This window comes from Piliocolobus tephrosceles, chromosome X (assembly GCF_002776525.5).
Source record: "Piliocolobus tephrosceles isolate RC106 chromosome X, ASM277652v3, whole genome shotgun sequence".
NCBI classification, from domain to species: Eukaryota; Metazoa; Chordata; class Mammalia; order Primates; family Cercopithecidae; genus Piliocolobus; species Piliocolobus tephrosceles.
The window spans coordinates 59,409,929-59,536,094 of NC_045455.1; the positions used below are offsets into that span (position 1 = coordinate 59,409,929).

At 33.9% G+C, this 126,166-nt stretch overlaps 1 protein-coding gene across 3 annotated transcripts; it reads right to left on the reverse strand.

The window, feature by feature from the left end:
* Nucleotides 1-22,069: 22,069 nt before the first annotated feature.
* On the reverse strand, nt 22,070-117,703 carry PCDH17 (protocadherin 17). Of its 3 annotated transcripts, XM_026447091.1 has the most exons (5): nt 113,762-117,703; nt 82,724-82,782; nt 82,417-82,589; nt 41,809-41,892; nt 22,070-26,777 (listed from the first exon to the last, which is right to left on the reverse strand). In XM_026447091.1, exons 1-5 carry the CDS (start codon nt 116,324-116,326, stop codon nt 26,095-26,097), a joined length of 3,564 nt encoding a protein of 1,187 aa, XP_026302876.1. In that variant the 5' UTR covers nt 116,327-117,703; the 3' UTR covers nt 22,070-26,094. The 3 variants fall into 3 exon arrangements, with proteins under 3 accessions (XP_026302876.1, XP_023081879.1, XP_023081880.1); XM_023226111.3 differs by lacking the exon at nt 41,809-41,892 and having other exon boundaries at nt 24,113-26,777; nt 113,762-117,131; XM_023226112.2 differs by lacking the exon at nt 41,809-41,892 and having other exon boundaries at nt 26,106-26,777; nt 82,413-82,589.
* Nucleotides 117,704-126,166: the final 8,463 nt, after the last annotated feature.

Below are 126,166 nucleotides of genomic sequence, written 5' to 3' on the forward strand. Positions count from 1 at the left end.
CTTTGAATCTTTTCATCCTCTTTGCTTCTTGCTTTTCTCTCCCCTTCATTCAATCCATCAATTAGTTTTATGCTCATATGGATTTTAAATTTGCCCAAATCTTTCAGTCTCCACCAACATTCCCTAATCTGAGCCAGGATTACTAACATATAACCTATTAAGTAATGTCACTCTTTATACTCTCAATGGCATTCAAATCATTTACCTAATAGCTGCCAGAATAATTTTTTATAATTGTAATAAAATTAAACTTTCATTTTGCTTAAAATATTTTAGTGGATTTGCTTTGCATTTCAAAACAAAATCCTGGTCATTTATTATATCTTGCATGAATTTGCATAATTGGCCCCTTGTTACTTCTTGCTTCTTCAGCCAATTTTTTTTTTATTAGTTGCCTCCTTGCACACTAACTCCAGCCTACTAAATGTGTGAGTGTGTGTGTATGTGAGAGAGAGAGTATGTGTGTGTGATGTTGCCAATTTTGTTCTCACTTTGAAAGAAATGTTCTTGTCCTGGATAATCTTTCTGTTTATTTTTCTCTTTTTTTTTTTTTCTAATTATAGCTCGAATATTACATTCCCTGAGAAAATTTCCTTCACCAATGGTCTAATAAGGTAACTCCATCCTTCAAGTAAATCTCCGTTATGTTACCTATTTTATTATCTTCATGGCATATATCACCATCTCAAAATAACTATTCATGTAACTATTATCTGAACATAAAATGTAAGTTCCATGAGGGGAGGGTCTTTCCATGTTGTTCACAATTTTATCCTCAGGATTGTTAACACCATTTGGCATTGAGTAGGCACAATATTAACAATGGCTGAACAAATGGATAAAGTAGTATACACAATTGGACAGAGGTTGAAAAATTGAAGTGGCAACCACCAAAATTGGAGCCTGCAAAGAAGAAAACTAGAGCACAGTAACTCCTGTGAATTTCTGCCTAAATAATATTTTAGCAGTTGGCAAGCAAACACTGAGACTATCTATAAAAAAAACAACATAAATTTCTTTAAGAATATTTTTTAACTTATAAAAGGTTAAGAAAAACAATATTTGTTGCTTATTTTTACTTTTTATCTTACCATGAGTCAGAGTTCAGAATGGTGTAAATCCTCATAGTCTCACAATTCTCAAGTAGTGAATGTTTGTTAGTCTTGCCTATCTATTATGCATCCTATTATCCAGTACTGAGTTTTAATGACTTAGAGACAAACATGACAAACTTCTAATCAGAATTCACTTAGTGCTTTGCTTTCCTCTTTGTGTGAGACAGAATCTCACTCTACTGCCCAGGCTGGAGTGCAATGGTATGATCACAGCTCCCTGCAGGCTCTACCTCCCCAGGCACAAGTGATCCTCCTACTTCAGTCTCCCGAATAGCTGGAACTATAGGCATGTGCCAACACACCTGGTTACTTTTTACACTTTTCATAGAGACAGGGTTTTGCCATGTTGACCAGGTTGGTCTCAGACTCCTGGGACCAAGCAATCCACTGACCTCGGCCTCCCAAAGTGCTGGAATTATAGGTGTGAGCTACTGTGGCCAGCCAACTTTTTCTAATGATATATTTTTATTTATTTCACCCGTACTGATGACTTTATACCATCTAAAATAAAAATAACCTCAAACTCTGTAGATTCTATGTCACCTCCATAATCAGCTTCTTCTCCTACACTGTTAATTTGCTGAACTCTTGTTCACAACCTTCCTAGTTATTGAGTTTCTATTAAGTTGTTTTGAGGTTCAAGTTTATTTAGCAGGTTGTGAGATTGGGTGATAAATATAAATAAGTAAATTATTTACTATTTTAGAAAATGATAAGTATTATGAAAGAAAATAGACCATTGTACACAGGATGTGGAATGTCAGGGAATGGAGTAGGGTGAGCAGGATTTAGAGTGATCAGGATGGCTGTTTTATAGTGGCAGGATGGGCCTCAGTAAAAATGTAAGAATTAAGTCAAGACTTGAAATAAATGAAGGAACTGGACAAGTTTATGTCCAGAAGAGAGTCCAGTGGACCTGAAAATAGAGTGAGAGAACAGGACAGCAGTATGTTAAATGATAGCAGTAAACATAAGACCCATCTTGTAAGCCTGTATAAAGACTGGCTTTTTCTCTGAGTAACATGAGGAATTAATTGCAGGTTATGATTACAAAGTATGACTCTGGAAATTGGGTTGATGTATAGGACTGGGTTCTCCTGAGAAACAGAACCAATGACTCAAGATAGATAGGTAGGTAGGTAGGTAGGTAGGTAGGTAGATAGACTGATCTATTATGGAAATTGACTCATTTGATCACTTGATTGTGGAGGCCTAGAAGTCCCAGAGTCTGCTGTCTGCAAGCTGAAGAACGAGGAGAGCCAGTAGGGTAATTCAGTCCAAGTCCCCAGGCCTGAGATCAAGGGAAACAGATGATTTAAGTTCTTGTCCTGGTCCAAAGGCATGAGAACCAAAGACTGATGTGGGAGGGCAGGAGAAGATGGATGTCCTGGTTCAAAGGGAGAGTTAATTTGTTCCTCCTCCACTTTTTTTTTTCTATTTGGACCCTCAATGGATGAAAGGATGTCTGCTTACATTGATAAGGGCAATCTTCTTTACTCAATCTACTCATGAAAATGCTAAACTCTTCTGAAAACACCATCCTGACATACCCATAAATAATGTTTAACCTACTGTTTGGGTATCTCCTAGCCCAGGCAAGTTGACACATAAAATTAAAAGGCCAACCACTTGTTAACTTAATACCCACATCTCTTTAAACTATGGCCTAATGAAGACAATAGTGAAGTCATAATTTCACAAAACGTGGTACGACTATCTTGCATACAACTGAAAAACAATAATCCCTTCCCCAGAAAAGTAAAGTCCTTGAGTGACATTTACTCTTCTAACAGCCTATAGCCTGAATATTAAGATTTAAAATTAAGAGTACTTAAAACACTGATATAGAGCTAATATATCTTATGTTCCATGAAAAGGGAAGAAGAGAGGAAAAAGAACAAATATAGTTGCTAATATATGCATATATACATATGAATGTGTTCATAATCAAATAAGAAAGAAATATTCATGACAATTACAGTCCTCAATTCTGTAACTGGTCATGTGGTCATAGCTGGTATTTATGACTACTATCTATTACTAGAATTCATTCTGAATTCTCTGCCTTCACAAACACCTCAGCTGGTCATAGTTCTTTCCCTGACAATGTAACCCAATCCTTTATTTCTAAAGGGTCTGAGCCACTTGTCATTCTGCAAGGCTTGGGTTGTTGTAGTCTTCCATTGATCTTAATGACAGAACACGGTAATATTAATAGAGGCCCTAAACTAAAAGATCTTCTGTATTTTAGCCATAGTCTTATTTAAGTCTTTTGTGGTCCAATTTCCAATTAGCAGTCCAATTTCCAGTAGTAGTCCAATTTCCCTTTAGTACCCCAGATGAATCACTCAAACTAACACCGTAACTCCTTTCTTTGCACTGTAACTTCTTTCTTTGCACTGTAACTCGTTTCTTTATCTGTTGACTCAGAGGCATGAGGAACCCAAAGTAGCCAGGTGGCAGTCTTTAGTTCAGTGGAATCATTGTTGTGTCTCCTGGTGGGAGTATTTCTCTGTTTAGAACTAAGACTTCTAGGCCTTTCTGTTTCTGTTGTAGAAAAAGAAAGAAACATTTTACTAGTGGGTCACTGGGGGCAATAATGAGTGATGCCACTCCTATTTCCACCCCTTCAACCTGGATCTATGAATCCTATCAGAAAAATCCTATCTAAAAGTGTCACATATTAGACACTGATTCAGAGCATATACAGCCTTTTGGAAGAGTCTTGCCCAATCCCTGCAAGGTATTGCCACCTAGCTGGTACTGTAACTGGGACTTCAGAATAGCCATTTAATAGCCATTCTATTAAACCAACTGCTTCAAAATGGTGGAGAAGATGGTGAAATGAGCCATCTCCATGAATACGGGCCAACTGCCATACTTCTTTTGCTATGAAGTGAGTTCTGTGGTCAGAGCACCATATGTATGGAATGCTATGATGGTAATGAGGCACTCTGTAAGTTTTTGGAAAGTAGTATTGGTAGAAAAAAATTATGTTCAGGAAAAGCAAATCCATATCCAGAGTAAATGTCTATTCCAGTAAAGACAAAATGTTACTCTACCCTCAGTAGGAGCATTACAATGTAATCAACCTGCCAACAGGTCATTGGTAGATTACCCTGGGGAATGGTGCCATATCTGGGGTTCAGTTTTGGTCTCTGCTCCTGGCAGATTGAGCACTCAGCAGTGGCCATACCCAGGTCGGCTTGGTGAATGGAAACCCACATAGCTTAGCCCATGTATAAGCTCCATCAGTGCCATCATGGACACTTTGTTTATGAGCCTACTGGCCAATGACAGGAGTGACTGGGGAGAAAGGTGTCCATAAAACAGATTATTCCATTCACTTGATAATTAAAATCTTCCCCTGTTGAGGTCACCTTTTGGTGAGCATTCACATGGAACACAATTATCTTAACATTTTGTGCCCTTTCAGAAAGATCTTGCCACATTCTGCCCCAAATTTGTCACCAATTTCCCAATCATGCTCCTTTCAAATCTCTTACTGTCCAGCTAGATGACTGTCTACATCTCATGAATTAATATATAATTGCAAGCTTGTCTATTTCTCCTTGTAAGAAAAGTACACAACCTGAGCTTCTGCCCACTGGGAGGCAGAATATGCAGGTCAAGGAGTACCATGATTTGCCAAGCGCAAGATGGAGAACAACGAAAGATGGTGATGCCATTTAGTTCAGGTCTGAAGCCCTGAGGACAAAAGGATGCTGATAGAGTAAATCCTGTTCTGAGACTGAAGGCTATAGAACCAGGAGCACCAATGTCCAAGGACAGAAAAAGGTGGATGTCCCAGCTCAAACCAAGGGTAAATTTGCCCTCTCTTTACCTTTTTGTTTTATTCAGGCCTTCAATGGATTGGATGATGTCCACGCACTTTAGAAAGAGGGATCTTTATTCAGTCTGCTGATTCAAATGCTAATCCCCTCTGAAAACATCCTCACAGTCACACACAGAAATAATGTTTAACCAGCTATCTTGGCATCCCTTAGCCTAGTCAAGGTGACAAATAAAATTAACCCTCAGAGTTGAGAACAGATACTTTAAGGAAAAAAGCTAAAAGCAGAAAGCTATGCTAGAAAATTACAAAGTAACCCAGGCTAGAAACAATGGTGTCTTGGATTGGGTTAGTTTAGTGGAAGGCATGAGAAGTGAATGGTGTATGAATACTTGAAAAAAGTGCCCATAGGTTGCCTGACAGAGAGGACATTGTTGAGAAAACACATATTTCGAAACTGAACTTTGGTTAAAATCTTCTGTGACCTTAAACAAGTTTCTTAAATTGTCTAGGCTTTAATATTTTCATCCATTAAAAAAAGAGAGAGTGATGATAAGATATAATCTAAAGTATTTTTGAAATCAAAGGGATTGAAGTATGTTAAAATAACTGCAACAAAATATGTGTCTCTTCCCACCTTCCTAAGTACACCTATATTCACTTATTATACACCTAAGATTAATTATATTTTTATTTTATACAGTATCTAGCATATATCCTTAAAGCTCAATAAATGTTTTCTGTGTTGAAGTAACTTGAATAATAAAGGGATTTGTTGATAATCAGCACCACCATTTAAAAAGAAATTAATATGATCCAGGCATTATTTTGTTTGTACATCAGATCATAAAGTTTCACTTTTACCTTCACGATAACCTAATGAAGTAAGCATAATCATACATATAAAACTCATGATCCAGATAATTTCAATAAATGTCTCAGTTTGCAAAAGTTTGAGGTAGATTTGCACTTACATCCCTCTGATTTCAAAGTCTGTGTTCTTACTAAATGATCTCTAATTATATCTCTTATATTTGAAGGAAAGCAAGTTTTCAATGAGAGTAAAAAAAGAGGAATTTTAGAGTTCTAACATTTTAGAACTTGTTATACAATGAATCTAAAATATTCTGCTCGATTGCTTCCAAGCCACGTGATGGGCTGCTGCAATAAGTAAATACAGATTTCCCTGCTATTCAGTGTACATAAATAATGCAATTCAGTATTTTAAAACTAATTCTCTATAAGTGGAACAACATTTAAAATGTGTAGGACAATGTGAGAGTCAGGCAGTATCTTAAATCCTATCTCACAAATAAGATTATAAGATCCAAGGGCACCAAGCTAACCATGGCAAATGTTGTAATTTTGATATCATACAAACAATGTCACTCAATGTGACACAACCAACTAGTTTGGTGTGTGTGTGTATATATATACACATATACTTATATATGTATATATACATATATGTATATTTTATATATAAAATATATATAAAAGTATGTATATGCCTATACTTTTAAGTATGTGTATATATATTTTTTTTCCTGAAATGTTCCCTTAGGGACGACAAGATCTGTTGTTCAAACACTGCCACCCACATCCATATGTATCGTCTTCCCTGCCAATGTTTTTCAGGAATTTTTTTTCTTTGTTTTGTTGTTTTGCTTTTGGCCACCATGTAAATCTTAAACAGCCAATATATACACACACATATATATTATGAGATACATATGACCCATATGACAAACCTTCAGAAAAGGTACCTTCAATTAAAGTGTAATTGGGGAATGCTTGCCATACTTCAGGACATTTGAATTCATTGCTACCTACTAAGTTGTTTAGTAATATAAAGTAGGACCTTCTAGAACTGAGATAATTAATATAAATAACACATTTGGAAAATATGCCAAATTATCACTTTCTTAGGAAGGAAATCACTTATTTTCCTGGAAAAAAAAATTTGTCTTTATGAAATAACTGTTTCACTCTAGTTTTAACACATTGTTTTGGCACTTTATTAAAACTTCAAGTGGGAGTCAGAGAGATTAGTCTAAATATCTTATTTTGCTTTAACACTAGATTTCTGTTAAAACAGAACAGATCATTATATTCATTCATCATTATTTGACTGTGAGACTGCCGTAAGCCAAATATAGTCAACACTTGTGGAATATATAGTAATTGAAAGTAACAGTAAATTGCATTTTAAGGACTTATCAAGGTAAGAATTAGATACTTCAATGCCACTTCTTGCTTCCTTGTTAGGAACCTTGCCAAGCTGGAGCAAATTAAAGATTGGTTAAGGAGTGTCTTATCTCCCCAGCCTTACTTCATTTGGAAAGTTATGGAAGATTATCACTCCACCTAAACTTATTCTCACTGTATGGAAGTTCCCTGGATGGCACCGATTTGCTTTTTCCAACCAAATTGTGGATAATGTCAGGAATTCCATTTTCATTCATGAAATCAAATACAATCACTAAAGCTGTATCATGATTTCATTATGTTTCTATGGCACATTCTATGGCATCTCACAATTTTGTTCTTTTTTTTAATTATTCTTTAAGTTCTAGGGTATATGTGCACAACGTGCAGGTTTGTTATATATGTATACGTGTGCCATGTTGGTGTGCTGCACGCGTTAACTCATCATTTACACTAGGTATATTTCGTTTTTATATTCTGTAGAAAAATTTCTGAGGAACAAGATGAGGAACAAGATAATTATTTTTCCATGATGAGATGAGATCGGGCACGTTCAGGGTGGTATAACCATAGGTTATTTCCACTATAAGGAGAAGAGAAAGAACTTGGGTTCCAATACCTCAGGATAACAAATTAACATAATACAAATCTTTTCTATAATAATTTCTTTCAATTGGGGTCCATATGTTCTTTGGGATATGCAGATATATCCTTGAGTATTGGAACATTTTCTCCCAGAACTTTTAAAGTATAGGTTTTCATTTTTAAAAAGATTTTTTTTTAAAAATTAGATATTAAGCTTGAACCTAACACCATGTTTGTAGGCTAAAGAGAAAAGAATAAAGACATAATTAATATGTAAATCATGCATTCATTCAAAAGACACCAGGGTGTGTGTACTAATGAGTGTTTTACAGTGGGTCAAAACCAGATGAGTGGTAGGAGATTTACGTCATTGTAAGATGAACAGTGCCAAACTCAAAACCACCTGCAGTCAGTCCCTCAACAGAGCGCTGTGCTATATTCATATTAACATTTCAAGTGGCAATTCAGTTTCAGTGAAACACAATTATTCATTATCTTAAATTAATTGTGGTTAATTTAAGTATTCTTTTTTTGAAATTTATTTTTAGAGTCAGAGTCTCACTCTGTCACCCAGACTGGAGTGCAGTAGCAAGATCATAGCTCACCGAAATCTCAAGTCAGCTGGGCTCGAGTGATCCTCCCAGCTCAGCCTCCTGAGTAGCTAGGACTACAGGTATGTGCCACAATGCCCAGCTAATTTTCTTGCTTTTATTTTGTAGAGATAAGGTCCCACTATGTTGCCCAGGCTGGGCTCAAACTCCTGGGCTCAAGTGACACTTCTGCCTTGTGCCCCCAAAGTGCTGGATTCCAGGCTAATCTGAGTTTTGTTGGTTTTGTATTCCTGTTTATATACAATTTGTAAATATTTTTATTTTGTTCGGTTATCAGTTACCAGTGTATTCAGTCACATTGTTTTGTATTTATCACATATAATTAATAAAAGTAATATGTTATTAATAAGAGTTTTAGATATATTTTTTTAAGGAAGTCAAGTGTTTCAAAGAGATGTTGAGAAATCCTCCTCTATAACATACTTGCCAGGAAATCATTCAATGTGCTTGACAGCAATTGATCATTCTAGTAGAAAGCTTCCTATTAATATAATTTTCTAAATAAGTCATGATCTTTCAGACATCCAGGTTTTGCATGTACTGCTTCAATTTCCTAGAATTATTTGCAGGAATTTCTTCATCCCTCCTTTCACTACACAAACTTCTACTTATTCTTTAAAACAGCTGGGTGGTTACTTTCTGTGTCAATTCTTTTGAAAAGATGTTTGGGATAATCAACTTATATGTGCTTTGGGTAAAAAAATTAATTTAGGCTGCATTTCCCGACACTGTCCTCAACAGTCCTAAAACCAAAACTACCATTAAACAAATTAGCTTCAAGTACTGAAAATATTATGGTATACCCGTGTAGTAATATTAGTAATAATAATAGTCAGGGTTTTGCAGAGAACTAGAACCAGTAGGAAATACATAGATAGATCTGTATGTATATCTATGTTTCTATCTAGAGAGAGAGAGCTTTATTGTAAAAACATTGACACATAAAGTCTTTTATTTAAGTTTTCACTTTTAATGAGGTGAGTCACATATATATTGCTCCCATGTGAAATATTACCAACAGTTCTTGTGGAATTCTGAGTTCAGATATGCTAAAAATACAATAATTTTATCATGGAAATTTTGTTTTTCTAGATAAGATTAAATATTTTGTTTTTCTTTGAAAAACACAATTGAATGGTTGTTAGGTTTTCTGATTTGAGGGTAAATCAGAAATTAAGTTGCTTTTTCCAGATAAAATACTAAATTTTTAAAATAATGCTGACACTGTCTATGAAAATTTGACTTAATTCTGTGTTCTTATTTTATATTGGCATTTAAAGCTGTTTTAATGAGTTTCAGTACAGAAGGAAACTAACCACTTGGACTTTTTGTCCCTGAATTTTCCCTCTCTTAGCATCTTTTGTGTTTAAAACAATTTTATTGACCTGCAAGAAAACTTACTCTTTTCTGTAGAGTTTTTTAAAAAATAATTTAAAATAAAGAGCGATTTCTCTTTCCCCTATTAAATGCTGTTTTCTAAGCCTTTCTTCTCTTCCCCTCTTTTGAATTCTAAGCAAGACTTTTTCAAGTCCTTCTTACATTTTACCACCTCATTCATTTGTGATCCCTTTGTAATTTCCAGGTGCTTGGTTTCATGGATTGCAAAAGCTGAAATCATGTATAATCAAATGCTTGATGTAGCACTTTCAGTGAAACACAATTATCAGTGATTTTGAGCATAACCTGAAAAAAAGTCAATTTATTATTTTAAATCAGAAATAGTTTCAATGGTGATACTTTTTTAAAAAAATTCCATTAAAAACAATTTTCTTTTCTACCTTTTGATTTGACTTTGGGGAAAAAAATCTATAGTTTTAGCAACTTTGTTACATAACAGAACTCAATTGCATCAGGTAGTATTGACTGATGTATTTAATAATGTAATAAAGATGCCAACCATGACAAAATTGATTAGTTTGGAAATAGGGCAAAACACCATTTCTTCCACAAATGTGTCAAATAAAAAATATTGCTTACAATGTGATGAAACCTGTCAAGTAAATTTATGATATGCGAAATTTATAAGCTTTCAAGTATTTATTTGGAGTTTGGCAGAACTGGCAGCCTATCGTGTCCCCTCTTTATGTAAGGAAAACAAATTGAATGGGGCAAGTTGGCTAGTAAGCAGTCCATATTACAATTGATTAACAGGAAATATTTCACGTTCTGTATCCAACTTTTATCTAGAATGTTCTTTGAATAGTTCTGTATTTCACATTCAATTTTTATGTCCACTTGCAAGTTTCTCTGCTCTCACAATTCAAAGAGATTCTGTTGAAGAGGAAATTAGAGGCTGTGATTCAGAATTCAGTGAGTCTAGTCCCTGCAGAAACTTGGCAAAGCGTAGAATCAGTTCTTGGGATGCCAAATTTAGTGGCCCCAAGCCAGACGCTAATTTTGAATGCATGGCATGCATCACTTTGTGTCTCGATTAAGCCATGTCTGTGAGTACCATGCAAGCCCAGCAACAGATTTTATGCAGCATATGTATTAGTGTTCAGGGCATCATTAATTTTTTCTGCCTTTAAATCTGGGACAAAATCACTTTTTTAATATTATAATTTCCATCTCTTTGAAAACAATAAGGAATGTTAATTGACTTTTTGTTGTCCATTATTTTTCTAAATTTTTATATCAATTTTGATGATTTCTAATAAAGGCATATCAGCAAAGGAAGAATTGACCTTACCTAAATGTAAAAGGTAAGTGGGGACAACATAAGAAAATTATTTTTCCTTGTCACCTTCTTGCTTCTTTAGTATATTAGAAATGTGTTCATGAAATTGGATATATTCAGAAATATTTGAGAAAACCAATAAAAATTATGGAGCAGAGAAAATTAAAATGTTATCAGTGTGTATACTGGACTAAAAAGTTTTATTTTGACCTTATTTGAATCACACTACTGTTTTCTCACCTGAGTATCTTATCAGAATGTTTGCTTCTGCTTTAGGCATCAGTATCCTAAAGCTTTCAGCAGTATCTGAGCCTACAGAAACAAGACTCTTTGAGTAGAAGTATTTAATACTTTTGGCATTGTTCTTGTTTGGAAGTCGTTGGCGAATATGTACATATGTATGCATTTTTAAATTAAAAAGCAAAGCAGCTGATATATAATTTTAAAATGGAAATTGGAGCCACCGAATGACAGCGGATTGATGTGCTGTCTGAACGTACTGACCTTGAACTGTGTCAACTTGCTCAGTTTTTAGTCCCCCATCTCCCCAAAAAAGACAACAACAAAAAAAACCGGAGTGATTCAGATACAGCTGGCTCTGTGAGTTACAACAGAGCACAGGATTCTTGCAAATCTATTGTCTGAGAGCTATACACAAGAGTCTTCTAGCTACACTAACATATTTTTTAAAAATCAACCAATGTATGAGTAAACGTGACCTTTTGTTCAGAGAAAAAAGTCCATTAGTTAAATGAGTTAAATGATTGATTTCATGCTTATTTTTTTCTCTACAACATTTTTTTTTTTCTTTCTGTGTTCCTTTTCAGTGTGTTTTATGCAAGTCTGAGTATTTAGTCACCATTGGATACTTAAAAGAGAATGGTGAGGAAAAGGCAAGGACAAAATTAGAAACTCCTTTTGAATTGTTGGCTTTTATTCCAGCCAATCTTCTTCTGAGTCGGAAATAATATTGCTTTTTTTGGAGTAAAGGGGGAGGGAAAGAATTCAGTGTAAATTATATCGTTATTTTATAACGTGCTTGCATTTGCAGAAGGAAAACACAAATTGAAACAGAAGAAACTTTTGAAGCAAAGTATGAAAAAAAAAATCATGTTTTCATCCAACACTGGGTTGACTTTGAGTGGAACTGGTCCAAATTGTGAGTACCGTGGTCATATATAATGGAGATGAGATTGGGTAGGCCTGACATCTCTTAATTTATTTTTTCTACCAGGGTAATGCTAGCCACCTCCTGTTTTTATTATACCAGTTTAATGCCAGCCATTTCCTGTTTTCATTAGACCATTGTAATGCTAGCCTCCTACTGTTCTCATTAGTGCAGGACTGTATAATGGCAGCCACCTCATGTTTTCATTATAACAGAGCTGTATGGTGCCAGCTGCCACTTGTTTAACTTTACTGGAAAGCATTTGACCATGGACTACATACTCCTACAAGCTAGTGGCAAACAAGGTAAAAGCCTTCAGGATTCTGGTGAAATAATAATGTTAAATGCTTACATGACTTATTGGGTATTAATGTGCAAGGAATATAGTGGCTCATAATGGTCGGGAAACTATAATAAACTCAGTCAATATTTGAACTCTTTTGTTATAGTTATTGTTTTGTTGTGTTTTGTTTTAGAACGATTTGTCTGACAAAGACCTTCAACAAGATTTTGAAGTTATGTGCTGTGGTTGGATGTGGGTAGATTGGTATTACTGAGAATATTCCATTTGCAATAATGGATAACATTTCTTGAAAGATTATTATGTGTCCAAATAGTTCCAAGCTTTTCATGTATTACTTCATTTATTCCTTACAATTACCTTAGGAGCTACTGCTATCATTCACATTTTGCGTATTAAGAAATTAAAGCACATAACAGTTACATAACTTAAGAGTCAACAAATTTCCTCCTTAAAGGGCCAAATAGTTATCTTTTTAGCTTTTGGGGACATACAGTTTTGTCCTAACGAGTGAACTCTTTAGCTGGAAAACTGCCAAAGACAATAAGTAAATAAGTGGGCATAGCTGGCTTCCAGTTAATTTACACAAAGAGATGAGGGGATGGATTTGGCCCAAAGGCTGTGTTTTGCCTATAACTGAAGCACATAGTTGAGTGTGGTAGGTGAGAGTTATGATTCTAATTGAGGTAGTTAAGCTACAGTCCATGACTTCACCATTCTCTACTTTCTTTCTGTGACTTTGTAACTGAAAATACTTCCCATTGCATTCATTTGGAAGCCTTTAATTGTACAATGATTAAAGTTTTCAAAGAGAAAAATGACTTTGCTTAATTATGTGCCTTCAATTTTTTATTTAATTCGTTACATTTTAAAAATTTTACCACTAATACCTTTATTTATGAAGCATCTAAGAATTATCATCAATAATAACATAAACATGAAATTTATTATTGAAAATTCAGAGTTTTTGCCGAAGGATTAAAAAAAAAACTTTCAAATATATTTTTACCTACATTTTCTTTTCTGTATGTAAAAATTTTATGGAATATTTTTTCTTTTGATTCCAGCACTCTATCGTTCTCTGATTGCTGTGTTAACTTTCCCAAATAAGCTAATTGACACATGTGTGTAAGTTTGTTGACATGATTAAAAGCTGTCGAGAATTGTTACCTGTCAATGCTCCCCGGGAAACAAAGTCCTATCTATCTCTTACAGGACCCTCTAAATGACTATAGTGAGCCACCTTTAAAATGACAGCTGTCACCCTAGAACTTGAATTTTGAACCAGGAAAAAAACCATATATATACATGTATATATGGGTTTTTATATATAGGTTTATTTATATATAATGATACATGTGCTTCAACAAAAAGGGAAAATATATCCCCAGATTTTGTGTTATTGATAACGTTAGGAAGTTAGAAAGCAATGTTTTGTTGTTGTTGTTTTGTTTTGTTTTGTTTTTTGTTTTTGAGACAGAGTCTCACTCTGTCACCCAGACTGGAGTGCAGTAGTGCGACTCAACTCACTGCAACCTCTGCCTCCCACGTTCAAGCGATTCTTCTGCCTCAGCCTCCCAAATAGCTGGGACTACAAGCACCCGCCACTATGCCTGGCTAATTTTTGTATTTTTAGTAGAGACGGGATTTCATCATATTGGCCAGACTGGTCTCAAACTCCTGACCTGGTGATCCACCCACCTGGGCCTCCCAGGTGAGCTTTACAGGCATGTGCTGGGATTACAAGTGCTGGGATTACAGGCATGAAGCACCGGGCCCGGCCAGCAATGCTTTTTATATCAGGCTGTGATCTGCAGTTTGGACTCCTGTCTGCCGGAGGCCAATAAATGTCAGGCAGGCAGGCGTGATGTTAAAGGTTGGTAAGTCATTCTATGTCTGCATGTAACTCCTTACTCGTCTTTAACATTTCTCAGTATGAATACACCCTCACAATGAACTTAGTATGGCTTAGCGTCACTTGTGGAAATTACCTTTATTGAACAGTAGACACAAGCACTTGGACGTGCATGCACACACACACACTCACAGAGAGAGAGAGAGAGGCGGAGAGACAGAGAAACAGGGAGCGCGATGATTGAAATGGAAAGCTGGCACACTCATACACAAAAGGTAGAACGCATCAAGGTTTGGCATGCCCTATCCTGGCTGCCAAATTCCGTATTGTCAAGCGAGGATGCCTAAGTGAGATGTTTCCAGTATTTGTTCTCTTCTTAAATTGTTTCTATTTTCCCTGTTAGTTTTGGTGTTCCATCTAAGAGGGCAGGTGGAGTAATAATAACATTTACTGTAAAATAAAATGCAAATTTCACTATGCAAATAAACCATTAGGAAGTAAATTAGCTTGAACAGTAGTGGTAGATCACAATTATATTGCTTTTTAAAATGGGAAGATATACACGTTTGTGAATGTGCTGGGGAGGTTACTGAGTCCCAGTGGAAGGATCACTCCCAAAGCTGAGGCTGTAGTCTTTTCTTCTGCCTCCCTTTGCGAAAGTATCTGATTTTCAGGGTTCCTGGTCTGTCGGTAATACTAGTATTCACTACAGTGTATAATAACTTTATTTTTAACACACTTAGTTCATACTTAGCCAAATAAAATCCAGTCTCTAATGTGGATTGGCTATGGTAATTACTATTTATATTAATTAGCCTGTCAGTGTGCAGACTTTCAACTTTGCACTGGAGTTCTTGTCACCCTTTTAACACATTGCCATTATTATTTTAAAACTAGAGTCATTTCAAGTTCAAATTCATAAAATGTGCATAGGAGCCGCCTACCCTGCCTTACAGATGGGTAAAACAGAATATGTGTCAAGACAAAAAAAACTTTTAAGAAACGTTTGCACTCACCTTCCCCTCACCTCATTTAGAAAGTCAACCTGAGTTTTTTTTTTTTTTTTTTGACATTCCATGTGTTACTTTGAAAGAATTAAAATCAGTGTTTATGCTTGGAAGATACTTAAGAGATCAATAAAGATCTCTACTCCTTCTACAGCATTCAGGGATACATATGGCTAGCTAGCTTCTGCTTGAAGATGGCCATTTCTTGATGTGCTACCACTCTAACATCATTATCTTTTTAGTATTTGGCCTCTACAGACTCCCAAAGTCATGGTAGAGACAGATTTCACATACACACTAAGTCAGGTGACTTCAGATGGAGAAAAAGTTGGTCATGCCAATATGTCTAAAACGCAACAGAAGGCTAGACCTTTGAGAGAGTCCCAGAGGCAGATTACTTTCTCTGCTTTCATAGCTGGGAATTTTGTTTCACCTGCCTTCCTTAAGGAATCCATTTTAAAATCTTTCAAGAGGAGTAGAGAAGGCCAGGCGCCATGGCTCACGCCTGTAATCCCAACACTTTGGAAGGTGGAGGCGAGCGAATTGCTTGAGGTCGGGAGTTTGAGACCAGCATGGCCAACATGGTGAAACTCCGTCTCTACTAAAAGTACAAAAATTAGTCGGGCATGGTTGTGCATGCCTGTATTCTCAGCTACTTGGCAGGTTGAGGCACGAGAATTGCTTGAACCTGGTGTCAGAGGTTGCAGTGAGCCGAGATCATGCCACTGTACTCCAGCTTAGGCAACAAAGTGAGATCCCATATGAAAAGAAAAAAGGAAAATAAAAAGGAGTAAACAGTCACCTTAAGCAATGCCCTTCCCTTACATTCCATGGCGATTCTACCAACATGTATGCTTTTGTACTGACTAGAGCCTGAGCTAATCTCTCAGCTGCAGGAAGACACTGGCCCTGCCAAGCTACGGAGAAGAACATATCCCCATGAAGTTGAGAAGTAGTACTGAATGCTAAGGAAAGAATCTCCAGAAATTCTCTCTAAACTCTAGGAAAAAAAACACACAAAACAAAAAAAAATGTTAATCTATTTAATATTCAATATCCAAAGCCCAGTGTTGTTCACTCCTCTTTTTTTTAAATCTATGTCCTTTCTCTCTATGGCATGAATCCTCAAGCTGGGCATTATTGACATTTTTGATAAAACTTTGTCGTGGGTGGCTGTCCTGTGCATTGTAGGGTGCTTAGTAGCACCCCTGGCTCTACCCACTGGTCGCAAGCATCAACAACTTCTCTACCCCCATGTCTTAACAATCAAAGTTGTCTCTAGACACTGCCAAATATCTGTGGGGGGAAAATTGTCCCTAGTTGGGAACTACTTATTCTCGATTTTGGTGCCAGAATACCAGTTAGTACAAGCTCCAGTAAACATAGAATATTATAGAAGGAATAAGACAGGACAGCTCTATCAACTTTGGGAGTTCCTGGGACAGTGGACACACATAAACAATTCTTAGGAATAAAATTATTCTGCCTAACAGAATTCACACAGCAGATTTCAGGAGCTGCTTGGAGGACCTGGGAATATTTAAAAGTCACTTTTCAAGGCATGGACATCTTTCCTATCATTCCTGCCCTTGATCTTCACCTCTCTCTTCTGTCTCTTTGTCTGCCAAAGCTTCAAAGATGATTTCAGATTTCAAACGAAGAATTATTTCTGGGAAGTTGGAAACATACACATAAATACTCTGATGATGGCTTGAAGCTGAGAATTGCAAGATTCAGCAAAGTTGGCATTGCCTCTAGATAGTTGGACCTGGCCCAAGAACAAGGTGCTATTAGGCAGCATCTTATAAAGAATGGATCACCAGGCAGCAGCAAGCTGTCCTACTGTTATTTTCCTGAATTCACATTCAGCTTGGCAAGTCTTCTGCAGAACTCTCCAAGCTAGTGACTCTAATTCAGGTGTCCTTAAGTCTCTTGGCTAAGGATCTTCCTTAGGATAGACATCACGGTGACATCTCCTAAGTAACACATTTGAAACAATCCCCACCTTATTCGAACTTACCTTTCTAACTCTGTTTAACTTTCTAATCAGAATATATCCTGACTTTATTTAAATGTCTTTATACAGGCTGCCTCTCTCTTCTTCCAGAATGCATTTCCTGTAAGTCTCTGCTGCCAAAATCCTGTCCTACCTTAAATGCTCAATTCAAATGCTGCTGTCTCCAAGAAGCTGTTACTGATTCCCTTTTTGACCTCTCATTTCCTCCATTGAAAGTACTTGCTTTTGCTTTTTTGAAAAAATTTTTGCTCACTGTGACTTGTACTTTTCTCATAGTCCAACTACAGTCTGTATTTTGTAAATATCTTCGTTTCTCATTATATTATAATTCCAGTGAGACAAAAACTGTATCTAGCTAATATTTGCATGCCCCATGGTGTCAAAATATACAATATATGCTCCATAAAATTCCATTGAATTGAATTGGGATGTACATTCTCTGGAAGGAAAGGCACCAGAGAAGTCATATTTGACCCATTCATTTATTTCCTTTCCTCCCCTAGATTATAAACAGAGATTAATTTTTGTAGTTGTGCAAAATCAAAGAAATGAAGTACATATAAGATTTGAATTTTAGAAATCTTTTAGGAAGAAATGCAGGTTAAGAAATCACGAGCACATAATCTCAGAGGTTATCTTCTCTTACCTTCAAATCAAAGTCAAACACTTCACATGGTGAGATCTTAAAATGAAGATTTCTTAATACACAGGAATTGGTGATAATATAGTAAGATAATTAACTTTCTATCACTTATTCAACCTTTCAATGAGATAGCTAAGAACTCTTGCATAAAGATTTATCTGAGACTTGTCATTCTAACTTGTTTATCATTTTGTATACTTCCTGTTACAATTTATAATGCATTTTGTCCATTTCAATACTCCATGTGGGTTATACCTAAATACTACTGTTAGTTTTCCTTCAGGTTTACATAAGTAGTTTGGACATTTTCCACCTAATGTAATTATTGAGTAGGTCATTCTTACTTCCATCATTGATTTACAACATGTGGACATATGGGGGTTATTTTAACAGAGAAATAAATAGATGAGAAAGACAAAATAATATTTAGTTGTCATTGAGAGAAATTATGAAATAAAAGTGAAAATAATATAATAATCACATGGGAGATAGTAGACAACCATTAAAGAATGTTTAGTAATACTATGGACAAAAAGATATGGACAAAAATTTGATTCTTAAAGGGAAATGGTAAAATAAAAGTTCAAAAATATTATCTCAAAGCAGATTATTAAATTTAAGACAGCATTTAAACTGCAGTGGTAAGGGAAAATACTATCAAAATATGACTTAAGACTGTTAAAGAGGTAATGTACTGGTATTTAGCAGATCAAGGGAATGAGTGAATATCCCATCCCATCTATTTTAATTTAGATTTCTAAAATATAAAATAAGTAGTGCTTAAAGAACATTAGAAATGTATTACTGCATCTTTTGAGAATAAGATGGATCTCTGTAAGTTATAAAGAGAGATATTGAACAATTTTTTTAGTAAGTTAAATTCAGAGTCAGGCAAACCTCACTTGATTAACCACCCTGAAAGTGGCTACTAGCAATTGCAATATTACCTTTTCATCTAATCTTTGAAGAAGGCAATACAATTGCATTTATTTAATATAAATGAAGCAAGTCAGACATTTTAAAATGTATTATTTATTTATTAGCCATACTGCTGTTACTTAACTTCTCCTTCTCCTTTGTTTTATGATACTGGCTTCTGAAATTATTAGACTCTCATGCCTTTATATGTGTATGTTAACCCATATGTATGGATGTAATATTTAAATATATTTTTAATATTACTAGAACTTATGTAACCATTTCTAAGAAGCCAATTGATAATCCAGTTAATTTATATATGCAAAACTTTATGATATAAAGGAATTCAACACAGTCTACATAATTGCTTCCAGGTGAAAATATACCAAGCTCACTTAAAATCTCTAATGTGCCATAATATTTTTTAAAGCCCATACCACCCATGTTGTGAAATATCTTTAAAATGGCAATGAAAAATTGAAGGCAATCTTGGAGAAACAATTCTGACCATTAAGAACCATTAACATAGAGATGATCTAAACTATGTGATGTAACAGTGAATTTTAAAAGACAATCATATTCGTGGAATAACTTTAAAAACGGTTTCAAATGATATGTTGAAGATACGAGAGGGGTAAGATTTTAAATATGGCAGGATTGCAGAATTCACAAAGTCTATGATAAGAGGAGGAATTGAACTTTTAGTTCAAGCCTGAGTATAAGGCTTCCCAACTAGTCGCCCTTGGATAAGTCCATTGACCTCTTTGAGCTTCAGAATCCTTACTTCTGTAACGTCTTATCAATTTGTGAAAGTGTTCTGTGAATTGAAATATGCTTTATAAGCAGAGTTTATTAGTATTAATTTAGGTTCTGAATTATCCTTAAGAAAGTAAGCATAGTCTTCATATAAGCAGTGCTGAATGCCAATTTTTTGAACAAAATATAGTAATAATCTATTTGAAGTTAATAAAAAAAGGTTTAAAATTTGGTTATTTTTCCTTACAATCTTTGGAATATGTTATGAAGTAATTTGAATTACATAACTTCAGAAAGCTTTATTTTAAAATGCGAATCATAATTAAAATTTAGTTTATTTGATTATTATAAATAACTTAATGTGTATAAGAAAAGGAGAGTGGAACAAATATCAAATCATTCCTCTCAAAGTGAGATGCTTCATTTTGTCAGAGAAAAAGTAGAGCAACTAATTAGAGCTAATGGTAAGTTGACCTGTGTAATATATAGTTTGCAAAAGCTCACCAATATCTGCCCTCCTTTACTTATTCCTTGCAGGTAAAATACTTATTGCTATAGTTTGACCAAAACTTCAGTTATTTTTTGATAACTCTTTCTGAAATATTTAAAATGAGGAACGTTAAAAGAAGCTGCACCCTCCTTTAGGAATACCGACAATTTGATCCCTAATGTAGAATAGATTTCTTAAAATATCATTAGTGTCTAAAATGAACAGAAAATGATACATGCCATTGGTGAGCCAAATGCATCCACCTCCAAAAGCAGGTAATAAGGAGCTTTAAGATGGTCTTTTAGCTGGCTGATCTATTTGTATGTGCCTTATTGATGCTATACTAATCTTTACAAATTAATTTTCTTCATATTCTACAAAGAATGATGCTATTGCCAAATAATTATATCTAGTGACTATACCTACTTAAGTAAATATTATATGGAGGACTTTAACATTTCATTGATACAGAGTAAGCCTGTGATGTATGTCCCTTCCACAGTTCCTCCTAATTGCAGCATAGCCAGACAGCGAGCTTCATTTGAATGACTCAGTACTCAGGGAGTACTGAGTCCCTGAAGTACTTTTATTGAAGACTCAGTGGTCTTCAATAAAAAAAGAAAAAAGGTTGACCAGTACAACCCTGGTCAGATTGTTAAGGTAACTCAGTTAACAGCTTGGTCTACTTGAGAGCAGTGAAGGAACGACGTGGTAAGCATATGGTTTTTGCTATTCTTAAAAGTAAAGTTACTTTTATTATGTAATGAAATTATTGTATTAAGTAGTAATGTCAAGGTAGCATACCTTCAATTTCTATGTTAGTAAATATCACCAAGCAAAAACTATACATATTCTAAGAGCAAAATGTAATTGGCTTAGCACTTCTTTGTACCCTAGGATCCTTGTGTAGTACCTAGTGCGTAAATGGTCTTCAATAAAAAAAGGAAAAGCAAGCAAATAAATGAACAAAAGAATAAATATGCAAGTTATTTAATCTATAACAATAAATATAACCCATAAAGATCTTCTTAGATGTGGAAAAGGAATCCACTCTTCACGATATATGTTACGCTGCTGGAAGAAAAGTAAAATTTAAAAAAAATAAAAGTCCGAACAAAAAGAATATTACACTAGTTTGAAATTTAGAAGATGTCACTCAGTTAGTGACATGGCAGATTTATGGGATGTGTGAATTAACTGAGAAAAAAATGCAAACAACCAAATCTAATTTATAAAGAATAATGTGTATTAGAATGTACCTAATTACTTCTCCAACAAGATAGTAACCCTGACACCATTCCTTTTTAGTGTTTACTCCTGAGGCATCATAGCCCAAAGCAAACACATAGTATGAATGCAATAGATGCTTATTAAATGGGGAGGAGATTTATTATTGTAAAATGCCAAGATAAATATGTGTTTACTTTGAAATACCATTTATACATATTGTATATATTGGATTCTGTACTATATGGAGTTTCAGGCATTTACTAGGGGTCTCAGATGGTTTCCCCTGCAGATGAGGGAGGACTCTTCTATTTGCTTTCATCAGTCATGTAAGATTATGACAGGACTTATAAGCTTACTTTTCTGAAATCCTCTGGGATCTTATGCCAAATTATCTTTATACTAATTGCAAATATTAAAAACCACAAATATCATTAGGCTATGAACCCTTGGTAATTATTTAACTAGTCAATTTATCTAAGCTATGTGAAAGATTGCTAATCCACTTCTATTGAGAAACTAGTGATATTATCAAGTATTTTTTTTAAGTCTTATTTTACTGAAAAGCAGATAACTAGCAAAATGAGTTGTGATGCCACAGTTTGCTTTTTTAAAATAATCATGATCAGGGTCCCTGTGATATGCAGTGTGTAACACATCCCTTCTGTGTTAATGAATTCAAGGGAAGGCAACACCACTATTAGTAATAGTTTTTATTCAGAGTCCTCATTTTCCAGATAGGTCACATTAAACACAGCCATTGAACAATAGCGTTGAGATAAATCCATACAATGTATGCTGCTTTTGTTGTTGTCCTTGTTCACCAATCACTTGGTGCAGCTAAGAACCTTATGGAGTGATGGGCTGATAATGGAAATAGCCAACCTGCAAAACACTGGGGCCAGGACAGTCAGACTTTAATCAGGTCTCATTCAATTATATTTCGAATCAACACATCTTGATAGCCAAAACTCTCATTTGAATTAATGCTCTGATAAATGCTGTCTGTTGTCAAAAGAACATAATCAGATAATTATGACTGGGCATATATTATGCCAGACCTATTTGTTGAACTCAGTAACTTCTACTCTATTAGATAACAAACAGCTTTTAACCTGGTTCTAAAAAAGCATATGCTCTATTACTACATGGCTTTTTTTATGGTGCCATATTTTAAATTGAGCAATGTCTAGATCCTTTAAAGGGAAGTCAAGTTTTACAAGATTTCAGCTAATTTTGGAAAACAAAACAAGTTAGTTTCTCAACCAGGAATTCAATTAACCTATGGAGTAGTGAGCCAATCTTTGTCTATTGCCTGCAATAAAGTTAGAAGTGTCAGATTAAGAAATAGCATGAAAGAATTCTTTGAAATTGCATGATATGTCTCTTTAATGTTTACTTTGGTATAGGTATAACTAACACAGATTCTCACTACTTTTAACTCTGATGAAAAAGTTATTTTGTTGCTGATTTTTTTTTTTTTTTTTTTTTTTTTTTTAGTTCATCTGTAAGCAATTTTTAGAAGTTTGGGTTTCTTACTGAAATTTCCATGAAGTGATTTTTTTTTTTTTCTGTGCTTAACTTCAGTTACTTAAAGACCTAAAAGACCTAAAGTAGTATCATATCACATATTTTGTATGTGTGGGATATTTTTGAGGGGTTAGTACTTGAAAGATGTGAACTGATATTTTTTTCACATTCTAAATTATGCTAAAACCCCTTCAAATCTCACTGTTTACTCATGCATCACCTATTAGAGCAAGTTTCTCCCTAAAGGTGTGATTTTGGCATCTCATAGGCTTCCTTGAAAGCCAAGCACCAGAGGTCTGTGATAAAGGCAGTTGCCAGCTAAATGAATGAAAGCGAGATTTCCTCAATTCAACTATAAAAGCTTAGAGTCCTGACTGCTGTATTACCACCAACTTGTAAATAAATAATCATTACTAAATACGGATAATGTGTTAAACAACTAACACTAGTAAATCACTGGTGACAGAGAGCCTAAAGGTAAATCCCTCACACATTGGCACAACCAATTCTTAAAATCTTACGGTGTTTTAATGTCCTCAGACACATATAATAAATTGAACAACTGGTTACTTAGCATTAAGAATGTTTAAAAAATAAACCCTACTCTCTTTGCTGATTTCATTTACATACTGCTTTAGATTTTACTAAGTGGTTATCTGTCTAGTAAGAGAGAGGCAACACTTGGTAAGACTAAATGGAAATCAGTTTTCCATCAAATTTCAGCTATCAAGCTAAATCAACCTGTAGTCTCCTGGCAAAAATTACATCATATAACAGAGACAACACATTTCAGATACATAAATTGTCCAAAATATAGAGAGTCAATTAGGTTTCACATGTACAAGATCCCTTCTTTTCTAATTTAAACATTTACGAGTAATAAAAACCAAGAGTAGAGCTTTGGAAAGGCTGTTACTAGGAACCAAAATATAGTTCTCAAGAGAATAAGGCTGATGGGAGTTGTCCACTCTTCCCTCTCAAAGCAGTTTTGCAAACGATGTACAGTTTAAAATATTGATGGCATTTGATGAAAGTATTTTCAGTAGAAGTTTTTAAAGTTTTAAATTACAAAACTTAATTTAATTCAATGTTTGGTTTTGCTTTTGTTTTTGTTTTAAATATAAGAATTTTTATGACATTTATGCTGTTTCTACACTGGCTTGGTGGCCAGAAGAGAAGGCACAAAATTCTCCACCAGTTTGCAAATAATGCATTTTTCTGCTCCAGTGCTCAAACAGCCTTTATTTAACTCAGCACCACATTTTCTAAGGTATGGGCACAAAACTGTTTGTCATGAAGCTGTAAAATGCCAAAAATTTTAAATGCTGAAAGAAAATGTCAATCAAGGCATTTTCCCATCTGCTGCTACTTCTGCAAGTGCTAATTTTATTTTTCCCAATTCCTGAAATTTGAGGTTTCTTAGCCTCATATGGAATTAAGTTTGAAACTCGCTAAATGTCACAAGAAAAGGTGTAACCAAATGAAGGAATAGAAGGTGTATTGTTCTCAAAGGACACCGACAAAAAGAGGCAGAAGAGCACTGAGATAAAGGAAAACATTTTGTTAAGACACAGAACTCTTGAAAAACACTACACAATGCAAGTAACCACTGCTGGTACATACATGCATTAAAGCATTTTTCATGTTTTTGAAATATAATGGGAACACACATCTGAACCACTCAAAATACTTTGAGAACCAACTGATGGTATAATATCTACATAGGCAGAAGCTGTATGTCATTGTAAAAACATGAAGAAGTTTCAGATATTGGTACAAATGTTAATTCTTGTGATTTAGCATGACTTTAATAAAATCTTCTACAAGGACTTGCACATAACCATGACTGATGGATGTATTTTTTGACCTTTCAGTTAGCTCCATCAGCTCACTCAAACACATTTTGAACAGATTATGTACTGTAGTACTTGGTAGACTATACATTAAACAAGAGACTTTGCTCTGAGGCACTGCTTCCCACACTCCATGGGGAAAAGGAAGCAGGAAAAAACAAAACTCATAGAGTTCGACAGCTACCGAGGCAACGCTTGCCATTTACAATATAAGCCCAAATATTTTTGCAACACAACTATATATTAATTTAATAAAATACACAATATAGCTCTTATACACTCAACAATTTGGCTCATATGCACTGAATCTGCAATAAATCAATAAAAATATGTCATTTGATGTAAACACATTGAATCTTCTTACATTTGCACATTTAAATGATCATGTGACTTGTGTATGTCTAAGACATTTTCACTTTCCTGAGCTATTTTAGTGTCCACAAATGAATAAAACATATTAATCAAGTTAATTTTCTCTGAATCTTACCACTCAATGGTAACTAATTTTTAGAACTTTTCTATGTCAAATTTAAAACATACTCATCATTGTTTAAATCTTTGTTGGACACTAAAATGCTAAATAGGCATTTTAAATCTTTAAATTTTCTTCTCCTTTAATGACGTGAAATTAGTCTACGTGTGTGCAGGACAAAATGGACTATATCTTTTTACATTTAACTTTTATACGACATGAGATGTCTTACAAATGACCAAAGGTTTTTTTTTTGTTTTCATTTTTGACTAATGATATGGAATGTTCCTTGTGTTTATATGTGTGTCAGGTAACTTTATACAGAAATGTTTACCACAAATATGTGTTAATGTTTGGTGTAGCTTGGACTACTGCAAGGTCTTTTCAGGACTTTCAGTAGAAGCCTGTGATGACTGCTAGAAATCCACCACAGATCACAAATTATGACCCTGCTTTGTATGGGGTTTATAGGTAAACAGTTAAGTCAGCATAAATCACGGAGGACAGTCTGAGAGTGATCAGAAATACTTCAATTCTCACACTGCATACCTTCCTAACAGATTGTCAAAAGGTAATTCTTCTCATCCTCCTTTTTCTTCTCTCCTTTTTCTTCTCTTTTTTTCTTTTCTCTTTAAGCATCAATAATTCTGTCCTAATATAAGTTTGGTCAAAACGAAACCATTGTTATCTCTGAAAAAGAAACAGCAGTGGAAAGAACATACTTGTGGGCACTTCAGATGTTCACTAAAAGCCTTAAAGCAGCATTGGTCTTTCTTCATCCCTGTAAAATGGGTTATCACCAGGAGGAATCATCTTTAAATCAACAGAAGAGACAAGAAAATGCCAATGCCTTTTTTTTTTTTTTTTTTCACTTTCTCACAGCCACAGGGTCGTTTCCCCGGCAGTCTTGCAAAAGCTTATCAATTTCTCTCACAACTTCCTCTGCATCCACGGACTCTCTGCCCAGATCCCTGTTGGGGTGGTCAAGCTGCTCAAGAACAGCACCCATCTCACTGGAATCCCGGCTGGCTCTGGAATGCACATCCGCAAAGACCCTTGCCATCTGATCAGAAGCCATGAAGGGAGGGTCTCTTGGTTGCTTACTAGGCGACAGATACTGACTGTCAGTGGGCAAGTACTGACTGCTTGCTTCAGCCAGGGCTCCTGGTTTTGCTTCACAGCCATCCAGGGAGCCTTTTGTTGAGGTGCAAGGCTCGATGCATGCCTTGGTTGGGCTGCTTGATGCTGAGGGGACCTCTTGGAGGAGAGGGCTCAGGGCACGTTTGGCTTTTAAATAAGGTTTAACGTTGGCAATGAGAATAGTGTGCTCTCGCTTGTCTTTTCCAAATGTACAAAAAGTCTTTTTCCCAGTGGGATTCACAGTTTCGTAAGTCTCAGTCTCAACATTAGCTTCAACTGTAGGTACAAAGAGATTTGTGCGGTAATCTGCATTTTCAGCCTGATTGGCTGCAGGGAACTGTGGCATCCAGCACCTGTCAGAATGACCAAGCACTCGGCATTCATCTGTGCAATTAACACACTCTTCTGGTTCTGCAAAACAAAAGAGAAAACAGCAAATCCAATCATTAGGGTTTTCTTTAAATTTCTACAGAGGCTGTGATCAGCTCTCAATGGGCTTGCTTGACCTCTGGTCTCTTAATTAAAAAGGAAAAGAAAACAATAATTAAAACATTTCAGGATGGTTGCATAAACCTGCTGGTTGAGACAGTGGTTTAATTTAAGTCTATTCTCTAGATATTAATGAATTCCCATAGCCTGAGAAGAAGTAAGAGGTGGCCATTGGAGAATCATTCTCAGTAGAACAGATCATCACAGTAAACTAAACTCCTGGGGATATCAGTTAGTTCTTTGTTCTCTATAACTCATCCTATAAACAGTGAACTTCAAAAAAGATTATCAGTATTATTTTTTTCAAATCAAATAACAGGGCAAAAACTGGATTGTAAACTTCCATAACAAATTCTAAGCTGCTCTTTAAAAAATGTTTTATCACTGTTTTGCTTGTAATTGTTGTTTGGATGACAGTCATGAAATAAAAGGTTTCCTTTAAATGCTTACTTTTCCTACTGAGAGTGGCAAATGGAATTTTTTATCAGAATGTATTATGAATAAGCTTGTCAAAAAGTGCACATTCCTATTTTATTAGATAGGCTTATGGATCATGTCATCAGTTTTCTGTTCAGCTTTTTGTTTTTGGGTGTAAGTAGGTGAAAATGCATTTACTCAACAGATATAGTTCAAAATGAATGACAAATCATGATTTCCCATTTTAAATAATAATACTTTCTGTGAGAATTTTTACTTTTTTCCTTTGCCAATAGAGAATCTAAATAAAGCATTCTTTTAATGATCTCTACTTCACAGATGCTGAACGTGGAATATGAAAAAAAAAAAAATCCTTAATTATAGAACAGCTGCATACTTCCATTGACCCCAATATTTTAAACCATAACTTTGAGCTATATCTTCCCAGTTGCCCCTTTCTTCAATAAGTGGTTGTGCCTATTGTGGGTTAATGACTGTTTTTAAATCAGAGACTTTTACTTTTAGGAGAGGAGATTTACAGTTTACCTTTACGTAATGGGAATAGAAGTGCCTACAGTTTTAGGCTCTCTTGGGATTTGCCATTTAATTGATGCTGGTTGATCCCCACAAATTTAGAGTGTCCTGTGCAAGAAAAGACTTCCACATGAAAGATGTATTTAAAATAGCAGCAAATGCAACAGCATTGATAAATTTGTATATCACTTCTCAAAGCTATATATGAAACCTAAATTTATACTTAAAACATGTAAATAATTCTTTACATTAAAAAGCCCACAATCTGTTTTACCTCAAAAGGTTTTAAGATAAAATAATTTCTTAAGAGATTGAAATTTTGTAGGAAGAAATCAAATGGTGTCTTGACAGAACAAAGATACTATACTATTTATTCACACCTGTGAAACATAAAAAAATTAGGTATCTTTCTTCTATTTTAATTTTGTCATTTTTTTAAAAAAATGTTTTCTTATGAGTAAATTAAATATTCACTGTTAAATTTATTATGCAGGAAAGAATGCTGAAAAGTAGTCTCACAGTGCATCTACAGACCCAAATACTACCTACAAATTGAAAGACTGTTAGACAGACATGAAGAGCAGCAGAAACTAGGCATTAATTTTATTCAGAAGCCTCTATTTATGTATTTAAATTAGAGCTGAAATTTTTTAAAAGGGGATATCAGAAATTCAATATTGGCCCAGCATGGTGGCTTATGCCTATAATCCCAGCACTTTGGGAATCTGAGGCAGGAGGATTACTTGAGCCCAGGAGTTTGAGACTAGCCTGGGCAACATAGCAAGATGCCCCTCTACAAAAATAAAAAAAAAAAATTAAATTAGCCAGGCAAAGTGGTGCGTGCTTCCCATCCCAGCTACTCCGGAGGCTGAGGCAGAAAGATGGCTTGAGCTCAGGAAGTCAAGCCTGCAGTAAGCTGTAATCATGCCATTTCACTCCAGCCTGAGTGACAGAGTTAAACCCTGTCTCAAAATAAATAAGTAAATAAATATGTAGAAAAGCAAAAAGAAAGGTTCAATATCAGATATCAGTCTATGTTTCCTTTACCTACTCTAAATGGGAATCATAAATATTACCTTATTTATATCTGTCAGTAAATGTTAGAAAAAATAATATAATATCATTTCAATAAATAGATAGCTTTCAACAAATTTTATCTTTCAAAAAGAAGGAAAATTAGAAAACTTTACAATTTATTTCACTCAGTAATACTTTGTATCTTCTAGCATCATTTATTTTTTTTAATTCATTTATAACTCATACACTGTCTTCAAAATATGCTAATGTAGCTTCATATTTCATATTGACCAGCCTTTCATTGTAGCTATTTGGATAGCTAACACTGAATGAATTCAATATGAATTTAAGAGAGAGAAAAAGAGAATAATGCAGACGTATGAAAGTGTATATCGACCTTGAATTTGAAACCAACAACATAAAAGTATTGTTTGCTTGTCACTGCTGAAAATCTGCAGCATTTTACTTAACTCCTTTATGTCACATCGTGGGGAGTACATTTTGAGTATTGATTATGATACATTACAAGCTGTTCACCTTGTGATTAGACTATAATTTTGATGGCAGCAGTTCACAGGCAGTGAAGAAAATTGAATGGACACTTTTGTACAAATAGCAGAAACTATGAGCACGAAGTGAACTCTAACTGTTAAGGGTCAAGTTAGAATTTGTGAGAGAGGAAAATCATTTTTGAAGAAACATAAATAGATGAATAGGTAAATACAGAAAGAAGAGACAGATAATATACAATGAATGGTTGGACAAAAAAAAAAAAAGACAAATGGAAAAAAGGAAGAAAGTAGAAAGGGAAGAAGCAAAATAAAGTGAAGGGAAGGAGGGAAAGGAGAATGAGAGGGACTCAAGGGCTGCGGGGAGATGAAGGGAGAGTGGAGTGTGGAGGGAGAAGGAGGGAAAGCTGCCACAAAGACAGGGTATTAAATTAAGACAAGAAAAGTTGTATTAGCAGTATTTCTGCCACGTGTACCTTCTACTTTTTTAAACGTCCTCAATAAGTTAGGTGTGTATAATAAAAAAATAACATTGAGGAGTATTTACTTAAGCCCTACAGTTCTAAGGTAGATGGTCAAATTGCTCTCTGTACTTTAAGGGGAATGTTTTCTGGAATAGATATGTTGAATTACAAGCTGTGGAAATGAAAACAAAAGCAAATTATTTAGAAAGCCACCTCTTCATATATTCAATATATACACCAGAAAACAAGTCCAGAAATCCTGAACAGAAGAAATCAAATCAAAAATAGTCGACCCAATATTCACTTTTTTCTTTAGGTTCAATCTGGGATTACCAAGAGATTATTTAGTTTTATTTTCCTACTTTCCTCAATATAACATGATCACCCCTTCACAGAATGCATCCCTTGCCAAGAAACATAACAAAATCTAAATAGTATGCAGATGAGAGATATTCACAGATAAGCATGTTTATATTGCAGAAGGAAAACAGTTCTAAAGTACACAAGATGGAACTGTGGGCAGTTCTGCCTATATTAGTCACTGTAAACTATAGTGTTTACAGTTATAAACTATTAGTTTATAGTGTCTAATCCTTTAAAAGCATGATTCCCTGAAATATCATGTGACATTCAAATAACTTTAAACACTTTTTTAGTATTAAGAATCACTTTCTATACTCCTGTTGCTGCATCTGACTACTATGCAGGCCTCAAAGGGAAGTATCTAAATGCAGTAGCCTTAATTAGTTCAATTGTGCCTCTTAATTTATATGACGTTTCTGCAAAACAGATGAAGTAACTCAAAAGACTATAGTACTCGCAGTTTACCTGCACCATAAACCACACACACACACACGCACACATGTTCATATTGTATACAAACCTTTATTTTTATGTTTGTGATAAAACTTAGCTTTTTCCAAGACAGTCTAAAAATTCATTAAAAAAATAGAAAATCTTAAATCCATAACCTATGCATTTATGAACACTGCAGGCAATTGCCATAAGAGAAATGCAGGTGAATCCCAGGAAGTTCTGAATTCATAATATAAGGGGTACAAAAATAAGAGAATATTTTATTATTATAAATAAAATAATATTTTATATATTTGTTTATATATTAACAAAGTTTATATATATATATTAATGTACACATATACATATACATCTTTCAGACTAAAAGCATTAATAAGCAACATTTTAGTCTTCCCGTTTGCCACAAGCCTTGGTGCAAAATCTATAAGATCAACACTTTAACTGTCTCTGATTTTGAATTTCAAGTAATTAAAATGGATTTGGACATAAAGATACCCGAAATCTGCATATTCATATTGGCTGATAATATCTGAATGCTCTCTATCTTTCTCTTTTTTAACCTACACTAAGCAGTTTAACAGCTTAATCTTAAGGATATCAAGCAAGCAATCATTTTGTAACAAAATATACCTTCAGAGGAATTAAGCCATTGTGAAATTATTCTAAATTATATCTATGTGAGGAAAAAATACTTGGATAAAAACATCAAATTATCTGCTTTTAAATTGTTGGGTTTTTTTTTTTTTTTTTTTTTTTGAGACAGAGTCGCACTCTGCAGCCCAGGCTGGAGTGCAGTGGCGCGATCTCGGCTCAGTGCAACCTCCGCCTCCCGGGTTCACACCATCCTCCTGCCTCAGCCTTCTGAGTAGCTGAGACTACAGGTGCATGCCAGCAGGCCCGGGTAATTTTTTTTTTGTATTTTTAGTAGACACGGGGTTCCACTGTGTTAGCCAGGATGGTCTCGATCTCCTGACCGTATGATCCACCCACTTCGGCCTCCCAAAGTCCTGGGATTACAGGTGTGAGCCACCGCGCCAGGCCAATTGTTGGGTTTTAATAGTCTCCCACAAATGTTACATAATTTAATTTTACAATGTGTTTTAATTGTATAATGTCACTATATCTCAAGAGTGCATAACCATTTCAATGATGCCAAAAATTACCATGTATAAGATGGAAAGTTGAAACCAAAATGTTATTAAAATCAACCAAGATTAACAAAGATAAGTGGGCCTCAGTTGAACATAGTTACTGTGGAAAGTTCAGGAAAAAACACTTGTGGATTCTGATTCTGTAGTGTCCAAACACAGGAAATATGCCTAGGAACCAACCAAAAAAGTCTTACTTTGGAGAGAATCTACCTCTTTATTCTATTCTGTCTTGCTCTCAGGCAGAAATTTGTCACAAGTCAGAATTTTAAACTTGTTTTCCCTGTCTTCAAAGCACTACAAAAGTAATTTGTGACCACTTAGGGAAATTTTAGAGAGCATAAAAGGATTTCCTCCCCTGAGTTTCACACTTACTTAGTGCCTTGGGAACTCACAAATTTGTACATCTGAAAACATGCATGTAGTTTCCAGCACAGTAGTTTCCTGTGTGCATCCAGTATTTGCCTCTGATTTTCTTTTCTATAATGATGAGATAAATGTCTGTGTCACAGACACTTAAAAACCAAAATCTATAAATCATGGCATCAATAAAGACAGTCTAAATTGTTGTGAACAGGGGAAAAAGACATTTCAGAAAGTTATCTGTGCTTTACGATTGTCAACCAAATGGTCTTATTTCTGTTTTGTAAATAGATTTAAATAGAAGTCATACTCTTCTATTACTGTGGTATTTGGTATCGTTTCTAACAGCATCTTAATATTAGAGTTGTTTCCAAGCAGACAACTCTATAAATGGAAGTCCAGTTTTTATTTGTTCCCATTATTCTTTTTTTGTTTCTAATTTACCTTCTTTCACCAACGTAAGCTTTCATAATATCTAATTAGCTGTCTGGAAAATTAGAAAGCAAGCACTCGTCTCTATTTATGGTTTGCACTAGTGTTCTGTAGATTAATTCTGCAGAATCTAAGCTAAGTACCCATCACAAATTCTTTATCTCTCTGCAAACCAAGCGAAACCAAGACCTTTGGCTGGAAGTTCATGCGCAGTAATAGTTTTCTGTTAAGAGGCTTTAATGGTATAACGATAGCTTGATTTTATGGTCTTTTTCTTTCTTCAGCACATACACACAATTACCCACACATGCATGTGCAAACACTTTCCTATGATCACAACAAATTGCAGTTTATCCCAATATATTCTAACATAGAGAAAACATCAATGATAAAATAGAAATCTCATTGGAAAATCATCCAACATACCTCTAATAAGATGGATTTTTCTTTCAGTGAGTTGACATAATTTACAACATCCTGTGAACTGACACTTTTCTACATAAACAGTTCTTTCTTTTTATGGCTATGTTGATTACTATTCACTTGCTTTCTTTTCCCATCCTATAAAACCTTTACACTTGTTTTAATGATAGAGTGAATCATTCCATATAAATGGTACCTTAACAATCTATACTCATACACATTATTATTTCCACTTATGACTTCTATGTCCCATTTACCTGTATAACGTTAAAAATAAATATTCTGTTCTCACTATCTGACTATAAGGAGTAAAATTTTGGCTTTCAATATTATTTCTAGAGACAGTTCTGGATAAGTAAGTTGTATCAAAATTATTTTTTCCTGTGCCAGATTTTTAAATGGGCATTCTAATATTACAAATTTCCCGGAATTTTTTTCCTACTTCCAAGTTTTATTTTAACACCATTTTTAATAAGCTTGTTTTATCCTTTATGCAGGGAAGAACAGGGTTGGGTAAGAAAAAATGTTAATCGGAGAATCCATCGCTTGCTTAACTAAGCTACTCTTCTATAGCATTGTATTTCCCATGTGTCTCACTTGTACACAGGGATACATGTTGTTTCTTAATCAAGTAACTAATATACAGATAAATAGATATAGAATGTCTTTTGATGCTTTTATTTTTTAATGTAATGAAGAAAATATATCTTGTTATGATACGCTTATTTCATGAAGCTGCCTGTTCACATGTTGGCAGTGATATAATGAGGAAAACTTAGACATAGGACCCCAGGAACTAAAATTATTTTTAAAGAAATCAGTCTCATAAAGAATTATAAATTTAAAATATAGCTCAAATAGTAAAAATACTATGAGAAAAAAATGTATACATTCTGAGGAGTATGCACTGCTAATCTGGCTTCCAGAATTTACATTGTGAAGTGTCATTCTATCTGCTTTTGATAGCAGAGAGCACATTTTGAAGAGGAAGTTGTTATAATACTATCAAACAGTCAAACCACGGCAGCTTTGAAGTACCAATCCTCTAGCGTGCACCTGCATCACACAATGCTTTTGAATGTATTGCCACGGCTGCATTCAGACACCAGAAATCACTGTCCTATATCATAAGCAAGTGAATCCAATCACAGCTGGGTATTTGGAGCAGTTTGGAGCATTTGCACTTACTATTCAATGCACCTGCACACCTTCAGGGATGGTTGGTGTTTGTGACCCTTTGGACATAATAAAATGTTTACCAGATTGGAATTTTCTGGCATATATATTGACCACACGTAAATAATGCTCTAAGGTGAACAGAACTTAAGACAAATTGAAATGAAATATGATAAAGAATAAATGCAAAACAGTATTTGACACGGAAGTGCTAGGACTACAAAACAATGAGAATCTAAGCCAGGCATTGGGAATTTATGGCACAAATATAATTTGTGTCCCATGGCATGCCACTCTGAGATTAACATTGAAAATTTAACCTGTCCCTTCCCTGAGTTCTCTTCTGTAGGCACAGCCATTACCTGGGGCAGCAGCAGATGCTTGGAAGCAAAGGCACAGCTAAATGGAACCATCTTTTTCCTAACAGGTACCCTGAAGAGAACTGGCTGAAGTTCAATACTATACCACTAGAAAAAGGTTTATATTCACTTTGAGAAAAGTGCGCTGACAGACACTTTCAAGGAAAAACAATACAATTCAAATGTCCCACCAGTGTAAAGACGGCTCACATTTTGTGGGTGCATTAGATATGTGTAGTTCAGCAATTACTTTAAAGAAGTTACACGCAATAATTTACAAGGTAAAAATGCATTACACACCTCCCGCACTTTGCTGAGGAACTGAAAGTTTTCAAGGAGGGGTATCTTGGATAGAATGTTGTAGAATGAGTGCTTTGTTGGAGACAGGCCTGTGGTAAATAAACCTACGTCTATCTACTTTTAAAATTCTCAAGTTTGTAAGACTATCTGTCTTCACCGATGAGTGTAAACTCTGATTGGAAACTAAAAAGTAGATGTGAAATCACCTACATGGGAAATATTCATGATCAATTACATTTTGAACTATGTCATATGAATGTCAAGCAGCAGAAATACAGAGAAAAGTGTAGGTTGTAATATTGTGAAAGGCTTTATGCAAGAGGTGGTGCTTGATCTGTGATTCAAAAGCTGATCAGAGTTTCAATAGACAGTGGAGAGCAGAGAGAGGGCGGTCCAGGTAAAGAAGGATTAAGAAAAGAAACACACCTCACATGGGAATGTGCACTTCACAGGGCAGTAACAGACCAGCTTTATAGGTCAAAGGACTTAAGCTGCAATGGCAACACTTGACATAACAATGAAGAGAAAATTTGCTAGGATCTGAAAAAAGAATGGGAAAGTTCTAAGTAAAAGACCAAACTTAATGTAGCAGTGTATCATATGTCTCAAAGATTTTTGAATTATTTGGGTGGTTGATTGGAAAGATATCAGACGCCATTTATGAAACTACAGAATTGGGATGAGCTGTAGGGTAAATAGAATCCAAATCAGCATTATTTCTAAAAACAGATATCTGGAGATTTTGGCTTAAGCCAGAGTATCTCCAACAGACATAACAAGACCTGAATGATTCACTGGAATAGGCATTCCAGTCCTCAAATTCAGCTTTCAGCTTTCATCTCATCTTGCTTCTTCTAAACTGAAGAAAGGCTTAATGCACATTTAAACTGGTATTTTACATTACCAGCATAAGTTTTGCATTTTTAAATTCTTCATTAGAAAATATTTCTTTTTCCTATATCTACTTTATCTTTTGTCCCTCTTCCTCTAATTATCTATTATCATTAACTAAACATAACATTTCATATGATAAAATATTTGAAATATTCAAGGATTATTTTAGAAGACCAGAAAATGGAGAGTCTGGAACAAAGGAGATTCTTCAGGTATTCAAAAGAGAGGTAAAAACTGTATCAACAAAGCCAAGGGAACAACAATGCATAAGATGGATGTTGAATCTCAGAACACTTTTCAAATTTGATACACCTTTCCATTGAAAAGGTTTTTGATACACTATATAAAGAACAAGAAATTTAAAAAATTCCATTTTTTTCTAAATAAGCATTTATATTTTATTTGAAGATAATGTAACAATTTTCCCATTGAATTATATATTACAGCATTACTCTGAATTCCTTATTATTTTTTATCTGTTTACCTGGAGACCCTGAAGTTCCCTGAAATCACGATACTACACTATATTCTTCAGCGTTCCATTCCTTGAATATATGACACACTCAATGTACCCTTCTGAATTTGAACAAAATGCTTTAATTGATGGAAAGCATCATTAAATTAAAAGTTGCCAAATACTATGGGTAGCCTATAATCAGAACAACTATATACTTTATATATTACTCATTTCATTACCATTCATTTGTGAGCCTATATTGTCAGTTTTCAGAGTGATCCCAGGACCAAATGAAGTTGTACATTATAACTGTCTATTGCTGTGAGATACACATTATTTACAGTAACATCAGATGTCTGTTAAAAACATTGTTTATATAGAAAATACAAAGTTCTCTATTTATTATTAAGGATATCATTTTAAATTATGAGATAAATAAATCCTGCATGACATATATTCTACTCGAACTTGGAGGTCAGAATAATTTCCCCTTAGGAAATTTTTTAAGCCAGTGACACTGTTATTGAAATCAAAGCCTATATTTAAATAATCACCTCTTTATAATTTTAAATTATGGAAAACAGTGAGTATCATGAAAACTACACCTCAGCACCTATAGGTTTCTCTCTTCTCTGCTACGTTTGTCTTTTTTTTTCTCTACTGCATTGCCGTGTCAAATGAGACAGTTTTCTCTTTTAAGTGAGCTGTCTCTGTAGCTTACACTTTAGCCAACAGCTATCATCAACATATGAACTAATTAATAAGTCTTTGTAATTTTAGAGTCTTGAAAGAGTTAATGCAATTTCCGAAAGAACCTGATCTATATGCAGTGAGAAACCTATGCTCCGGCATGCAGTAGTTAGCAAAAGCTGTTTGGTTTACAAGGACAAATTTAAAATTCTAGCAACTTAAATAATACTGTGAATTTCAGACCCAAGACTGTTTAAGTATTCTACTCTTCTTCATCTTCAGAGAGGATGTTTTCCTTATGCTTTTATTGCCTCTGTAAGCTAACCCCATCTCTGATAATGACACCGTTTTTGATGACATGGATGAATACATCTAAGATTCAAGTCATCCTCCTAGCAAAGTGGTCATCCTGTAAGGAAGGTCAATGAAAACATGCCTATTAAGCCAAGCTCGTAAGAAGCAAGCAAGAGAGTCTTATTAGTGTTTTTCTCTGCCTGCTATCTGATTGCTATTGGGACGTATATCTATTTACCAGTTTAAATCCTGTTGTTCATCTTGTTTCTAGCAGCTCTTGTTTTCAATCGCTAGAAACAAGCAAACAGAATCAGGTGTCAGTTTTAGCACTCTCAGACAACAGTTAATTCAGATGCAGTTCATCTTCTCTGGCTTATTATTTAGCAATCAACCTCTGCCAATAGGATATGGGAGTCCCAGAAGATAGATGTTGAAAGAATGTTTTTAATATTTTAATATTTTTAATGACATTCTAGTTTCCAGAAGCTATTTATTAAACTCAAAGATTTCTATTTGGGATAGATCTAGGGTTTCCTTTGTTAACTCAAATTAGAGGAGCACGTTTAGATGAACAGATGGATGTCTTGCTCAGATAAATATTTTCAAAAATATTATACTTTTGAAGAAAGAAGTAATACAAAAGGTTTTTTAAAGATTCAAATGAGTGAGAAATATATAGGAAACTATACTACTCTATAAATGATTCTGCACAAAGTACTTATATAACAAAAATGTAAAAACTAAAGCTAAATGCCCTCAATGTGTTCATGCATACATGTATATGTGCATACATGCACACACACAGAAAAATAATAATAAATACATACTTTAATAAATACATACAAATGTCTCCTATGAAGTGGAATCTTTCAGAGAGGACAATTAAAATGATAGTTTCCAAAGGTAACTTTAGAGTAAAATACAGGCATTTGGACCTGAACAATTTGGCCTTGATCTTACTCAAACAAGTACCCCTACCACTAAGCTGCTGAAACTGTGAATCTTATGGCTACTATTATTTTAAATAGTCAAAAGTATCTATAAAGAGTAGGAAAGGAATGACAACTGACATTTTGAATAAACGCTGTTCTTGGAATTACCTCTTTAAAACCATTCTGTTCTTATTACCTGTAACTGTGCTATAAATTTATTGGAAGCTGATGTGTTTTATCCTCTACAATTGGTTCATCCCAAGAATAAAACTTTAAGTAAAATCAATGCACTCAATATCCATGTTCTAAAGTAAATATACAGAAATGTTTCTTGAAATAGGTTTTACTGGCAATGACAAGTCATTTTTCTAGTAACAGCTTTAATGTTTTGTAATCATTAAAACACACTGAAGCAATGGAGAAAATTGGTAAAAAGAGGTCAGGAAATTTACATATTAAAAGAGAGGAGATGTGGCTCTTTAGATTATCCTGCTATGTAATCAAACTGAGGGGCAAAAAAGCTACAGGAGAGGGCTGTTTCTGAATCACAGTAAAGATAAAAATGTGTTTTTAAAGAAAATGGTACCATGCAACATGCAGTATGGAGACAAAAAAGTGGCTAACAGTGATGTTTTAAATACTTTCTCATCTTGGAGAGTATTTTCTGTGATTTGAAAATAAATACAAATATATAAGCAATTATTTTATTTTCAGACTTGCAATCTGAATCTAATGTAAAAAGGAAATCATGTTGATATAACAGAAGAACTAATTAAGAACGTCTTTCTTAATTCAAACATGCTATTTTTGAGTTTTACTTATTAATAATCTTTTCATTCAATCTTAGAAATAAGTGATTTTTTTGCTGCTGCCAAAGGTATTTTCAAGGAGTCATTTAACAATTTTCATATTCATTATCAAAAATGGATGTATGATTAATTATTCAGTTCGGTGTTCTATGACTTCCACAATCTGACCAAAATAAAATTTTTAAGCAATTCTAATATTAAAAAATAAATAAACTTAAATTCTAGCAAGTCAGATTTTTACATTTGTTTTCACAGCAAATTTCTTTATAATGCTTAGGAAAGTAGCAGTAATCTTCTAACTGGACCCTAAAATTCCTTTAGAAATATAATTGGTAAGTCAATCGGAGAATGTGGACATTTCTATTCGACACATAATTGGGATCACAAAGTCTCTACACAAAGGAGAAAAAAACTTGAATTTAAGTAAGTTTCACTCTAACCTTGAATGTGTACATTTTTCAGGTCCAGATGAGTTTTTGACTTGAGATAAAGCTACCCAGCATTAAAATCCAAGGTCTACCCCTAAGTGAACTACAATTAAACTATTTGATTTGACAAATTTCCAGTAATATATTTATTTTAATGCTTAATGTTTATATGAAAAAAGTATTTGTGATCACAAAGGAAACCTACCTGGTATTATTATAAAATGGAAAAATTACTAGGTTAGCAGTCCTTAGTAAAAAGAAACTTAGACTTTTTTTCTTATTGAATATAGTTGTTTTATTACTAAAAGTAGGTATATCTGCATAAAATCCCAAATATAAATAATGTATTGTTAGATTAAGAATTTATTAAAAACTATACATCCTAAGATACATAACTCATTGATGTATTTATTACCTATAAAACACAAAGATTATATCTATATGAACTATTTGGGAGATAATTTAAACAAAAATAAAAATATTATGATTATTTTATAACACAGACAAAATTATTATATTATAGTAATTTTATGATAATAAAAATATGCAAAACTACATTCAGTAGTCTCAACAGTTGTATTCTAAATTGAAGAGTTTTATAGTATATATGTTCATAGAAAATATTTGCAAGCGTTGCTATGCTGATTATCTTGATACTTTAACTGAGAAAATGTAAGTTTAAAAAGATAACTTCAAATTTATCACATAAGTATCACCCAAGGAATACAGCTAAAAAGCAAAGGTACATATAGTTATGCATGCATCCTTCATACACATGACTAAATACTTACATTCATATGCCAGATGGAAATGAATAGAAGGGGCCTTGCCTAAAGGCAACAATCTCTGAGAACCACTTAGTGGACTTAAAATCAGGCTTAATTTACCTAACAACAGCTTCAGTTTTCCTGGGGCTCAATCACAACACTAGCTCTGTGTTTCTTGTTGGTAAATGGCCACGGTTCTTCACAGGTGTGCATGTGCCTGTGTATGTGTGCACCACTGAGCATTCACATACACTTGAGCAGGAAATGGATGTGAGATCAAGACAGAAATATATTAAGAACACATGAAATAATGTATATGAATTTACATTCTAAAATCCAAAATGATGTATTGCTATAAGTGATACCTTTGAATTTAATTTTTGCTGAATGAAAATATATAACTCTTTTCCCAAATAATTAAAATTTAATCAATGTGAAATCAGTTACTCAAGGGTAACAAGGAAGACTTTATATAGACCTTATATATGTACGTGTGTGCGCATGCACACGCACACGCTTGTGTTTCAAACTTCTCACCTTATTACCCCCAAATCAAGGACAGTTATAACTTTCCCAACTACAACCTTGTCTGTTTAAAGCTGTTCTATTTTTCCTCTAATTTCCATTCATTTCCATACAAGAAATAAAGCAACCTTGTCTCTTTCTCTGGCATGAATAAAGCAAGAAAAATTGCGATTCTTAGATTGCTATAATATACATGTATGTTTTTCAAACACAGCAACAACCTGATATAATCATTTTCTCCAGTAGCAAGTGTTTTCCTTATGTAGTGATTAAACTATGCAGAAACCAATCAAATCTCTCAAAAGCCTTCAAATGACTCAGAGACTTGGATGATATCCAGACATAGAATAATATAATATGTTGTGCTAAAATTTCACCTGAGATAGGAATACTTTTTTCTGTTTGTTACTTAATTTTTCCAGTTGTTTCAAATGTTAATGTGTTTTCCAAGATTATCTGAATCACAACTAGTGCATACTTAGAGATTAAAATATATTGCATAATTTATGGAGTTCCAGGGATTTAAATATTCATTAGCCTAATTAGCCATTATAATTTATATAATTTTTGTTCTGCCTTGCCTTTAGGAAACTATATGGGGCTGCCATGTAAAGATTTTAAAAGTATTGTGTAAAGAAGTCTTTATCGTATTTTCACAAAGTAGCACTTAGCTAATATGATGTGTAATTGAGTCCAAAAGTAAAGAGGAATTTGGGGACTCAGTTTCTCAGGTGAAACATTTCTTCGGGTGGTAACAGTGAAGCAGATTGCATCTACACCAACAACTCACACCAAAAGAAAATAATAAGTCTTTCTTTCCTGTATAGCCCACTTTCCATTCCATCAGTTTATTCTACACTATATCCTAAATGAAATTAATACAAGTGGTAGAATTTTCAAAATATGAAATAATTATGATTTGGCCCACTTAAACTCACTTAAGAATAACAAATATGAAAAACCTGGTGTAAGACTAGATTCTTGTTTCGACAGTTAACACTATACAGCTTTTCCTGAAATACTAAGAGCATTAATGAAGAAACAATAAAGAAAATTACTCACTTATTATGCTATTTTCCTTTAAAGAAATAAGGTCCACACCTTCTGCCTTGCAAATGTATAGTTTTATGAGTGTTATCATCTAACAAGTAAAATTTGGATCACAGAGAAGAAAGCTAGCAGATGAAGAAATTGCTCACCTGGAGGAAGCAGATCAACAGACTGAAGTCTACTTGTGATGGTGTGTAGGGTGAGGATAGCAAAGGAAAGCAAAGTCGGGAATGCTTGAAAAATAAAATATTTTTAGTTAACAAATAGAAAAAAACAAGTAGGAAAAAGGGCCAAATGAATTACGAATCCTTCTCTATTGATTTTAACTTTTATATTAAAATTCCTTAGAATGATGAATATCTAAAAGATATAGTCATTGGTATTTCCCCAGCTACACAAGACTTAGTCTTATTGGAAGAAAATTACTTTTCTGGGGGTATTTAAGTTTAGATGAGATGAAAACAGTGCAAAGTAACCAGATGTAGTCCTAGGTCCATGGAAGAAATACACTCATGATGATGATGCATTCATTTACCTTAAATCAAATAATTTTCTGCAATAGTGGATAGAAGATGTGAACAAGCAGGCCCCAAAAATTAAAGTCACAAACTATTCTATAATATTCCTAGTTACCAAGGTTTTAATAAAAATGTGTACTGAATCTTAACGTTAACTATACAATATATGCTGTCTAGAACTTGAAACAAGAGACTATTTGTAATTTAGCCCTTTACTCAGTCACCTAATTTAAGAATGTACTGACTTTAGCAATGAGAAATATATATATATATAATACATATATATATATATATATATATATTTCTGTAACATCTTCTTTTTTTACCTGACGTGAAACATGTATATAATACAACATTAAGAAAATGCTGTGATATACTCTTGCTTTTGTTTTTGTTTTGCTTTCTATGAGCCTCTAACTTAGATATATTATGTACATGTATATTTGATCTACTTCTTAGACTAAAACAAACAAAAAAAGAACATTTTATTTTGCATTAATGTTATTGAAATGCACAAATGTACGGTGAATATGAGAAATCAATTGCTGCCTGAAAGTTCTGCCAAAAAAAAAAAAAAAAAAAAAAGCCTGTTGGTGAGCAAGAGTAACTTTATTTTTAAAATAGTCTCATTTTCTGAGATTCAACCTTTATTCAACATCTGTTGTTTGCCCCTCCCCTGGAATATAATTATGGAGGATTCCAAGGTAAAACAGGTTGAGCAATTAATAACAAGCAGCTCCAATGGTTTTTTTCTCACTGTTGCCCTGGGGATGTTTCTTCCATTCTTTTCTTTTTCCCCTGGCTTTGTGTTTAATTTGTGTAAGTTTCTGTCCTATTTTTAAAGTATACTCTCACAACAGATGGAAACACCTGAACATAAGTCTGCCTCACACACATATTTAAATGATGACTATTGTAATATTTAACAGAGTAAAGATAATACAGAATATACTGAATGTTTCTTTAGGGAAAAAGAATAATCTATAAATTACCTTGTTATTATGTTCATCTTGAATGAAAAAGCTCTAGTTCTTGCCAAATACATATAAAAAAAGCTCAAAGTCTATGACCTTCATATATTCTTACTTTGTTACCAAACTCATTTGTCTTTTCAACATATAACATGACCCTCTTAGATTTTCAATCCTACCAACAATAAGACTTTTTAATATCCATTAATCATTTTACTGTGTAGAGGGCACTTTACATTTACTTGATAATAATCCAAACTCCATCATCAATATCTAATGTATTTAGATATATTCAAAATATGTCACATATTTTTAAAATAATATAAGCAGTCACATAAAGTACACAACTGCTTTAATCAGAAAAATTGATCTCATCCAATTTGAAGAAAAAACAGCTATAGGCTGTGTACTTGATTGGATACTGCCCCCCACCCCAAAATGTATGTCGACCCAGAACATCAGAATATGACCTTATTTGGAAATAGAGTCTCTGCAGATGTAATTACTTAAGGTGAGGTCATACTGGATTAGAGATGGCCTTAATCCAAAGACTTGTGTCCTTGTAAGAAGGAAAACAGAGACACAGAGACAGTCACATAGGGAGAACATCATGGGACCATAGACACAGAGATTGAAGTGTGTGTCTAAGATTGCTGACAATTACCAGAGTCAAGGAAGGGTCCTCTCCTAGAACCATAAGACAGAGTATGGTCCTACTGACACCTTGATTTTGGACTTCTAGCCACCAGAACTATGAGATAATAAATTTCTGTTATTTTTAGCCACACAGGTTGTAGTACTTTGTTATAACAGCCCTAGAAAACCATTACTAATTTTGGTACTGTGAAGTGAGATGCTGCTATAAAAAATATCTAAAAATATAGAAGTGGCTTTAGAATTGTGCCGTGGGTAGAAGCTAAAAGAGCTTTGAGGTACTTGATAGAAAAAGCCTACATTGTTTTGAATGTGCTATTGAAGGGAATAATGACATTAAAGTTGATTCTGCTGGGGGGTCAGAAAAAAGCAAAGGAAAAGCTACAGAGAAAGCTTTTATTATGACTATATATATACACACACATACACACACAAATGGTCATATATCACAAACAAAGCTACAGAGAAAGCTTTTTTATGACTATGTATGTATATATATATATATATATGATCATGAAAATGATCTCAAATTGAAATATTTCTGGACACTCAAAGTAAGACAATCCTTGTTATAAAGTGGCAGAAAACTTTGCCAAATTGTGATCTACTACTAAGTAGAAGGTAGAACTTGTAAGTGATGAACTTGGATACTTAGCCCAGATCTCCAAGCTATGTGTGATATGTGTGATGTGGTTACTTCTTGATGCTTATATTAGCTAGGTGCAAAAGTACTTGCATTTTTGGCAATTTATTTAATTGAGAAAATTAATTAAAGGGAAAGAGAATAATTGAGGAATGAACTCTTAAGGAAAAGGGAAGCAGCACTTGATTTGAAAAATTCTCAGCTGTCAATCAGATAGCATGCTTTGGAAACAGAGTCAAGGGTATGGCTCAACAACCATTTGCTAAAGAGATTAAGCAAGTGACTTATGGATCCAAGCCACCATTTCAACAGTGGTTAGGATTAGAGATAGAGTTACTGGGGAAGGATCTATAGAGAACTATGTTGTCTATTGTTGATCCTGTCACCACAGAAGATGAACAAAGTTTTTGAGAATTTTATACTAACAGAAACATTGCCAACATGGACTGAAAAGGACAGAGATGGGATGAAATGAAGAATAAACCATCACGGAGAGCATGGCCCTGCTAGACGTTGATTTTGTACGTCTAGTTTCCGGAGCCATGAGAGAATAAATTTCTCTTGTTTTAAGTCTCCCAGTTAGTGGTACTTTGTTGTAGCAGCCCTAGGAAATTAATCCAACCTGTTGGAAAAGAAACTTCAAAATATAAAATACTTACATAGCAATAAAAATACTGCTGCTGATAATGGCAATGGAGCAAACTAAAAAGTAGATTGTGGAAAGATAAAACAAGATTGAAATGACAAAATTAAATTTTTGTCTTCCATATTATGGTTCACAAATAAACAATTTGGCAAAAGACATAAGTCTATATGCCAGTAAAATTGATGCTGCTCACTATAAGCCTCAATCGACAGCACCCGAGAAACACATACGTCATTGTTCCAATTCACACCAAATACTTTGAAAACATGTTTTCTTAAAATGTCTACAAATTAATTACTAGGTTTGCTTTTATTTTCAGTTTCATGTTTTCATATTTACATTTCCTGGATTTCAACGTGTAGAAGTGATCTGATGCTTTTTCTCCGACACCTAGTGAAAGGTGAGAGTGTTTTTTTCTTTTTTTTCTTTTTCTTTTTTTTTTTAAGATGGAGTTTTGCTCCTGTTGCCCAGGCTGGAGTGCAATGGCTCAATCTCGGCTCACTGCAACCTCTGTCTCCCGGGTTCAAGTGATTCTTGTGCCTCAGCCTCCCGAGAAGCTGGGATTACAGGCATGTGCCACCACACCCAGCTAATTTTGTATTTTTCATAGAGATGGGGTTTTCTCCATATTGGTCAGGCTGGTCTTGAACTCCCAACCTCAGGTGATCCACTTGCCTTGGCCTCCCAAAGTCCTGGGGTTACAGGCATGAGCCACCACGCACAGCCTATTTTTGTTTATTTTTTAAAACTGCTGAAACTTCTCTTTTCAGTTTGTATACTGTGTTTGATTTGTATGTATAGTATATCAGATGTTTGGCGTCATCTCCAGGGATAAATTTGCTTAAATTTTCCATATATACTAGTGAGTTATTAAATGAAATGTGTGACAATACATGTGCACAAAATGTGCACATATGCGTATGGGTATTTGGATTAATGATCAAACGAGATTGTCTTCTGTAAGGAGAATACATGTCTTTGTATTTGTAAATATAGCTCCATATACATGCATGTTCTTAGTCAGATAATATGAATAGTATGACTGGATGATGCCAGTAGATGATACTCTGCATTGTTTCAGACAATATATAAATAATTGTCCTACTTTTCTAGAAAATGAAAACTTAAACATTAAAAAATTTCATATTTATACATTTATTAAAAGGCATTGATTATATTTTTCATTTAGATAAAAAAGGCAGAAATATATTTTCCTTAAGAAATATTATGCTAAATTTCACTACAATACGCTATATATTAGCAATAGTTATATGGGTTATTAGCAAAGGCATTTCTCAATTTAGTACAAATGCATGTATTTTGTTTCTTTTTGTTTTATAGCTACATTAATATTAAATCATATTTTCTCCCTAAGGGATTCTACTTCATGAAATAACTGTTGTGGAGGAGGAAAAGAGTAAATGTCAAGTAGCTTTAAAAAGACATTGAGTCAAACTTTACAACTGATTCCTTGTGGGATGCTAAAGAAATTCTACATTACAAATACATATACACATACACACAAAATATAGATATATACATACACATATACACATTATATAATGTATATGTATATATAGTATTCACATGTCCTTAGCAAGTGCAGATCCTACAAATCAATCTATCCAAGTTATATAATATACCTCAAAGTGATTAAACCTAATGGTGTGTGAAAACTGACAAGAGTATCTTACACACAAATGCAATAAAATATCTCTTATTGTTTTGTGATACTGTTCAAAGTAGAATGTTTCCGCCATGTTATTTCAATTTCTTTAAATGAAAAATCAATGCATGTTTTATTGTAGCATAGCAAATTACCCCTGTTACTTTGTTTCAAATAATGGCTTCCAATTACTGTGCCCATGTCTTAGGTTTCAGTAGTATTTTTAGAGATTTGATTCAGCAAGCCGGGCTTTACAATAGGAAATAGCTATTAAATTAACATTATTCCTAATATTTATCTATCAATCATTATGATGACTCAGAAATATAATGCAAAATTATATTTAAAAAATGGTTTATGTTAGCAGAATTATAATCAAAGGGAAAAATGCTCGATAGACTTTTGGTTTTCTAAAAAATTTCTGCTGCCTACTAGACTGCTTTAGAGAGCAGATTTTGTTATCTGTAATGCCTACCAAAAAGTCATGAAGACATAATACGCCATGTAATCATCATTATACTTGACAATGGCTACAAAGAAGAGAGAAATCACTTAAATCATTTCACTTTGATGTCAAAACAAAATGGCACACTGACAGGTACAGCTGGGTTGTGATTAAATTTCAGAGACTACAAACCTATATAGCTGAATTCTCATTCATTTTAGTCTTGATATCAGAGAACAGGTATCTAAGAGTATAAAAATATTCAATCAAATCAAGAATAAATCTTGTCTTAATTTTTTTCTGTGACTTTCTCTAGCTCAACAATAGTAGCAACAGCAGTAAAAATAAAAGGATAAATCAACATTCTTATTATGACAGAAAACAAACATCGCTGGTAGACCATGCAATAAAAAATACTGAGCCTATGTGTATTCCACAACTCAAAATAAATTATTTTCTGGAAGTTTATTCTTTATTTTGAATTTTGGAATTCAAATAAAAATTTTACTACATTAAAAAGGTCATAATTAATTAGATTCTTAGTTTAGTTTACAAAAATATGCTGAACTCATAGGGTGGCTGAACTACAGTGCTACATACAGTGCTAAGAATACTAGCTCAGAACATTAGAAGTTTATTCAGTTAGTGATATTGAAATGTACAGTACTCAATTTTTAGCTGTATTCAACATGTTATGCAATTGTTCTAAAAAAGAGAATGCTAACTCAGGCTAATTAATTTGAAGTTCTAGCAATTAATCTGAAGTCTTTGAACAGAACAATAAAACATAATAGAAATCGCAGGAGAAAAAGAGCTAGTTTCCTTCTTTTGGGCCATAGACATGATTTTATGAAGATGCATGAAAGAAGAGTTTGTTTTACTCCGATCTCCTTTTCTCGCTCCTCCTTATCTTTGCTCCACTATACACTTTCTTGCGTCCCTGAATTTATTAGACTTTCTTTGTTAACCTAATTGGGAAATGTCACCTTTACTTATTTACTACCCCTAGAAGTTCCTTATGCATCCAAAATTATCTATAAGTGTTTCCTGTCTCAAAAAAAAAAAAAAAAAAAAAAAAAAAAGTGAATGCAAGCAGTTCATATCTGGTGTACGTTAGGCCTAAAAGCAAGCTGATTAAATTATAGTCAAAGTCATGTGGCTTAAAAAACCCATAACCTCAAATTTTAGAGAAAAAGAAGATGCCTTTTATGGACTTTTAAATTCTTATCTTGGCAAAAGAGAATGTGTCATTCAAAAGTGGGAAACATTTACAGAAGCCAGTTAACTCCATCACTTGAGTAATTTTAATAAAAGGAAACTGGTGGTATAAGACCGAACACATATATGCACATGTGGACATGCAAACACACCACACACACAACACAGTTACAAACACTTACATACTTTTGCAGAGAGATAGGCAGAAAGGTCAGAGTCAGGTGGAGCCTGCCAGCATCTTTAACTGTGCCTCCTTCTAATAGCTATTTTTTCTGACCACTTTTTGAACTCATTGTTAGTAGCAGTTCAGAATGTGACAAAGACAATAAGAGCAGGACAGTGTTCTCCTATGGGTCTATGTGGGTCATTTATAGTCAGAGACTGGCTGTCTTGCCACATGCGGCTGTATATGATACTGCTGAGCTCTTTCAGTGCTTGGAGAGCACAGTGGAGGCAAAGGGAGAGTATTTCTACTATACTTTGACTATAGCTGCCTGCTTTGTTTGAGGAGTTGAGAATTTCAACTTGAATATGTGTGTTACTGCAAATACAAATGATGTCTGGCAGTTAGAACATTGGGGAAGGGAAGGCGTTGAATTTGGCAACCCTGCACAGCCGGATTTAAAGTTTTACTATAGGTGTTCTAGATCAATTCTCTTATGTTCTATATTCTTTCATTCCCTCCTCTGTAAAAATGGGGCCATCCTCACAGGGTTTCTGTGGGGACTAAGTGAATACACGTATGCAAAGCACCCAGTGAATGCTGCTATTAGGTTATGATGCCAAGTAGGGCTGGGTGGGCAAATGAATAAATGTACAATATAATTCAGACACAAACTCTGTTTAGATATGGAGCCTTTTGCAAGTGAAAGCCATTTATTTTGAAGCTACGTTTCAGCATCAAAAAGAAAAACAGGCCGTGCATGGTGACTCACGCCTGTATTCTTGGCACTTCTGGAGGCCGAGGCGGTGGATCACCAGATGTCAGGAGCTTGCTTGAGACCAGCCTGGCCAACATGGCGAAACCCCATCTTTACCAAAAATACAAAAATTAGCTGGGCGTGGTGGCATGTCCCTGTAATCCCAGCTACTCGGGAGACTGATGCAGGAGAATCGCTCGAACCTGGGAGACAGAGGTTGCAGTGAGCCGAGATCATGCCACTGCACTCCAGCCTGGGCAACAGAGCAAGACTCCATCAAAAAACAAAACAAGACAAAACAAAACAAAACCCATACAGTTATTGTTGTTGCTGTTTTTAATACACTTAAAACTTTACTACACTTAAAATAAAACTTCTCACTCAAAATTTAAATATGTAATAAACAAAACAAATATACAAAACTTTTGAGGGTGGAATTCATTTACAATTGAAGTAAAAATGTTATAAATATATTATTCTTTACTTCGATGTCATTTCTGTAATGAATAGAATCAGAATGTTAGAGCCACTGGTCATCTATCACCATACTTCTCTTATAGGAGACTACTATGTTCAGGATACATAAAACCGAAAACAAACATGGCACACTTTTCTGAAGAATAAAATTACTAGATGAAAAATAATTTTAAACATTACTTCTTAATTTAAAAATATTGAAATTACAAGACATAAAGAAAATCATGGGTGTCTTAAATTTAAAATATGAGAATCAAATACTTCTAGCCATAGTTGGAAGGCCCAGAAGTATGTATTTATTCTTTTCTGCCTTTAGAGATTCTTTAGTAGAAAATTCTGAGAAGTATCAAAAAGGTAAAGGGATTTGACCAGGGCCCCAAACCAGTTAGAAGCAGAGCAAATTTTTGAACAGTATCTCATATCTACCACACAAGTTATGTTCCCATTACTTTTTGCTTCACTTCTACAGGTTATGTTAAAAAACAAACAGACAGACAGACAGTGGGGAGATACAAAGTAACCCTGTGACAATGTAGTTTGATAAACTGTGAAAGATAATGCCAGCTTTTGTGTGTCTTTGACTTTTTTGGTAAACTATACTTCATTTTAAAAAATTCTTTTTTATAAGTCTTAATTCTGGAAGAAAATAGTAAGGAAGGCTTATTTTTAGTCTAAACATCTATTTATTATCTACACATTGTTTATTGATAGTCAAAAAATGGTGACTCAAAAGAAGGACACTATTGTTGCTATTATTATTATATTATTATTATTACTGAGACGGGGTTTTGCTGTGTTGCCCAGGCAGGTCTCGAATTCCTGGGCTCATTTTTCCTCCTGCCTCAACCTCCCAAGTAGTTGGGATTACAAGCACAAACCACCAGGCCTGGCTTAAAACACATCTTATTTACCTCCTAATTGAACACTGTGAAAATAATCCTATTTCAGAAGTGTTTGTTCTTAATTTTCCTAGTCTAGTCTAATTCAAATTTTAATATGTATGACTGACTGCTCACCTATAGAATAACAGTCACATTAATATATTTACTTTATATTTTTCCGAAGACAAATGCCTTTGGACAATATCAACATAATTTCAAACAAAAGAAAGAACATATTTACCCCCACAATTAGGCTTCTTCAATCCCTCAACACAAATATATCCATCTAAGCTTCTTCTCTTGCCGCTACTGTACATTAGCATATATAATCTTTGTGTAGTTGGTCAAGAGATCGAGACCATCCTGGCCAATGTGGTGAAACACCATCTTTACTAAAAACACAAAAATTAACTGGGCATGGTGGCATGCCCTTGTAGTCCCAGCTAGTCAGAAGGCTGAGGCAGGAGAATTGCTTGAAGCCGGGAGGCAGAGATTGCAGTGAGCCAAGATCACACCACTGCAATCCAGCCTGGAGATAGAGCAAGACTTCATCTCAAAAAAAATAAAAAAATAAAAAAAATAAAGAGAGAGAGAGAGATGTAATTATGTGTGATCATTTATATTTTAGGGAGGTGAGGAATGTTAGCTATCACAAAAACATGTTTATTTTTTAGGTAAGAATGTTGAGGTCCAGGATAGGGACAAAACAAGAATTATTCAACTGATGCCAACTCTAGTCTCTTTCCACATTCATGTATCTCTATATTTTTCTTTTTGTGTTTCTTTGTGGTAGTTACTCATAACAGGTTGACCACAGAATGTACTGACCAAACCATGGCCATTTTGAAAGTGATAGGAGCTGCCATTAATAATTATGCCAGAAGAAAATGTATAAATAGAGATTTTTCTGAGTGAACCGTGACATAAGATATCCCTACTCATAAGACAAAGAAAGATCAAGTTTAGTATCCTTTATTTTGTTCTGAAAAGGTCATTTAAAAAAGTAAACCAAATAAAAATTTCATTGTGTTGAATAATTTTAACATTTTTTCCTGGAGAAGAATATAAATTTTTAATATTTTAAAATTTTAAAGCAGTTGTATATTTATTGACTGAAAAGAAGATTCCTTCAATATATGTGGAAAAATGTGGTAGAAAATCTTTATCATTTTTGAGAGAAACAATAGTTACCACAAAGAACAGAAATAGGGAAATGGTAAGAATATCCATATAAAATATTAAGCTAATCAAAAAACTTTAAACTGAATTAAGAGTTATAAAAGAAGCAATAAAAATATGCCTTGTAAAAAAAATAAAGTATTACAAAAAGAAAGAACAATAGGTAAAAACAAAAGGAGGATACAAAGGGATGAGGATCCAAATTGCAAGTCTGCAAAGAGACTGTGCAAATTAATCATACAAAACAGGAGAGAGAAATGTAATGTGCAAATGTGATGAAAGAATTCTGGTGCCGCTCACTTGAGTAATCAAAGAATGACAGATCAATAATTAAAATTATAAAGATAGCTGGGAGAATAGTTTCTTAGGAATTCAGGAAATTAAAAGAAACTTTCCCTTTTTTAAAATTTGGGTATATAAAAACAAAGATATGAGTTATTTCACACACATACACACATACACACTTTAAAAACACAAATCAATGAAACAGAACTGAGTATGAATTTTCTAGTATCTCTTTTGACAAAACGTCAATGCCTACAAGGGAATGCACACACATTAAAATACTACAAGCTGAAACCATTGAGATGTACCATGGCTGGTAATTATCTAGGACACTAAAAGATCCTGGCAAAAGTTAATCTAATAAATCTGCCGTTATCTCTAATACTTCAAATCTGTGCCTTGAGCTAAACAGTTGTCAAAATGGAGCTTTGTTTACATATAACTGAATCAGAGTGGGTGAAAAAAGATGTCAAGCTGGTTCTAGCTACCGTTTTGTTTTTTGTTTGTTTTTTTCCCCCTTTTTCCTTTCAATTTTTGACATAAAATAGCTAGTATTTTATTCTGATTTTCTACAAGGTGCTATAGATCACTTTCCATTTTTCAATTTCTCATAAAGATATGCTACATAATGTGAAGGTCACTGCTCATTTGAGTTCTTTCACTCTGAAAGGCTGGCATTAACAGTGTTGAAGGCCATTTTATTAGGCATCATTTCGGATCATTATATCTCTATAACCTGAATGAATCAGCTTCAGAGTGAGAGACAATATGTTGGAATATTTTTTGAGTGGATCACATTATTCAATGATTTCTGTGGAATAGGTAAACTTATTTCACTATATCGTGCTCAAAATTAGCAATTGAAATTGTGAAAAGCACGATATGCTATTTGGTGTCTTTCAGTAACATGAGCAGGAATAGTGCCCATATTGTAAAATCAGTCTCTGTTTTCCAGGAAGGATCGAGAAAGCAGCATGATTTTTCTCAACCCCTGAAAACCAATATTTAAGCCTTAATTTTATCTCAAACAGAATATTTATGTGATAAACTTTCTAGCCTCAATTTTCCTATAAGGTCAACAGGGAAAGTTTGTTTCCATAAATATATTCTAGGAATGGTACTTTAGCATATGAATAAGGAATCTTAAGTTATTTTTTAAAAATAACTAAACAAGACAAACTCTCTATGTGTGTGTATACATATATGTATATGTCTTTCTATATATATTTCTCTATGTATTATTTTCATACTTATATATAGAAATGAATCAATTCAATCAATTCAGAACATGTTCTAATTCTAGGCACCACAAAATACATTAGGTCCAGGTAAAATGTTACTTGAAGAAATATTTTTGTACAATGTTGCACCAAATGTATATTGTGCTGCTTTTTCAAGGCCATGAATTTTCACTATCATTGAATTCAGATGCCCCACTGCTGTAATGTGGTTATCTGCAGAAACAACTGAAGAATATCAGGACTACTAAAAAATATTTTAATATATTTGAAAGACTGATAGAAACCCAAAGTAGAATTATGACCTATTTAATTTCACATAATAAATATAATTTAAATTTATTCAATGTGAAGTACCCCTGAACTAGGATTTTTGGTTCTGTGTTTTGTTACTGACTCCTTTTCCAACTTTCATTTGTACCCTAAAAAAAAAGTCACTTTGGTTTTGAGCTCTAGGATGAGTATATTAAAGATACACATTCGATGTTTCATTTCATTATTTGCAATCTATAGTCTTTTTTCTTCTAAATATCATTTTTGATTATTTAACTTTTGACTCTACAGAAAGCGTATATAATGACAGTTATTCTTATCCAGCCAGTATGAATTGTTAACAGGAGGCTCACAGTTTAACTTTCGATGGTAACATATTATTACAAGCCTAAATAGCAGATAACAATGGTAACATAGCAATTCATGCTGGATATAATAAATAGTTGGCTTCTTAACATCATTTAGCATATTTTGCTTATTTGGCAAGATCAATGATTTTTTTTTCTATGTGAGTTGTATACATTTGATGTTAAACCTATTAACACAAATCTAAAAGGATGACTTAAAAATCCAATATCTCTTGAGGAAAAAAGAAAACCGTCTTAGATTTCTAGCACAGAACACATGCAAAAATTTGCTAAATCACTGTTCTGCAACATGGCTAATCTGCATAAAACCATTTACTTTATGAATAAATAAGAACTACTCTGTCTAGCCATGAGAGATCAGAAAGAATAAAAACCAGCCTGAATTCATGGGGTTTTCACTTAATGAAAACAAGCTCATGCAGCTTAATGAAGAGAGGGGCATTTGAAAACTGAAGCAGGTGCCCCAATGGATAGAAGATTGCCTCCATAAAGGATGGACTCCCCACCTTAATACAAGCAAATGATCCCACTTGATGCAAGTATTTCCTAATGATTTCTTCAAGCCTACTTTAAAATACAAAAAAAAATTAAGAATTATTTAAAACAAACCAAATGGGCAATTATCAGTTTGTTGAGACTGTCAATCAACTGTGGATGTGGGAGGAATTTAAGTAGATGAAAGCACTGCCAACCTTTATATTTGACTCCTTTCTTCTACTAAAACAGACAAAAACTTTAGCAATTTCACTGCCATTTAGAAAGAAAAAAAGGCTTTTTCCTCATTGTGAATCTCAAGTTATAGATCTGTTCTAATTTCCTTTGTTAATACTCAGAATGTGTAAAACCTGGCATTTTGCTTAAAAAACAGAAGCCCTAACTTTCTTTATCCCATGTAAATGACAAAATAAATTTCAATTTTATTATTAATTCTTTGAAATATATTTTAAAACATGGTATATTTTAATGGATACTGTATAAGATAGGCTTCAAAGAATTAATCCTAAGGCATTTAAAAACAGTCCAATTATTTTCCATATTTTTTTGCAAAAAGTATATATCTGTATTTTCCTTTACTAAAATGATCTATTTTAAGTAACAACATTTCCATCAATATTCTATTTTATTGCATTTCTCTACACACTTAAGATTGTTTTCTTAAAATATTGGGAATAAAACATAATTAATTTAGACGAAATTAACAATGAACTTTTTTTGAACATTTGTAAAATAAGAATTTGGTTGTCCAAAAATAAAGATTTAAATAATTTTATGTCATCTGCAGTTTTTCCTTTGTATTCTAGTCAAGATATTCAGTATCTTAGTTAGCCAGTATTTTCATCAAATGTGTCTGTTGAAAGTCAAAAGTAACTAGTTTGGAAAATCAAGGTAGTAATTACAAATTAAATATAAAGATCAATCATATAGTCCTATTTTTTACTAAGAACAACCATTATGTTATCATATGTATAGAGTTACAGGGTTCACACATTGTATTCACATGTATCAACACACTTGAACTTCATCTTGAAAGAGAGACCACTGCTAACAGTTTCGGATTTCAAATGAGGGTCCTGAAACCAAAGAGTCAAAGGGACTTCATCTATATCAGCAACTGACAAAACTAAACCAGGTCCCAGATTTTCTGCTTAATTGTCTACTTTTATATGAAACAACAATATATCCTGGGTAAAGCAGAGACTTTAAGTTATAAGAATGCTTTTTGAGCCATGATTTGTTTTTTAGTAACATGGAAATAAGATATAAATTACAATGGTTTTAATCTTTGAGGACAGAAATGATATAAGTAAAGGGCTGAATATTAAGTAGAGACATGGTAGTGGCAATTTTGTAATCTACCACATTGGTCCACAACACTTAAATTTGGTCCCAATGTTCCATCCCTAAATTGATGTTTCTTCATAAAGTGTTGTTTTGAGGTGGTAATTATAACTGCCAGATTATATGTTAAAAATTGGTTGATTTTCATAAAATAGTTAGAGTAAATACATTTCTTTCCCCTGAAGACAAAATTTACCTTTAGAAACTAATCTTTTCCATCCTTTCCTCCATGCCCCCCACCATTCTGTCTTTCCTTTCTTCTTCCCTGCCTTCCTTTCTTTCTTTCTTTCTTTCTCTCATTTTATCTGGAACCTCAAATTTACCTTGTGTGTCTTCATATGAAAACTACAATTTGGCAGCATCTCAAAACCAAGGGTTTATGCTAAAATTGTTCAATGAAAATCAAAAATTTACAAACTAAATATGATCATCTCCTTCCTTTTTGACAGTAAATTTTTTAAAAATATAAATTATCAATATATTTGAAGCTTTTGTTTCGTGACAGATACACTACAATAAGTAGATGGTACCTCAATCTTCCCTTTTTCTCTGTACATTTGATTTTAATTTATTTAGAAAAGAAAAACATAATTGATTTCAGTTTTTTCAGGCAGTAGGAGACTTTTCTAAAAATTCCATTCAACTGGATAATTGAGACTTGCACTTATAAAAATGTGTCCTACTTAGCAAGTATCCTGGGCAGCAATCAAGTGGTTAATAAAATACAAAACACTAAAATCTATATAGCACAAAAGGCCAATATCTTTCTATTCCTCATCAGGGAATTACAGAAACATCCTGACCCAGCTCTTTGGACACACAGGAGTTGCCATCCTGATTCGGATCCTTGATTAATATACTCTAGAATGATACATCTGGCAATGGCCTACATAGGATCTCTCTAAAGACTGGAGAAAAAATAGACTATTAAAATGGAACAATTATACTATCATATACTGTAACTTTTTTTTTGGTTTTCAGATACATTTTTAAAAAGGTTAAAAAAATTTTAATAATAAAATGTTGACCTCAAGAAAAAGTACTTCACTTCAGGAAAGTATTAAAAAAATGAAAACACATAATATTTATCATTTTATAGTTTCTTTTAGAAACTTAAACTAGTGTTAAATGTGTTTATACAATAATTGAATTTGATTAGGATATCTTTTGAAGGTTCAAATTTCCTTTTAACTTCTGAAATAAAGAATGTTCCCTAACACTTTCTGGACATGCATTTTTTTAAATAGGAGGAATATATACACACATATATATATATATATGAATGCACAGGGCTAGAAAGGGACAAAAGGAAAGAAAGTCCTTCATTCTCATCAAAATCTTTTCATATTCATTGCTCATTGGATTCTAACAATTGCTCTTTATGGTAAGTATGCAAGGTATTGCTGACATAATTTTACAAATAAGAAAGTAGCTATTATAATGTAGCAATTTCATTGGGCTCCAAAACTGTTGCAAACAGGACTCATGCCCATTGGGCATTTTTAACAACAAACATCTTTAGCTGAGAAAACAGCATAAACCCATACATTTGGACTGATTTACCAACTTCTAGCTTTCACATCTTGACAACTGAGTAAATACTCAACTTTTGCCAAATCAAGGTAGGATTGATTTCATTTTGCATCTAACTTGATCTGGATGGAAATAAAACACTTGGCTATGAAATATGCAAGATGTGCTGCCTAGACTTGCCTTGTAGGCCATTCTTAAGTCATTTACCTCGAAAAAGAAAAGAAAAAAACACTTGATTGAATGCTGGATTTATCTACCTATAATGTGTAAGTTGGAAGTATTCCTGCAACCTCCTTTGACTTTAACTGGTCTCTGAAGACATAACTTATATAGAAAGATGAAATGTAAAATGTAATAGTTTGAAAAATTTAAAAAGAAAATCATGAATTTGTAAAACTTTTTTTTTTTAAGAAAAGATTATAAAATGTGAGAAAAATAACATAAAAGACCTATATAATTAGAAAAATAATTATTTGGACTGAAATGTTGTTTAATAATTTAATCTTTTATAAAAGATATCTGTGTAGCTGAAAGTTATAAAATCATGCAATCATTTTTAAATTATTGTGTCCCTCCAGCCATCATATTAGAAATAATAAGATCCAAATGATTTTAAGTGAAATCAAATTTAAGAAACTGAAGAAATTGGATTTATAAAATTTGACTTTATTCATCATTTCCAAATAATATATATAGGACTCACATCCACTCTAGCCTATCTGTAATTCCTCTAAGTTAAACCTTAAGAAATAAAGTATGAAAAAGCAATGTAAAATATTTAACCGAATCAGAATCTCAAGATCTAAGCATTCTTTAGAGAAGATACTTTGTATCCTAACTCCTTGATATGTATATTAATGTAAGTGAACAGATATACCAAGTTTCTTTAAAAATTTTTTTTACTTCGAATACTGTTTCAGTTCACAATTAGTTATCATACTGAATTGAAAAAAAAAAAAATGTTGGTCTGCATTCAGGTGTTCACCTTTATTATTTCAATGAGCACTAACTTTCTTGGTATTTGAAAACCATGGAAATAAATGAAAGTGGAAATCTTAACAACAGGCACATCCCTGGAGATAAGTACAGAAACTATAACCTCCTATCCAGGCTGAGTCATGGATTTCTTTTTGACTATGGAAAAGCTGAGAAATTCCACTGTCTTTATCTCTTCTATTGGAAAAAAAAAAATCTTTATACTTCTTATATCTATGTGTTTGTGAGAGAAATGGGCATACAATAACTTGATTCTAAAACAAGTTCAAATAAATAAAAATCCAAAGGTTTTACAATGTGCTTCACCTTACTGCTAAAGACATATAATATATAATAAAATGTATAACTTGTTTTTTAATTGAAATTGTACTATTTAAAATGAGATTTATGTTTATAAGCTGAGCTGGGAAAACTAACCAAGCTCTTTTTCTCCCCTTTGAAAGGGAAGGCTTGACAGGGTGACTAAAAAAGGAAAGAGTAAGAATGAAAGAAAAATAATACTCAATCTAAAATAAGTGAATATTAAAATACAAGTTAATTTGTGTTCTTTACATCTTCTTTACATGTTGCTACTTTTAGAGATGTGTTCCAATAAAAGGATATGAAATACATATAGCATTTTAACATTCTCAGATGTAGCTCTTATATATGGAATAAAACATTTGAATTACTATAAAAGCAGCTGAATTAGTTTATGGCACATCTTAACTCATTTTACTACAAAAGTTTTAAAAGTCTTTTTTCATTGTGAATATAGTTCCTAAATGCCAGCTTAGTTAACTTCAAACGTATTACAATATTTAAAAAAGTAAAACTTCAAATTACTACAGATATAATTAACTGTTGATAAACCAAGAGAGCAGTTAGTTAATATAACATTCAATTGATGTATGGAAATAAAAACTGTCAGTATGCTTCCTGGCATGGGTAAGAAATTGAGACTCTCTCATTTATTTATCCATAAAATTGCAGACAATTTAATAATAAGCATAGAACTGTTAAGGCATGAAATGCTAAATATCAGTGTCTGGTTACCAGAAAATAGAGGATGAAAAGAAATAGTAAGAGAAAATGTTATCCGCCTGCACCATGAAACATTATCAAGTTGAAATTATCTTCCTGATTTTATAAGCATTTTAACTTCCTGTTCTCACTGGCATTTATTAAACCATAAGTCACCTTAAATTGGTTTACTTGTATTAAAATTTAATAAGCTCTAGTATAATTTCAAAATAGAAAGACAGTCTGATATGCATTCAATAGTTTTGCCTTCAATTCAAAAATAAAGTACCTATATTAGTCAGCATAACAATAATGTGTTTATTAATAGGCAAAGGCAAAATATGTAAGGAAACTATACATTCATACTGGCAGCAACTAAAATTATCCTAGATAGGCCACTGTCTCCATGAATTAAAATTTAAATAATTTCTTTCTCATGGATTCCCTTTCAACTTACCCATTTCTACTTCTAAATACACAAGGGAGATGTGTAAAGCTATTTGTAAAGCTTTTAAGCTTTTAATTGATGTGTACACATACTACATCTACGAGTACCAAAAATAGCTTACATTCTTTTTTAAAAATTAAAATGTAAATGTTAAAAGCTTTAACATTAAAAAATAATCTCAAAAGAGGCAAATAGAGTAATACTTGGTTTACTACCCACTTTTTATGTCTCCATGGTTCTTATGTTTTTGGTTTTCTCCATGATTACCTTTTATCTCATCATTTAAAAAAAATTATCTATTATTAGGTTGGTCATAAGTTCAGATTTGTCCTGAACTATTTGTCCTGAACTATTTGTCCCAGTGAAAGACTTAAAAGTGTCCCTTTCATCCTCAAAAATTAGCCATTTTGAAGAATAAATTATATGATCATCCTACTAAATATTTTCACTATGTGCTATAAACTATAAAAATGGTCATGTATTGAGTGAATTGAGTTCATTTTAAATGAACAAAAAGTTTGCTTCATTTTTTTCTATTTCTTTCACTTAATAACAGAATTTTAGCTGAAATAATTAAATATTTCTTCATAATTACTTCATATTTAATTTTGGTAAACACTTTTTGACTAATGAATTGGTAGTTACCAAAGAATTATTAATTTATTATACTTCCAATGAGCAAGAGTTAAAGAAAAAATATGCATATTGCAGACACTATTCTGAGGCTGTAATTTTTAACTCAAATGCATGTAATTTAAATGTCTGTAAAATGATTCTGCCAAAATGTTGATACTGCATTTAAAAATCACAAGGGATACCATTTTCAAAGGTTATACAGTTATACTGTCAAAGGAAGGGCATACAATATAGCTAGTTAGAGTAATGTAATTAGTGAACATGCTGTGCTTAGATTATCATAAAAACTATACCTGGCACAAGATAAAGACTTCATGATTTATATCACACATAAATGATACTACAAACGAGTTATATTTATGGATTATGCATTATATCAAATGTTTCTACTCATGAAAATTTTCAGTTTTATTGAGATGTCATACTCTTTCATCATAAGTATACATTACATATACATTTCACCTGATGAAATTCATGATTTTACTTGTTTTCACCTTTCCTATTTAGTTTCAGTCGCCTAATTTGATTTAAAAAAAGGTATATGACTCTTGAATATTATGGCAATAATTTTAGGTTTTCTAAACTGTTTTATTTAAAACTTGAACTCCCTTACACATCATTAAATGGTCTCCTTACATTCTAATTAGATGAAGAACCTTTAAATATAATCTCCTACACTCTTTACTACGGTAAGATGATATTATAGTAATTCTTAAAAATTATCCTAGATTCTATTAATTTACCTGATACTGCTTTTGTGTTGCCACTTTTAGAGGTGTGTTCCAATAAAAAGATATGAAAAGCATATGTTTTTACTAATTTGTAAAAACACTTGTGCCCAAATAATGCCAACAATATAGCAAAAATCCAGCATTAATATGGATAGGATGCTAGTCTAAATATTAAAATAATTATTTTTCATACATGATTTTAAAACCTAATAAATATGATATATAAAAATCTAATTATATTTCCTTCTTAAGAGTATTTTCTTTTTGGCAACTGGCCTGGTTATGTGAAGACTCTGAAGAATCTATAGCCTATTAATTTTACTTTAACTTCCTATGCAGTTATTGTTTTCATCAAGAACATTTAAAACTATTCATATCCTTTAAAACAATAATTTCACTTTTAGTGTCACTTCTGAAGAAAATAATTAGAGATCTTATTTTAAGACATATGTTTGCACCTGATGAAGGTGGAGGACAATCTGTTATGTGTGAAGACTTAGCTCCACTGGGGGAGCTCCCTCCACAACTTCAGCCTTGGACAGTAGTGACAGAGGGGAACAAGAGGACACATCATTATAGAAGAATTTGTGATATTTATCCTTTTGTGTGGACAAAACTTTCATTATTCTTTCATTCATGGTCAAATTGGGAGTTTAATATTTAGTTATTTTATATATTTTAATCATAATATTTTAAATTGCTGAATCCAAATGAAAGGCACTGTACAGGTCAATAATGAATGCAAACCTTCTTTTTAAATTTTTTTCAAGCAAACTCCTTCATAGCTACTCCTTTGATAATGTAATTTTAGATTTTTTAAAAAGTGAGTTATCTTCATTATTAAAGAATGAACCTCAAGGGCCAGTCAAATCTATACAATGCAAATGTAAATCTAATTGAGATTGAGATTGTGTTTAATCTAATAGCTAGCTACTTCTAATTTGCACACACCAAAATAACTACAAAAACATTCTAAGAACCTCCACTGAAAGAAAACAGCTTGTTTCACACACCTGGGAATAAGTTTTAGTTCCCTTTTTCCTCACTCTTTCTCAAGTAATTGCTGGTGTTTTCTTGGTCACTTTCAAATTCCTTAATTCCAACCATTTAACCTTCTTTAAATGTTTCAGAAGTAATTTACTTTCCACTTTGAAATACAGAACATAAAGTTGTTTTAATAATGAAAAGTAGAAATGTAAATGAGAATAAAATAAACTACCTAAAATTGCATTTTATCAACTGAATTTGGAATTGCACGATGTGCCATTTTTGACTTCTATTATAACCATTATTTAGCTATTCTGAATACATAGTAGAGATTACTCATTTAGTGATGGTCTGGCAGTTGGGAAACTTCCTATTTTGCTTCTAACACTTAGTTATGCATTTAAAGGATGGGGCTCACTATGTTCTTAAGAGAAAATGCTGGAATTTCAAATAAAACACAATAATCATAACAAAAAGATTTGTGAAACAGACCACAGTGCATTCCAGGCTGAAAAATTTTAAGTATCCCTTCTTGAGTGTTCAAGAAGTTTTCAAATTATTTAATCATAGGCCATATTTCAAGGAAATAAACTTTCACTTTGCCTTGAGAATTCAAATATATGTTATTTTCCACTATCTAGTTTAACACTATTAGCAATGGTAGTTTTAAAGTCTGAACTTTACATTATTTTCATATTTCCAAATCTAGTTTTTTATATTATATCTCTTCTCTAAATTATCCAGACTTTGTTTCTCCTACAGATGTCATATCCATCTAATTGCCAAATGTTGTTACTTATTTGCAAACTATCTCAAACCTTCATATTTTCATTCATACTGACCACCACATAAATTCTGGTCCATATCACTTTATATGGGAAATAGACCCAGACTGACCCCTTTGACATCATCTTTTCTCTCCTACAATTTGTCTGTGGAGTCATTGAAAAAGCTTTTCTAAATGATCGCATTAATTATATTGTGCTTCTCCCTTATATTTTTGATGGTTTCTTACTGATCATTAAAAATGTTCAAATTCTCAGGTTGACATCCAAGGTTCTGCACAATTTGGTCTCAGTCCTTTTTTGCTAACGTTAGTAATTTTTAAAACAAATTAAAAATTTTTTAATTGTTTTAGATTTACAGAAAAAAAATTAGTTACCACAGAAAGTTCCAACTACTGCACGACTAGTTGGCTCTATTAGTGACATCTTATATTGGTATGGTACATTTGTCACAATTGATGAACAAATATTAATTATTACTGACATTATTACTAGCTAAATTCAACACTCTGTTTTTTTCAGAGATGAGATCTCCCTGTGTTGCTCAGGCCAGAGTGCAGTGGCAACATCATGACTCACTGCAACTTCAAATCCTGGGCTCAAGCGATCCTCCTGCATCAACCTCCTGAGTAGTTGGGACTACAGGTGCATGCCACTATGCCTGGCTAGTTTAGAAAATTTTTTCATAGAGACAGGTATCTCACTTTGTTGCCCAGGTTGGTCTTGAACTCTTGCCTTCAGGAGACGCTCCTGCCTTGGCCTCCCAAAGGGCTGGGTTTACAGGCACAAGCCACTATTCCTGGCCTAAAGTCCATACTTTATCGTGATTTCCTTAGTTATTACCATATGTCCTTTTTGTGTTCTAGGATCCCAACCACCATCTGACTCCACAACATTTTATTCTATATAAAATTGATTAAAATTTCATCACACAGATGACACATCCACAGGTAAGATAAATTTTCATTCCAACAAACTTTTATACTCAACTCCCATCCATTACCTGTTATTCATATAGTAGATTTAAAACAATTTTAGACTGATATTCATAACTAGCACAATATCAAACTACATATTTTTCCAAAAGCTTTGAAAACCCCAAACATTCACTGAGGGAAAGTAAGATTTAAGAGATCAGGAATTAGGCTTTAGGCTTGTTTGTACATAATTTCACACCTTCGTTCCTTATATAGTGGCACAAATAGCTGTTGACTCAATGCAAACTATATTTGAGAAGATAGAAAAAATGTACACCACATATGTAACAAACCCGCACATTGTGCACATGTACCCTAGAACTTAAAGTATATAAAAAAAGAAACATTAAAAAAGGAAAAGAATGTATACCATTTGGAAGAATCAGTAATGCTTTATACGTCAGTATTATTGCTACATAGATTTTACCTTGTCCAATATTTTTAATAAGTATTACATATTAAGAGCATAAAGACAATTATAAGAATTTACTTATAGTACTAAGGGACCAAGCTGGTTTTAGTCTCCCTCAAGTAAATTAGAAGAAAATTATAGATAACATACTAATTACTATCTACCACATCTATTTATCTTTGAAGATTTTAATAATAATTTATATGGCAACACACTATTGACTCAACTTCAATTTCAGTATGATATTGAACCAAAGCAAATAAAAAATCTGACTTCTTTTTAAAGTAATTCATAGTGCAGATAGATTCCCCCAAGGCAGAATTAATTACTATACTGTACTATTAAGTGAATTTGAGTAGTTTGGCATTTTTAAACAGTATCAGAAAAATTTGGTTATGTTAAAAGAAAATGATAGCATATCACTTAAACATTGATGGCACTAACACATGTATCAAGCATATTCAAATGAACTGGTGATACCTAAATAACAAATGTTGTGAAATGAATGTACATATTTATATTCATAACACCATAGTTCTAAAACCAATTAAGTAAAATACTTATCCTCTATTCATAAAGGCATAATACTCATAATGTAAAACCAATAACTTGCCCCATGGCTTTAAAAATCTGTTTCTTTCATTCTTTTCAACATTCAACATTTACAAAATGATGGTTAATGAAATATTGTCATATGAGCACAGAAATAATTAGGTTGATAAATAATGGGTTTTGAATACTTGTGTGCTAACAGATCTATGTGAAAATGCATTATTAATTAGGGTTTATACGTTTTGGAATTTTAAGAACAAGTTCCTAGCAACCTGGTATAATTTCCAGGCACAATTACACTATATTTGAGAAGTTAATAATATTCTGGTAGGTGTAGGCTAGGTATAATTTTTAAAATTTTAAAAAGCTTATGCCATTAAACTTTGAATATAAATATGTGCGTTTAAATAAAATGATGTATGTTTATATATGTGAATGTGTGGTTATAAAACAGAACATATATTTAGTAATCAAATATAGAAAGTCAAAATTGCATCTCATAAGAACAAATCTAGGAGGAGATTTATTTCTAACCTCTGGGATTCTATGTAGCTTAGTTTTTAAAAATCTCTGTACATTACAGAAGGAAAGTGTGAGCAGAAACATAGTGTTGTTTTCCTCAGTAAAAATGAAAGAAAGAAACTCGGAAAACTCTGGCCTCTGAAGATTCATTCCCTTAACTTTTATTATTTTAAATATGGGTTCTCCTATAAGTTTAAATTTAAGGGGATCTCACCTCATGCCTCAGAAGCACATTACCCCTCTCTTTAGAAACTATTTAATATGTGAGTACTTTGCTGCTATTCCTTTTCTTGGTGATGTCTTCTTATTGCTTTTAGCAAATCTTTCATTTCTATCATTACTTTCTACACATCTCAATAAATTTAGATGAACTTACCTAAATCAATGCATATATATGGCTAACTGAATCAGCATTTCACAAATAAATGCCCACTACTATCTAGATATTCAAATCGAATTATTTAATTAGAAATGTGTCTTCTGGGTACGGTAATAGAAAAGGTGGTTTCTGCATCTTGAGGAATCTTTACCAGCCTCACCTGAGGTCCTTATTATATTTACTTACAGGATAGGCTGTTATTTTGCTGATTTGTCTCTTGTGCTTCACAGTGTCAATTTGATTCACTATTTTCCTGAAGATGTCAGCTTACCATAATTTTTGTATAGACAATCAAAAGCTAACCTAAGCTTTTCTATCTTTCTCTCAAGACTACATTATATTCTGAGCATCTGCAGTCTCATATTTCAAGTAAAAGAGTCATACGTCTCAAAATGGATTGCGCTCATTCTTTGCAATGTCCCGATTATCTTTCCACCCTTTCTATTTAATCATTTGTTTCCTCTGCACATTGTTTTTGCCAGCCAATACTACTTAACAGCCCAACTGTATTGTTAAAACCTGATGGAAGTTCTTAATACTGAAAAACATGATCATTCTATCAAGGATTTCCAACTCCCTATCAAGATATTAAGGCCTTTATTCTCCAAATACAATCATCCCCGTGACTCCCTCTTAACTACCACCTAGGCTGGTTAGAACTTCATTATTTCTCACATGGGCTATGGCCACTGCGAAATAATAAAAATATTTATGAAATTAGAATTAGACATCCTAGGCTAAAATTTTGGCTAAGTCACGCAAAAGCTCTAGTAACCTTAGAATGGTTATTTCCTCTATTCGAAATGAAAATAAATATGCCTATCTCATGAAACTGTTGAAATTTTTGTATGTTCCCTGAAGTAAGTTAGACAAGTGTACGTAATTCCGTTCTTTGGATAGTCATTAAATGTTGTATCTGCTTCTGACTTCAACAGAACTGCCCTAAGGCTTAAAAATTATTACTAGTTTGATATCATGTAATTTCCTAGATCAAGATCTTTTAACATTTACCCACTGTTGACTTCAGGTTTTCTAAATTCTTCTGCTTAACCCGTGGTCTTAATCCTTGATCAATCTATTTTTCTTTTAAACTAATCACTGGGAATATATTGGAGATTAACAGAAGTATTTTCTTCCCCATACAAAACCTGCAGACTGCTGGTGGGGACAAGTTGGTGCAACAACTACAACAACAACAACAAAACAGTCTCAGCACTAGATGCTTCTTTCCTAAGAAAGAAAAGAAGAAAATGCCTCAATGGCTGGTTGTAGAGTGAGCTAGCAGGCATGACAGAGAGGATTTTTTGGCCAAGGTTAAAAGTTTACATTGTTTTGGAAGTGTTGTGCATTGTAATCGGAAGACTGAAATCACCTAATTTACATCACAAGTAGATCACTTCCTTGCCAATTGTTGGTGAGTAAGTAACAGGACAACAAAGAAAACATATAACAAACTGAGAGGGTATTTCGAGAAAAAAGGGTAGCCTGGGTAGGGATATACACCGGGGGTGAGTGAACTGAAGAAATTTCCAGTAGAACTGGGGGATGGTAACAAACAACACGGCTTAATGACAGATGTTAGCCTGAGGAAGAGAAAGGATATAGTAATTCCTTTGTTTCTAACTGGAGTGACTAGGTAAATGGTAGGATTATAAGAAGGAAGATGGCTGGGGAGGGCTTGGGATAAAAGTGAAGATAAAATCCTGGCAGGTTTGGGATGGAGAAAACAAAATAGAATATAACCAAGCATGTGGGTTTTGTTGTTGTTGTTGTTGCGGCTCTATTTTAATTGTGCAAAAACTTTGATTAAGTACCTAGAGAACTCTGAAATGTCTTCTGAATACAGATGGACTACAGTGTTTGGCACATTGTAGAGTCTCATTGAAGGGGAATTAAATATATGTGTATAATATAGATATCTTGGAAGAGTCTGAGATGGTTCTAAATATAACACCCACACTAGCACTTAATAAATACAGAATTTAAAAAATAAAAAGTGATCTTATTTATTGCTCAAAATTAGCAGAAGTACCATTTGGCACTGAGAGGCACTGAATTGGGAGATAGACCCTACATTTAGAATTCTCTTATTATACCTTGCTTTCACCAGTGGTTATATATTAATAAGCTAAGCTTCATATATAAGGGTGGTTTTAGGGGCATATAGAAATTAAATTATTTTTAAATGATATTAATGTGTTAACACAAAGCTTTTTGTGTCTTCTATCCATTTTCAGTAAGACTGATCAGGGTTAACTGCAGAATCTGTAGCAATAAACTAGAAATTGTTCTGGGTAAAGGCAAGTCATCTACATAAGCACCAAAACCAAACCAAAAAACAAAAAACAAAAAACAAACCAAAAACCAGATATGAGTCTCAGGAGTAAATGCTAAGCAAGGTAAATCAAAATAATAATACTAATAAACAATCACAATTAATCAGTTGACTAAAGGTGGTGCTGAAGTACTCTCGATAAATCTTTGAACTTAGTTATAAAGAATCAGGTTAAACTCACCTTTTAAAAGTAACATATCTTAATTCTAACTTAGAAATATTGATATAACTGTTCTACAAACCCTCCTTTGGACATCATTATCTAAGACTGTCAATAAGTAAAAGGGATGAGAGTGGAAAGAGTACAGACATAGCATAAGACAGACAACTGCTGCACTGCTAAAGGCATCAAAATGGGCAAGTTACCTCAGTTCTCTAATGCTCAGGTTTTCATCTCTTAAAGGTGGTAACAGCAATATCATCAACTTGAGAGATGTGTTTAAAAGCACTTGCTGCCACGCTTGACACATAGTAGATGTTTATTAATATCTTTCTTTAAATTACCAATTATTACTAGCTGATCTTTGTTGTCTGATTGAATAACTTCGTATGGTTTGTCGTATATTTATCCTTTTTTAAGAATTTCAGTAGGAATTATATTTAACATAGGAGTGTCAGCTCTGCTGTAAAAATGAGTGGGAAAAATCAACTTTGATTATCCTCAACAAATAGAAATCAATATTACACAACATTTCTTCTGAGTTATGCTTTTTTTCAGAATAATTTCAATAAAAGTCTTGGACACAGCAATTAAATGACATGATACTATAATATACAAAGTTTAGAGAGTTTTAAACATGACACTGTCCTTTCGAAACTTGATGAATGATCAGCTTGGCCATCAAGTTATTTGCATTTCCAACCCTCCTCAGGTGTATCATTACATAGTCATTCTAAGGCAACAACCTGACTAGGTAACCACACTGAAAATAAAGTTTTTTTGCTGTCTGTAAAATAAGATTTAAACTCGTTAGTATGGCATTCAAAGTCCTTCATAATCTGACCCCAACACATTCTTTTGGTCCAATTTAACTCCATTAAAACCCTATACTCCAATAAAAATATTTTGATTTATTTACCACTTCTAAATTATGCTACGGCTTGCTACATCTTCAGTTCTTTAGTATCCCATCTTTAAACACTCAATTCACTTTTTAAATTACTGTCAATTTTTGTAATTTTTATATTTTCATCTGATAGAGAGTCCACTTTCAAGACCCTATTACAAGCTCGTGTAATTTGTGAAGTCATTCCTTATTTGCTTCTCTAACAAAATTAATTATATATACATACACACATACATATATATGTAAAAGATATAACATTTACCTAATGGAATTACAGATCGATAATAGAGAGTTGATATCCTCAAAGACAAAGCACTTCAAAGGCAAACAGTGTCATATACATGAGTGTTGAAGTAATATTTACCAAATTACCTTATCCGTGTATTAATTAATGATAATGAGATCCGGCTCTGAACAAACATCAAAACATAACCCCATGAGTAAAGGAAATATTCTCAGATTTATATTTACTTAAGATGTAATCTATTGTCTATTGTTTTCTAACAGAGTGGAGTAATGATTGCATACATCATGAAGTTATTCTGTATGCATTAAAATTTTCTCAGCTTTTCTTGCCATCTCCCATTAAATACTACAAATACTCTTAGCTTGTAAAGGCAAAAGGTCAGATATCTGTATAAAGAATATTATGTAATGAATACAGTAATTCAAATTAGAAAGAAAATGACTCCGAACAAAAAACAATTTCATCTTTCTATATGAATTCTCAAATCCTCAAAGAAAATAAAATCTAGGGCAGACAAATCAATTTCCATGAAGTATATATTTTGTTTTAAAAATAAACCCAGTGTCAGAGGTAAGGGTGTATTTATTATTGGTCTGCAGATCCTAAAATTGCTATTCAAAATGATCCTATGCTGTGATTGTACATTACCATGTGCCTAGATTACTTTTTAGCCTAGACTAAATAGTCCATCATCACTTATACTCCTTTTTTTTTTGTATTCAGTCCAAAGATTCCTAACTGCACAATTCTATTACAATTTCATAGAATATTGGATTAAATAATGTATCTTGGTAGTAAATTTTTTTATTATACAACTCTTTAAATCATCATCAATATAACTTGTCAAGAATTTTAAAAAGGAAAAGCTGTAACATGCAAATTAAATATAAGACTGCATATTCCTTATTCATAATTTTAAAATAAAAAAATCCATATCTCGAAGTAACTTTGTTACTTTTTTGGTGAATAAAACTGACTTGAACTGTCATAGGTTGCCCCATTTAGTACGAGTATTCAGATTTTTCACTACACAGTGTTAATGTGTTTGATTATGGATACTGCCACAGAATCCAGTGGAAATGATACATAATGTATGTATATGTACTATAGCACCTTTCTAAGATCAGAAAAATTCTTAACTCTGGAAAGCATAGAGTTTCAATAATTATAGGCCTAAATATCATAATATCAATTTTCAAAATCCATGAGAACTATGAAACTGAAAAGTAAAGAAAAAATTAATTTTAGCATGTTAAAATATTTGGTTTGATATATTCCATGCCCCTAATTCTTTTTTTTTTTTTTTTACCAATCATAAATATGAAATAATGGCCACATGTGTTTTTGACACATGTGCACCTTGTGGTAGAATATCTTGGTAATTTTCTTAGATTCTCTGAATTTTTACATATCTGAGTGTCATTTATATAAGTGCTTATGTGAAATAAGAGATCCATGGACTTTGCCCTGCACTTTATAGAAAAGATTACAGCCACCTATTATAAACTACCAGTAATTGTTTACCCTTTTCTTCCACATCTATGTTTATGTTTTCAAATTTATTTCTTCATTCCTTTCTTTACAGAAGAAGAGTTTATCTTTACTTTAAAGCTAGCCTCCCCATCATGCTTCAGTTAATATCCTTTTTCTAGCCCAGTCCTTCAATATTTCCTCCTAATTGGATCAGCTACTTCAGTATATTGACACTCAGTTTTCTTGAATAGTAAAACCTTTTTTCATTCATAGCACTATCTTCCTTAGCTACCCCAGCTCCCTCTCCATTACTTGCTATGTTTTCTTTGAAACAGGAGGAAACTTTCTGTCTCCAATCTCTGACCATAGTTCCTTGGCATATCCCTCTTTAAAAAAACCTATTTATCATATACGATATGATGTTCTGAGGAGTGTGTGTGTGTGTGTGTATATATATATATTCACACATTGTGAAATAGTTAAATCTGGCTAATTAAAAATTGTATTACTTCACATAGTTATTATGTATGTAGGGAGAACACTTAACATCCACAGTCTCTGCATTCTTCAAGAAAACAATATATCATCTTTAACCATAGTCACCATGCTGTACAAAAGATCTCTTGAACTTATTTCTTCTAACTGTAATTACATATCCTTTGACTTACATCTCTCTAATCCTCTAGCCCGGCCTCTCAACCACTTCATTTTGACTCTCTACTTCTGTGAGATCAGCTTTTTTGGATTCCACATGAGTGAGATCATGCAGTATTTGAGTTTCTGTGCCAGGATATATCCTTTCGAAATCTCTTATCTTTTAACATCTTAACTCGTGTCATGGAAATCAGGAGTGACCTGTCAGTTGTCAGATTGTGTAGTTGTTTCGTGAACTTCATTCTGTTAGATTTCTCTAAAGAACCGACATTGTGTGTTTTTGCCTAGCTTCGGCCACTGTGACTGTGTAGCTTCCTACCCCTTTCCTTCCTTACTGACTGTGGCTTTCCTCTTCTTGCTGATAACTCTTCTGTCTCTGTCTATTCTCCTCTGAACACATCAAACAATTCATTGAAACATTTATATATATATCTTCTATATTTCATGCTTGTTTATGCTGTGTAAGTTCCTCCTTATCTCTCAAAGTAACATTCTGTTCATCTCCTAAGTCCTAGCTCAAATTTTAACTCTTACATGAAATCTTCACTAAATAAGTGTTAGCATTCTATCCCTCCTCTTTAAAAGCCCCAGAGTTTTTCATTTATACCTAAACAACAATACATTATTTTCTACATTTTACTATATTTTCAATGTATATTTCATTTTCAATACTAGATTGTAAATTCTTTGAAATAGTTTTCATAAGTCCCAAGAGAGTCTAGGGAATTTGCTAGGAATCCTCACTGGAATGTAAGCTCTATGTGAGCAGGAATGTTTGTTTCACTTACTACTCAATCTTTCACACTTGAAACAGTATCTGTCGTGGGCCAGAAGTGCAATATACATTTGTTGAACAAACATTCAACATGACAACTAAGACAGTCCTGTATGCATAGTGGGCACGAGACAACAAGTTAGTTAAAAATGCAAAACATATTTTTTCAAGTAAATGCTTCTTCTTTCAAAATAGTGAGTTTGAAAAGTTCAGACTGCCCTCTGAACTAGTTTGTGAATCATAAAATACAACCAGCTCAGTATATTTTATTCTAAACAGACACAGCATTATTCAGCTAATATATTGACGTAATTTGGCTATCAATTATACTTGGCTGGAAATGAAATCTAAAAACTGTAAGTTTCAGTGAAATATCTCATCTGGGGGTCTCTAGATTTTGGATTCCCATAGAACATACTGAGTATATTTCTTGGCAGGCTGAACTATTACTGACCTCTTCCTCTTCCTAGCTTCTTAGTGTTGTGTTCTGTGGGATTACGTTATGAACCCTATTATCTTTACCCTATTATCTTTTCTCCCAATATTCTTTCTCATTAATTTACTTGGATTTAAGTATGGTTCTATGCCAATAACTTGCAAGTTTATATCTCCTGACCTCTCTGATTGCCAAACTGTGATTGCCAGCTGCCTCTTCTGATACTTCCATATGGGTGCCTCAGACATTTCTAATTAACATGTCTAAATCTAAACTCTTCTTTATAATGCCCAAATGTTGTTCCTGCAGTGACCTCACCCTGTCTTCACCACCTTAGTAAACTGGACTATTGTTTAGGAAGCTACTTAAGTCACAATTCTAAAATACAACAACACATCAAGTTTTATACTACCTGATTGTTTTCTGAAGGTTTTCTCAAAGATCTGGTTAAGGGTTTTTTTTTGTTGTTGTTATTTTTTGTTTTTCCTAGAATCCCTGGAAAAAAATTTCAAATGTTCCACACTACGGAGTCAATTTTAATAAACATATAAGCATTGGACATTAAGAGATAATTAACACATACATAACATTAAAAACTTAATTAAGGCAATAAATAATTCAATTAGTATTCCATTTAGTTAGACATTAAGTCATTTTTTTCCTTTAGAATTTCTTATTCCAAAAGCTAATTTCAAATAGAATGCCAAGCAATCCATTATCATTATAAAAGTAGTGGTATATATCAAAACCAGTTTTTAATCATTTACTTTGTTCATTCCTCCTACCTCTTCACTACTCTGGACCTCATTTTCTCTTGCCTTGGACTACCTCCCAAGCTTCCTAATTTATTCCTCTCTCCCGACATATTTCCAGAAACATCATCTCTTTAAAATGCAAGTTTGCAATGTTACCTCCTGAGCACCCCAATGGCTCTCTATCAGACTTTGCATCACTGGGCTTCCAGCCACCTCCCTAGTCTCGTATCTGCCATTCCTAGTCTCACACATCGCTACTCATCTGCACCTCACAGCAGCTTGCCATACACTGGTTCACTTCATCTGTGCTTCTGAGTGTTTCCTGTCATCCTCCTCCTCTGACTACTCTGCCAAGTGTGCGAAGGGTCTGCTCAAATGTTTCTTACTCCACAAAATCTCTTTGATTCCCTAAATCTGGGCTGGGTTTTCATTCTACATGAATTTTGTGGACATATGTCTCACTGCACTGACCTCATAGTTTACATGTCAGATTCTCTTCAGATTCTCTTATGACAGTGTGCGCTCCCTGAAAACCCAGTCTGCGCCAAAGCTCATCTTTGTATTCAATGGTATAGCTGTTTATTTTAAAACAGTGAATGAATAAACGAATGAGTTAAAAGCTTTCCTGTTTCCATGATTCCCTACAACACTAAGGAAAGAATCAATGAGCAACAGATAAGAGAAATGGAGATATTGTTCACAGACTGACAAAATATATACATCCTAGTGTTTGGTGATAGTGCAGTAGTGTCAGTGGGTACATCTGAGCTTTCATTCAATCTATGTTAAAGGATCAAGAATGAAGCTCTCAAAAATGACCACTTACATCTTCAGATTTCCTCCAGGTAAGGAAATAAATGGTGCTGCTACAGGTTTGATGTGCCTATTTGGAGACTTTGAAGTCTCTATTGTGTGTTATGGAAATGGCTTGGTAGGATGGAAAGAGTCCTAAAGTGGAAAACTACAAACCTGGAACTAGTATTGCCTTTGCCACTAACATGAAGACTCAATGGAAACTGTTTTCTTACTTATAAAATGGAGACATTATACTTCAAGATTTCTTCTCACCATAATGTTTTGTAATATGGCTTTTAAAAGAACAGAGCACTTCTAATATTGGAACATGCTCTCAAAGTAAAATAAGAGAAAATTTCTGGGGAATGTTTTGGACCTATTAAATTAACAAAATTATTTCCTTAAGTTCTTAATTAACTGATGCTGATAACTAGTCTGAATTTTAATAGTGTATGGGTACACTCGTAGTTTTATAAAAGTGTACTTAATAATAGTACATGATTTGTCTTAATAAAAAATGAAAAATGTAGGCACAGTGGCTCTAGCTTGTAATCCCAGCACTTTGGGAGGCTGAGGCAGAAGGATTAGTTGAAGCCAGAAGTTCAAGAGCAGCCTGGCCAATGAAACAAGACCCCGTACCTACAAATAAATTTGAAAAATTAGCCAGGTGTGGTGGTGTGTGTTTGTAGTCCTAGCGACTTTGAAGGCTGAAGTAGGAGGATCACTTGAGGCCAGGAGATCAAGGCTGAAATGAGCTGTGATTGCAATATTGCACTCCAGCATGGGCAATAGAACGAGATTCTGTTTCTAGAAAGAAATAAAATGAAATAAAAAAATAAAACAAAATATTATCATTATAATAAAATCTAAAAAAGGAAAATTCTCTGACGTGTTGAGATATTTACTTGAAAAATACAATAATTATAAGGCAGGAGAAGGCTTTTAGGACTTTTGGAAATACGGTCCCAGCATTCCCTAATTTTATTCCCTAATTTTAGCAAAAGCAAGATATTCTCAAAATCACATGAGTCCATGGTAAATCATGCAACACTTGTTAGGAGGCTTTACAATGAGCAACAAATATGAGAAACATAAAATCTCTCTATTTTCATGATACCAGCTGCTGGATTCTAGAAGCAGATGTTTGCACATGTGAAAAATATATTGAAACTTTTAAAGTTAGGTAAACCATGGGGCAGTTGCAAACTTTGGTAAGCAAAAGTAAACTGAAGCTGCATACAATTTGGGAAAAACACTTTATCCAGAAAACATAAACAGAGATGAATTTTGAAAGTCTTGAAAGATAGCACAGGAGGGTGCAAAAGTTGACACTGAGATCCTATTAGATAAATGCATTCTAGTAAAACCTTACAGGGATTGAAAATAATTGGAAATCCTGGCATATAGTGCAGTTTCTTACATGCCACCTATGTGAATTACAAAGCAACAGTGTCCTTAAAATTTCTAAGTATTTTTTTTCCTGATATTAAACATTCAATAGTTTCTTCCTGTCCCCCATATATGATAGTAATTTTCTATTTCCTTCCTAAGACAAATTTACTATTAATAAGCTTACAGCAGCATTTCCTTTGAAAATTGTTTTCAGAGACCGGCAGGTGGCCACTACAAGGAGGGACACAGTCATCACCTTCATGTTCTTGGTTACGCGGAAGTGGTTTTGTGGCAGGCCAGGTCCCACTAACAGCTGAACAGCAGGTCTCTGTGACAATGGTCTCAGCACAGATTGAGTGGTTAGGTTAAATATTAAAAACTGAAAGAGCCGGTGCCCCTAAACAAAGGCTGGAATGTAACAAAAGTCCATCAAGAGTCTTGAGTAGGCCTTTCCTGGGCCTTAAAGCATAACAAGATAATAAAGGAATTCTTAACAGGACAAGTTTGATTAAACAGGTTTTATTAGGGGTCTGAAGAAACTTCTCAGACCTCCACAAACCAATTTTATTGGAATGTCTGAAGGAACTTCCCAAACCTCCATGATTTAGCAGGAGACAAGATGAGGGTAATCACCCCTGGCACCCGGACCCATCTAGATTAAGTAAATTTACTGAGGCTCCAGAGGAAGGTCTTCAGGACTCTGACCTGAGTTACAGATTAGAAGAAGTCAATCACTTATGTCTTTGGACAAATGCACACTTACACATCGGCATAAGCTTTGAAGGTTTACAAGCTCTGGAAAACTTTGTAATTTTGACTTAGTCTGGTGATATTTTCTCAGCCTTTTCCCTGTACCCGGTTACAGAAATAAACTCTCTTCTTTCCCAGTTCATCTGCTTCTTGCTGTTGGGCCACAGGAATAAGCATCTAGACCCTCTCTTTGGCCTGGGAAAAGTTTGACTGTTGTCTGTTATGGGAAAGTCTGGGAAAAGGCCTCGAATCATTAACTGGAAGAGTCAGAACTGCAGTAACCATTCCACAGACTAGAACACAGAAAGAAACAGTTCTACTACTTTTTTATTTAGTGTCAGTTATAAGGAAGATTGTAAAGTAAGTGGTTTATGTTCAACACCTTATACCTCTAGCTCACTAACTTCACACAATCTGAATGTGTGGTTCTACACATTCGTCCCCAGGTGGGCATGAGCCTCGACTTCTATTTCCTTGCTATAGCTTTCTTAAATAGTTCCTTCATGGTAAAATACAGGTTGTAGAAAGTTTTTTAATTGGTTTCATTTCCAAACATAATTCGAAATATGATGAAATTTCAGTTATTATATGGTGAATTAGAAAGGGAAAGTTGATGGAGTGAAACTCAGAGCCTCCCCCACCCCCACCTCTAGGCAACTGTGAAATTACATAACAAACACTGCTGTCATTTAAACTAGCCTAAGCCTATTTTGATTAAGGTGCCCCCAAGCAAAATACAAATACTAACTTAAAGAAACAAACAAATATTTATTAGCTTTACTTTCTGTGATTTTCTAGAATGTTCTCTAGGAAAAAAAAAAATCCTTAAGAAAGGAATTTAGTCTTAAAACTGGAATTCACTAAAGCAAACCAAAGATATTTGATATTTCTATCACCGTCAACTTTCCATGGATTTTAAAAATTGGATTTGAATCGGGAATTTCATTATGCAATTTTTTAACTCAATGTAATTTGAGAAGATAGATTTTCTAACAGTAGAGGCAGGAGAAGGAAGCCATAGGATTAAATAGAAAACTAGAAATTACAAGGCAATTAAATAAAATGAAAAAATGAGAAAGAATTCAAATGGCAATCCCTGGGAAGCAGAGAAGTCCTTGAATCCAGTCACAGGGGAAGGGACCAACAGACGGTCACCCAAAAGGGTGATGTTAGAATTGGTTGGTACACAGGTTGTCAAAGGAATTATCATGTACAATTCTATTCCACTAGCTTCAGGCTTCAAGGAGTTGGTTTCAGTCAATTATAAAGATAGCAGAAGGCTGATCATCTTTGGAAAATTGGGAACTATCACTTAGCCATCATTAAGGAGCTCAGAGAAATTGCTGGTAAGCATTTATAAGGACTGTACATTTATTATTTAGAAATCAATGGAGACTACTAAATTTTAGAAAATGCTTATTAAATCTTTTCATGAAGAAAAAGTTATTGCTAACAATCAAAATAATTTACAGGGCTTCTAATGGATAGAAATTCATAGGTACAATACTTACTTAAAGAAGCTAAAGTGTGAATAATATTCCAAGGCTTAAGAAAACATTAGCTTCATAAACTTTTAAAAGAGTTGTATTATTTATAAAAACTATCTGTGGCTCTTCTTTACAGAACTAATACTATATTTATTTTCATTAGATTTTGGTATAGATCAGTTTATCTTCTTCCAAAATATAAAATCAATTAAAAAAATCAAATATATTTTTCTCAATATTCCACGTTTTTCTTTTCCCATTTTTAAAATAAACAATACTTTATTAGGTAAAAATACATATTTACCTTTTTTATTAAGTAATATGCTATTATGGTACTATACAACTTCCAAAACATTTGGAATTTTTAAATCTACCTACCTACTGTATTTTATAAAGGATGAAGGGGAGGGTATGGAGAAAATCTAATTAACTAATAGAAAACTAGGGCACAAACATGCAATAAAATGGAAATTAGGTACATTCTTTGAATTTTTTTCCATCACACTAAAAGAAAAAATAACCTCTTTCTACTAAAGGGTTTATTAACATTACATCCTTAAAGCTGTCTTCAGCTCTAGTACAGTATATCACACCTTCAATTAGCTGCTGAATTCTTTTAAATTATCTTGCCAAAATAGTGGGCAATACATTACCTTTGGTATGTATTTGTAATTAAACTAATGGCAACAAAAATACGCAAATATCAGGAATGGAGCAAATAGAAAAAATTTCACCGCACAAAAGATGAGAAACAAAGTAATATTTGAACTAACAAAATAAAATCTCAAAAGGCCTAAGTCATTTCCAAATAAAGGAAAACCATTATTAACAAAGAAAGTATTGAAAATGTGAAGATTATTTTTGAAATTGATTTTCATTTCTAAATTAAAGAAATATTTCAATTTAAATATAAAACATTTTTCTAAAATGAGATCATTTTAGTTGGAAAATAATCTAATAGAAAAATATAAAACATAATATACTACTGAATTTTAATCGAAATCTATGTAATGCACTGCTACACATTTTTAGTGAGAGAAAAAGACTGATAAACACGTCTCCTTTCATTTGGCTCTAGTTTTTTCTCATAAGAGAAAATTTACTTTTGCTTTTTGGATCATTTTGAAACTATTAAAATTAGGGTTTAATATTTAAAATCTACATGAAATAATGATTTGGATATGACTGCCATCATCTCTCATCTATAAATAAAGTTGTTATATATATGTGTGCTTGACTTCATTGTGGAATTGTCTCTCATGATGTTGTTCAAATAGAATAACTAAATATATTGATCAAGACAATAGCTCTTGCTTCTTTAACATTTTAACATTATTTCTGAGTAAACTACTAATTACATGAATAGTATAAAACATTGTTTGAAAGAGCAAGCTTTGAATATATTTTTTTAAATTTCTATACTGCCTTCACTACTTATAACTATAGAACATTAAAAAACAGTTACTTAATATCTACTGAATGTGAGAGTAACAGTATTTTCCTATCTATAAATGCCATGAAAATTAAATTGGGTAATATGTTTCAGGTACTGAGCAAAATACAGTAGTTCAATCAATGCATATGAAAGATTTTGATCTTCTCCCCCTTGGTTTGCACACATTAACTCAAGTTTTTACTTACTCTTTGATGTTTATTCAATATCTTCTTATAGCAATGAGTCAAAATGGTTATTTGAGCAAAGTTTCCCATTTGGAGACAAGGTTGTGTAGAAAATAGAAAAGTTAGAGCCATATGCAAACCTAGAATTAAACTCCAACCTGCTCTTCCAGTTAATAAACTTCAAGTTAGCTTATTTTTATATGTAAGATAAAAATAAAAACTTCTTAGAGTTTGTAGGTTAAACAACTTAATGTTGAAATTATTTGCACTGTTTATGGTAAGTGGTAAGAACTCAATAGATTGCAGTCCCCTCCTCTAAATCTAGATAAACAGACACAAGCATAGATACTTGAAAGACAGACAGACTGATGGATAAAATAGTTGACATAGACAATGAAGATAGATAAAGAGATATACAGATGAGAAGTAGAGAAATATAGGAGGATAGAGGACACAGAAAGATGAGAGGGGAGAAAGCAAAGGAGGGGAACATGAAGAGGGAGAAGGGGAGAAAGACAGAGAGAGTGATCCCCCATCTGTAATTAGTTACATATGATTACTTAAAGGCAGACTCTAAGTCAAATTCAGTTTTGACATTTCTGAATAATCTAAAGTTTCATTTCATATTCAAAGCACTTAATAGATATTTATTAAATGAATGAATAAATCAAATCAATGGATCAATCAGTGAAATATTATTTTAACTAACTTTAAATATCTTGCTTTAAAGTGGAAGCCAGTCTTTTACACATAATTCAAATAGATTATTTAAGTGTATCTTCTAGATTCATAATAATTTTCCTGTATTTACTAATAGGAATGTATGGAAGTTTCTTACTTTACAGGAGATATTTCTAATACGCATTCTTACTCTTAGACTAGCAATTATTTCCTGTGCAATATTAATTGAAATTTATGCCATCTTTGGCATTCTTTTAAGAATAATAGCCACCTTCCCTAGACTTCAATTTTCAATATCAAAATTGAAAAAAGAGCTTTTTAGTATAAATTGCATTTTCATACATAATAAACAAGACCACTTCCTTTCTCAGTGAGAGAATATACACAAAATTCACTCCTATCAAATACATTTCTAAGTTAGCGGTTGGCAAGGAATTAAACAGTTAATGTGAACAGCAGTTTTTTGTTGTTGCTTTTTTTTGTTGGTTTGCTCATTTTTTAAAAAAGTTAACAGAGTTTCTCATAAAGATACAATAAACTATTTACTTACTTTAGGAATTTTCATAAGTAGCCAATCAATTATCTGTCAATCATTTTATGTGTCTTGCACATAGATGGGTCTATTTCATGCTGTGTATTTACATATCAAGTTTCAACAACCCATTATTGAAAATGTATCTCAAGTGTTCATATATTTTATAAAACCACAGAGCTATAACCCATCATGACCATTTAAGTCACGTCGAGTAAACGTACAAATTTTCCGAAAATGGGAATAATAAATAAGGATTCGCATTGCTTTTATTAAAAATATTTTTAAAACAATATTGCACTATTAACACAGAAAGTTGCTATGGTAAAAGATCATGAAAAAAGTAATCAGTCTAGCAATTATTACTTTGAAAACAGCTTTTTCTGAGGTCAACCTTAAAATAAATTCAGCATAATTATATTTAGTCCAAAAATATTCATATATACTTAAACTGAATATATATTTTGTTTTAAATATATATATAAATAAGTATATATAAACATATATGTATATACATATATATGGGTATATTAATATTTGCATTAACATTTTAATATAACTAGAAAACTTAACACTGTATCTGTTGAGGTATATATGATAGAACAGGCTGCCCTACAGGCAAAAATTTACTTTCTATAAATAATTAATCAATAAATGACTTAGAGGTGAGGTTCACATATTTTAAAGGTAGTTTCTCATTCAAAACAACTGAAATAATAAGTGTAAATATATTTAAATACTACTAATATTATGAAGACTATTAATATATCAACTAGTCTAGTGCACTTGTAATTGTAAAATCTGATTTATACTACAGTTCTTTTCATTTTCACAGTAGGACATAAAAAAATCTATTCACAGTTTTTAGTCTTACACGTAAGAGTAGCTTAATTTACTTTGGATGAATCATTAGCAAACATTTTATTGTATTTAAAACAACAAAAACATTAAAATTAATAAAAAGTGGTATGAGACCAATAAATTAGAGATAAAATTTTACAAAAATATATGCATTTATTAAGACACATTGTTTTATTATCCATTTCATATCCATAAAGTCTTAGATATAAATTAAAAGAAAGGCAAAACTCTGGTTTACCTATGACTCTTGAAAAACTATTTTGAAGCTAAAATCCAAACAAAAAATAAATCAACAAACACTGCTAAGAGCTATAAAATTCCAGTGATTTCATTTTACCTAAAAAGTGTTGAATTTACTATTTTTTATACTGTAAATTCATAAATATACATATCTAGCTAATAAATACCATATTTTCCCTGTCAGTATAATTCCAAATAGGAAAGGGTTGGAAATGTCTATGAAATAAGAACAATCAAGTGACTTTGGTCAAGTTCTTATTTTAGGATTAATGAATGATACTCAGGGCCCTCCTTTTTCATTTTTGACTGTGTTATTCAATGGTTGCTGTTCGTCTGGGGCAACCTCAAGTTTTGCTGTTTCTTTGCTATATTATCAATGGTCCATTCCACTGTGATAAACTGCAACTCTAGATCTAACAGGTTTATAATGACTGCTTAAGCTTTACACTTTGTAGGCATTGGAAGACTTCACTCACCTTGTTCAAGTGGTTGGCTTTTAGTTGAAGTAGTTTTCATCTTGAGTGCCTCCCTAACAGACATGTCACAGCAGGAGCCTTTGTTAGTGTCTTGGTCACTGTCAGCCTGATCACTGTCCCCGTGCCCACTGTCTCTCAGGCTGGCTCTTTCTGGGTCCTTAAACGTGGAGCTACTGAAATACATATAAAGAAAAAGAAGAGAAAGTGTTGTCTCTACTAGTTTGAATCTGAAGTGTAGTCTCTTGCAAAGCAATTTTGACACGAATGCAAATGGGGAAGCTGAGAAAAGTTATTTAATAGGCCTTACCTTTGAACAAACTGCTGCCTGCTGCCCATGTAATTGGGCTCTGCGGGAAAATTGTCTGTCTGTGAAAGAGAAGGAAAAAAATACGTATAGTTGTACACTGGACAAATCTCCTGCAGAGCAACAAGATTTCCTAGTGGAAAAATGATTAATAATTCAAAAATTCCCTTAATCTTCAGATTTGTACATTTTAATTAAATTGGAAATTGCTGACATGTAATTATGTACTCAGAACAATTAAATGATTCCGGTCCACAAATTACCTGTTAAAGTAAACAATGAGCCTGTCATAACTGGCATTCTCTTTCAGTACCAGGATGGATAACACTGTGTTGTTTCATTACTTAGATATTAAGATAGAATATTTGTGGGAGGAGTGGGAAAATGACCTAATTTCTCCATATTAAAAGTGTGAATTATTTAGTAATACTCATTTTTAAACATAATTACATCATCTGCTGGGATTCTATGCCTTTCTTGATGTAATATCATTTAAAGTCATTCACTCCTCAATTAAGAGATGCAGGGCCTTTCCTTCAAATTTTGCCAGTAATGGATACAAGCATATCACATATGGTTGAACTCATAGCTATAATTCATTCTCAGCTACAACCCAACTATGGAAATTATATTCAAATAATCCAGTGAAAATGGATTTCTATTTTACTTCCTAGTTACCAAAAACAAAACAAAACAAAAATAAGAGAGAAAAAATTGTTACTTAAAATGTAAAGACATTGAGAAACCAGGCTTGCTTTTGCGGTTGTTTTTACTGCTTCCAAACTGACATGGAGGTCTGCCAAAAAGAACTGAATTCTCCTTGTATCATGGAACAGAGTCTTTTGGGAGAAAGAGACTGGATCTTTCATAGATTTCCCTATACTGTACATTCATACACATTACTTCTCCTTGCAGCTGACTCAGTGACAAAGCTTCTCCTGTTTTCTGCATCACCTCATATTATACTCTGAAGCAGCTATGGGTTCCTACAAGATCATCCAGCACACAAGTATCAGTGACACAGGGATCATACAAATAATGAAGCAGAGGGCCCAAGGTAAGACTTAATGTAGTGCAATATGTGCTTTCCTTATGAATAAGGCTAATTTAAAATAAGATACTCTTTTTTTTCATTCTTCACATATAATAATATAAAGTATTTGGCTTTGTGATCAATTACTGAAAAAAGAAAAAGACATGTTAGGAATGATAGTTTAAAGTGTTGATAAGTAGTATAAAGTATTGATATCATTAAAGAACGATAGTTTAAAGTATTATGTGAGTTTCATTGTCAAGTTTGGGGACAGAACCCCCACCTCCCAAATTTCTTAATGTATAACCTTGTTTGGTTTGTCCAAATGACCTTTATCAAAGTACATGCAAAGATGATGTGAAGTACTGGAAGACTTCACTCACCGGCATCTCAAAGTACATGCAAAGATGAAGTAAAAAGGGTGGATTCACTCCTAACCATCTTTTATGAGCAGTTGGTAGCAGACACTTTCCATTAATGTATTGTATTAATTTCTAGATTCAGTAAAGCACCTTACTTCTTGTTTCCATAATGACAAAATATCAGTTTTTAAGGATAACTTGTTTCTCTAGCAAAGTTAATAGCAGTAGTCAACATTGGTGGCAAAAATGTTTGCAAAAATAGTTTGAAAAATTTTTAAACTGTATTAGTCACTTCACATTTTAACTTAATAAAAACTGGTTCATTCTTTGAATTGATCGAACACATGTATCTAATCCACTATTGCTGTCAGTTGAAAGCTAAATATTAGTGTTTTAGAACACTTCAAGACAACAAAATCCAGGTTATTAAAGAGACAACAAAATGTAATGTGAAATCAGAAACTCTAGTTATAAGCACTATTATAAGTAGTCTTGTGATTTTAATGGTTTTAATTAAGTGGAGCCTCATAGCATGTGGATCCCTATTCGTTTAGACACAAGGAAATAGTCTGGGGAAACTTTATTTTCTCTTGTCGTGATAGGAACAGTATCTAGACATGTTTGCATATTATTAAAGTTCTAAACATTTGTAATTAAATAAGAAACTTAAACTAAGAAATGAAATCATATTTCAATTGAATGAAGAGCTATTAAAATTATATGTACACACACATGTATTCATGCATGAGTATTTGATGAACTCTAGGCAATGGTACTGCTGCCAAATATTGGTCTGATGAAGATAAAAAAACAAGAGGAAGGGAGAAAAGAAGGGTGTTTGGGAGAGAACAAAAGAAAATAGAAAGGAAAGTCAAAGAAAGGCCAGGTGAGGTGTCTCACACCCGTAATCACAGTACTTTGGGAGGTGGAGGCAGGAGGATCACTTAAGCTCAGGAGTTCAAGACCAGCCCTGTCAATGTATTGAGACCCCATTGCGATAAAAATAAGAAAAAAATTAGCCAGGTGTGGTGGTGCCCACATGTAGTCCCAGCTGTTCAGGAGGCTGAGATGGAGAATCACTTGAGCCCAGGATGTCGAGGCTACAGTGAACTGTGACAGCATCACTGCACTCTAGCCTGGGCAACCTATCTCAAAAACAAAAATAAACAAACAAACAGAAATCTGAGGAACAGCAAGAGAAAAGTACAGAGAAAGAAAGTGGGAGAGAGAAACGAAAAGATACATGCAGGAGGAAGCAGGGTGAGAGGAGTGAAAAGAAATGTAGAAAAAAGAAGTTGGTTTCTAATTATAGAATTTCACAAAGTACAGTTTTAAAAGTTTGCAACTCAATCACTAGTAAAGTATCAGAAGTTTACTAATAATATCTGAACTCAACGATTAAAGTAGATAGGAACATGAGAGATTGTGTGTGCATGTATTATTATCATAATGTAATAGCCATTTGGACTTTAACAAACATAAAACTAACTCACTACATTTTCATTATCTAGACTCCAAGGGTGTCTGAAAATTCATTTAAAATAATCTGAATATCAAATAACGGTATTTACATATAAAAATGAAAAATATAGAAAAAACATGTGTGTGACAGCATCATTTAATTAGACATGTAAGAGCATTCAGACATTTTACAACACTATGCTCTAAAAATTGAGTTTTACCTTTTCCATTTATAATTCATAAATTTTAAGTCTTGGAAGGGGGTAGAATTTGAGGTCAGACATTTGTACATTTAGGGCTCAGTAAGTAAAGTAATTATATGAATATCTACAATGCTTGAAAACCTTATCTGTCATGCAAGCTAATCACTATTTTTTTCTCTTCAAACTCAACTTGAACACAGTGACTTTTACATGATAAACATATAAACATGATAATGTGTTTATCATTAAAAAATCACATGTACCTACAATTGGTGGTTAGTTACATAAATGTTTTTAAGTAGATATTTTAAAAACTTTATGTTGATCTATTTAAAAATCTACAAAGATCAATAATAAATGAGACAAAAGTTATCTTCTTAAAAAAAAGTGATTATTTGCTCATAACAAAACCGATGTGAAGTAACATACTGAATGTACCCTCTTATTTTTTTATTTTCTTTTTTTTGTGTTAAAGATAATAAAAATTTAGATATTCTTTCCTTTCCTTTGTGCAGAAATTAAACAAGAAAATAAACAAGTGAGCAAGCAAGCAAACACTTAAGGTGGATAAAGTTTGCAGAATACGAATTCTTTGATTATTTGTCTTTTTTCTTTACTAGCAATCAGCAAACTGTGGTACATTTATAAATGATATTAAAAATCAACATTTTTATCAGCAGTATTCAGTAACAAACTATTCCTAAGGATATGCAATCTTCCACAACTTGCTATCTGATCCAAATTCTGAAAAAAATTATTGTAATTTTAAAAAAAACTTGTCTGAAAAAGGTCAAAAGAAAGTATGTAGTGAAACTGAGTCATGCTGCTTGAAACTAGGAAAGCTCTCTATTTGTGGAAGTAGGTTATTTTGATATGGCATGTCCTTAAGTTCATCTTAGAGGAGTAAAAGCAATACACTTATAATAGCTCCTATCAATTAATTATTTAACAAATATTTTTTAAAATGTATAGGATCTGTATGCTAAACATTATTAAAAAATGAAATAAATTTAAAGGACCTAAATAAATGGAGAGATATATGTTTATGGATTGGAAGGCAATTTGAATCCCCAAATAGTGTATGCATGTAACATAATTTCATGCAAATTCTCAGCAAAATTTTCTATGTACTTAAACAAGATGATTCTTCAATTAATATGTAATAGGAGATGAACTATAATAGCCAAAACAATTTTTTAAAAGATAAATCAATTTCTGAGGAAATTACACTACTTCCTTTTAAGATTTACTGTTGGGCTCAGCATGGTGGCTCATGCCAGCAATCCTAGTACTTTGGGAGGTCAAGGTGGGTGGATCACTTGAGGTCAGGAGTTCGAGACCAGCCTGGTCAACATGGTGAAAAACCCCTTGTCTACTAAAGAAAAATACAAAAATTAGCTGGGTTTCAAGGCACATGACTGTAATCCCAGCTACTTGGGTGGCAGAGTTACGAGAATCGCTTGGATCCAGGAGGCAGAGATTGCAAGAACTGAGATCTCACCACTGCACTCCAGATGGAGCAACAGAGTGAGACTCTACCTCCAAAACAACAACAACAAAAAGACTTACTATCAAAGCCACACTAATGAAGACTGCAGCATTGCCAAACGAATGAATACACACAACAATGGAACAGAAAACTGTCCAGAAGTAGACCCACACAAATATGAAGAGTTGATTGTTGACAAAGCTGAAAAGACAATTCAATATATATTTCAGTAGAAATAAACCTTGATCTATACCTTACACATTAGACACACACACACACACTTTCTCTCTCTCTCTCTCTTTTTTTCTTTCTCTCTCTTTCTCTCCTTCAAGCATGGAACATAGACCTAAATGCAAGTAGTAAAACTAAAAATATTTAGTAGAAAACTTAGCAGAAAATCTTTGTGACAGGGCACTGCACAGTTGTTAGACAATATCAAAGCATGACCCACAGAAGAAAAAGTTGGACTTTATGAAATTAGAAATGTTGGTTTTGCAGAGACAATGTTAAGAGAATTTAAAAATAAGCTACAACCCTTGAGAGAACATCTGTAAAGTTGTATGCAGACTGTATAAAGAACTGTCAAAACTAAACTAACTAAGAAAAAGAAAACACTTGAAAGGCTTAACACTAAATCATATGGAATATATTGATGGCACAAAAGCACATGAAGAGATATTTATTATAATTTGCAATTAGGAAAATGAAAAAATCACAATTATAATAAAATGACACTATATATTTATTAGATTACATGAAATTTTAAAACTTAACAATACTAATGCTGATGAAGATGTGGAACAACTAGAATTCTCATACATTTGGATGAAAATGCAAAGTGGTACAGCTACCCTGGAAAACAACCTGGCCATTTCTTATGTCAAACATAAATCTATCATACGACCCAGCAATCCTACTTCTAGGGACATACCCCAAAAAATGAAAACTATGTTCACACAAAATTCTGTATGTTTGCCCCAAACTGGAATCAGCCTGGGTATCTTTCAAAAGGTGAACAGACAGACCATCATACATATTCATACATATGCATAATAAAATACCATTTAGCAATGAAAAAATGGACTACTGTTGGAACAACCCAAATGAATCTCAAAATCTTTATGTTGAGTGAAAAAAGTCAATCTTTAAAAATTGCCGACTGTATCATTCAATTTATAAGACTAGTCATTAAAAAAAAAAAAAAACCAAAGCTATTATGCCACAGAACAAATCATTGGTTGCTAGGGGTGAGGGAAGGTATGATAGAGAGAGAGTATAAGCAAGCTTTTAAAGTGATTGAACTGTTCAGTATCTTGCTTATTTCATGAAACTACACATGTATGAACATTCATAGAACTATACACCTCAAAAAAAGTTCACATTACTGTAACTAATTTTAAAAGCAAACGGTAACACCAAAATATACCTAATGTGCTTTCTGCATCACATATATGCTGAAGATTCTTCAGTCTCAGAAAATAATTATAATACAAGTTATTTTTTTGAATATTCTCAACAATGAGTGTTACTGAACTTGTCTTTTAAAATGATACTGAGTCAATTTGTAAAACCTATGTAAAAATTTAATATTTATTTGGACAGAATACAAATGAATTTGGATATAAATATCTACTTAATCACACCAGCAAATCCAAGCAACAGATCTATAGCTCAAATTTTATTTAATTTTATTTTTTGAGACAGGGTCTCACTTTGTCATCAGGCTGGAGTGCAGTGGCGTGATCGTGGCTCACTGCAGCCTGGACCTTCCAGGTTCAAACGATCTTCCTGCCTCAGCCACACAAGTCACTGGAACTATAGGGGTGCGCCAACATGCCAGCTTGTTTTTTATTTTTATTTTTATTTTTATTTTTAGTAGAGACAGGGTTTTGCCAAGTTGCCCTGGTCTCGAACTTGAACTCATCAGCTCAAAGGATCCACCCGACTCAGCCTTCCAAAGTGCTAACATTACAGGCATAAGCCACTGAACCCAGCCTTCAAATTTTATTTCCTCCAAAGAACTTTTTTTCTTGTGTGCATCTCTGATTTATCCAGCCATAAAATAAATACTTTATATAAAAACTTCAAACTGAACTTGTTGCAAAGTAGTAGCTTCTCTTTTGAACACAGAAAAGAAACATGGCTAGATCATGGAGGACTGGGCTCTGTCTTCAAAACTGATAAATTCTTTTAATTTTCAAAATGGCTCATAAAACTGTTTCTACCTTTAGAAGTAAGTTAGTACCATACTTTGTAAAAACTCAAAAGATATGTAATACAAAATGATTAGCCTCTGAAATGTACCTAAATGTATGTAAAATATTGTCAAAATAATTTTACAATTTTGACAGCAAAATTAAGATGAGTATCCAAAATATGGGATTTTAAGTTTATATGAGACAATGTATGCAAATTTCAAGTTTATAATACAATTCTCATTATAAGTTTTTAATTTTCAAATTGTGCAGCACTGTAATGATATGAAATAATGGTAACTGGATGAGTATATGGTAAATTTTAATACAATGCTTGGATTTCTATAAAGTTAGACACCTGTGGGATGAGAAAAATAAAGACCTCATCATTTTGAGTCTAATTTCTAGTGAATTTTTAAGAAAAATATCAGAATACTAGTCTTCAAATGTATCCCTGCAAAAGGAAGAGAAGAATAATGTGAGCAGTAGGGAACTATTCTATGGTCAGTTTTTCACTATCAAATATACCGTTTAAGTAAATGCTGCTAGAATTCAATCTGAGATTAATTTACATACTCTAATAATCATATATGGGTGTGTGTGTGTGTGTGTATACACCCATTACAGATAAAGTCATGAGATACTCAGGAAATTTCGTGTGAAGAGAACAATTCTGACACACTATAGAACTCCGACACTTCCAGAATGATTGGCGCGGGGAAATAGGAGGCAATGGATTATAAACTGCTAGCATTCTTTTGTACTTTCAGTAGAGATGGAGGCTGAGGCAGGAGAATCACTTGCACCCAGGGGTCGGAGGTTGAGGTGAGCAGAGATTGCACCATTGCACTCCAGCCTGGGTGACAGAGCAAGAATCCGTCTCAAAACAAAACAAAACAAACAAACAAAAAACCCCTGCTAACATTCTTGAAGTCCTCTTCGGTTTCCCTATTTCTTTACCAAACTGGAGACCTTTAAGTCAGAGTCTACTACTCAGCCCAGTGGATGCATTCATTTCACAGATGTACATTTAGCTCAGAACATAGGCAGTACCAAATCCAGCATCAACAATGTAAAATTTACAATATCTGAGATTCAATCAGGAATTACAGGGCTTGCAATTAACCAGGAAAATAGAACCTAGACCTGGGAGAAAAATCAATAAAAACAGACCCAGGGATGAGAGATGATGGGATTAACTAATAGGACCTTAAAAATCTATCAGAAATATTAAAAATATGTTCAGGAATATAAAAGCAGGACATGGAGAGTATCTCCTTAAATCTTGTGCCTTAACTACCTCCCTTGCCTCACGTTAATTTTGATCCTGAAGAGAGAAATAGAAGATATAAAAAAGATTCATACGAAACGTCTAAAAATAAAAGCTGTAGTATTTTAAAGTAAAAATACATTGGATCGGACTGGCAGCAGATAGAGACTAAGGAAGAAAAGATGTAGCATTTGTTCAGCAAGTTATAGAAACATTTGCCTCAATAATCTAAATAGATAATACTTAAATTTTTTTTTGCATTATCTGTATAAGCTTTATATGTTTGTGTTAACATTATTTTTATACATTTTAAATATACTATAAAGACAAAAAAAAAAAAACGTGATCTTCCACTGTATGAAATATAAACATGAAGACATTTTAAATTCTAGGTGTATTAATCTAGAGTAAATGTAAGTGGGTCTTTGACTTTTTGAAGTCATTAAGAGAGCAACTCATCTCTTAACATCTAATTTGGGGTTGGATGTGTAGTGAACAGAACAACATTTTGTCTAAAAATAAATGGTTCTAGATATGATGTTAAATTGTATAATTATAAATTCAGTAAAATTTATATTTTCAGTGTTTTCCTAATCCAGGGATACAGAGACGTAAAATTTTGAAAAATCCCTTTGAATTAGGGACAGAGTTTGTTTGTCTACTTTGATACCATTGCATTGACAACCAAACAAAACAAGTTTTTGCCTTAATTCAAAGCCACTGCTTTTCACATTGATAACAAACATTCTGTTTGCAGTAGACTGAACACAAGGGAGTGTTAAGAGGTGAATAATTCACTGTAAGCCTTTTCATACCGACATTGCTTCTGATAGCTTTGCCTTCTACAGAATATATGGTGTGGTTCTTTCTACATTGCTGAAGTAGGCAACAGCATTTTAAGCCACCACTTATAACGTTATCTGACAGCACCTATGGCTGTGGAATTTTTAAAGTGCATGAAGTATGGCAATAACTGTATTTATCAGTGGTTTTCAAAATAATACATTTTATACAAGTATAGTGTGGTTGACATTTGTGTTTTGCTACTAAAGGCATAATAAAAGCATAGGGTATTCTTACAATATTGAGCAAAACCCAGCATTCCTTTAAATTAAAAATGAGAGGACAGGAACAGCCACATCCTGTAAGCAAGAATTTTAAGTCTGCTGCTCAATGAGGATGATTTAGACTTTTTTCTTAAAGTAATCTGGGTATATATTAAGATCTCTTGCAAACGCTAACTCTTTGAAATGACATTGATAACTTTAATAATAACTGATGTGCCAGCATTTAATTATGTAATTTATGAATCTTGAAAAAAGTTATCTTTGACAAGAACAAAGAAAACTGAGATTATCAAAAGTAAGATGAGCCCTATTTGTTATCTATGAAAGCACATAAAATAGAGACTACCATACATTCCCTTTATATATTTGCTGCATTGTGAATCTCAGGGCCAATTGAGATGCCACTAAATGCTGGATGTGCCATGAGGGCAGAAATTAAAACATACTTAAAGACTGCTAACTCTAACATCCTCAAATCACCCATTCTCTTCAGTGTTGTCAGGCTCTTCATCTCAGCCCTATTCAAAACTTAGTCTTCCCTTTTTATTCCAGTGGCAGTGTAGGAGTAAATTTGAAGTTCTTTTCTTTTCTGTTTTTTGCTATCTCTCCGCCAGACTTATCTCTGGAGACATTCCTCTGCTTTCTTCCTCCCGTGTTCTTTTTCCATCTCTATTAAGAATACTGAAGATTTTCCCCACTGAAAGAAATATCTAAAACTGGATTCTCTGCAGTTGGGTCTCCAGGACTAAGAATTCAAAAGTTATATGTGGCCAGTGAAAATTCATTACATTTCTGAATAGCTTCTTCTAATATTCTCGACGTGTAAAGACAAAGGAAGAGAATAAAGAAAGGAAGATAAATTGGTGATATTACTTATTATCGCTAAGAATTCTGAGTCTTTTGGTAGATAAATTTTCTTAAAGTTAGATGTAATTAAATTTAAGAAACCTGCTAACAAGCAAAAATAAATTTTTACAAATTAAATTTTTATGATCAAGCTGGTTTTTAGTCTAATTTATTTAACTACTATGGGCATGCTTGGAAATTATAATGCACTGAGTCTAAATGCATGTTTATAATGTCACTAGTTAAATTCTGCACTGGGAGATTTGGAGTACAGTGTCTTGTATTAGGATCTAGAAAACAGTATTACTGTAGTGATGTTTATTATTCATTCTTCTCAATTGCCTTAGGAGATAAAGTGGTGGCATTGTTTGCATTCTTTTTTCAAACAAAGAAACTGCAGCTAAGTGACTTTCATAGATTTGTCCATCATATACCCAATTTATTATAGAACAACGACACTTGCCAGAGCCTGCCAGCACCAGTCGGTTGCTGTACTGCCTCTCTGAGATAATGGAGAAAAATAATAAACCATTCCAATATTTTTGGAAATAAATTGATGAGAAATTAATGTAACTTTCCTTGAAAATATTTTTTTACTATTACTGTTACATAATAAATGAAACTAGAACTGCTATCACCCTTAATACCAAGATGGTTCTTTGAAAGAATCTGTGCTTCTACATTTCTATACCTTCATGTTATTGTTTTAATGTGCTGAACTTTATATATAACTCTGATAACTATATTTTTCTTTGATCGATAGCATTAAAAGGCAATCATGGCCATTTATTATCAAATATTCTAATGCATGCAGTAGGTTTAATCATATGACTACTTACCATCATTATATTCATATAAATTGTCAAACTAGGCACCAAAAATACCTACCTTTTTAAATGCAAAATAAATTTAATATGTTACACTTATTCAATCATTATGTAAAATTCCCAGACCAAAAAAAATAACTAATTTAAAAGTTGATCCAAACATATAACAGACTACAAGTCTGTTACATATTTCCATCAATTTATTTTTTCACAATACACTAAAATAGGAAACTTTATGAATACAATAATTTTGGTAAACAAAATTCACCTTTCTCACACCTCAAAATATTAAATCATCAATTAGAAGATAAATCAATTATTATTTAGATAATATTACCTTTGACAAATGAAATAAAAATTATCAACAAATTTAGCTTTCTCTTTGTTTTGCATCATTCTTTCAAGCTATCACCTTTGTAGGTGCATTTTAACTCCTAATAGAAAAAACAAAATAAAACAAAAGAAGTTCAAGATGAAATGGACTGACACAATGCCTATTGTTTTTCTTTTAACTCTTGATAGGCATAAAAAATTTACTTTTTTTGTAAGTATAAACAACAAGTCAGTCCAGTAGCTAATCAACCAATATATTTTATAATAATTAATAAATAGTTCGGGTAAACTTTGAAATCACCAACCTTCTACATAGGCTTCAAAGATAATTTATCAATTGCATCCAAAAACATAATGAAAGACAACCTCTGACATGACCATTACATAGGAAAAGATATTCCCAAATTTGAAGAGAAAAATAATCATTAATCGAATTAATGAGTATTAGATTTCCATGATATTTATCATTTTCTCTCTGAAATTTAAGAATATATACCACATTTAAAATGTACGACACAATGGAAATAGTCTACTTTAGGTAGGCATTTATACCTCAAGTTAAAATAAAGTGTCTTTACTAGTGTTAACATACTTTTAATTAACCATTAGCACAAAATGAAGTGAAATCTCTGTACTCTTTATCAGACTGTCACATAATATCGAATTCAAGCATCTCCAATTTGTTCTTTGCTTAAAGATTTTAATTTCAAGAATTTTCTCCTCTAGTGAAACAAGCAATCTTACTTAATGACAATCAGTTCATGAGACAATATGTCTGCATTCTTCTATATCTAGTTTTAAAGTAACAATCATTTTGATTTTGTTAGAATCTTTTTATAATCGACATGGTGCAATTTTTATAGGCACACACACATAAATGAAAAAAAACTTAAGAAATATTGATAACAGTCATGCTTTACAACAATGTTGTCTCATGGGCCATCATCTGTTTTTGAAAATAAAGTTTTATTGGAACTCAGCCATGTCCCATTCATTTGCATGTTTTCTATGGCTGCCTTCCTTCTTCAATGGCAGAGTAAAGTATTTGTGACAGAGACTTTCATGAACCACAAACTTCTAAATATTTACTATCTGGCCCTTAACAGAAAAAGTTGTTTACTCCTTACTTAGAAAATCTAGGTCTAGGTTCTTAACCATATAATTAAAATTTTTACTCTGCACATTCCTGTAGATAAAATATTAAAGATGAATTTTTATGCATGCACTATGCTTAATTAGGTCATAGTTTAGAAAAAACACAAATCGTTTTCTTTCTCTATAGGACGCAGACCTCCCTTACAGGATGTACATGTGGAAAGCACCTGATTGAAAAACTGTCCATATTTCTTTTAAGTGGATTTCAGTGTTAGGTGATTTGCAGCATGTTTATATTCAATTCCAAACTACTTAAAACTGCAGAAACAGTACCACCACGGGAACACCTGAAAACAAAATGCACTTCAATCCATGAAGCTTCCTGAAGCACATTACAAATTCCTCTAGAGTGTACTTAGGATAAGAGTAAATACTGGTTCTTTCCAGCAACATTACTCTTCAGCTCTTGGTTACTTCAAATAACTCACCCTTATACCCAGAACTTATTCTTTTGTATCGTATACTTCCTCACCTATTTTATAGGATGATCTCATCACTATATTACAACACCTTCAAATCTCTTTCCTTTTAACTTCACCTCTATAGGTCCATTATAATTAATTTCTCTTTTGTGGATGGGGAAACTAAGTCCTGTGGTATTTATGAAAGGCCAGCAGAGGTTTCAATATGAGTAAGTAATATGAACAAGTTTCTTTTGACTCAGATTTTGTATTCTTTCAAGTACTATATGATTCATCTAGCTTTTGCGTGTATTGTGCTTTCTATTCTATTCTATTTATCATTGTCACATCTATTTTACAGACTTATTATTCTCATTCTAATTTACACTCCCCACAGTTTCTAATACGAGGTCATAACCCCTGGAATGGCTTTCTTCCTAACTATTCAGGTCTGAATGAGATTAAACACAAATAAAAGCAATGAGATCTACTGGAGTATTTTGACTAGAATAAAATAATAATCAAAATCAGTTCTATGATTAAATCTGAGAATTGATTTAACTAAATAAATTTAATAAAATTAAATACATTTAACATTAAATCTGAGATTAAATCTATGAGAATCCTGGGCTGCTCTATAGTATCCAAAATTTGTGAATACTTTGACTACACAGGACAAAGCTAGAGAACCTCTTGAAACTACTGCCAGGTACCTATTTGAAAGACCCTGTGGCAATGTCTTATATATAGGTCACAGCATAATTTTTAATGTTTAATATGCAGAAGCCTTAAAGAATTCTCCTCCAAAGTGACCTGCAATCTAGGAACCAAGTTGCAGTACTTTATAGCAACAGTTATTTATACTACATAAGTTTCTCAAACTCTGTAGATACCTCAATATGATAAATGCATGCCAGTCATGAGATCCCAAGTGGTGTAAGAGCAAGAACCCTAAACTTTGAATCAGATAACATTAGTTCTGTATTCCTAGCTGGCTGTAAATACATGAATGAAATCTCAGTATTTCAATTTTCTTGTAAGAAAAGAAGTATAAATGGAATCAGAAGCAATTGTATGCATCCAAATTTCTAATATTCACTATCCTACAACAGTTCTTTTGCAGCACCTTCTCTTCATTTTCTCCCTGGTATGAGCTTTCCTTCCTACGAGGCCTCCCTCCATAAAAAATAAATCACAATTTATACAGAAGACTTAACGTTTTTCTACTTTAGAGTTTACTTTGTTATTTTAAGAAGTTTAAAATATCTAGAAACAGATTTTGGAAAATCGTCTGCCAAAAGTTTGTCACTTTAAAAATCATGTAACAAAAATTAACCAAAAGTGACCAAGCCTGGTTAAGAGGGTGCAAAATGAAATTTGTAATAAAATTAATTAATATTTCAGGAAAATTACCTTTTTATAATCATAAGTGTTCTTGAAAAAAAATCTATTTTTATGCAACTGCTTATATTTAGGCCAAGTGAAATATTGTTTTTATAGATAACATGTCTGCATGTCAGTACCCTAAAGTTTAACTGCATCAGAATGTTTTATGTAATTTGCTTTTAAAAACAATAATAATATATGTTAATATGTATTTAGTATTTATCATATTCTTTATACAAATAATTACATTTTATCTTTAATTCTTAAAATGGCCCTATAGATAGTAAATATTATGCCTTATAAGAAAGTAGAAGCAAAATAAACAAAATTTAAAAAGATTAAGCAACTTCCCCTGGACTGCATAGCTAATATACATTTTTGTAAGTCAGGAATTTTAAAAATAGAATCCCAGGCATTGTGGCTCACATCTGTAATCCCAGAACTTTGAGAGACTGAGGCGGTTGGTTCACTTGAGCCCTGGAGTTTGAGACCAGCCTGGGCAATCTGGCAGGACCCCAGCTCTAAAAAAAAATACAGAAGTTAGGCAAGCCTGGTGGCACATGCCTGTAGTCACAGCTACTTGGGAGGCTGACGTGAAAGGATTGCAATGAGCCGAGATCGTGCCACTGCACTCCTGCCGGGGTTAGAAAGTGAGACTCGGTCTTGAAAAAAAAAATTCTCAAGTAAACAACCTATCTATCAGAGAGTAACTGAATTTTAATATATCCATTGACTGGCCTAGAATTCCATTATTAAGATAATGTGAAACTACATTATCGACATGAAAAAATGAAATAGCATATAATTTTTCTTCAAATATTACATAATTTTAAGGAAAATGTAGTTTATGATGCTGTGTTTAGTATATACAGCTTTTTATAAAATATATAGTTGTCTGTTTGTGTGCATGTGCACAGGCATGAAGAAGTAGAAAGAGATACAGGTTCACAATCCTTTTTTTCATTTTGTAGGCCCATCCTCTTTCATATTTTAGATGATATTTTGATGTATATGTCATGTATTATCCATTCCAGTAGGGACTAGTGGAACACCTCAATATTAAACATACCGATACCTCTGCAGTGAAAAATGTTGATATTCATATTAGGTAGAATAAATAAAGACTATAAGTAACGTTAAATCAGTTCAGGCCTGAGTCTTTTGAATTTTAGAATTGGAAAGGAAGAATTGGAGATTTACTCAATAAAAAATTAACAATAGTTCTCTCTAAGTAGTAAATTATAGGCAATTTAACTCTAAAATTCAACTTCTCTATTTTCAGTCCACAATTATGTAATGACTTCTTACAATACACTAGACACTGTTTTAGATATTTATTTTAGTACAATGTTTGCAATAAATAAGAATTTTTCTTAAAATTGGGAAAAATATAGTCATAATTTTGAGAAGAGTGAAAATTAAACTCAAAGACACATAACATTTTTGAAAACAATTTGAAATTATTTTAATATAAAAACATGGATATCTGAACATCAGGAGTTTGTAACAGTTGTTGTTTTTCCCAGGAGTCTTTTTGTAGGGAAACTATTGACTTGCTAAAAATCAAACAGGAGAGGAGGAACTGGCCCTGCAGTCAAATGTAAGCAATTCATCCCTGGAGGGTCACTACAGATTCCAGTTCAATGATAGACTAGTTGAAATCCAAAAGGCACTAGACCAGCAGTGCCTGAATCTCAACTACACAGGCCTACAGGCACATTGTCTCAGTAGAGTAGCTCCATCTCTGGAATATCTGTCATTGCACACACACACACACACATACACACACACACACACATACACACACACATACACACACACACATACACACACATACACACACACACACATACACACACACACATACACACACACACATACACACATACACACACACATACACATACACACACATACACACACACACACAATCAAGGGTCCAGAAATCTCAAATGTTTACATCTCATCTGGGCTTAAAGAACTCTTTTTTTTACAAGTTACTTAATTCTATGTTTTGTTTTGTTTTGTAACATAACCAAAAAAGCTATGTCACCTTCTTATTGGTGTGTTAGACACATTTGTATAAATATAAACAACAGTACGTAATTTTCTCCAACAGAAGAAAAAAGCAAAAGAGTTGTTCTCTTTCCTGATAGCCCGCTTTCCCCTTCCTTCTTTTCAAATCATGTAAATCAAGTTGTGACATACAGCTTGGAAAATAGAGTATTCCTTTCTCTGAAGGTGTGTAAGTTTATTCAAGTAGAGTCAGGTAATTTCTACAAGCTATATACTTAATATAAAAAAGACAAAGTATGAAACCCTTCCCTTAGTCTAATTTGATTTAAGGATCTTGATACCCCTTTTCTTGGAAGGACAAAATATCACAAATATAAAATGGTGCATCCAGTAGCACAGGGCATAAATAGCTCAAGCTGAAAGCATAACAAAATACTCTCCTTCTATTATTGCAGAACCAATAAATAAGCATAATGAAAATCATGACACATTATTACATTATTCTGTATTGCTTCTGTTCATTTAAAAAACAGATGAGTGCATTTAAAATAATTTTATGTCAAATGACAGTAAGCTTTGCCATTGAGATGATGCTGAAAGGGATATTTGTAAAGAGCAGAGATGCATGGTCTTACATGGCTTATATCAAGGTTATGACAGAAGTATAAGGGATCTGAGCACTAACTACTTCACACCAAGATGGCTGTAGCCGGTATCCAAAACATGCGCATTATTCACATGTGCTATGTGGTTGCTGATATTATAGAATCAATAAAAACAAATTAAAAAGCTTTAGGAAAAGCTTCCCTGTCAGTTTGCCCTTGGATGGATTATCTTTTTTCCTTTTCCTTGTTGATTTAATATACTAGATTATATTAACAGCACTGGCTTACAAATACGTAATATCTGAATATGATTAATGGAGATATGCTGCCAAAATAATCAGCTTCATACTTAACAAGTTTCCAAGTATTTGGGAAAGCTGTGAAATGGGATTACAAGGTTAAGCTGTGTACATCTGGCTCATCACTATATAAATATTTCAGAAATTTGATCTCATAGGATGAAGAAACACCTGTTTAATCATGACTCTTTTCCAACGTACATGAACTTCAGTAAGCAGAGCAATACACAAATGCTGGCAAGAAATCTTGATCAATTTACATAATGTACTTCCTATATTAGACACACAGTTTTATCATACATCATCCTTCTGAGTAGAGACATAAAAATATTCTAGAAAGATTATGTGATATTATACTTACATTGGCAAAATGAATTGGGAGTGCCCAACATTTTAAAACTTGAGATAACCACCTGAAATATCAAATAGTTTCATTGATTTTGTTTTTCCTTGTATCATGGTATGTGATTTTAGTGTAATTGAACGTTGTGAGTATAAGTCTAAGGTAATATGGATCCCAAAAATAATTAATGAGAGGTAGGAATTTGCATATAAAATAACAATAAAAACTTGAACAGTCCCTCTAGTTAACAGAAATGTTAATGAAGTTGAACATTAGTTGCTTTTAACCAGATCCAAGATTAAATAACTATGTTGACTCTTTGTCAAATATACACTTGCCCATTAAGCCTGCCTTTATTTTTTCAAATTTTGTTCCAACAAATAAATGGGCTTTAAAAATGCACTGAGTATGACTCTTACCTAATTAACTTCAAATGTCCAACTTGAAAATACAGACTTTGAGACTGTTGTCCAAAACGGCAGTTAAAGGTCAATGAGTAAAATTTCCAATTATATTTCCTGGGAGCAGATGGGTGCAATGAAACCTAATGATTGAATTTTAAATGCTTTCATGCACCTTTTATCTGTTTTCCAACATGTTGATTCTACCTTAATGCTGTAACAAGATAATAGGCTTATTACAATTGACAAACTGAAAAGGTGTCTCCACTTTCCAATTATTTCTATTACCTGGGGATATTGAATCACAGCTCCTTTCCTTCCATCACTCCTAGAGCCTATCTATCACCATCCCACACTTTTAACCAAAAAAAAATCCAAACCATAATATCATTAAATAACAGATGTCTCCTTGGCGATTTGATTTCTCTAGTTAAATAATGGGTATTTAACATAAATGTCAAGTTTAAGTTCACGGAGACTCAATGGAAAATTTCAAATAAAAATAATTTTAAGAAATGTGTTGACTAAATTTAACTATAAAGTTTCGTTCCTTATGTGATGAACTGATACATTAGTTTAAGCTGACTTGCATAGTCATAAGTATAGAAAGAAGGTTTACCAAGAGGTTAAAAAAATTAACATTCTATTCTCCAGGAGTAGCAGATGGAGAATTTTATCTCAACTACATCTTATTAGAGCACACTCTTGCCTGAAGAACCACAAGAGGAAATCATGCAGAGAAGTTTATTTTATTGCTTTTATATAAAAGAAAATCAACATTTTACATCTTAAAATATATACTCGAGCCTAAATTAAAGGAAATTGAAGAAGCCTTTTATTTTAGCTAATAAACAAAAGTTTCTTGTCTATTAAATGCATTTTTAAAATGAGAAACATACTACTACTCAACCCAATCCACCCCTGTATATATGCACTATGTAAAGTCAACTATACAGAGCCCAGGCCCAAATGTACATGTGGTTAAATATTAATCTGGTGATAAATGCCACCATGCCTTATCAACATATTTATTTGAATATTTTTTTAAAAGTACACTAGATGTACAAAATACAAAATACAAAAAACGAGCCGGGTAAGGTGGCAGCGCCTGTAGTCCCAGCTACTCCGGAGGCTGAGGCAGGAGAATGGCGTAAACCCGGGAGGCGGAGCTTGCAGTGAGCTGAGATCCGGCCACTGCACACCAGCCCGGGCGAGAGCAAGACTCCGTCTCAAAAAAAAAAAAAAAAAAAAAAAAAAAGTACACTAGATGTAAATATACAGGTATTAAAGTATCCCTGTGATAAGCATATTTTCTTCTGGGATGTCACAGAAAAGAGACCAGAGGCAAGGATAAAAATAATAGAATTAGAACAGATCATCATAAGACATAAATAATACTTTATTTCCTTTTCTTTCACTCAAAATCATGTATTTTGGACAATACTTTTAAAATGTTTAAATGACTTTTCAAAGTCTTTTAAACACATGACATATGTTTTTAGATTATAAGATTTGATATGAAGACTAAAAACTGCTTGCCAACTGGTGTATTTATGAAACGTTCAGATTTTTACCAACATTATTTGGAAGTCGCATTGCCAGTAGATGTCCAAGCTGCATATTTTAAAAGAAAGCATGTATGAACGTATGATAGTTTAAGAAAAATTCACAGAAACAGTAAAATGCAAATAGATTATGGAATATTACAGGCCCAGTTTCTGGTTGATAGTGTCTAAGAGAAAACCTGTTCCTGACACACAGGGTTTCTTGTAGTAACATGTAACCAAGACTTATTTTGCTATCCCCCTCCATCAGGATTGAGTAGCACTGGTTGCTGATGTGCCTTATTTTCAAAAATGCCAAATATTTCAGGGAGAACTAACAGATGGACTTGAACTCTTAATATAATGATTAGACAAATATGGATATAAATTCTGCTTTGAGAACTTCTTATTTGTGGGATAATCTTATATGATATTTAATACTGTTAGTTTAATCTTTCGGAAAAATTCTATCATCTACGAAGGTTGAAAATGAATTCTAAACATTTTAAAATTACATTTCTATGCTTCCTTCTATTTTTCCTTCACTTTTTATTTCAGCTACTCTGACTAATAGGGATAATTTAATTTTTAATATGTTTGAAAACTCATTCTGCCTAAAATCTTTATCCTATAAAACCTCCTTATGGTCTGACATGAATTTTAAAATGTAAAATTCAGACAAACAGTTAACTAACTCTCAGTATAGCTTACAAGTACTAAATAATACAACTTCACATGTACCCCATAAATTTGCACAAATAAAAAAATGAAAAACCAGTAAATCATTTCAATTTTTAGCTTTTATAATTATTTCATGATTTATTCATTGAATTAATAATTATGGATTAAACAGCTCTGAAGGTTGTAGATGTCTTTTTAATAACAATACTGAAATGGACAACATACTGTTTATATGAAGGCTTAGCTTGCATTTACTCAATATTTGCATACAAATTTCATTACCACATACATATGACAGATTCTGAAATTTTGAGAAAAATTTTGTAAGTTGGCTTATTACATACAATCAATAATTTCCAACTATAATTTTATTTTCTGTTTATCACATGGTAGATGATCTGTGCCCAAGTGATTAAATAGTAAAATTACATATAAAAAAAATGAAATGTAATCCCCAAATAACTGTTTATGGTTTAGATATAATATCATTTCACTAAAATTATCATACAGAAAATAAATATTTATACTTTATGGAGCATTTCCATCAATAAAACCAGCTTAAAAATTAATTAATATATAGACTAAATGATCATATTAGTTTCTTAATAACTTCCTGGGGTTGGGTAATCCTTAAAGTCTTAAAAAATAGACCTAATATCAGAAGTGCATCATTCTAATACCATATAAACCAGACCAAGAAGTGGGACAAAAGATAGAAAGACATGCCACAAACAACACAATTTCCTCTTGATATACCATTTATATAAGTGTGTTTGTGTATATATTATATATATCATATATAATTATATATAATTATATGTAATATAAACAAATACTGTGAGAGTTTGATGCTCATAATTGTGAAACTTGATCACCTTTCTCCATGAAGTTGTAATATTATTAATAAAATTATAAACAAATTTTTATAGTAATAATTATAAAAGTGATAACTATAAATTTAAAAAGTATCAAAATATGCCACATTCAAATAAATTATTTACCAGCAGATCAATGTTTTAGCATATTTGTATTAATATCTTAGACTTTGGCCCTAGTCACATCTAGATTTGAATCCACATTACAGCATATATCCGATGGGTGATTGTCGAAAATGACTTAACTGTAGAAGTCTCATTTTCTTCACAAAAAATTCATATTTTTAAAAGTGTGTACTACATATCAGAAACTGCTATATTTTCTCAACTACAGTGACAATCAAGATGGATGTGGCTCCTGGTTTCAAGTATTCTACTATCTAGACTGCTTTGAGAAAAAAATAACTTAATCATACTCATAGAGAATTAAAACCCTGATTCAGAGGTTTAACATTTTACAGACTTAATATCATTCATTGTTTTGTGTGTAGATCAATTAGATCTTTATTAAGAAAAGAGTACACACAACAACTACAAGAAAAAATGAATGGAAATGAGTTGGGTGCTAAATTTCCTGTTATCCATCCAGTATTAATATATTTTTTATTGCACTTTAAAATCCCTAGGCATCAGGTAGCTTTGGGATCACTTCCGTGGCATCTACTGGATTCGATATTATTTTATCACACTTTTCTTATTACCTCCTAGGCTAAGTCCTGCTTTCTCAATGTTGCCAAATGGTCTTATTCCCTTTTACTTCAAACTTAACCAGTCAACCGAGGAGAGTGATAGAAAATATTATCTACTCCTTTCCTGAGACATTACATGTCAACTTTTCACCTAAGGCAAAATTTAATGGCTGATTTGTGGATCTTTATTTCTAGAGATTTACTATGGAAACACTGACATTAAAGGTCATTTAACCAGAGCAAAACAAGTACTCTAATAAGCAGGCAACACCAAACCTAAAAATGCACAAGGAACAGAAAGATCCTGGCAGGAATTAATCTGCCATTTTCACACATCTGCCCAAGGGAGGTATTGTAATTGCAAAAATTTACTCTAAGACTGCTGAGACTCATAGTAATTATGTTTCTTTTTTTTTAATAGAAATAGCCACAGGTGGTAACAAATTGGGTTTTGAGATGGGGAACTGGGCATGCATTCTAACCCAAATTACTATGTAATTGTCTTGATTATAAAAAATCGTGGAAAGTCTATTGCTCAAAATCAGAAGGAAAAAAAAAGTCTCTGTAAATGTATTCTTTGTCTTTTCTAGTTTCTCTCCACTCAGGCATAGTGCTTCATTTGTTGGTATTGGCACATCCGATATCAGAGCCACACCATAGAATAGACTTCTGCCAAGGATCCTTAAAATGTCCTGTGAGTGGGATTTGTTTAATAGGATGGTTCTCTTATTTCCATCCTTATTACAATCTAGGGATAAATAGCAGCTTTCCTAAGAAGGTCAGAACCTGGAAACTTAGTTAATAATTACTACCCGTGCATCTGCCAACACTAAAAAGTGGAAGGTTATGAATATTTTTTCAAGGTATGCATTGATATTAAAATAGTTACTGTTTTTCTGATATATCTGCTTTCAATAATCCTGCATCTTACTCTATACTTTGGTTCATGACACAGTACCAATGTATTGTTTTTTAGAAATGATAAATGCATTCTATGCATATCATGCCAAGTAACAGTCAAAGTATATCTATCAACGTACTTCTTTAAATCAGGAATTTCTGATTTAATCAACCAAGGTTACAATATGAAGCAAGGCATTGGCTTAGTACACACACACACACTAAAATCATTAACACAAGGCCACACAAAGTTTCAAATAGTAATTAAAACAATCAAGTATCTTGCCGTGAAACTACGGGAAGGTAAGTTTGTAAGGAATCTTTAATTCTACCACAATGAAAATGATAATAACGAGGGACTATTGATTTATCTTTTCTGTATGACTTATAACTGCTCTTATTCACATTCTTAAGTCAGTAAAAGGACTTGGGATATAGTATTTTAAAATAGATGCAAAACTGTAAGAGCAAAATAGAAGGCATGAATTCTGGGACTCAAGAAGACACTATTATAATAGAATTCACCAATATTTAGGTGATATTCTGTTTCGTTTTTGTTTTGCTGACAGAACTATGGAAATTGAAGCAGCTATTTTAAACATTGTTTAGGAAGTTTTTATGACGAATAATTTATATAAAATGTATCATTAAGCACTTATTCAAGTTTGAACTGAAAAATATTTTCTTTTAAACTAATTCCCTTTTCCAAAATACTAAAATAACTTTTTTCTTATTATACTTTGCTAAAATTTTAAGCATATTATTTCTCAAACATTCTAATGTCTTAATTTCATTTCATCTACTGATAAAATAAGGACATCAGTAAAAATTTCACACAGTCACATGTGGGTAGCTAATTCTTTTCATGATAATCAAAGGTGAATTGCTTTATAAATTCAGTAATGCATATGCAATTTCTCTGTCACTGTGAAAAAACAGCAAAAATACATCAAGTACTCAGTTAAAATAATCTCAGTATATGCTGTTAAAATATGTTGTGTGAAAAATAAAATGAAATACCTTTATCAAAGGTATTTGTATTGGGGACTATGATTTTTTAAAGAATGTTGTAGGTTAAGGGTGAAAACTACTTTTAGATGTTCAAAACTGATGCAAATGTTCATACTGCAAATTCAAATTTAAGAATTTATATGAGACATGGATAGTCTGAAATTGTATTATAACAATAAGAAAGCTATTTTGACTCCCATAACCATTTCTGCCTACAATAAATACCTGTTACATTTTCATTTGATTAAAGCAAATTATTGGAATTTCAAATATGACCTAATTATCTTATGTATATATTTTGAGTTTTTTTTTTCTGAATTAGAGACCATGAAAATTTTAGGCACACAAAATACCAAATCATTGTTTAGCAATAACTGTTAAGTATTTAGGTGGAAATCCTAGATAATCAAATATAACAATTCATGACTCAGTGCTTAAATTATATTTTTAGATTATTGTCAAAGACAGCTGAATAAAATATATTTAAAGCACCATAGTCATTGCAGAGAAATTGCTTGTTTAGGGAAGTTGTAAGTTAAATCTGTAATTGTAAAGCATAGATGCTATCAAAATAGCATCAGAATCTTTCAGAATATCAAGTCATTGTCTACTTTATGTATCAATATCATTTACAAATATGTAACCAATGTTTTTTTAAAGAGTATATATCTACAGAACAATTATGAATGTATAGTTTTGAAATTTCAAATTGATTTTCATGCTCTAGCTTTCAAACTCTACAAAGGTTGCTTTTAGCTGATAGAGTAAACAAGAAATGCTCCTTTAAATAGTCCCTTTAATGTGTTCCACTAATTAAAAATCAATCAAAAACATTAAGAGTTTAAAAAGTATTAAATATTATTCAGACTGTGTATATTTCAGAACCAAATAGAAGTTTACAAAATTATATTTATCTTTACCTTGGCATTTTTCATACCACTTAAATGTGGTGTATCACTATTGTATTAAATAGAAACATAAAGAAAATAAGATAATACAGATCGTTAAACATTTCAAGATAACTGAAATAAATGAATTTCTAATACCATTAAGTTATTTTAATATATTCCACTCCTCTAATCAGACCAAAGTCTATTTATGTAGATTACTTACATCTAAAGTGTCATTTATCCAACCTGTATTTATCCTTTGATCACAAAGCTTGTTAACTTAAATGGTCTTTTATTGTTATGATTCGTTTTCCCATAATTATGCTGTTTAACTGACTTTTTTTTGAATAAATATATGCAAACGCGCCAATCATATTCAGCACAGTTATGCTAGATGCTCAATGAACTGTAAGAACCATTTCACTACAATAAAACTGCTTGGAATAGATCCAGGGCAAGGCCTACAAATACCGGTAATCAGAATGTCACTAGGACCAGAACAGACAAATAGAAATATGTCATTCATATATATATATATATACACACACACACACACATATATATATATATACACACACACACACACACATATTTTTTTTTTCTCTCAAAGACTGTCTGAAGCCAATTTTATAGTCTATCCCCGGAAGAACTTGGTGCATACAAGCAAAGGATGCCACCTACAGAGCCACAATTTTTCATCTGTATTTTGTTATGGTTTTTTTTTTTGTGTGTGTGTGTGTTTTTTCTTTACCTTAAATATATTGATCTTAGTATTTCTGCAGTAGCAAGGAAGCAGAAGCATGCTTCTGCTTAGTCACAGTAAGGATGTTGATGTCATTAAAGACTTCTTTATTGTAGATAACTTATTTCAGAAGACCAAAGATAGCAATATATCATTGTCAAAGTTAGTGGTGAAAGCTTATGACTAACTGTAAAATACTGTGTGTCATTGAAGAAAATTCTTGTCAAAGCCTCCTTTACTAAAGTAGGTTGACAATAGGTTAGTGTAGGTCTGATGAACTTTAAAAGTGTTTTGTAGGTGGGTGGCAGAAGTCACATTATCTTCAAAATGATAGGCAAAAGGAACTTTATGCTATTCTCTAACTAATATACACTCATTGATTGAAGGAATTCAATACACACAAAAAAATCCTTCCCTAATGGCTTTACTAAAATACAACCTTAAGATAATGCCCTATGGGATTTATTAAACAGAAGTATCACTGAGGGGAATACATTCTAGTGCAATGACTAATACTGTAATTAGCGGGTGCATTTGTAAGAATTTACCCACTATTGAGTGTACGGCAAGACTTCTCCGCATTGGGGAGTTAAGTTTTACTTCCTAACTGGAATGGGCCCAGTTATAGTGGCTTCTACTTTCTCCTGTTGCTGTTTCATCATCAGGCTCACAGCATACATTCTCACATGCTTCCAGCTCTGCTGCCATCTTCTCAAAAGAATCAGGAACTTGCTTGAGAGTTTTATTTCTCTTCGTCTATATAGGCTTCAACCTGTTGCCCGCTGAAGGCCACGTGTTCTTAAGTTCCCCCCTCTAGGGTCACTAGCTCTATTTTATGGAACTTCAAATTGTTTGAAACTTTAAAACAGTAAAATAAAGTTTCAACATATTTTCAAAGAAAAATAAAAGCTTGAGCTGTTCCTCAGAGAAGAAATACTTTTGAACTAAAATGTATAAAATTGGACTACTATTTGTGCTTGAGCAAGTACTTACATACACTATATTGAAAATATGAACATATACATTTATACACATACTTAATGTTACTAAAAATTATTTTTGTATGTTTATAAATATAGCCTAGCCACATTTTCCTGCAATAAATGCATGTGAACCTTTATAGCATCAACTTTATGGAGAAAACATTCTGGAAAATTGGGTGATTTTGTATGTGTTTTGTATGTTGAACAATATAGTCAAAGGTGGTAATGTAAATTTTTTCTTGACTAAAATAGTATATTCAAATAGTTGAGATAACAATTTTAGGGCATACTTTTCTATGCCCATCTTTCCATGATTACACACAGCCTTAAATAACATGAAGATGCCAAGACTAAGGCTTCAATTTTTTTGGCATATACTTACATATGGTAATATTTATTGAAATCATAGAACTCATACAACTCAAGTAAAATTAAAAATTATCTTACTCCCAACATTTTCAAAAGACTGAAGGATTATAATCTCAATACCGGAATGATAAAATATTACATAGTTTGCATTTTGAAAATTTTATTGAAAACCAAAAGTTAATGGAATCAAGAAGTTAATACCTTACAAAGAGTTATATTAGTTAATATTAAAAACAAGACTCTCTGGTTTCTAGCTCATATTGTTAAACTTTATACTTTCTGTGTGTTTTCATTTATTGGGAAATAGAGAAATGCCACATTAAAATTGGAGCTAAAATTTTCATAGATGCATATAAAAATAAAAGTAATATAATAAGAATGATGATAACAACTTTTGAATTTTTAGGGGTTTTAAACTCTTCTCCCCCCCAAAAAAACCTCTAAACAATGAATATCTGATTATATTTTAAGTTAAGTTTATTTACTTTATTTACAATACTTTTAATGCCTGATAAAACAGAAAAAAATATGTAACTATTGTGTACTCTCAAGTATGAATTACTCATTCTACCTTTTCAAAATATTTAAGAAAAAGGATGAGTGAACTAAACAATCCAGAAGGCACACAGTAAGAAAGGGACATTTCTTTCCTACTCAAGATACCAGAATACCTATAAGTAGAGATGTATATATAGTTTATGGAAACTAATGCATATACTAATTAAACAGCTGTCTTAGAATAAAAATCATAGTAAGATAGCTCCAAAATTATAAATGCCAAAATAAATTGTTCACACACTTTGTATTTGTTACTGAAATCATTAATAGGCTAGAGTATGAAATTTTGAAGATCACGATTTTGGGAACTTATCTGAATAAGTCCCCGTAGTGAAGATCTTGTACTAGAGCAAAGTGGGAATAAAGGCATACAGTGGATAACGTTGTTATTAAAGATGGATTCTCCTTTCACCTTTTTATTCTGCAATATTGAGTTTATTGTTTACACTATGATACGTTAGTCCTCTATACTTCAATATCATTTTTATATATTTGGATTGGCTCTAGGTATTTACCATATGCTTAATTCCCTGTTATTGAAAAGGCCATGTACATCTATCAAAAGGATTTTATCTTCCTAGCATAAAGACTTTAAAGTCAACCCAAATGTGAATCATTTGAAATTGATTTGTAAAACACTGGTAAGAATGTATTCCTTTTCAAAATTTATTTCAGTAGATCTTATTCTGCTGGCTCAATATATTTCCTTCTATGGGAGCGTATTAAAATGACTTGTAGTAGTGCTACAAAAATTGTGAAAACACAGATGTTCAAACAAAACTGGGAAGTCGCCCATCAGTGACAAGTCCCCAGACTCCTCCTCTCTTTCCAACAAGGCCTTCGTTGAAAACACCTGTTGAGAAGTCACCCTGAGACTTAGCACTTAATTCTTGATAAATCACGATAAGCAGTTATTCTTGAGAACTAGTAATCTCTTTACTTGACTTTAGATTTCATATTAACACATAAAATAACTCACATGAAAATTGCTCCTATAAAAAGTCCCCTTATAAATTTATGTAACAGTCTATTTGCCTTATGTACTACAAAACCTGTGCTCCTATTCTTCAAAATCAGTTTTATACGTTTAAAAATAATGAAATATTTAATTATGACTGTGTTTTATTATGATTCACACTATTGTGGTTATTTAGTTGCTAATCTATTGTTTAAACACTTTATACTTTAATTTTTCTGAGGAACTTGAAAAACACCTGAAATCAAATCTCTTCTCACAAATACCACTGTTTCTGTATCAGCTTATATGAATGCTTAGCATCCATACTCAGTAAAAGTACTCCTACGCCCAAGGAGAACCTACAGGCATTAACCTTAACATTTTAGGCCCTTTGACCCACACAAAATGCTTTGATACTTAAATCTTAACTTTAGCTATAATGTGAGCCTCATAAATCATAAAGTTTCTAAATTTCATATCACCACACTGTACCAGTGTATCTCAACACAATTATGAAATTATTTTCATTCCATCAATAGAATGCATTATACTTCCAAAAAGAACACAGATGCTATAAAACGAAGATGAACCAGACCTAGTTGCGGTTAGGCCAAGTGCACTCTGTGCATTAAAATTCTACCTTCAGAAATACACATGAGATTAATAGTGTGTTTCCTTAGGAAGCTGTATTACATACACACACTAATAAAAGCACCTGAAACAAGATTATGGGATACCTAAATGCTTTAATTTAAGCATGTCACTTTAGCACAGTGTGTTTGTGACACTCCAGTTAAAAAAAAAAAAAAAAAGACAGTTCCTGTAGTTAATTTACTCTGCTCTCCATAATTAATACTGAGATAAACCTGATATATTTGAAAGAGAATTAACATATTAAGAACTTACAAAGCATCCTTTAGAGGATTACAAAAATTGAATAGAAAAAAAAATCGTTTAAACAATGCATGTTGAGGATATTCCTAGGGCAGAAGCAATATGGGAAAATGAGCTACTGTGAAAACATTTCAGAGACTTAAAACAAAAACATAGTTTGTTTCTTTATGGCATGAATTAAGAATCTAGAAGAAAGGCAATGTATAAAAAAAAAAAGTTTTTCTTTTGCATTCTGTGTGTGTGTGCCCACGTGTGTATTTGCTTTGACCTGAGATTTACTGTCAATGAGAGGAATCATTGTCCTATTCCTCCTTAAGCAATGACCAACTTCAAGAACACCATGGTGCAATATACTACAGGTATCAGTATCTCTCAAAACCACTGGATATTTCAATCCAAGATTGCTCCTCACTAGTCTAACCAAGGGATCAGGCTTGTTGAAAATTCTGTACCACCTTCATTTTTACTGGAAACTAAATGAAAATTCAACTCACAGTACTTTAAATGGAAGACTAAGCATTAACCCTCTGTGACATCTTTGTAATTGCCAGTGGTAAAATTGTAATTGAAAAGTATTTAACATATGTGTATTTATAAAATGACTGTAGCAAATCTGTAAATATGTGTTTTAACATCTCCTTCTAAATACACATTGACTGTCATAAATACCAGTTTTACACAGTCACAGAAAGACTTTCATAGAAACTACATTTTTTTAAGTGGATACTTTCTTTTTCAGTTTTATATAGACCTTAAAAAATTATGATTACTGATGTACAGTAAACACCATTAGAAATAAGATTAAATACTAAAATTGATATTTTAATATTTAATAGTGTCAAGTGTGAGATTGTTTTACAAGGACATTATACTATTACAGAAAAATATATTTTGCTAAGTATTAGTATTTGGTATACCTATTATGTTAGAAAGAATAAGATTATGAAATTTTACTTCTCCATTTTAAGAATAAAAACATTATTGAGTCAAGTGTCATCAAAAGTTATTTGCTTTTCAAAGCATAAAATTATGAACAAATTATTTTCACTTGCCCCAAACTAATCTTCCTCTCGAGGTGTCACTTTCAGTTAAGCTCAATTTGAAATTCCACATACTGCTCATCCAGAGTAATTTGTTGCAACATACAATTACAATAAGCAAGAATTAATTTTTTCTGTGACACAACTCAATAGTGGGTGAAAGAAACAAGACAATGACTAGACATAGTATAGTCACCTGCTGCTGTTAGAATCTATGTCCAGGCTGGGTCAGTCATTTAGTTTTATAATATTATCAATAACTTTGAATCATACTATCTTATATATATATATATATATTAAATATCACTTAGATATATAAAATACACACTATGCAAACTAAATGCACCCTGGATTCATTTTGGCACATCAAGTGCCTTCAGTGTAACTTTGCCTCCTTTTTACAGTAGCACAAAATGAGCCTCTGGTCCTCTGCTATGTTCCTTTCATTCCTCAGTGACTCCAAGAAACAGATCACGAAAACCACAGGACAAAACAAATACAAACTTTTCATAGATAGTTACTAGTCATTATGTAGAGTCTGCATGTTTTCAAACTTTTCAAAGTGCTTCAGAGTATAACTCACATTTCAAAAGCTTAAGCTGTATTAATGCATTATGCTGGAGTTTTTAGCATAAAGGAATGATGAAGAGTGAGATTCATATTCTTTAAAGTACCTTTAAAATATGAAACTGACTTTTTAAGGGGTGAAAAGTTAGTTCAAATTGAATGAACTCTGAAATTCTGACTGGTTGTTATTCTGTACTTAAAGAAGTTAACTTCTTAATATTTGGGTATAAGTTTCTTTCATTTTTGGCATCATTTACAAAAACAGAATTAAAATATTTTCAAGATAATTAAAACTTTTTTTCTGCTCTAGGAATTCTTTTTTATGAAAAGAAATATAAACCAACAAATATAAATAAGTAAAATAATCTATTATTATTGAACATTGCTAACATTTTGAAACCTATAAAAATAAATGTTAAAATGAAACAGGAGTAAGACATTTACATTTTGTAGAGTTTAGACTCTTTACCTGGGAGGGGTTATGTGTAGAATGTGATAGATACACAGTGTCAAAAGTGTAAACCGTTTTCATTTGATTTTTTTTCCCCCTCTCACTACTGCTGGTAGAGTGGCTTGCCCTGTTCCAAAGGTTTCAGGACAGCTCCAAAAAAATAAAGTTAACTCCCAGTTATGCTAAAAGTCTCCTACCTGAATTATGGACATCCGAGTGGCAGGGGTCTCGCTTGCATTATTCCCTTGTCCGGTGAAGCTGGTGTGGCAGCCCGCGTGCCCCTGAGGGACAGTCAGGTTGTTGGAGGCCGGTTTGAGATACATCACCTCCGACCGGGGCGAGCTGAGGGGCAGGCGGGTCTGGTAGTCGAAGTACATGGGGGAGGTGGCCAGGGAGGGGCTGCTCACCACGTTCATGACGTTCATGGCGTTCCTCTCCTCCACTTCACTCTGCACCAGCATAATATCATTTTTGTTGATCTTCTTCTTCTTGCCCTTGCCCCCGCCCAGCTGCGGGTGGCTGTACTCCGCGATGCGGCAGTTGTAAGTGCGGATCTCCTTGTTCTCGCGCTTGCACTTGACGGCGATGGTGATCATGGCCGCTAGGAGGATAATGGAGATAGTGCTCAGAGTCACGATGAGCGGCAGCGACATGTCCCAGTGGTGCTGCTCGCCATTCACCCGTGGCACCCCCTCGGGAAGGGATCCGCTCACCGAGCGGATGATGAGCTTGGCCACTGCAGACAGGGTGGGCTTGCCGTGGTCGGTCACCTTCACCACCAGCTCCACCACGGGCGTCACGTCCTCCCAGAAGGGGTGCAGCGTGCGGATCTCGCCGCTGGACGGGTCAATCTCAAACAGGTGGTCGTCGTTGCCGTCCACGATCTCGTAGGTGAGGCGCCCGCTCTCGCCGAAGTCGCTGTCTAGGGCGCGCACGGTGCTCACTAGATAGCCCAGGCCAGCGTTGCGCGGCACCTGCAGCTCCGCGGTGTCGTTCTGCAGTGTGGGGAGCACGATCACTGGCGCGTTGTCATTTACGTCTAGCACTGTCACCCTCACCGTGGCGTTGCTCTCCAAGTGCGCGGGGGCCCCGGAGTCCTTAGCAAGCACCTTGAACTCAAAAGCCTTGGTCTGCTCGAAGTTAAAGGAGCGCAGGGCGTAGATGGCCCCGTTCGTGGGATTCACAGACACATAGGTGTAGATAGACACGTCGCCGATGTGCGAGGGCAGGATAGAGTAGGATACGGTGCCGTTCTGGCCCAGATCGGGGTCCTGGGCGAGCACAGAGCCCAGGTACTCTCCTGGGATGTTGTTCTCATGCACCTGAAGCACGTAGAGCCCTTTGGTGAACCGAGGCGGGTTGTCGTTCTCGTCTAGAATCTTGACCGAGAACGACTTGGTGGAGTTGAGGGGAGGAGAGCCCCCGTCCCGCGCCACGATGGTCACGTTGTACTCGTCTTGTGTCTCGCGGTCCAGCGGGCGGTCAGTCACCACAGTGTAGAAGTTGTCGTAGTTCTCCTCGAGCTTGAAGGGGACAGAACCCCCGGGCCCTCCCAGGCCCCCGCCGCCGCCCGTCCCTCCTCCGCCCAGGACACGACACTGCAGCTGCCCGTTCTTGCCGGAGTCCCGGTCAGTGACCCGCACCAGGGCGATGACGGTGCCGGGAGGGGCGGCCTCACTCAGCGCCCCCTGGCGCACGGAGACGAAACCGATGGACGGCGCGTTGTCGTTGCGGTCGATGAGCTTGACCGTGACTTTGCAGTGGGCTGGGATAGGGTTAGGCCCCAGGTCTCGGGCCTGCACGTCAATCTCCAGCATCCCGTTTTCCTCATAGTCCAGGTTGCCCTTCACACGGATTAGGCCGGTCTTGGGGTCGATGGAGAAGAGCTCCCGCACGCGGTCGGGCACGTAGCTGCTGAAAGAGTAGAGCACTTCGCCATTTGGACCCTCATCCGCGTCAGTGGCGTTCAGATCGATGACCACGGTGCCCAGCGGGGCGTTCTCGGGCAGTTCCACCAAGTAGGATGGCGCCTCGAAGACCGGGCTGTTGTCGTTGGAGTCAATCACCTTCACGTTAATCTGTATGGTGGCTGAACGTGGAGGCTCGCCACCGTCCAGGGCAGTCAGCACGAGCGTATGGTGATTCTGTTGCTCCCGGTCCAGAGCCTTCTGGATGACCAGCTCTGGGAACTTGGTGCCGTCGCCGCGGGACTTAACGTCCAGTCCAAAGAGGCCGTGGTCATCGCGTGTAAGCAGGTAGGTGCGGAGCCCATTTTCCCCGGCATCAGGGTCATGTGCGCTGGTGAGGGGGAAGCGGGTGCCTGGAGCAGCGTTCTCCGAGATGTCCATTTCGATCTGGTCCGAGGAGAAGGAGGGCGCGTTGTCGTTGATGTCCTGGATCTCTACCTTGATCATGCAGATCTCCTTGTCGTTAGCGAACACCTCGAGGGACAGCTGGCACTTGGCATTGTGGCGGCACAGGGACTCGCGGTCGATGCGCTGCTTGGTGTAGAGGAGCCCGCTGTCTGCGTCCACGTCCAGCAGGTGCGGTGCCGAGTTCTCCAGCACCCGGTAGCTACCCGACTTGCTGCGCCCTCCGCCGCCGCGCTCTGCCGGCGGAAGCCCAGACTGCAGTCGAGCATCCCTGCCGATGTTCCCGATCACCGTGCCGGCCCCTTGCTCCTCTGGCACGGAGTAGTTGAGGTTCTTGAGAGTGAGGGCAGGGGCCCATAGAAGAAAGCAGCAACAGATGGAAAGGTACATCCCAGACCTGTAAGGTGGGGGCAGGAGCAGCCGGACTGGAGGGGCCAGCGAGGCAGTGCGCGCCAGCCTGGGGCCCTGGCGCAGCGCGCGCGAGCGACGCGAGCCACAAGTCTATCGGTCCTTTTTTCCCTCTGCACCCGAGCTGCGGCACCCGGTGGTCTCTCCTTATTCCTCTCAAGTTCCCTGAACCTGTTGATCTACAGCATCCGCACTGGGTGAGAAGCTGCGGTGCAGCAGAGCTGCAGGAGCTTGGAGCAAGGCGGCGGCTTCCTGAGGCTGGGGGCGAGCCAGGGGTTTCGTCTCTCCCGCCTGGACTTCGGGAGGCTCAAACTTGAGCGATGAGGCAGGCGATAAGAAGGAAATCTCGTCTGGGAGAGATGATAATGAGCTAAAGAATCAGTAGGTTTTCCTCGCTCCCGCTAGGGTGCTGCAAATCTACTCCCGCCCGGAGCCTCCGGAATACTCTTCACATCGAGTGGGGGTGGGAGTAGGGAGGTGTGTCTCTAGGCAGATCCGAAAGTGAAATTCTTACTTGCTGCTCGCTTCCCTTGATGAAATTGATGGGGATGAAGAGCAACGAAGACAGAGTCACAGATATATTTTGAAGCTTCCCCAGCGCACCGTGGAATGTCTGCTTGCTGCGCGGGCTGGTCTGTTTTCAGGCAGTGTTTTGCTGCATTTAGAGATCTAATCTTGCATTGCTGGCTGAGGCAGCGGCGGCGGCGGACTGCATCTCCCAGCCAAGCGTAATTTTTTTTTTTCCTCTCTCTCCTTTCCGAGCAGCCAAAGGGAGGGGAGGAAATGCAGCGTAAAGAACTAGTGTCCCGATTTGTAGTTTCCTCTCCCCACCAGGCTCCTCCCTCTCTTCCTCGGAAAAGGCTCTCCCCCGAAATCAAGAAAGCCACAGCTTGATCAGCAATTACTGTGTGTGTCTATTGGGAGGGGGGAAATAGAGAGATAAATCTTCGCCTCTGTTCGTAGAACACACTCTGATTTCTCTACGCCAAGCCAGTAGCCTCCGCTACCATCCCATCCTCTCCCCGCGAGCAAGGACTTCTCTCCAAGCAGTTTAATTCCAGTTTGCTTTTCTTCCCAGGCGAAGGGAAATCAACAGGCAACTCATGGTTGGACGTGCAGATTCAAAGGGGGAGGGGGGAGGCCGAATAAAAAGGAAAGGGGAGCCTCCCTCCCAGTCCTCGCACACACACTCTCCCTGTCTCTCGCTAGAAGGGAAACAGTCTCTGCATTCACAGGGCTGGGCTGTCAAGTGCCTCTCTTTTCTTTCTATTCAGCATCTCCTTCCAATAGCCCTGCCTCCCAGTCCTCTTCATCTAGAAAAGAAAACCTTGGCGAGGAATAAAAGTGATGAATATTTGAAGCAAATAAAGTAAGGTTTTTTTTCCCCTTTCAATTTTCTCTTATAGTAGGAGGAGTGGGCTGGATGAAAGCAACACATCAAGGTTTGGCGTGATGCATTCTGCAGTCTCGCTCTCAGTCTTTCAGGGCGACTCAGGGAGGGCAGGGGGTGCAGAGCTGCGGCCGCGGCGGTCCAGCCAGGGGCGCCTACCCCGGGGAGCTCCCTCCGAGGGGATGTTAGACACAGGTCTGTCTGTACATTATTTCGGGTTCTGGAGGCGCCTCGACATACGGGAATGACACATCCAGAAATGCAGGTGTTCCGATCTGCCGGATGAGTCAGAAGCAGCGGAACGAATCGTATTCACTCTCGACTCATGGTCCTCCCTTCACAGACATTAGTTGCAGCTTCTTCTAACGCTTTTTCTGACTCAGTCTATAGAAAGAAAAACCAGATTCATGTTTTCGGGGAAAAGAAAATGCAAGAGAAAGGGATGGAGGGAGGAAGGTGAAGCTGAATCTAGCAGCACTTTTACTCTACCTCTTTCTGCCGGAGTCCAAGGTTCTGGAAAACAAGGCGTCTGCTTTGCTAGGTGTATTGGTTTATTTATTTTGTTTATTTTTTTAAACCTTTCCTCTTGGTTAGGCGAGAGGCACCCCGAAATTTTTTAGAGTCTTGGAAAAGGAAAAACAAAATCGGGTTTCCAGTAATTGTTCCCAGCTTAGCCTCGCATCATAGTTCAAGATTTTCCTCTAAATTTTCTCTATTCACAAAAGTCCAACATCGGTGTGTCTAGTTAATTATGCAGTCTGTTGTGGAGGGTTTTTTTTTTTTTTTTTTAATTCCTCCTTTTCTGTCACGGGTGGTCTCTTTCAGTCTGGTGTCTGTCGGGATCACCCCACAGTCTGAGAAAGATGTGCAGATTTCAAAGCAAATAAATCCATCTCCGCAAGCACAGCAGCGGATGAAAGGAAAGGTGAAAATTCAATTCAACAGTTGGAGTAGCGTCTCCCCAGCCGCCGTCCGCTGCTGCCGCATCCGCCAGGTTTGTGATTCCTGCTCTCTCCCCAGCGTCTCTTGCTGACTGACTCTATTCACCTCACGCCGCCGCTTAAACATTGATACTGATTCCCTGCCAGCCAATCCGAGCGAGGAGCAAGGCCCTGCCTTCTAGGCCCGCGTCCAATGGGAGGCGGAGAAGAGGATGGCGGGGGCGGGGCCAGGAGCCCCAGCTCTTAGGAGTCATTGATTAGATCAGTTAGATGGGGAACCAGTCCGGCTGGCGGAGCCCAGCGCTCCGCCGAGGCGGACGCGTCCCAGGATTCGCCGCCAGGTCTCCAGCTCCTTTAACTACCGGGAGTAGCTCTTCCACCGCCTTCCTTCGGAAAAGAGAATTTATAAAAAAAAGTTTAACAGCGATTTAGTTTTTTTGTGGTTCTACATACACGTGATCGGGAATCGCAGCATGCTCGCAGAATAAGGTAGCTGCGGTCTGCCTAATGGGTTTCTCTACACACATTTGCACACACGCACGCACACACGCCCTCGCCGCACATACGCCCATGCCAAGGGAAGCGCAGCATTGACTCCGCGTGGACCCATGTGAATGAGGTGCGGAGGCGTGTAAGTGGGTGTGTGTGAGCGCGTTTCCACGGGCTGAGATGTGTATTTCTGTGAGTGTGTGTGAATTCGAGGGCGCTCGTGAGCCCGTTTCTGCCCGCGCTGGTACGAACATGCCGCGAGCAACAGCAATCAATATGTAACTTCCTTCATCCTCTGAGAAAAATCAGCTGTCCCCAGGCACCCATGCAAGGAAAGTCACTTAATTATGAAAGTGTTTCAGAAGAAAAGCAGACGCCCATTGAAAGAAAAGCTATGTCTCTTAAGAGGAATAGGGCCTCTCCTTTAAGGAGAAAGGCTCACTGTCAATACAAGCTTTGTAAACTCCAATCTGGCTGAATACTACTTAAGGTTCTACCCTTTTTGGTCATTCTTCCCAACCGTCTCAGCCCAGGTTCAAGGTAAAGTGGATATCCATCCCCCTACCCCCGACACACACACACACACACACACACACACACACTAGTTGTGGTGTTTTGTTCACCTCCATTCTTGTTATTAAAGTGTCACATTGCAATTTGATTGTTTCTCCTTAAGATCAAATAGCCATTGATAACCGCATTTGCCAAAGCTCCATGAAAACAAAAGTATAAAACATGAAGGCCAATCATTAGGATAGCTAAGATTCCTGTTTTGTAAACCATAACACACATATATATACACACACATCACACCACCACCACACACAATATACACAAACACACATACACATACCGACTTCTGATTCATCTATTTATTCTCCAACTTCATTTACTAATCTCACAGACAGTTTCTTCCCTAACTATTATCATAAACATCTGCAACTGGAGCCTGATTTGCTCGTGATCCAGCCGTTCTGAGAAAGAGTTAAGAACAAAAAAGAAAATTGAAGTATTGAAATAGAAAAGGTGACTGTTTTGATTGCTAGAGTATTGATCGCAATTCATAAATACTGAAGTTAAGTTGCCATTTATAAATTGTGAATGACTAACATACAAGTATGTAACATGAATCATTCAGCCTTCAAAGGAAATCAAATCCAAACCAATTACAAGAAAGTTCTGAAGATTGTTGTTGGGATAATTACTTAAAGATTCAGGTAGAAGAGCTATTTATTTCCTGGAGTAGTCAATGAGATAACCTGTAGCCTGAATTTGCAGTCTGATCTGTATCCAAAATTCGTCACTCCCTTAAGAGACTTCAACAGTTTAAAATTTCAAAGAGAAGCTATTTACAGCCAGACTTCTAAATCCTAGAGTGTCTTTGTATTTTCTAAACAGGTAGTTTGTCACGCATATAGTACTGTTTGTTGAATGGTAGAGCTAGAGCTTTGTAGAGATCTAGATTGTTTTCCTGAGTGAGTACTTAACCATGCTGCCTTGGGAAATTCCAGTTTTATGTCTCTTTGGGGTTAATACCTCTGTCCCAAGACACGTATTTTGCAAGCTGAAAATCAGAGGCTTTAAGGCTTTAAAAACAGCAGTTAACTTAAATAAAGAATAGTGACTGCACATTCATTTATTAATCATTAATTTTTAAATACAGCAAATCTATGTCTTTTTTGCATTACACACTAATTCAAAGAAAGTAATAAGATATCCTTGAGGTTCGTTTGCCACAAAGCAAAAACAAGAGAATGGGAAAAATTCCAAAGAAAGGGTATTACGATTTATCAATTAGCCTTAATGAGATGTGCTGGCAGGCAACCGAGAGTTATTAGAAATACGGTGTCTAAGAGACCCAGTGATATGAAAATACAACCTCATAAATTTGCTTATGACCCCTCCAGAGTAACTATGTCACATCGCCCCTTCGTGTATATAAAAAGAATTATCATGCTTTAGGTGAATACCACAAGGTATCTGACAGAAATGTATCACGTATTTATGTTGTATTTAACCTGTATAATTCAATTTTATTGCTGAATACTGACGTGTACCCAAAGCATTTAAGTTTCTTCCTTATGTCCCATACCTAGTTTGTGGTCAAAGGGCGGAAAATTGACTGATATCTCATTTCCAATGGTTTGGCTTTCCTTTAACTACAATAATCACTCTTAATTTTTAACCATCTCTTAAGAATTGTATTTTTCCCCCAAATAGTTTTTTTGTTTACAATATAGTTATTGAGGAATGTATTTTTCACTGCGTTTAAAGTATTAAACTTAATTTTAAAAAGAGAGATAGTATAAATACTGCTAGATCGTTCAGAAATATTTTTTAACCCCATAGAAGGCTATAGACATAGAACCCCAAACTGAGGAACCTAGAAGATTGTATGTTGTGTATAAATAACTAAAGGTACCTGCAGTCTCACATTTCTCAAGAAGAGACTGATTGATAGTTGTTATTTATAATTACAAATGATAGTCTTAACCTTAAACAGATATTATATCTTTTAATACACACACATTAAACACCTGAAGATCTGTGAGTTAGTCAAGCTATGTATGTGTGCATACTCATTGAGAAAAGTATTTGGAAAGATATATATATATATATATCGTGTCTAATTAATAAAATATGCTAATCTAGGTGAGTTTTAAAGGTAAATTGATTGTTATGTTGAAATAGCTTCAAAAAGACAACTATTAAAACATTTTTATAGACTGATAAAAATGATTAGTACTGCTATAGTATTCCAATAATTGAATTAATAACACTATTATTAAAGAATAATGTTAAAATACAATTTATGGACTTTTATGTAATATAACTTATTTAATTTTGCCTCAGAAAGACTCCTTAAGATATATATTTATTAGTCATAGTTGTAGTTATGAGAGTTTATGCATGTAGTCATAATAGCATCAGTTTTAACATTCTTCAGTCACTTTTCCTACTTGCTGTATTCTTGATTTCAGTAAAATACATTTCTTAAGAGATATTTTTGATGCTGATGTTTTCAATGCAGTCATTGTTTATATGAATAAAAAGCCATTCTCGCCACAATTATTTTCTCTTTCTGTATCGTTTTTACCATCATTTCACTGCCTGGTTTCATATATTTTTATTCATTAATGGAAAATTTTCAAAAGTAAATTTAATAGCTAAACTGTTTTAGATATAATATGTATCAAATATTTCCATGTCACATTTAAATTATCAAATTAATGATAGAAGTTCCTTCATAGCTAGTTCCCCTAGCTGCTCTTCTCTTTTAGAAATATATGTCGTTCACCTCTAATACACAGCCATCAACCATTTTATAACTTTTTTTGTTTTGTTTTGTTTTTTGAGATGGAGTTTCACTCTGTCACCCAGGCTGGAGCACAGTGGGGAGATCTCAGCTCACTGCAATCTCTGCCTCTCAGATTCAAGAGATTCTTCTGCCTTAGCCTCCCGAGTAGGCTGGGATGACAGGCATGTGCCACCATGCCTGGCTAATTTTGTATTTTTAGTAGAGATGCGGTTTCTCCTTGTTGGTCAGACTGATCTCGGACTCCTGACCTGAGGTGATCTGCCTGCCTCGGCCTCCCAAAGTGCTGAGATTACAGGCGCAAGCCATCACGCCTGGCCTATTTTCTGACTTTTTAATAAAAGGTTTACCTTTTAACAAATGAGAAATCCACACTACTAACAGGACAATTGCTAAAACGTATCTTTCTCCTTGATGATAAATGTGGACTGTATAAAAGCAATGTGATTTAACAAGAATTTTTAAAATTCTGGAAAAAAATAATAATTTGTTTATAATTTTTTAAAATTATAATTATTATTTATTTTTAAACTTTTTGAAAACTCAATCTTGCCTACAGAACAGCACAATAAGAAAAAGTATAAAATATTTCTATGAACAGAGGGCATTTTAAATTTAATATGGAACTTTTTCTGTTTTTATTACAATTGTGAAATGTTATTAGAAAAAATATTTAGATCAGGAAATATATTTTAATTTTCTTCAACATTATGTCTATGTTATAATATGTAATTATATGATGAGATTTATGTACCTATTAATATGTGTTTTCCTTGCTAGTATAGGAAGTGTGTTGCTGATGAACACTCAAAGTCACTTTGTAGGATTAACCCTACAAAGACAGGGAAGTTACATAGCATGAGATTAATTTGTAATTCCTGCAATAAATGACCTAAATTTACAACTTGTATTTATGTACTTTATGTATAATTTTAAGTTTGTAAGTCCGAAGTAAATATAAATTAGTAACCAATGACTCTTGAATAGAGACACATATTTCAGGGCATATATTTTAAAGTACTGAGACATATTTAAAATTATTTTAAGACTTTTATATTTAAGTTTTAAAATTGAATGTCATTTAGTAAGGTCAAAATAAATTGTGTATGTATAGATAGACTTGACCCTTATAAGAATTAACCAAAAAACATGTTACACTCTATCTGATGTATTAGCTAGTACATATTAAGAAGGGGGGTTAGATTACATTGTTCAAGATGTAATTCAGAGAAAAACTGTCTTGAGCTTCATGAGTTTCAAGTGGCATATTTCTATTCTCTCCTGATTTGTCAGCCAGAAGTAAGATCAATTCACTACACAACGTCAATGCTCCTGCCCCATAAGAAGTTACATGCTAGCTCCCCCTTGTGGTCGCTTTGACAATAGAGAGCGAGATTCAGGCATTAGGGAAATTTACTTCTTAGGAAAATTAGGTTTGTTTAATCCTTGTATACTACTTTTAAAAAAACAAATGAAAAGCTTATGAATTAAATAGTTAATTTATAGATATAACTTGTGGATTGTTAAAATAAAGTGGTTAAAGCTGGAAACAAAGATGATTTCATGCGTGATGCAGCAATCCCGTTATTTCTTAGAGTTAAGCATGTTAGGACAATTCTAAAGCTGGAGACCAGCCCTTGGAGGGAACCCGGAAAATTTGATTCAGTAGGTGGCACTCTTTCCTCAGAGTCAGTTTAGCAACAATGACCTAAAATGATGTTTCAAAAAGCTGTGTCACAGGAGGTCCTGCCTTTCAGGTGAGGCAAAAACCAAAAGCTTATAATAACTTATGGATATAAGAAGCCATATGTTTCTTTCCATAATTCTGAGGTATTTAAACAGCCTATTGTATAGCTCTTGCCCAGAGATCAATGAGAAGAATATAGAAGTACGCTGAGCTCTTCAGAAAGCAAATAAGTGCTCTACAAATCCCTGCATTTTAATTATCATCATAATCATTAACCCTCCCAAGTTTCAGCGACAAGGTCTTACTTGGATAATTACGTTCTGCTTATGTAAATTCCTCTTTTCAGCGAGCTAAGCATATTACTTTCTCTTATCTTGTAAAATTCGGAGCATTTCAGTAGAAAACCAAGCGCTGTTAAACAGCTATTGTCTGTCACCCTCAAAACAGCACACTCTTGTTTTAGGTAAAGCACCTTTGTTTCGTTTTTTTCCCCCAAAAATATTCATAAACAAATATACATCTGATAAAATAATTTCTGTTCTTACTTGAATGAAGTTTTTGAAATGATATTAGATATTAAATAAAAGGAACCACTGGAATGAAACTTCTTGAAAATTACCATGACTGAATTGATTTTTGGAGCTACTGAAATGTAATCTATCTGTATACTCAGATTTTTAAAGAGTATCTGTAGCTTTCTGAGTCAGTGTCACTTTTTTTCCCAGTGATAAGAGAAAAGATAAGAAGAATATGTCAGAAAAAGGCCATAATCATTTACAAATCGACAATACTAAAACAGAAATAGAATGATTTATATAATATTTTAATTAAACATTGAAAGACTTAAGTAGAACTTCTGTAGTAAATAAATGAGACATCTTAATTTCTTACCAGAAATGCTTATTGCAATATATGTTTGATATGTGATAACCATAAATGTAGTATTAGAAAAAAGGAATTTAGATTCTCAAGTGCTTATTTCAATATTGGCCATCTTTTCTCAGAAAAATACAGATCAAATTCGGAAACATATTGGTTATAATAATTATGTGAGTCAGGTTGATCCATTTTACCTTCCAAATCATATACTCAGGGAATAAGACTCAAAGAAAGTCATAAAAACAGATTAGTTTAAAATTTATTGTACTGTTCAGCTATTTACACAAATATAAATTAACAATATTCTGAAAGTATATCAATAAGGAATACTGCTAATTAAACTCCTTTGTTACAAAGATCCATTCAAGAATATGCTGAATGCTACAAAACCTCTTTCCAATAAATTTGATGGTGATCTACAAATTCAATTTACACAAATATTTTCATGAACACTTGGAATTGTATATAGTTGACTAGCATACTCAGTGTTTACAAACACTGAAGTAGCTCAGTTTCAAAAATTTTCAGGAATTAGCTTTAATCTACTAATGTTAAAATTTTAAGAAAAGTGAGATGAATTTGTGTAATACATTTCACAATATGATCATATTTTAATAATTGAAAAATCTATTTATAAAAATAGCTTCCTGAGCTTATGACCAGAAACTTTATTTACAATTGGAAGCTTGTAACTATTGTGATTCAAATGCATCTCACAACCAGGAGAGAATGAAAAGATTGTCTAGGGTGCGGTCTTTTCACTTTACTATTCAGGCTTAGCAGCAACAAATCCATTGAGATGTAGAGATCTTTCTCATTCTGACTGGTGAAAGATGGATGTTATAAGTCTGTCTAGTTAGAGGTAAAGGGCACTACTGATGTGCACAGGCAAGAGCAGTAAGAGAAAGGCATGAAAATGGTGAAGATTTAAAAGTTTATTTTATGGCTCAGTCTTTTCAACAAATATAAATTAACAATATTCTAAAAGTGGTAACTAGATTTTTAAGTCATTCACCCTTCCAAGAATCTGCTGAATGCATTTGAATTCCAAATACATTTCCAATATATTTGCATATAAAAACATTACATTTAAAATATTATATACTTTTTTTTTTTTTTT

Bases quoted from the DNA above. Each gene is read 5' to 3' on its own strand.
- PCDH17 (XM_026447091.1), bottom strand. From the start codon at position 116,326: ATGTACCTTTCCATCTGTTGCTGCTTTCTTCTATGGGCCCCTGCCCTC. The intron at 41,893-82,416 runs GTGAGTGAAGTC...TTATTTTTCAAG, and splicing joins AAGCCAACCACTTGAACAAG to CATTCCCGACTTTGCTTTCC. The intron at 26,778-41,808 runs GTGAGCAATTTC...TTTGTTTTGCAG, and splicing joins TGTTGATCTGCTTCCTCCAG to AACCAGAAGAGTGTGTTAAT.